This window comes from Meles meles, chromosome 2, assembly GCF_922984935.1.
Source record: "Meles meles chromosome 2, mMelMel3.1 paternal haplotype, whole genome shotgun sequence".
Lineage (NCBI taxonomy): Eukaryota > Metazoa > Chordata > Mammalia > Carnivora > Mustelidae > Meles > Meles meles.
This window is the reverse complement of record NC_060067.1, coordinates 155,781,294-155,908,152: the sequence shown is the minus strand read 5'-3', so window position 1 is coordinate 155,908,152 and position 126,859 is coordinate 155,781,294. Positions and strand designations below refer to the sequence as shown.

Below are 126,859 nucleotides of genomic sequence, written 5' to 3'. Positions count from 1 at the left end.
ATAAGGTGAGTAACACAGTCCAGGTAGAATCCTGTGTGGGTTCGATTTTGGTAGTTTGTTCATATGGGGGGTTTTTACATTAATTTGGATTTTTAAAAATTGTATTTAGCAATGATTTCTTGGCTATGACACCAAAAACACAGTCAACAAATGAAAGATAGATAAAGTGGAGCTCATCAAAATTAAAAACTTCTGTGCATCCAAATACACTATCAATGAAATTAAAAATGCATGCAGAATGGGAGAAAATAATTGAGAATTACATACCTGATAAGGAATCTATATCCATAATATATAAAAAGTTCCTAAAACTCAACAACAAACAATCCAATTACAAAACAAAAACAAAACAAAACAAAAAAACGAGCAAAAGACTTGCATACACTTTTCTCCAAGGAAGCTATAAAAATGGCCAAATAAAGGCATGAAAAGATACTCAGCGTCACTAATCATTAGAGAAATGAGAATCAAAATGAAAATGAGATACCACCTCACACCCATTGATTGGGTTGACTATTACTAATAAAGAAATTTTTATAAAAACAAGTTTTGGAGGGGTGGAGAAATTGGAAATCATGCATTGTTGATGGGTATGCAACATGGTGCAGCTCTGGGGAAAATAACATGGAGGTTCCTCAAAAAATTAGAAATAGGGGCACCTGGGTGACTCAGTTGGTTAAGTGTCCAACACTTGATTTTGGCTCAGGTCATGATCTCAGGGTTGTGTGTCAAGCCCCACAGTGGGCTCTGCGCTGAGCATGAAGCCTGCTTAAGATTCTCTCTTATTCTCCCTCACACTCTCTCTCTCGAAAAAAAAATTAAAAATAGAACTATTTGATTCCACTTCTGGGTCTATAGCCAAAAGAATTGAAAGCAGGGACTCAAACAGGTATCTGTACACCTATGTTCATAGGGTTCAGCATTATTCACAATAGACAAAATGTGAAAGCAACCCAAGTATCCACTGATGGATATAGAAATCCAAAAGAATAGTCTATATAATGCATATTATTCAGTCTTAAATAGGAAGGACATTCTGACACAAGCTACACCATGAATGAACCTTGAGGACACTAGGCTAAGTTAAATAAGCCAGTCACAAAAAAGACAAATACTGTTTGATTTCACTTATGCAAGTTTTTTAGAACAGCCAAATTCATAAAGACATAAATTAGAATGGTGGTTCCTAGGCACTGGGGGGAAGAGGAAGTGTTGGTGTTGGTGTTCATGGGGACAGGGTTTCAGTTTGGGAAGATGAAAATATTCTGCAGAAGGCTGCTGGTGAAGAGACTGTCTTTTTTCCACTGTATATTTTTTCCTGCTTTGTTGAAGATTAGTTGACCATAGAGTTGAGGGTCCATAGCTGTTCCACTGGTCTATGTGTGTTTTTGTGCCAGTACCATGTTGTCTTGGTGATTATATCTTTGTATTAAAGCTTGAAATCAGGCACGTGTTGCCCCTAGTTTTGTTTCTCTTTTTCAACATTTCCTTAGCAATTTGGGGTCTCTTCTGGTTCCATACGAATTTTAGGATTGTTTGTTCCAGTTCTTTGAAAAATGCCAGTGGAATTTTGATCAGGATTGCATTGAAAGTATAAATTGCTCTAGGCAGTATAGACATTTTAACAATGTTTTTTCTTCCAATCCAGAAGAAAAGCATGGAATACTTTTCTACCTATGCATAGAAGAATGAAATTTGACCATTCTCTCACACCATACACAAAGATAAACTCGAAATGGATAAAAGAGCTCAATGTGAGGCAGATAGATTCTATCAAAATCCTAGAGGAAACATAGGCAGCAACCTCTTCAACATTGGCCACAGCAACTTCTTTCAAGACATGTCTCCAAAGGCAAAGGAAACAAAAGCAAAAATGAACTTTTGGGACTTCATCAGGATCAAAAGCTTCTGCACAGCAAAGGAAACAGTAAAAAAAAAAAAACAAAGAGGCAACCACAGAATGGGAGAAGATATTCGTAAATGGCACTATGACAAAAGGCTGATATCCAAGATCTATAAAGAACTCCTCAAACTAAACACACACAAAACAGATAATCATATCAAAAAATAGGCAGAAGACATGAACAGACTCTTCTCCAAAGAAGACATACTAATGGCTAACAGACACATGAAAAAATGTTCATCATCATTAGCCATCAGGGAGATTCAAATCAAAACCACATTGAGATACCACCTTACATCCGTTAGAATAGCCAAAATCAACAAGACAGTAACTAGTGTTGGAGAGTTGTGGAGAAAGGGGAATCCTCTTAACACTGTTGGTGGGAATGCAAGTTGGTGCAGCCACTTTGGAAAACAGTGTGGAGATTTCTTAAGAAATTAGAAATAGAGCTACCCTATGACCCTGCAGTTGCACTACTGGGTATTTACCCCAAAGATACACATGTAGTGAAAAGAAGGGCCATCTGTACCCCAGTGTTCATAGCAGCAATGTTCACAGTTGCCAAACTGTGGAAAGAGCCAAGATGCCCTTTAGCAGACGAATGGATAAAGAAGATATGGCCAATATATACAGTGGTGTATTATGCCTCCATCAGAAAGGTTGAATACCCAACTTTTGTATCAACGTGGACGGGACCGGAGGAGATTATGCTGAATGAAATAAGTGAAGCAGAGAAACAAGTTACAACATATGGTTTTACTTACTTGTGGAACATAAGGAATAACACGGAAGACATTGGGAAATGGAGAGAAGTGAGTTGGGGAAAATCGGAGTGGGAGACAAACCACAAGAGACTGTGAACACTGAGAAACAAACTGAGGGTTTTGGAGGGGATGGGGGGTAGGGATTGGGTGAGCCTGTTGGTGGATATTAAGGAGGGCACATATTGCATGGAGCACTGGGTGTGGTGTATAAACAATGAATCTTGGAACACTGAAAAAATAAAATAAAAAGAAGGGTGCTGGTGATGGCCACACAACACTGTGAAATGTATTTAAAGCCAAAAAATCGTTCATTTAAAATTGGTTAAAACAGTAAATTTGACATAATATCTATTTTAACACAATTTCTTAAATACTGCCTTAAAATATTATTCATCTTGATTACTGAGGTCTTTTTGGCTCCTCCTCAAATTTTGCAGTTGTGGACAGCACCTTATTTCCCTCACTCTAGTCCCAGGCCGGCCCTGGAACACTTGTCAGGCAAATGTAAACAGTTTTCTGGTTGTCTTATTAGTAGGATGACGCTTCTCCCCGACATGAGCGTGGCCCGTGGTTCCTGGTAACCTTCCGCTCCTGAATCTGGCAGCTGGGGGGTGAGGACTTGGTTTGGGGTGGGGGTGGGCAGCGGAGTGTGATGGATGGTGGATTTGGAATGCTGAGGGATGGACCAGTTTCTGAGAAGTCTTTGAGGCAGGATATAAGATGCCATGGAGAGAGTGGGCTTATGGGAATTGGCCCATTACAGATGGCTGCGGGAGGGACATCTGGGTGGTTCAGTGGTTAAGCATCTGCCTTCGGCTCAGGTCATGACCCCAGGCTCCTGGGATTGATTCCCACATCAGGCTCCCTGCTCAGCGGGGAACCTACTTTTCCTTCTGCCTCCTGCTCTGCCTATGTGTGCACTCTCTCTCTTTCTCTCTCTGTCAAATAAATAAATGAAATCTTTTGGAGTGTGGCTTCCTTCTCTGTCAAATAAATTAACAAAATCTCTGGAGTATGATCAGCCTCAGATCAGTGTCTCCCCACTCTTTCCACCTTGTGGCACAACAGGAAGACGAGAAAACACACACCACATGCTGGAACCCAGGAGGCAATGTGGTGATTGAGACAGCGTACTGGCCCCGAGGGTCCCCGAGTATAACCAAGTGTCCCCAAGGGCTCCCAAGGGCCAGGGGTATCTGCACATTTGTGTTGTATTCACAGCGCCCCAGTTGAGAAGCCTTTTTTTATGTCTAAAAAAAAAAGGTGTGAGGGTGGTGGGTAAGAATCTAGTATTTGGGGACGCCTGGGTGGCTCAGTTGGTTAAGCGGCTGCCTTCGACTCAGGTCATGATCCCAGCGTCCTGGGATCGAGTCCCATATTGGGCTCCTTGCTCGGCAGGGAGCCTGCTTCTCCCTCTGCCTCTGCCTACCTCTCTGCCTACTTGTGATCTTTCTCTCTCTGTCTCTCTCTCTCTGACAAATAAATAAATAAAATCTTAAAAAAAAAAAAAGAATCTAGTATTTGATTTTCTTGGATTTGCATTTTTCAAGCTCTGGAAAGATGGAATAAAGTTTACCTAGGGGGGGTGTGGGAACTGGGCAGCTGGAGAGCCAGGGTGGTTATGACACTTGTCACAGTACCCTTTAAAAGTTCTAATTTATGTAAACAGGTCTCAGAAATTCCCAGCTGCTTATGGAAAAGCAGAAATATCCCAGTTGGTTATGTAATAGGGTCAAGACCTCAGAATGCCAACTCTTTCTGGCAGGGGTTTACCTTGACCTGCCATTGACCACTGCCTTGTTTTATATCTTATCTCACTTGAAACCCAGAATGAGCCCTTAGACCAACCCCGCAGAGCACTTTCCTCTGGAAAGAGTCCCATTCCCTTGAGAGCAGTGGGGTCAGGGGGCAACGTGCCAGCTCAACTGGGAACCTTCTCTTTGGGGGTGGTTCCATCATTCTCCTTGACTTTCCGTCATCTCCATGGACATTATTGGATTCAGTGATTGTGCACTGGAAAGTTCGCAGACCTGCTTGCCAGGTTCCCCTTTATCTACTAGGAAAACTCCAAGGTTTCCCGTCTCAAGTTTTACTGAGGGTTGACCACACATGGCGCTGTCAGGGGCAATGAGAAGGTGAGGACAGGCACCCCCTGGGCGTGCTCCCTCTTCACTCCAAAGTAACTGTTATTTACCTCTCCCCTCATCCTTCCCTGCACAGGGGAGAGAACCCAAAGGTCTGTATCCTATCCTGCTCTGCCTACCCTCACTCCTTCTGGGGCCTGGCCCTCCAGTCCTGCCCTACGCCTCCCCCCACCCTAGCCCTCGCCTCCCACGTAGGAGCCCTGCGCAGTTGGCACCATCCTGCAGTCGGACCCATGCAGGTGGGTTGAATTCTGGCTGGGCTCCTTCCCAGCTGTATGTGACCCCAGAAGGGCTATTAACTTACCCGAGCCTGAGATTTCTCCCCTGTAAAATCCTTATAAAGTAACACCTATAGGTATAATCTCCTGCAAGGGAGTCCACGCTCCACACTCATTTCTGGGTCCCTGCATGGCTCTGCTACTTGGTGCCTACACAGGACTTGTCTTTATAATTATTCAACTACATTTTTATTTTATGCACTTTTCTGTATGTGTGTTGTGTTGTACAGTTTCCTCAAAAAAGTAATTTTAAAAAAGGCCAACCTATACAGGCTGCTTTGAGGCCACAGCCTTGAGCGATAGAATGGAGAAAGGGCCCAGAGTTACCACCTGGCTGAATATAGACCAAACATTATCCCAAGTGTTTGGTTCTATAGGTGATAAGAAGCAGTATCACCTGCCCTTGCATCAGAATTCCCAGGGTGCTCTTAAAGACACCCACTCCTCAGTCCCACCGTGAAGAAACTGCGAAGAAGGAAACTCTAGAAAATTCTCACCCATCAGCCACCTACTGTGTCCCGAGTGCTTCCACCCATCAGTCTATTTCATTCTTCCCCCAGTCCCATGAAGTTCATGCCGTGATCGGCCTCATTCTGCAGGTGAGAAACTGAGGCTCAGAGAAGGTGAGTAACATGGGCAGGAACAGTGGAGTCAGGATTTGGAACCATGACAGTGTGACTCCCCCCTACCCCACTCCCCCGGAGACCACGCTTTTCCAGACTCACTAATCGAATATCGGATAGAGCAGTGTTTCTCAAAAACATGGACATGCACCTGAATCACCTGGGAATGTGCTAATTCTGACTTGGCAGGTGTGGGGTGAGGCCCGAGAGTCTGCATTTCTAACAAGCTCTCGGGCAGTCGTGTTCTGTACACCCTGCTGTGAGCAGCAACACAGGAAAAGAGGCAGAAGTGCACATTCCTGGGACCCAGGAAATCCCTGGAGTTTCTGTTTAAGGGTTTCCAGCTAAGGTGCTATAGACTGAATGTCTCCCCCCAAAATTCATCTGTTGAAAACCTAACCCACAATGTGACAGTGTGAGGAGATGGGCCTGCTGGGAGGCAATGAGGTCATGAGGGTGGATCCACATGAATGGGATTAGAGCCCTTATAAGGAGACCCTAGAGAGCTTCCTCACCCCATCTGCCATGTGAGAGCACAGCAAGATGACCATTGGTGAACCAGGAGGAGGGCTCTCACCAGACACGGAACTTGGCCTTGATCTTGTCACCTCGATCTTGGACGTCCAGGCTCCAGAACTGTGAGAAATAAATGTCTGCCATTGAAGCCAGCCATTCGATGGTATTCTGTCATGGAAACCCAATCAGACTAAGACATAATGGAAACTAGATGACCCCCCCTCACCCTAGGGGTGCCCTCGCCACACTGCCTCCGTTCTGCTGGCATCAATCCGACACAAAGCCCAGCCCTCTGCCTGCCCTACAAGAGGACTTGAGACCTTGGACACTTCCTTACAAATGTGAGAGGTGACAGGGGGCAAGCTCATCTCAGGCCACATGCCAACTTCTCCCTCAGCTCTGCTATGTCCCATAAGGTCATGCTTGAGACCCATGGTCCCCTGGGAGGTGTGGACAAGACCCTGCTCCATAAGTTTCTCTCTCAGGGATTCCCTGCCCCAACTAGGTCTCTAGTGTCTTGGAGAATAAATGCTCTTCGGCACATTACCTCTTCCTCAAGGAATTTGCAAAAATGAGGGTCCTTTGCAAATCCTTGTTCTTATTGTTGTTTTTAGTGCAAATTCTCTCCCTACTTTGCCGTAGAAGGGACCAAACACAGTCTTTATTTGTCACTCCCAGGCTTTCTCCAACTAATTGTCCTGCTCCTAAGGATTCAGGCGGACTCTTCTTTGAAGCACCTTTTGGGGTGTGGCTTCCCAGCTCAGCCTAGCACCAATGTCTTCCCACTCTTTCTACCCTGTAGCACACCAGGAAGACAGGAATACACACGCCACCTGCTGGAGCCCAGGAGGCAGTGCCGCGGCTGAGACTGTGCTGGCCTCGAGGGTCCTGGAGTGTCCCCAGGGGTCCCAAGGGCCGAGGGTGTCCGTATCTCTGCACATTTGTGTCACATTCACAGCGCCCCAGCTGAGAAGCCCTGGACAGAGATTCTCTCCCTCCTTTGAGGACACTGGGTTCACACACATTCCACCGATGCCATCTGTCCTTGTAAGTGGCTACAGCTCACATTGTGAGGGCTTTAAGGTGATCTGCAGGTGGATCTGAGCTCCAAGCTCTGTCCTCAGAACACAAGCCTGCCCTGTGTCACCAAGAGTGTGCCTTGCCTGCTCTTGTACCCCACCTCCAGCGTCATGGCTTCTGACTGGGAATAGCGAGTAAGGTCTCTGTCCCTCTCTCTCTACATCCTCCCCAACCAGAATTGTTCATCGTTCTGTCTCCTCCCCTGGCCCCTGACCTGACATCCTGGAGAATGTTCTCTGCACCTGCTCTGAGATGCCACACAGCAATGGGCAGGAGTGTCTGCCTCTGAATCCTGGCAGAGCCTTCTTCTAACACCGCCCCACACAGTCCAGGGCCTGCCCAAGGCCCAAGGGTGAATCTGCTCTTGGGCATATTTGCAGCCACAGTTGTCCACAAAAACAGCAGACTGGCTCAGGGTTTGCATTGCCTTCAGACCAGAAGTGGGGTCCTGCTGGTGCCTGCTCCCTCCATCTGACCCTGGCAAGCTGAGTGCCATCCTTGCACGTGCCCCCATCCAGTCTGAGTCAGTGCCCCCCATTCCAAAATGGTGGTTTGGCCTCATTTCCCAACCTCAACCAGCATAGCCTCCCCCTCTCCCTCTCATGAACTTAGTTTCACAAGGAAGGAGAAGTCAGGGGCCTCTCTGCCCTCTAAGTTCTGGAGCTATGATTTTGCCGTAAGTCGCTCCCGCAATAACTGGCCCATCCAGCCGGAGGTGCTTTCTGGGATGCATAGTCGACGTGCCTCCGGATGCCTTTCTAGTCACAGCTTGCTCCTCTCTCTTCTGGCGGTGTGAGGCAGGAGCCCTGGCCGGGAATCCTTGCGACTCTCCATAGCGTCCCCAGGGAACCTGCACCAGCCAAAGACCCCTGCGACACCCGCCCCACAGAGCAATGCTTGGCTAATTGCTGTCCTTTCTGCACCTGCAGCCTGCCCCAGGTGCCCCCTTACTTGACAACAGATCCATAATCCAGGGACCTGGGTCAACTGCAGGTTCCAAATGCCTCCCTGGGGGCCTGGGCTGCCTCCCTGCCCGGGGCTCAGGTGTCAGAAGCACAGGGCCAGCCAGCGTTCCCATGGGGGAGGAGAATGTCCCTGGGCCAAGAGGCCAAGAGCAGTGGATCTTACTTGACAACAGATCCAGGAGAGCCCTGGGCAGGAGTTTCTGCCCTTAGATCCACTGTAGGGCCTGGTCGGACAAAAAAATGAGAGAAGCCAAAGGACCTGCCAAGATGAAGGCCAAGCACACCTGCAGCCTTAGTCACACTGTGGTCTTCAAACACAGCCCCACCCCCATCCCAGGAGCTGCCAGCAGCTTCTCGGGCCCCGCGGTGTTGACTCTGGCAATAAGGGAGGGTGCTATGAGCGGGCAAGTTCTGAGGGTCAAGGCAAGGGCAGAGCGACCGATAAGCTAAGTGAGGTTTGGGAATGGCTCCAGGAAGAGGCACAGGCGCCACCCCTTTGCTTTTCCCCCCGCTGAGTGCTGGAGCTAGGGAGGACTGCCCCGCTCAGTCCCAAGACCCTGGGCAGAGGGTAGGACAAGGTGGCCAGCCTTGCCCCCAAACAAGAGCTATCTGAATTTTTTTCCAAATGTGCTAGTGAGGATCCTCTAAAGCCATGGTTCTTCACCTTCTGGGGTCAAAGGGGACCTTTGAGAAGCTGATCAAAACCAACACCTTCTGCCTGAAAAAAATGTTGCATCTGCTGCATGGCTGAGTTTGGTGTCCCGCCCCTCTGCGACCTGGTTGATCCACAGGCAGCATCAGAGGATGAGAAAGCTATTTGGAGGGTGGGGCAAGAAGTGGGCGGAGGTCACTGAGAGCCTGGAGAAGGGGGAGCAGAACTGGGACAAGTGTTCACAAGGTTAAACCCTGAGGTGAGAGGAAAGATGGTATTAAAGATCTGAGTGAATTTAAAGACCTGGTTGGCTTTATTCAACTATTCTTCAAGTGGGCAGCGTCCCTTCTAACAAACAGAAGGGTGCTCTGAGGAGTTCAAAATGGAAGACTTGTGTAGGCAGAAAGGAGGAAGATAAGCAAGTTAAGGAGCATAAGGAAAGAAAAGATTGTTTTAGGCAGGTTGCCTTCCTTTAGGGGGAAGGGCAGAGGGTCTTATCAAGCAGATGACCTCACTTGTGCTGGTCAGGAAATTCTGTACTGTTGGGTTTAAAATTCCACTCCTGGGAGAGGCTAAAACTGCAGTTAGGTAAGCTATGAAGTCTTTCTTCTTAACAATGGGAAGCACTCTCTCTCCAGGATGGCTGCTGGAATAAAGAAAGGATGCCATACCCTAATCTGGTGGGGTTAGGTGTTAGTGAAGCATCTTCAGCTGGTCCTGACTTGATCACCTGTCCAGGGAAGAATCCAGCAGGAGACCAAGAAGAACACAATTCATGGAAGGCTTTGGGAATAACATGGAATTACCTCCTTCCTTCCTTTTCTCTTTGGGTCTTAGTAAATAATTTAACACAATCATGTTGAATTCTTCGTGTGGCTTTCAGTTTGCCAGACAACTTTCAAACTTGGCCATTGTAATGGGCAAACCATAAGGTGACCCCCACAATCCGTGCCTCCAGGGGGGATACCTCTTCCCTCAGATGTAAGCAAGACCTTGCCTCTAATTATAATAGAAAGTAACCAAAGGTGATGGGATGTCACTACTTTAATTAGGTTACATTATGTACTACTCCAGCTTGCTAGGGGACCTACTCTGGAGACTCTTGTTGCTGGATGGATCATTTCATTCATGTTGGGAAAGCTTATAATGGCAAGAAACTTCCAGAAGCCTCTACAAGCTGGGAGTAGTTTCTGGGAGCTGAGGGTGACCCTTGGCAATAGTGTGCAAAACCCAGGGAGGACCCTTGGTGATATAATCTCAAGGAAATCTGCCAGCAACCTAAGTGAGCTTAAAAGCAGATTCTTTCCCCATCAGGAATCCAGATGAGAACCCAGCCCTGGACAACACTTTGCAGCATTGTGTGACCCAAAGCAGAGAACTGCTTAGCATCCATTAGGATTTTTACCTGGACTCTTGATCCACAAAAACTATGGGATATTAACTATGCATTATTTTAAGCCACTAGGTTTGTTATGCAGCAATAGATAACTAGTATGGCCATGGGCCAAGAAAGTAGCTTAATGGCTTCTTGCCCCTGTGTGGTGGTCACTAGAAATGTCCATGCTTGTGGACAAAAGCAGAGAAGCTCCAGGACATGGATAAATGGTCTCTCATTGTGTCTCACGTGTCTCATGAGACACATGCGTCTCATGTGTCCCTGTGTTGGCTTGGAGTTTAACATTTATCAAGTCTTGGACATTATACTTTTATTCTTTGAATCCATTCTATATCTAAGCCTTATCCCTGAACACTGTCACTGTGAGACACCATCAAGACTTCAAGGGCCTGGATTTGCTCCATCTGCAAAAGAATCCAAGATAGAGATAAGAGATGTGGGGTTAAAACTGATGGTTGCAACAGAAAAACTAAAAGAGACAAAGGAACCAGATTCTCTGTTGTCTCGTATTCACTAGAGAACGGACTCAAAAAACTCACAAAAAGAAAATTCCTCTCCGCTGCTGCCTGGGGGCATTGCTTACAGGCCATGTGGGAACCAGAAATCAAAACAAAACACAAAATCAGTACAGAGGGAAGAAGAAAACTAAAGAAACAAAGAATCAGCAAAGTTAAAGAGCTATTGCTGCTTGGATTTCTTCTTGAAATTTGGAAAAGAGGTGCCCAGGCTTCCTTCAGAAGAGAGGTACCTTCCCTTGGCAACACAGTTTACCTTGCTCTGTCACGGGATCCACTGGATGCCTAGGTGGATGACCTCCAATACTACTAAAAGATTTTTTTGGAAAAAAAAGATTAAATTATGACTCTCATACAAATATAAAATAAACAAAGCTTATATTTAACTGATTAGTGAAAGAGAGAACCAGGAAGGTGTTACAGTTGACTCAAAGAAGAATTACACACACACACACACACACATGCACACACAAACACACCCCCAGTGCACACACAATGAAGAAGGCCAAAATGAATTTAATAGATGCACAACTCGCTCCCTGATGACGGGAATCAATTGTAACTTCACCAAATAAAATCCATTTGCCTTTCTACAGATAAGAATCATCCGCATGGCTTTCAGTTAACATACAGGGTGCTCAATAACGCCACAATCATGAAAGGCACAGATAACCCAAAAGAGTGTGCTGATAATCTTTTTGTTCATTTCAAATTATTTTGCAAATTGTCCTGACAGTAACAAGAGATCTATTGTGGACAAGCCAAGTTTGAGATGCCCTTTAGATGTCCAGTGGGAGATGTTAAAATTCCCCTAGATGGAACAAGTCTTTCCTCAGTACAAAAGCTAAGTATTTCCTATTGAGGTTAATGCTTTTGACCAACATCCCCCTGGCCCCGACCTCCCCACAAGACTGCATGCTCCTTCCTATAAATCATATGTTAACTTTTTAAAAAAATTATTATTTAGCATCTACCACAATTGACTGTAACTACCTTTCGACTTGTTCTTGGTTCTCCCTAGTAGACTCTCAGCCACTTAGAAGACAGCCTGTTTCTCTTTTTTTTTTTTTAAAGATTTTATTTATTTATTTGACAGAGAGAGATCATAAGTAGGCAGAGAGGCAGACAGAGAGAGTGAGAGGGAAGCAGGCTCACCGCTGAGCAGAGAGCCCGATGTGGGACTTGATCCCAGGACCCTGAGATCATGACCTGAGCCGAAGGCAGCAGCTTAAACCACTGAGCCACCCAGGCGCCCCCTGTTTCTTTTTTAAGTGTAGGACCCTACCACCCAGCAGAAACCTTTGCCAGGGAAACAAGATAGATAGGGTTGCAACCACACTGTTCTACGGTTCTGAGATCTACCTAAGTGTTTGATAAAGAACTTGATAATCCCACACTGACATCATGGTCCTGTGTGTGATATGGTGGAAGTCAGAGAAACAGGTTGGAGTTGACGAGGGAGCAGAAGGCTATCGGAGGAAAGCACAAACTGACAACCTGTAAACCCTGCTCCCACTCCTGGGTGGGACCTGTGTGACATTCATCTGTGAAGCTCCCAATTGTCTTAATGTCTTCCTAGAGGGAAGAACAACCTTAACTTGATCATGGCAAGGCCCCCAGTATCCTGTGAATCTTTAACATACTAGAATCCTTTTGAAACCTCCCTCTCCCTCACCTCCCCAACTTCCAAGTATATAATCAGTCACCCCTCACAACCCCAGTACAATAGCTCTTTCTGCCCACAGATCCCCATCCCCTGTGCTTTAAAAAAAAACACCTTCTTGGTGTGCCTGGGTGGCTCATTCGATCAAGAATCTGCCTTTGGCACAGGTCATGATCACAAGGTCCTGGAATTGAGCCTCACATCGGGCTCCCTGCTCAGCAGGGGGCCTGCTTCTCCCTCTCCCTCTGATTGTGCTCTTTCTCTTTCTGTGCATGTGTGTCAAACAAATAAATAACATCTTTAAAAATAAATAAATAAATAAATAAATAAATAAATAAATAAGACATCTTGCATCAAAAACATCTCAATTTCTTCTTGGCTGTCAGTTCCAGACCGCACCCCACCAAACCTTGATGTAGGAAAGATGCTAGGGTTCGAAGCCAAGGATCAAGAAAGAATTCTTGAGATGTCTTTGGTGCATAAAAGTGATTTTATTAAAGCAAGGGGACAGGACCCATGGGCAGAAAGAGTTGCTGTGGAGTCATGAGAGGTGGTGGTTATATACCTACAAGTTGGGAGGGATTTAGGGATACCATAAGTCTCTAAGGAATTTTGGAAAACAAGGTCTTCAGGACCTTAAGGGGACTTAGCTGTTGTTGGGAAAAGGTTATTTATTGCTGTCTAGTAAAACCTTAGTCATAGGACCCCTCGGATGTATATTGGTGGGCCATAGGCTTGGAGATGATTGCCAATGTGTATCTTGGGGGCGGTTAGGAGTAAAGGATATTTCCAGAGAAATTTTTATATGCTAAAGTAGACTTAGAGAGTCCTGGGGGAAGTGAGGGCTCAGACTAGGATTGTCTTTTGCCCTTAACAAAGAGTTAATTAACATGAGGCAGCTGAGTCCCTGGAGGAATGTTACTCTGCCTGTTTCAAGGACTTGTCAGTGGGCTCTACTTAGTAAGTGAAGGGTCCGTGGACAAAAGGAGGAGACCGGTACAAAGCGAAAGTTAAGCAGGGCTTTATTTTGCGCCAGCACCAGAACCAAACCAACCCATCAGGGCCGCTTCCTACAAAGTGAAAGTGACCGCCCCCTAACCTCATAGGCCAGTTTTTATAGAGTAAAGGTCATATAGTTGAGCCTGGCCAATGAGATTTTAGCACACAGAGAACGTCACACAATCATGCTAAGTTACACACGGGTGGCCAATTGGATTACACTTTACCCTATGATAGTCGTTTAAACTGGCCTATCACTTTGGTCAGGATTGGCGCCTTAGTTTGGTACCTGAAAGGCAGGGTTTACATTCCTTGGTGGGTAGGGAGGTAATAAATGTATTTTTACTGATTGGATGTCTCCACCTGGCCTAACACGTCCTGGTATCTGGGCTCCGTTATCATCCGCCTAGCCTGACGAGTCCTGGTACCTGCACTCTGTTATCAGGGGCTAGCCGGCCATATTTTACCGGTCTGGTTTCTAAGTGCGTTCCTCCAGGGGGATGGGGCAGGGTCAATCTGAGTTCACTGCATACACAACGGAAGGGCTATTCTATGGGGATGGGGTTGCTCCGGTTGAGTAGGCCCTTACAGTAAGGAAATTTAATAATTTTCTCTTTTGGCTTTGCTTCTCACATCAACTTCACCTATATCCCAAGTGATCTAAGAATGTAATGAACTGGAACAACTCTAGTTATGAATGGATTAATTAACTAACTAAATTAGCTAATTAGTTATTTGGGAACTCAGTGAAACATTGACTGAGAGGACTAAGGTCACAGAAGAAGTAGGTACAGGCAATGCAAGAAAAGATGCCTCAGGAAAATGAGAACCTTATAGAGGTTGTGAAGCAAAAGAACAGGAAATGTTTGGGGAACCGCAAACTGGTCAGCATTACTTGAGCTGAAGGCCAGGGAGCAGGTGGGAATAAATCAGGCTGGCTAGTAGACAGGAGAGGAAGCCTGCAGGGGCCCGTAAGCCCTGCATAAGATGTTAGATTTTACACCGAAGGCAGGAAGCAGTTACCTGAAGAATTCTAGTCAAGAATTCTTACACTTACCAGTACAGAGCTTTGATGAGCAGAAGGAGTGGAGTGACAGAAGTGAAGAGAGAACAGGAGGCAAGCTGAGGACAAAGCAGAAGCTAACACCCCACAATCCACCCACCACCACACTGCCCCCCCCAGAACTTCCCCACCCCTGCATGGGATATATGTGACATCCCTCATGCACTTGTGGCTGCCCTTAAGCGAAGGGAAGGAAAAACAAATACTTAACTTGTAAAGATCACAGTCCTGCAAGACATGAGTCTCCCTCCCTTTACAAATGTCTTAGCAATTCACAAGAACAAAGCATTTCTAACAATGGCTTAGCTTTCAGAAGGAAATGTAGATACAGTTAGATGTCCTTATAACCAGGAGACAAGATGGCGGAGAACTAGGAGGAGGCGCCATTTCAATCTGTACCCTAGAGTGAGCTGATTACCTATCAAAGAACTCTGATCACCCATGAAATCAGCCTGAGATCAGAATTATACATGTCTGGATCTCTATGGGGGCAGAAGACGCCAGCAGGCAGGTAAAGCAGAGTGGGAACGTCCCACTGATATCGGAAGATAAACAAAAGGGGGAGGGAGCCACCAGAAGCGACCCATTGGAAAGTAATATCCCAATATGAGAGTGCCCTGCGACTGGGGACCAGCATTAACTTGGAGACTGGTTGAAAGCTCTCAAAAAGAGCAAAGGATTTTGGGGGGAAATTGTGGGAATCGGGGTGGTTAGGGACAGGGGCTTAAGTCCCCAGACCCAGGACAGCCACCCCTGGCACTGAGCCAGAGAGAGTGCTGGCAGAGAAACCAGGTCTTGGTCCCTGAGCTGCGAGCGCACCTGAGAGTGAGTGGGGTGCGGCTCCCATGAGGGGCTGGGAGCCTCGCCAGCCAGCAGAAACACAGACTTTTTGCACTCCCCATGTGCGTGCTACACCGCACTACCAGAGTCTGAGTGGCGCCCCACACCCTCCCCTGAGAGAGGTGTGGGCATGCGCCAGTCCAGCACTCTCCATCCCGGAAAGGCTGAGTACTCCCAGCCTGGGCCAGCGGGAAAATCTCAGTGTGCGATCGCTGCTTGGAACCTCTCTGGTGGTTTGGAGCTACCCAGACAGCCACTGCTGTCATGGTTTTGGGTACAAGCAGGAGTTCCTGTGTCCCCAAGGACCACAACTGGGAAAGTGCTCTGCCAGTGGCCAAGGGGGAACTTATGTGCTCTGCAGCATCCAGAGGAGAACAGACTGAGGCTTCTCTCTCCGAGGGAGGTCTGGGTGCAGTTTGCTTTCCTTTAAACCTCTAAAAACCATCAAAAGCTGTCAAGGTGAGAGAAAACAAATGAACAAACAAACAAACAAAAACCCTCTAGAGAACAAAAGCCTGATAAACCGGTTTCCTCAGAGCCCACTCCCTTGAGGGGGGCAGCAGGACTTAACTCAGGAAACATTGTCTGAAAACCCACACGGTAGGCCCCTCCCCCAGAAAGCCAAGCGGGGGGGGGGGGGGGGGGGGGGGGGGGGGGGGAGACAAGAGAACAACTACCACTACTTCATAGATACAACTTTTATTTTTAATTTGTTCCCACCATTCTGGTTCATTTTTTATAGATAATTTTTTAACCTATTTGCCATCACAGTGAGATGTCCAGTACATCAAATTCCATAATAACCTTTTAACCTGAACTTTTTGATACATATACCCACGTTTCTCTTGCTTTTCTATTTTTTAAATTTTTTAAAATTTCATTTTAGTTTAGTTTATTCTTTTTTATTTTTATTTTTTAATATTCATATAGAGTTAAAATTCAAGGTAATCCTCTTTCCCCAATCAATGCTACCCCTATAGGTAAACCAATTTTTAATCCCCCTTTATCTTAGGAAAGTTGAGTCCCTTAACAAAGATATCAAGATACATCCAGGAAGAATCAAAAGAACCTTCCTTGCCCACACTGAGAATTTATAACCACTCTCCCATCTTTTTCTTCCGCCAGTGTTTCTGTGTATATGTGTTTGTCCTGGTCGTATATAAATCTTATACTTGTGGTTCTTTTTGACGAGATTCTATTTTTTTGTCTTGCTTTTATACATGTATGTATATATATATTTTTTCTCTTGTCATCTACTTTTGTCAGTCTTTTTATTTGTCTGTTTTTGTTTGTTTATCTCATAAATCTTACTTGGGTCCCCATTTGGGCTAGGCCTTCTCTTTTATTTTATCTTTCTTTTTTTTCCCCCTGTATCTCTCTCCCTCTCTCTCTTTTTTTTTTTTTCTTTTTTCTCTCCTTCTTTTTTCTTTTGTTTGGGTGGGGACTCTTGATTGCTCAGAAGCATTCCAGGGTGTACCTTGACTGCACCATGGTTGATACACCCAACTACATCCATTCAGCCATCTCTCACCAAAATGACCAGGAGGAAGAATGCCCAACAGAAGAAAAATTCAGAGGCTGGGCCATCTACAACATAGCTAATGGCTATCAACATAGACAATATGTCGGAAAGGGAATTCAGGCTAACAATTATCCAGGCAATAGCTAGGTTGGAGAAAGCCATGGATGACAATATGGAATTGATTAGGACAGAACTGAAAGCCATCAGGGATGTTCAAAATGCTCTCAATGAGTTCCAATCTAATCTAAATTCTCTAAAAGCTATGGTAACTGAGACAGAAGATAGAATTAGTGATCTGGAGGACAAACAGATAGAGAGAAAGGACCAGGAGGAAGCCTGGAACAAACAGTTTAGAAGCCACGAAAACAGAATTAGGGAAATAAATGACACCATGAAACGTTCCAACATCAGAATTATTGGAATCCCTGAAGGGGAGGAGAAAGAAAGAAGTCTAGAAGATATCCTGGAACAAATTCTCCATGAAAATTTTCCCAATCTCGTGAATGGAACCAGTGTTCATGTATTAGAGGCAGAATAGTCTCCCCCCAAGATTATAGATTCTAAAAAAATATCAAGGCACCTAATAGTAAAATTGAGAAATCATAATTGTAGGTACAATCTCTTGAAAGCCGCTAGGACAAAGAGGTTCCTTACGTACAGAAGAAAGCCCATCAGAATAACGTCAGACCTATCCACAGAAACCTAGCAAGCCAGAAAGGGTTAGCAAGATATATTCAGGGCACTAAATGAGAAGAACATGCAGCCAAGAATACTTTATCCAGCAAGACTGACATTCAAAATGGATGGAGAGATAAAGAGTTTCCAAGACTGGCAAAGCTTAAAAGAGTATGCAACCACCAAGCCAACACTGCAGGAAATATTAAGGGGGGTTCTATAAAAGAGGAAAAATCCTAAGAATATCATTGAACAGAAATATGGAGACAATCTACAGAAAGAAAGACTTCAAACATAACACGATATCAATAAAAACATATCTATCAATAATCACTCTCAATGTGAATGGCCTAAATGCACCCATAAAATGACACAGGGTTGCAGATTGGATAAAACGACAGGACCCATCCATATGTTGTCTACAAGAGACCCATTTCAAACCTAAGGATACACCCAGACTGAAAGTGAAGGGATGGAGAAGCATCTTTCATGCCAGTGGGCCTCAAAAGAAGGCCAGGGTAGCGATTCTCATATCAGATAAATTAGATTTTAAACTAAAGACTGTAGTCAGAGATACAGAAGGACACTACATCATTCTTAAAGGGACTATCCACCAAGATGATTTAACAATTGTAAATATCTATGCCCCCCAATGTGGGAGCAGCCAATTACATGAGAAAACTATTAATCAAGATAAAGAGTCATCTTGATATGAATACATTAATAGTAGGAGATCTTAACATGCCTCCCTCAGTAATAGACAGATCATCCAAGCAGAAAAGTAATAAAGAAACAAGAGCATTGAATGACACATTGGACCAGATGGACTTCATAGATATATACAGAACATTCTACCCTAAAACAACAGAATACTTATTCTTCTCAAGTGCACATGGAACCTTTTCCAGAATAGACCACATACTGGGTCACAAATCAGGGCTCAACCAATACAAAAAGACTGAGATTATTTCCTGCATATTCTCAGATCACAATGCTTTGAAACTGGAGCTCAATCACAAGGAAAAGTTTGGAAGGAACTTAAACACCTGAAAGTTAAAGACGACCTTGCTTAAGAATGATTGGATCAAACCAGGAGATCAAAGAAGAACTTAAACAATTCATAGAAACCAATGAGAATGAAGACACTTCGGTCCAAAACCTATGGGATACAGCAAAGTTGGTCCTAAGGGGGAAATACATAGCCATCCAAGCCTCCCTCAAAATAATTGAAAAAATCCAGAATACACCAGCTATCTCTGTACCTTAAAGAACTGGAGAATCAACAACAAATTAAACCAACTCCACACACAAGAAGGGAAATAATCAAGATTAGAGCAGAGAGCAATGAGATAGAAACTAGAGATACAGTAGAATGTATCAATAAAACTAGAAGGTGGTTTTTGAAAGAATCAATAAGATAGATAAACCATTGGTCACACTAATCCAAAAGAAAAGAGAGAAAGCTCAAATTAATAAAATTATGAATGAAAAGGGAGAGATCACAACTAACACCAAGGAAATAGAAACAATCATCAGAAGTTATTATCAACAGTTATATGCCAATAAGTTAAGCAACCTAGATGAAATGGATGCATTCCTGGAAAACTATAAACTCCCAAAATTGAACCAGGAAGAAATTGACAACCTGAATAGACTGATATCTAGTAACAAGATTGAAGCAGTGATCAAAAACCTCCCCAAAAACAAGAGCCCAGGACCTGACAGATTCCCTGGGGAATTCTACCAGCCTTTCAAAGAAGAAATAATACCTATTCTCCTGAAGTTGTTTCAAAAAATTGAAGTAGAAGGAAAACTTCCAGACTCTTTATGAAGCCAGCATTACCCTGATCCCCAAACCAGGCAAAGACCCTACCAAAAAGGAGAATTTCAGACCAATATCACTGATGAATATGGATGCTAAGATTCTCAACAAGATCCTAGCAAATAGGATCCAACAGCACATTAAAAAGATTATCCACCGTGACCAGGTGGGATTCATCCCTGGGTTACAAGGATGGTTCAACATCCACAAATCAATCAATATGATAGAACAAATCAATAAGAGAAGAGAGAAGAACCACATGGTCCTCTCAATTGATGCAGAAAAAGCATTTGACAAAATCCAGCATCCATTCCTGATTAAAATGTTTCAAAGTATAGGGATAGAAGGAAAATTCCTGAACTTCATAAAATCTATCTATGAAAAACCCACAGCAAATATCATCCTCAATGGGAAAAAGCTCGCAGCCTTCCCGTTGAGATCAGGAACACGACAAGGATGGCCACTCTCACCACTCTTGTTCAACATAGTATTAGAAGTCCTAGCAACAGCAATCAGAAAACAAAGAGAAATAAAAGGTATCCAAATTGGCAATGAAGAAGTCAAACTCTCTCTCTTCGCAGATGACATGATTCTTTATATGGAAAACCCCAAAGACTCCACCCCCAAACTACTAGAACTCATACAGCAATTCAGTAACGTGGCAGGATACAAAGTCAATGTACAGAAATCAGTGGCTTTCTTATACACTAACAATGAAAATACAGAAAGGGAAATTAGAGAATCGATTCCATTTACTATAGCACCAAGAACCATAAGATACCTGGGAATAAACCTAACCAAAGAGGTAAAGGATCTGTATTTGAGGAACTACAGAACACTCATGAAAGAAATTGAAGAAGACACAAGAAGATGGAAGACCATTCCATGCTCTTGGATTGGAAGAATAAACATTGTTAAAATATCTATACTGCCAAGAGCAATCTATACTTTTAATGCCATTCCAATCAAAATTCCACCAGTATTTTTTCAAAGAGCTGGAACAAAAAATCCTAAAATTTGTATGGAATCAGAAGAGACCCCGAGTTGCTAAGGAAGTGTTGAAAAACAAAAATAAAACTGGTGTCATCATGCTACCTGATTTCAAGCTTTACTACAAAGCTGTGATCACCAAGACAGCATGGTCCTGGCATAAAACAGACACAGACCAGTGGAACAGAGTAGAGAGCCCAGATATGGACCCTCAACTCTATGGTCAAATAATCTTCAACAAAGCAGGAAAAAATATACAGTGGAAAAAAGACAGTCTCTTCAATAAATGGTGCTGGGAAAATTGGACAGCTATATATAGAAGAATGAAACTCGACCATTCTCTTACACCATACACAAAGATAAACTCGAAATGGATAAAAGACCCTCTTACACTGTTGGTGAGAATGCAAGTTAGTGCAGCCACTTTGGAGAACAGTGTGGAGATTCTTGAAGAAATTAAGAATTGATCTTCCCTATGACCCTGCAATTGCACTGCTGGGTATTTACCCCAAAGATACAGAGGTAGTGAAAAGAAGAGCCATCTGTACCCCAATGTTTATTGCAGCAATGGCTACGGTCGCCAAACTGTGGAAAGAACCGAGATGCCCTTCAACGGATGAATGGATAAGGAAGATGTGGTCCATATACACAATGGAGTATTATGCCTCCATCAGAAAGGATGAATACCCAACTTTTGTAGCAACATGGACGGGACTGGAAGAGATTATGCTGAGTGAAATAAGTCAAGCAGAGAGAGTCAAGTATCATATGGTTTCACTTATTTGTGGAGCATAACAAATAACATGGAGGACATGGGGAGATGGAGAGGAGAAGGGAGTTAAGGGAAATTGGAAGGGGAGATGAACCATGAGAGACTATGGACTATGAAAAACAATCTGAGGGTTTTGAAGGGGTGGGGGTGGGAGGTCGGGGGAGCCAGGTGGTGGGTATTATGGAGGGCACGCATTGCATGGAGCACTGGGTGTGGTACATAATAAACAATGAATTCTGTTACACTGAAAGGAAATTTAAAAAAATGTCCTTATAACCTGCAGCCCATTGACATATACTTGAAAGGGGCAGAGTGTAAGTTCCCCTAGGAAGTTCCCAACTATATCTTCATGTTAATGCCTTGCTAGAGGGAAAACAACCTTAACTTGGCCATGGCCAATCCTCCAGTATCCTGTGAATCTTCTTTAACATATGAAAATTCTTTCCTGAAACCTCCTATTTTCTTTACCTCCCCCAACCCCATAATATATAATCAGCCATCCCTCACGACCCCTGTGCAGCAGCTCTTTCTGCACACAAGTCCTGTCCCCATGCTTTAATAAATCACCATTTTGCACTAAAGACATCTCAAGAATTATTTCTAGGTCATTGGGTTTGAACCTCACCCCACCAAACTTCACCTATATTCCAAAACCCCACAAAAGCAGCTTGAGGGGTCTCATACCCTGCCTCCTTGCCAAAGTCACTTATTAGTTCTTATTAGTAGCTGTTTTCCACGATCTATACAATTTTTTACATAGCTTAACATGTGGTCTGCCAATATAAGAAATGTTACGTCTTTATTTCTGACTTACTCGGCACTGTCTAGAAACTCCAGTACAGTGTGGAATAATAGTGGTAAGAATAGTCCTCCTTGTCTTTGTCCTGATTTTAGGGGGAAAACATCCAGTTTTCCACCATTAAGTATAATATTAACTGTAGGCTTTCTTTTGAATTTTATTTATTTATTTGGAGAGAGAGAGAACAGGAGCAGGAGCTGAGGGAGAGAAGCAGACTCCCCACTGAGTGTGGAGCCTGGTGCAAGGCTTGATCCTAGGACCTGAGCAGCAGGCAGACACTTAACCAAGTGTGGGAGGCCGCGATAAGGCTTGAGACGAGGACCAAACCAGACCCTGACTTGTGTCTCCTTTAAAGTCCGAATAGCCTAACAAAAGGTTTAGGATAGAAAAGTTGAGTAGCACTGAGAAAGGGTCTGTACTATGTGTTGTGTGCTCGCCTATGTGATTTCCCACATGCTTACTTGTTAGATGAGAGCAATTTGGTTGGGGTCATAAATTCATAGCTGGTCCTTGCTGTTCCAGCACAGCTTATGAATCACTCTCAGGTTTGTTGTTACTTCTTGTATGTTTTGAGTTACTTTGGAGTCAGTGCAGCTGGTTAAGGAATTATCTGAAGACAGAGACCCCTGGCCTTGGAGAGTCTGCATTTAGACCATGAGAAGTAGATAATGGGGAAGTCTGGAGGGTTTTTTGTGCATGTAGTAAGTTCTTTTGTAATCAGTTAAAAATAGTTATTGTTGGCTATATAATGCCTTGCTGCCTTGAATAAACTCGGCACTGTTGGACATCATCCTCAGTGTCCCTCCTGCCCCCATCTCTTTGTCTCTGGACTTCTTCTTTTCACCATCCTCTTACCCTCGCATTTCCTGGTCGATTTGTCACTCGGGCCATGGCAACCAAGTGAGCCACCCAGGCACCCCAGCTTGTAGGATATACTCAGTTGCTCTTCACTATCCTCAGGTAGCAGATCTTTCTACCGATAGGTCTTATCCCTAGACTTTAAGAGAATCAGCTTTTGCATCAAAGACTTTTTTCTTGGCTGTCAAGAAAAGAGTCTTTCCCCATTCCTTTTTTCTCTTTTGGGGAGATGTTATCATGAATGGGTGTTGAATTCTGTTAAAAGTTTTTTGGGTTTTTTGTTTGTTTTGTTTTCATTTTGCATGGATTGATATTTTCATGTAATTTTTATTTTTAGGCTGTTAATAGTATGGATTACATTGACTTGAATATTGAAAAAACCTTGTCCTTTTGGGGCAAACACTTGTAATGGTGTATGATTCTTTTTATATATTGCTTAATTCCATCTGCTAATATTTTGTTAGGGATCTTCATGTCTACATTCATGAGAAATACTGGTCTGTAATTTTCTTTCTTTGCACTTTCTTTCATGCCACCTTTCGATCCATGGATTATTGATAAGTATGTTGTTTGGTTTCAAAGTGTTCAGATATTTTCCTGCTATCTTTCCATTACAGATTTCTACTTTGCCTCCATTGTGGTTGGAGAACACATTCTACATGATTTCAGTCCATTTGAATATGTTGAGGTTTGCTTTATGGCCCAGGATCATGAGCACACTATGAAGGTGCACACTTGAGGAGTGTCTTTCTGATGTGGGAAACAAAGGCAGGAGAAAATTTATTAAATTTGCTTACTACCTAGAGCTCACCGACAAGTCCTTGAAACAGGAAGAGTGACATTCCTCTAGGGATTCAGCTGCCTCCATGTTAATACTTTGCTAAGGGCAAAAGGCATTCCTAGCCTGACTGCCCTCCCCCACTCCCCAATCAGGATCCTCTAAGTCTACTTTAACATATAAAAATTCCTTTGGAAGCTTCCTTTATCTCTAAACCCTGTATGATACATGTTGGCAATCATCCCTGAGCATATGGCCTACCAAAATACATCTGAAGGGTCTCATGACTAAGGTTTTATTACATGGTAATAAATGACCTTTTCCCAACAATAGCTAGCCCCTCAAGGTCCTGGAAACCTTGTTTCCAAAATTTCTTAGGGACTTATGTTATCCCTGAACCCCTCCCAACCTGAAAGTATATAATGGGCCACTCCTCATGATCTCATTGCAGCTCTTTCTGCCCACAGGTCCTGTCCCCATGCTTTAATAAAATCACTTTTTGCACCAAAGATGTCTCGAGAATTCTTTCTGGGCCATCAGCTTTATTAACTCATAAAGCAAAGTTAAATCACAATTATAAAGCAGGTTCAGGATTCCAAGCTCAATGACAATTCTCCATGTGATTACACTTGGCTTCTTACACAGCACATAGAGCAGGACAGAAGACAAGCCACACAACACGCAAGGTAGCAGAAGAGGATAGGAAGTTAATGAATTAAAAACAATGTCACTTTATGAGTGAATAAAGGTGACGTTGTAGAAAAGATGTAGGAAAGACAATGTTAGGGTTTGAAGCTGATGGCCAAGAAAGAATTCTTGAGATATCTTTGGTGCAAAAGTTGACTTTATTAAAGCACAGGAACAGGACCTGTGGGCAGAAAGAGCTGCAATGGGGTCATAAGGAGTGACCCATTATATACTTTTAAAATTTTTATTTATTTATTTATTTGAGAGAGAGAGAACATGAGTGGAGGGAGGGGCAGAGGGAGAGAGAAGCAGACTACTCATTGAGCGTGGAGGCCTATGCAGGGCTCAATCCCAGGACTCTGAGATCATGACCTGAGCTGAAGTCAGAAGTTAACTGACTGAGTCACCCAGGTGACCCTATACTTTCAAGTAGGGCGGGTGCTAGGGATAGCAGAAGTCTCTAAGGAATTTTAGGAGCACGGTTTTCAGGACCTTGAAGGGGCTAGCCGTTGTTGGGAAAAGGTTATTTATTACTGTCTAGTAATACCCGAGTCATGAGACCCTACAGATGTATATCAGTGAGTCATATGCTTGGGGGATGATTGCCAACAGGTATCTGGGGGGTAGTGATAAAGGAAATTTCCAAAAGAATTCCTATATTTAAAGTAGACTTACAGGATCCTGGGGGTTGGGCTAAGATTGCCTTTTGCCCTTAGCATAGTATCAACATCAAGGTAGTTGTGTCCCTAGAGGAATGTCACTCTGCCTGTTTCAAGGACTTGTCAGTGGGTTGTAAATAGTAAGGAAATTTAATACTTTTTCTTCTGCCTTTGTTTCCCACATCATTTGATAAATCAAATTCACTCTTTTCGTACAACCACAAAATCTATGAGGTTCAGAATTTTCCTTTTATCCCATTATCTGAACTTCTCTAATAAGTTTACCTTTAGAGCTTCAATAGGAGAAAAACAAACTTTTTCACAGAAAACAATGTGACACATATATATATATATATTTTTTAAGTATTTTATTTATTTACAGAGAGAAATCACAACTAGTCAGAGAGGCAGGAAGAGAGAGAGGAGGAAGCAGGCTCCCTGCGGAGCAGAGAGCCCAATGCCGGGCTGGATCCCAGGACCCTGGGATCATGACCTGAGCCTAAGGCAGAGGCTTTAACCCACTGAGCCACCCAGGCACCCCTGTGATGCATATTTAAAGGAGAAAGAAAATAGAACATTCTTTGTCTCAATGACTGGAAGAATGTTGAATTGCTTTTTTAAAATTTCCTTTTTTGACATCACATTAATTTTAACAAATTTTAAACCCAAGCATATAACTTCACCTTCCTCAAATCTGGGCCCATTCGTGATTTCCTTCTTTCATTATGATCTATAATATTGTATAATACTACCCCAGTTCTAAACAATGGAAAACAATTTTGGCTTATTTTAGCTGAAAAGAACTTAACAGAAGAATTCTCCCACCCCCACCCCATACATACACACAAACACAGTCCCAGATGGCTTCATTGGTGAATTATTCTAATATATAAGGAAAAAAAAAGCAAAAACATTATACAAACTGTTTCGAGAATAGGAGAATATAAAAAAGCCCTCAATTCCTCTTATGAGGCCAACATAATTTTGATAACAAAACCTAATGAGGACATACAAAGAAGGAAAATTACAGACTAATGTCTCTCATCAACATAGATGCAAATATCCTAAACAAAATATTAACAAATCAAATCCAGCAATGTAGAAAAAACTAATGTCTTTAGGAATGCAAATTGATTTAACTTCCAAAAATTAATCTACAGAATCTGCCACATCAACAGAATAAGGGAGAAAAATCGTGTGATTATTTTAATAGATGCAGAAAAAGCATTTGATAAAATTCGTAGCAAGAACACTTACAGCAAACCAGAAATGAAAGGGATTTTCTCTAATCTAAGAAAGGGTATCTATAAAAAGCCTACAGCAAATATACTGAATGGTGATATCTGGAAAGCCTTCTCGCTGAGATGGGAACATGCAAATGTGCTTATGGGTATCACTCCCATTCAACCTCATGCTCAAAGTACTGAAATGCAAGATAAAAAAATGCATAGAGATTAGAAAGGAAGAAACCAAATTGTCGAGATTCCCAGGTGACGTGATTTTTTAAAAACACAAAATCCAAAAGAATCTATAAACTCTAAAAATTAATAAGAAATTTAGACAGGGGGCACCTGGATGGCTCAGTGGATTAAAGCTTCTGCCTTCGGCTCAGGTCATGATCCCAGGGTCCTGAGATGGAGCCCCACACCAGGCTCTCTGCTCAGCAGGGAGCCTGCTTCCTCCTCTCTCTCTCTGCCTGCTTCTCTGCCTACTTGTGATCTCTGTCAAATAAATAAATAAAATCTTTTAAAAAAAGAAATTTAGACAGGCCAAAATGTACAAAAGAAGAAAAAATATATTTTAGAGACACTATGTAAAGAGCATTAAAAAAATGAAGTACCTAGGAATAAATCTAACAAGATATGTGTAAGACTTCTCTGTGTGCAAGAAAAGCAGAGACTACGAAAAATTGTAGAAAAGGTAAAGAAGTTGAAAGATGGGCCCTGTTCATGGACTTTAAGACTTAATTGTAAAGATGTCAGCTCTCCCTGAAATCAATCTATAGATGCAATGTAGTTAGTCAATAAAAATCCCAGCAGAGATTTTGAGGAAACCAACCAGATGTTTTTTAAAAATCTATATAAATTCAAAGGACCAAGAATAGTGAAGGCACTTTCAGTTTATTTATTTATCATTATTATTATTATTTTCTTTAGTAATCTCTACATCCGACGTGGGACTTGAGATCAAGAGTCACATGCTCTTTGGACTGAACCAGTCAGGCACCCCTGGCCAAAGCACTTTTGAAGAAGAAACATAAGGTGAGAGAGGCTTTGTCTATCAGATACTCTTTCTCAAGAATTTTTATAAAGTTAAGTAATTCAGATAGTGTGGCATTAGTGTAAGAACAGACAAACAGGCTAATGAAACAAAATGCACAGTCCAGGAACAGATCCATACATGGACAGTCATGTGATCAATGGGCATAGTGACACTATTGCATAGTGGGGAAAGAGAGGTCTTTCTGGAACGTGGTGTTGGATCAAGTGGATATCCACACAGAACCTCTCATTGTACACACATTAATTCCAGGTAGACTGTAAGTCTAAATATGAAAGGTGAAACCCTAAAGCTTTTAATAGATAACAGAGATTATCTTCATGACTCTAAGGTAGGTAAAGAATTTCTCAAAGAGGACATGAGATCCCTATCCACATAAGGAATGTTTGAGGAACAGGAATTCATCGAATTAAGAACATCTGCTAATCAAGAGGTTTCATCAAGAGTAAAAAGTCAACTCACAGAGTAGGAGAAGACATTTTTAAAACACATGTCCAACAAAAGTCTTACATTCAGAATATCTAAATAGCTCCTGACAATTATAAGAAAGACAAAGACAAGTCAATAAGAAAAATGTGGGCAAATCCCTTGAACAGATATTTCACAAAAGAGGATCTCCCAAAAGGCCAAGATGCATATGAAAAGGTATGTGACTGCATCAGGGATATAAAAGTTGAAATCACAGTGCAACAGCCGTACATAACCACCAGAATGGCTAAAATGTAAAAAGAAGAAAACACCAAATACTGACAAAAATATGGAGCGCTTGCAATTCTCCAACTCTGCAGACAGGAATATGAGTTCACACAAACACTGTTGGTGTAGAGAACACTGACACCCCCCACCCTTAATATCTGAATTGGTTTTTCATATGCACTCCTGATGTCCCAACAATCTCACACACAGACATAGAACCATATAAATGCATGCATGTGTATTAAAAAAACACATATAAAAATGTTCATAGCATTATTCATAAGGGTCCCAAATTGGAAAGACCCCAAATGTCCATCTAAAGGCAAACAGATTGTGGTATATTCTTATAACGCAGCAATAGTAATTTTAAGAACAGTATGTTGAGTGAAAGCAGCTGGACACAAATTTGAACATACTGCATGATTTTGTTTATATGAGGCTGAAAAACAGATGAAACTAACCTATGATAAATCTTAGAACAGGGATTTACCTTTGTGGGTGGGGACAGAAGGGAATCTTCCGGGGTGCTGGAAATATTCTATATCTTGATTTGGGTGGTGGTTCCATAGGATGTGTATGTGTAAAAATATATTAAGCCCTAAGAAACTTAGCAAGAGTTCTTTAAAATTAAAAACTGTAAAAGCTCTGTAAATACAATGTCAAGGGAATGAGATAACAAGCCACAGGCTAGGAGAAAATATTTGCAAGGCATCTGGTGGGTCTGACTCTTGATTTCAGCTCAGGTCATGATCTCAGAGCCATGAGCCTGAGCCCCATGTGGGACTCTTCAATGGACATGGAGTCTGCTTGACATTCTCTCTCTCCCTCTGCCCTCCCCACTCCACTTACACATGTGCTCTCTAAAAAGAAAAGAAAAGATTTGTAAAAGACTGATCTGGAAGAAGATTGTTACCTAAAATACACAAAGGACACTTAAAATTCATTAAGAAAATGAAAAACTCCATTTAAACATGGGCAAAGACCTAAACAGTCACCTTACTAAAAATCTACAGATGGCAAATAAGCATATGCGAAAGATGTGTAACATCATATGTCATTGGGGAATTGAAAAGCAAAATGACAGTACCACTACACACCTATTAGAATGGCCAGATTTCTAAGCAGTAGCAACACCAAATGCTGCCAAGGGTGTGGAGGGACAGTACCCTCATTCATTGCTGGTGGGAACTCAGAGAAGTACAACCATTTGGGAAGACAGTCTGGCAGTGTCTTACAAAACTAAACATATTCTTACCATGTGATCCAGCAATCTCACGCCTTGGTATTTAACCAAAGGTGCTGAAAACTTAACATCCACACAAAACCTCCCCAAGGATGTTTATAGCACCTGTATTCATAATTTCTAAAGCTTAGAAGCAACCAAGATGTCCTTCAGTAGGTGATTGGACAAACTGTGGTATATCTAGACAATGGAATATTATTTACCACGAAAAACAAAGGAGCTATCAAGCTGTGAAAAGACATGGAAGAAATATAAGTGCGTATTCCTGAGTGAAAGAAGCCAGTCTGCTAAGGCTACACACTATATGATTCTAACTCTATAATGTTTCAGGAAACCCCAAACTACGGAGATAGTAGAAAACCAGTGGTATCTGGGCCCACCCAGGGATTTAAAAAAAAAAAAATCAGTGTTTGTTAGGAGGGTGGGACAATTCCGTGGAACACAGGGTTTTTAGGGCAGTGAAACTATCCTGTATGGTACCATGATGCTTTATGCTTGTCATTATATATCTGTACAAACCCTTAGAATGTACAATGTCAGGAGTGAACCTGCATGTAAACTATGGATTTGGGGGTCTTTATGATGTGTCAGTGTAGTAAGTTCATTGATTGTCCCAAATGTCCCACTCTGGAAGCGGGGAGAGTAGATAGTAGGAGGTCCTGCATGTTGGGGGCCGGGGTGTCTCTGGGAACTCTACTTTCCACTCCACTTTGTTGTGAATCTGTTAGTGCTCTAAGTAATAAATTCTATTAAAGTGATTAAAACAATGTTATTAAGCTCTGTGAAAAAAATGAGCCAAGCTCCTTGACCTGTAGAATTTGTGCTTTCTTGTGCATATATATCTCAGTAGAAATTAGACAAAGAAATAAACACCATAATGAGAACTTACTAGTCACTCGCCAGAAAAATTGAAATTGAAGACCTTTGGGGAACCTGGGTGGCTCAGTCATTAATCATCTGCCTTCAGCTTAGATCATGGTCCCAGGGTCCTGGGATCAAGCCCATATCAGGCTCCCTGCTCAGCGGGAAGCCTGCTTCTCCCTCTCCCACTCCCCCTGCTTGTGTTCTCTTTCTCTGTCAAATAAATAAATAAATATCTTAAAATAAAAAAAGAAAGAAAGAAAGAACTCGAAGATCCTGCCAACACTTAACGTTAGCAAGGATGTGCAGAACCCGGTAACTGTTCTGGGCACTGTTAGGTAGGATACACCAAAGGTGAGCTTACATTCTGACCTAGTATATGCTACAGACCCTAGGCCTACACTCAATAGACATTCAAACTTAACATTCACCAACAGACACATAAAAGAAAGCTCATGGCACCCCTATTCATAATAGCCCCAAACTGGAAATAACCCAAATGTCCATGAGAATTAAAATAGATTGTTGGGGGGGAGGTGGATTAAACCACCAGTAGTTTTAATAGTCTGGTTTTCTCTCTCCTGTTTCCTCACTGTTGCTATTATTATTGCTATAACAATAAAGGATTCCTGAGAGCTTGTCCTCTCTTCTCCCTTGGGCGCCCCCTTGTCAGGACTCATCCCATCAACCCCTGTCCCTGGATTTCTGAAGGAATAAAAAGTAAGTGCAAAGCCCCGCAGTGGGTGGGGCTCCAGCGCCAGGCAGCCTGAGGGGTGGTGCCTGGACAGGGCAGGCCCGCCAGGAAATGTCTCCTAGGAGAGTCCTTCCTCCCAACCCCAGACCCACTCTTGGATCTGCAGCATAAGGAAGATTCCTGTTGGGCTCAGAAAGGAGGAATGGAGGACCCACTCCACTAGAACTCAAGGACCACACCCGAACGGGTCGGGGTGGGGGGTGGTGCTACAAATCACTATATTCCTCAAAAATCTGTTATCTTTGGGGAAAATTGATTCTTTTTTAATGCTGATTTTGTCATGCGCTGCAATACTATATAGCAGTGAAACAAACTTTGTCTCACACAATGGCATGGAGAGGTCTCATGTGTATCATGTTGAACAAAAGAAGCCAGGCACCAAAAAAATGACTCTATGGTTTTATTTATGTTATTCTAAAGGAACAAAACCTATCTGTAAGTGTTAGAATCAAGGGTGCTGTTACCTTTGGGACAAGATTGGTAGTGAAAACAAAGGGGTTTGAGAGGGATTCTGAGAACTCACATATTTTATATCCTGATTCTAGGTAGTAGTTGCATAGATTTACATATCTCTAAAAATGCATTCATCGGTACACGTAAGATTTGTATACCACATTATGTTATACTCTGGTAAGAAATGTTTAAGAATTTTGGGATCTAGTAAGATTACACATGCACTTACCCTCACTAGAGTCGATGGCAACATGTGGCACACAAAAGTGAATAAAATAAAGGGAAACAAGATTGCAAATATGCATACATCTTTTAAGTAGAAAGGAGAAAAATAACCAAATAATATTTTTAAATATCTGTGAGAATGGGAGAGGTAGAAGTGATAGATTTTTTTTATATATTTTATTTATTTATTTGACATGAGAGTGAGCACAAATAAGGGGGAAAGCAGGCAGAGGGAGAAACAGGCTTCCCACTGAGCAGGAAACCCAATGCAAGACTCGATCTCAGGACCCGCGGATCATGACCTGAGCTGAAGGCAGATGCTGGACCAACTGAGTCACCCAGGCATTCCGGGATAGACTTTTTAATTTTTATGTTGTTGTGTTATGTTATGTTATGTTATATTTGTTATGTTATTTCTTGGGGGATAGATTTTTTTTTAAACTATGAAGTCATTCTGGGTTTCCTGATACTTGCTGTGAAAAATGATAGCAAAACAGAAGCATTTACTAAAGTGACTATTAAAACATAAAATAAAGAGCATTATTTTTTGTGCAAAGGTATCTTTCCAGGGAAATGCAAATTCTTTACTGAAGGGAAGTGTTGAAAAAAGTTTCTGTACAATTATATAAAAAAAATTATATACTACCTCATGACCAGAATTCAACATTAACAGGGGCAGGTTTTAAGTCTTTTATTAAAACAGATTCTTAAAAATCATTCATTTCTCCCCTTCAAATAGAACCCCATTTGTTTCGAGACTGACAAAATATGTCAGCATAGCGGCTCATTTCCAGAATTTAGTAAACATTGCAAAATTAGTTTTAAGGCATATGGCAGATATTTAGCGTATCTTCTTTCCCTAAATGACTCCAGGACTTCAGGAGAAAACTAGAAATTTTCAAACATTGCCATATAGATGTTCTACCTCTTTCACTGAGTAGAAATGGTTACTTAGCAATTATATATTCCCCAACCAAATAATTTTGCTTTAATATGAATGTGTTAAATAATTTTAAGAAAACTACTTTTAAAAAATAAGCTGTCTTGACACTAGTTTATTTAAAAGAAAAACAGGAATGGAAATACTGACTCATCGTCACTAGAACCTTACTGTCTCCCCAGTGAAGTGTCACCCTCAGCAACAAGTCTGGTGCCCACCTTACTCGTCAGCCCCCTCAGCAATGTAAAAGGCCGGAAGCTGGCCACCCTTGGGCTTCCCTCTTCATGTCTTCAGCCCTCGTGGCAGCCAGAGCAGGGCGGGAGCTGCCCTTGGATTCCACGGGTACAAAGGCGACCATATCTATCCATCATAGCTATCTGTGCTAAGACTCACATTTTTTAAAAAAAAAAATTTTATTTAAATTTAGTTAATTAACATAGAGTATATTTTTAGTTTCAGAGGCAGAGTTCAGTGATTCATCACTTGTATATAACACCCAGTTATATACAACACCTCCTAATGCCCATCACCCAGTTACCCTATCCTCCCACTCCCCTCCCCTCCAGCAACCCTCAGTGTATTTCCTATGATTAAGAGTCTCTCATGGTTTGTCTCCTTCTCTGATTTCTTCTTGTTTTATTTTTCCCTCCCTTCCCCTACGCTCCTCTGTTTAGTGTCTTAAATTCAACATATGAATGAAATCATATGGTACTTCTCTCTCTCTCTCTGATGAACTTAAATCGCTTGGCGTTAATATCCTCTAGTTCCATCCACATCATTGCAAATGGCAAGATTTTTCTTTTCCTTTCTCTTTTCTTTTTGATAGCTGAGACTCACATTTTTTTCCATGCTTTAACATCTTTGAAATCAGGCTATATCTTTTTTTTTTCAAGATTTTGTTTATTTGACAGAGAGAGAGAGAGCATGAGCAGGGGGAGTGGCAGGGCAGGAAGGAGAAGCAGGCTCCCCACTGAGCAGGGAGCCCGATATGGGACTTGATCCTGGAACCCTGGGATCATGACCTGAGCCAAAGGCAGACCCTTAATCGACTGAGCCACCCAGGTGCCTCAGGCTGTATCTTATAACTGCTGTTGAGTAAGTGGCAATTTTCATAGTGTTGGCATTGCCTCCACAGGAACCTGGTGTCAGCTTCCAAGTTCTTGGGTGTCAGTTGTAGGTGAATCAGATACACTGAGCTACATCCCTGAACCAGGTTCACAAGGACATTGACGTGATATGATTGTAAAGCTGATTTACAGCACCAATGATTTTTTGGTGTTTCTTAATTCTTTTAAGAAATGCCCTCTTTTTGGCACAAAGAGTAACACTGTATAGAAAAAAAAAGACATCCAAGTCAATAGTGATTCAGAAAAGTCAGACCCTGAGTCTTAAGTATACCAAATATGCATTTGACTATTGCTCGTTTTATATACACATGAGTGATAAAAATCTATGTCTGGTAAAGTTGAAAGGAGTTTCCCAGTAACATAAAAAATATTAATTCCAAGTAATGTAAAAGCCTGATTAACTGGAAAAGCTTCTCCTTAATGGAACATAAAAATAGTATGTTACAAAAAATGGCATAATCTATGACATTTTAAAATTATGTTTTTAATGATGTGTTTTCTCAGTGCCTTGAGTGTGAAAAAATTGGGAAAGCACAATCTTTGGGGGAGGAGGACTTACTCTGGCCAATTCTTACACACTAGAAATTATCTTTAAACTTTTCTCAATAATCTATGTATTTTAGATTCCTGAAGTCAAATGAGAATTACATTGAAATAAAGAATGGGTCAAAATAAAAATTTTTAATTGTCTCTTGTTAATAAATTCCTTAAATCTTTTTTCCTTAAGGATTTCAAACAAATATATCAATAGACTATTATTACACGTGCCTCAACATAGGGCAAGTTTTTCTTCTACCAAGATCTAGTATCTTTATCACATTAGTTCAAATCTTTCAATAAGGATAAGATTCTCCAGCAAAAAATGTTTATATTCCCAAAACCTTTTAAAAGATTAAATGTTTAAAGAAATGTAAACCATATCTTTGTAAATAGTATGTACCAAGAGAAGGGATGTTGATGGTAGAGCAGAATTTCTAATTAATTTCATAAATTAATTCAACTCTTTTTCAATAACAATTTCACTACGTGAAATTAAGAGGCAAATAAAGTGGTTTATATACTTTGGCCTAGTAATTGTATTTCCAGGTTTCTTTTTTTTTTAATTTTTTTTCTTATTTCCATGTTTCTAAGAAAAGCAATTAAAATGTGGAGTTGTTACATAATTATGATATTCTATTCAATAGATTATGTGCTGTTTTTAAATGGTAAATATTAAAACTATATTTAAGTTACCTGTAACACATATGAAAAAAAAACAGTGAATGGAAATGTTAAAAAAAAAAAAGAAAGTGTGTTAGGTGATAAAAACTGAAAGTGATCCTTTTCCAAAACTTTTGGCAATGTTGTCTTAGCACTACTTTTATTTATTTATTTATTTTTAAAGATTTTATTTATTTATTTGATAGAGAGAGATCATAAGTAGGCTGAGAGGCAGGCAGAGAGGATGAGAGGGAAGCAGGCTCCCTGCCGAGCAGAGAGCCCGATGTGGGACTCAATCCCAGGACCCCGAGATCATGACCTGAGCCGAAGGCAGCGGCTTAAACCACTGAGCCACCCAGGTGCCCCTTAGCACTACTTTTACAATTGAAAAGAGAAAAAAATGTTTGACAACCTGATACTATATACCATATAAGCATGAGGGAAACTATAGATATGCATTATACTGTTAACATCACTTAGTGATTGGGTTTAGAGAAGACAACTTTTTTTCCTTACATATCTTATTTGAATTCTTAATTTTACCTACTTTTAAAGATTTTATTTATTTGTTGGAGAGAAGGCATGAGTGAAGTGGGGGGAGCAGCAGAGGGAGAAGGAGAGACAGTATCCCCCTGAGCCGGGAGCTTGTGTGGGGGTTGATCCCAGGACTCTGGGATCATGTGTAAGCCAAAGGCAGATGCTTTACCAACTGAGCCACCCAGGTACCATTGAATTGTTAGTTCTATTTTTAAAAGATTTTATTCATCTGAGAGAAAAGAAAGAGAGCATGAGCAGCAGGGATGGGCAGGGGGAGAGGGAGAAGCAGAATCCCTACTGAGTCGAGAGCCTTGTCCAGCAGGGAGCCTGCTTCTTTCTCTGCCACTCTGCCTGCTTGTGCTCTCTCTCTGACAAATAAATAAATTAAATTTAAAAAAAAAAAACAAAAAAAGAAAGGGCAACTCTAATTCTAGTGTTAATTGGTGTGCAAAAATGCCAGTGAATAAGAATTCATATATTTTGAAGTATTCATTGTTCTTTTACACTTCTTTCCGTTTTCTCCTGGAGATGCGTGTGTAGATTTAGAAAGATTTATTAAGGAAGCCATTCTGGAATGCCTGCACAGGGCCCCAGGTATGAGGTCATCCAAGGACTCTGGTCGAAACACTGGAACACTACGGTCTAAGGGACAGTGGGCCACTCAGCTCTGTCGCTTCTTCCCTTCCTATGAAAGAATTAATTTCTGTTCCTTTAAGGTAATGGAGAATAAATTGAGAGCTGAAGAATTGTTTTTCAAACCATGAACAATAAGTGAGCTCCAACAACACAATTATCTACACAAATCTTCATTAAAGTGCCAAGGAGCTAAATGTCTCCCAACTGACGGAAACAAAACGTGGTATATTAGCGATGAAGCAGTGATACATGTGATGACAGGAACTTCAAAAAAATTTTATGCTAAATTGAGAAAGCCACTCAAAGAGACCAGATATTGTGATTCCACTTATGTGGGCTGCCCTGGACAGGCACATCCATAGACCCAGAGAGTAAATTAGCGTTTGCCCAAGGTGGAGAGGGCTAACAGACCATTTCTTTGCAGGATGTTGAAACGGCCTATAGTTACACTGAGGGTTGCACAATTCTACGAATATGCTGAAAAAAATCACTGAGCTAGAAACTTCAATGGATGATGTAACCAAGATGCCAACACAGGTTTTTCCTGACTTTGTGCCTCTCTCATTAGAAAAACTAACAATTCTAGGACAAGACTCCATGGAGAGAATTCTAGAATACTGGGGTGAGGCTGAAGCACACCTCCCCTCTACCTCATGCCACAGAGACCAAGATACGCTGTGTTAGAAGGTAAGAGGGGCAGCTACATGTCATGTGAATGCCCTGTTGCTCCCCTAGGCCTCTCCTGAACTTCCGATTCTTCCAACAGGAGGAGAACCCAAGGGTAATGACCAGCCACCCCCCAGCATTGTGGGTCACAATCCTGACCACAAGGATTGCAGGGTAATCTGCAGGGCTCAGACACTGGGAAACTGTGACAGAAGGTTGGAGGGCCTTGTCACACGTGGGCACAACACACAAATCTTGGCAGACTGAGCACATACCCGTAGTCCCAAGTAGTAATCCCAAGCAGTAGCACTGCTCACCTGCAGACCCAGGTTGGACATGCACTCAGTGGACCTTGGCAGGGGGTAATCTGCCTGATCCAGATTCTCAAACAAGAAATTTTGCCAGCCTTAGATCCTGCCTTGCCCAGACCCAGGCAAGGAGTTGAATCACAGCCTCACCCACTGTGGAGAGTGTCTTCCAGTCCCATCTGACTAGAAGGGCTGGCCACAACTTCTGGAAGCTGTGTGGCTCAGCAGGGCTTGAAGTGAGAGGCAGGTGGGCAGAGCTCATTGCCCTCAGAGCAAAGTACCGCTCAGGGAGCGTCTCTATGCTACACACAGGCAGGGAGAATGGTTCAGAGTCAAGTCTGAGGATCGTTCCTGGGCCACTCCCAACTGAAGAGCCTTGACTTGCATCTTGATAATGATTTTTCAAAAAATTTTTTGATAGGACACCTCAAGCTCAAGCAACAAGATAAAAAACATCACACTAAAAAGCTTCTGCCCAGCAAAATAAACAATTAACAAAGTGAAAAGACAACCTACTGGATGGGAAAAAATATTTGCAAACCACACATCTGATAAGGGGTGATATCTAAAATATATAAGGAATTCATACAACTCAACAGCAAAAAACCAAATTACCCAAATAAAAAATGGGCAAAAGACCTAAGTAGACATCTCTCCAAAGAAGACTCATCGATGGCCAACACATACATGAAAAGATGCTCAATCATGCATCATCAGGGAAATGACAATCAAAACTACAATAAAGTATTACCTCACACCTGTTAGAATGGCCATCATCAAAAAGACAAGAGAAGGGGCGCCTGATTGTTACACTTGGATAAGTGACTGACTCTTGGTTTCAGCTCAGATCATGATCTCCGGGTTGTAAGATGGAGCCCCACACTGGGCTCTGCACTCATCGGTGTGTCTGCTTCCTCTCTGCATCCCCACAGGCTTGTGCATTCTTGCTCTCAAATAGATGCATCTTTAAAAAAAAAAAAAAAAGAACTAGAGAGAACAAATGCTGGCAAGGGCATGGAGAGAAGGGAGCCCTTGTGCACTGTTGGGGAGATGGTAAACTGGTGTGGTCACTGTGGAAAGAGTATGGAGGATCCTCACAAATTAAAAATACAACTAACTACCCTGTGATCCAGTAATTCCACTTCTAGGAGTATATTCAAGAAAACAAAGAACACTAACTTGAAAAGACATTTGCACTCCTGTATTCATAGTAGCATTATTTAGAAGAGGCAAGACATGGAAACAATCTAACTGTCCACTGATGGACAAATGTAGAAAGAAGTTATGGTGCATATTCACAATGGACTCTTACTAAGTCACAAAAAAAGGAGGAATCCTACTGTTTGCAACAACATGAATGGATCTTGAAGGCATTATGCTAAGTGAAATCAGTCATATCAAGAGAGGGACAAATACTGTATGATGTCACTTACATCGGGGAGGGGGAAGAACAGAAATCCCAACCTCACAGAAAAGATACCATAATTGTGGTTTCCAGAGGTGGAGGATGGGGGAGGGGGGAATTGGAGGAAAGTGGTCAAAGGGTACAAACTTCCAGTGATTAGAAACATTAAGTCCTAGGGATATGGCGTCCAGTACAATGAGTCCAGTTACCGCTGCAGGATGATCTATACGACAGCTGTTAAGAGTCCATCTTAAAAAAAAAAAGAGTCCATCTTAAGAGCTCTCATGACAAAGAGAACATTTTTTCCCCTTTATTCTTTTTTTCCTTATTTTCTTTTTATTCTGTCTCTAGGAGATGATGGATATTACCTAAACCTACTGTAGCAATCATTTCACAACTGAACAAATCATCAGGCAATACACCGGGAACTTCTGCAATGATGTACATCAATGATTTCTCAATAAAACTGCAAAAGGAAAACACCAAAACTTTGAACAGTATGTGAAATAAATCTCAGGAAAGTTGTAAAAACAAAAATAAACCCCCCAAAACCTCAGTACTGGTTTTAGAAAATAATATACATAAATATAAGCATTACAGTAAGTAGGGAAAAAATGATAAACCATTAAATCATTCAATTATTTAGAAGTTCTCCAGTTAAAAGTTAGATTTTTTTTTTTAATGTAGGTGCCACACCCAGCATGGAGCCCAGTGTGGGGTTTGAACTCAACGATGATCCTGAAATCAAGAGTTGGACTCTTACCCGACTGAGCCACCCAGGTGCCCCAAAAGTTAAATAGACTTTAAATCCAGTTAAACCTCCAAAAAAGTTCATGTTTCCACCCTGCAGTTAAAAATTCTAAACATAGAAGCCTGTCATTAATCACATAATAGAAATGCCTTTTGGTCCATGATAACTTTGTCCAATATGCCCATGAGCAATTCTACTCTAGTGATTTCACAGGTCTTCGGAGGTGGCTGGAAGAAAGTAAATCTCTATATACTTATATAGGAATTGCTTCGAAAGGGTTTAGAGCAGCTCTCCTGAAAGTTCAGTCTAAGAGTGTATATTTTTTAAAAAGGCTGTTGCAAGAAAAGTTCTGTTTAGAAAACTATGGACCTGTTCCATAGTATGGAACCTGTTCCAGTGGGCCATGGCTGGAACAGAATAACCAGGTAGCATTTGGAGATTCTCATCCCCATTTGTTGAGTCAACCTGAAAGGGAGGAGCCCAGACACCTGCATATTTACATAAGCTCCTCCAGGAGTCGGACAGGGCCAGAGAAGAGAATTAAAGTCCTGATAATCAAGACTCAGCTCACCAACAGGAAGGTAATCCAAATAGGAGGTGCTCCCCATTACTAGTCAGATTGTCTTTGATATTCTTCATTTTCTACAGATACATCTTTTTACAGAAAAGTAAATTAGAAGTAATAATTTTTGAAAAAAATGTTCAGATCTCTTGAACATTATGAACATGAGATTATACAGCAAACATTTATGTCCTGATGGGATAGTATTTAAATTAGGAGATCATCTTTGATAGTCTTTAAAATGTAATCTTTGTTCTCTAGTCAAGAGAATAATGGAGTCTTAGGGTGACATTTAAATTAAATTTAATTCAAGACAAACATCACATACATCCACCTTCCCCAAATTGCTTAATTCATCTGAATTAAGGAAGTGGCAATTATTCTGACTGAAGTCTTTGTTCTGTGATATGTGTGTTTGGGCAAGTTTAGGCAAACAGCAAAGGTTTAGAAGTCCTACCACCAAGCCTACAGCATTTTGAAAATGCAAAAGCCAACTTGATTTTCCAATCCAGCAGTTCAACATGCGCTACCAAAATCTCATCCAATTAGTCCTTATATTCCAGATAATCTAGTTTCCTCGGGGTCATTATGGTTTTCCTTTGACAGCGGTCAGGACATGTGAGCTCTCCTTTCCAATTCCCTCAGTTAGCATGGGCAACTCTAGTATCAGAACCATGGAAGTTCAACATTGTTGTCACCAACTCTGGAAGATCAAATTCGTGTTTCCACCCCCAGTCCTTCCGAGCATTGCTGTCATCAAAGTTCATTGGCCAACTATCCGCTAGGAAAAGACATGGAAGAGAAGATAAATTACTCAGGCTGTGGACTTGCAAAAATGTCTAGTACATTTTATATAAAGGTCTACCATACAAAATGCCACAAAAGAAATTCACCGTCCGAAATTCCTCCTCCAAGGAGACCAGAGTGGCCATTATGCACATACATAGCCACCCTCTTAGATCAGAAGATTCTATTACATGCCCACGATCAGGCACTAAGGATTGTAACTCATTATTAAAATCTCCCATGGACTTGTAGGGCAGCGATCTTCTACTCCATCAGTGCTCAAGGTCACAGCGGCAGTCACAGCATCAGAAAACCCACGGACGTTTTCTTATGCTGTTGGCTGGTTTTATGTTTCAACAATAAAATGGTGAAATGCTGACAAGCTATTTATTTGGAATAGGATGATTCCACCCCCTTTAGATATCAGTGCCCCAAACTGCAGCATCTGTTGGCTCAACAACAGCTTCTTCTTCAGAATGTGTCCGGAACCTCCTTATCTTCCATGCTTTATGTCCTCAAGGGACTCACAGTGCCAACTGAAGCTTCACTTGGGTTTTGAGGGGAGTTGCAATGATGTACCCACCTATGGCCTGTCGAACAGAATCCATGTTGTACGTGATCTGGAATTCTGGTATGTGCTTGAGAACCTCCTGGGCCAGATCCTCAGGGGTGAAGCTCATAGCATTGACATTGTAGGTCCTCATGGAGAGGGACTCTGCCGGAGCCTCCATGACTTCCAGAGTGGCCCTGAGGCAGTCATCAATATACATCATTGGGAGCCTCGTGCTGGGTTTCAGGTTGCACTCAAATTTGCCATTCTTTAGGGCATCGTGGAAGATCTGGACTGCATAATCTGAAAGAGAATCCTGTCTGTGAGTCGTCTTATAACAAAACGATGAATGCGTTAGGTCAGTGGTTTTCAAACACCTTAGGCTCAGAACCTCTTTATACTCCTCAGCATCACGGAGGACCCCCAAGGAGGTCTTAGGAGTGTGGGTTTCATCAATATCTACTATACCGGAAAGTAACAGAGCATTTAAAAAAATACTGCTACATCTTAAAATGATAATAATAAACCCATCACGTAGTCATATGTATGATATTGTATATGAAGAAGAATGTATTTTCCAAACAAAAGAAGGCTTAGTGAAAAGAATGGCGTGTTTTACATTTTGACCATGTCTCGTTGCCTGCTTAGTAACAGAAAGCTGGAGTCTCCTGTTTCCTTGTGCGTTCAGCCCACTAGGCCATCACACATGACATGGCCTCTGGAAAACTCCACAGTGCACTTGTAAAGGAGAGTGAAAAGAAGGCAAATGACATCTTCATATTGATACGGAAAGAGTTTTGACCTGTTGGACCCCTTGGAAAAAAACAAAGATCCTGAGGGATTCCCAGTGCATAGTTGGAGAGTATTGTATTAAGGCAAAAGGCTTTTTAAAAAGTAACCCCAACAAAAATCTCCTTTAAAATCCCTCAGATTTGAGGATGCTTGGGTGGCTCAGTTGGTTAAGCATCTGTCTTCAGCTGAGGTCATAAGGGTCCTGGGATCAAGTCCCACATGGGGCTCTTTGCTCAGCGGGGAGCCTGTTTCTCCCTCTGCCTGTCACTCCCCCTGCTTGTGCTCTCTCTCTCTTTCAAATAAATAAATAAATAAAATGAATGTAAAATCTCTCAGATTTTGCCAAGGTTTAGCTTTTTTTTTTTTTTTTTAAAGATTTTATTTATTTATTTGTCAGAGAAAGAAAGAGCAAGCAAGCACAAGCAGGGGGAGCAGCAGGTAGAGGGAGAAGCAGGCTTCCCACTGAGCAAGAAGCCCAGCGTGGTACTCAATCCCAGGACCTTAGGATCATAACCTGAGCATAAGACAGACGCTTAACAGACTGAGCCACCCAGGTGTCCCAAGATTTAGCTTTTATATTATATCTCAGAGCCCCTCATATGGGAAGGATTTCTAATATGGGAGTTACTGAACATAACGCATGCTTGAGTTCAAACTCATAACAATAAAAATAACAACAACAATGACAACAACAACACTTAGGCTCCTTTAACAACATGCAATGCATACATATAGTCCATTTTCATGGAGTTCTCTGCATTAAGAAACAAAGGCTGGATTCAAAGAAAGAAGCTATTTCCTATTTAGTGTTCTCCTACATTACAAATTCAACATGACAAATTTGTTCTCCAATATTACCTGTTTGATTCGAGCACTGGGGATGGCTAATCCCAGGCTGGATTTGTAACACCCGCATAAGCTGACCTTAACACGTTCAAGTCAATGGGATTCCATGAGCTTCACAGATGCACTTGCCAGGGAGGACGCAGAAATTCGGGGTCAGCACACAGCTAAAAAGATAGCTGGTCCCTTGCCGCTCTTCATGGCATGTAGAAAGCCCATCTTACTTAGGGCAAAAACGGAAAACAGCACTTACCAGTTGTTCCTCCTCCAGGCTGGGAGTCCGCCGAAATAATTCCAGGATATCTCAAGCATCGGAAATCTAACCCATACCGGTAATGGTAATACTACAAAAAAGAGAAAAGCAACTTTAAAACAAATGCTTTAAACCAGACAGAGCAATGCAAAGAAAAGAAGAGCTCTTTTCTGGGGGATGGGGGATGGAGCAGAATATCTTTCCATGCAGTTCTATTAAAATATTCCTAAAGGAAGCGAGACTAGAATTTCTAAGGGCCACTCACTTTTCTTTAACAAGTAACTCTTCCGCTTTCACGTTCAAAAAATCACTCTGGTGACATATCAACACGGTCAATAATCAATCAGCCTGCGCTGATTTTCAGCCTTTCTTTGGAAGAGAGTCACTGCTCGACACCCCAAACAATCCTCCAGGAGCGTGTTCCTGTAGTGCAGCATGGCACAGAGCTCAGGGGAGGACTGCAGGGGAGGAGGGCAATGCCTGATACCTCAGCTAAAGGAGCAGACACCACTCACACTTGTCCTAGAGTTTTTTTTTTAAGTTTTTAAATTTTATTTTATTTGACAGAGAGAGAGCATGAGCACGGGGAGGAGGAGAAGGAGAAGCAGGCTCCCCACTGAGTAGGGAGCCCAATGTGGGATTTGATCCCAGGACCCTGGGATCATGACCTGAGCCAAAGGTAGAGGCTTCACCAACTGAGTCCCCCAGGCTTCTGTTAGCACAGAGTTTTAAAGACAAAGAATATTAAAAAAAAAAAAAAGAAAGAAAGAACCAAAAGTCATTTGACCTTCTCCATAATACAACGTTCGAAAATCACTTCCCATTACTGCCAATACAGGGAGCCTGACAGAACGAAGCAGTACCAGTAAGACACATAGCAAATGAAGAAGAGGGTGTCATCGGGTGGCCTCTGGGAGGTGCTGTGTGTTATACATGGCCAAGGGCTAAGGAGCCCTTCTAGGAAATTCAGTTCCTGCCACTTGGCAAACAATCAGTTTGGGAACACTTCTGGGGGCTGGGCTGGGGGTGGGGGTAGAGGTAAACGTCCCCTCCAAGGATGAATCAGCAAGTGTATGAGGCAAAGGGAACGGAAAAGGCAATGCTGAGTCATCCTGCCAAGCAAGGCTTACTTCTCCCATGAGCTCGGCGTGGACCTTGGACACCCCGTAGATGGTCCTGGGCCTCTGCACACAGAGATCGGGAGTTGGATTCCGGGGAGAAGTAGGTCCAAAAGCTCCGATCGTGCTAGGCACAAACAATCGCAAACCGTGCTCTGCGGCAACATCCAGGATGTTATGCAATCCTGCAAGGAACGGACATGAAGACCACTGTCTCAAAAATCTCCCGCAGAAGAGCTGGAAGAGCTGGCAAATCACCCATCCTGGGCAAGACCCAGAAACTCACCGGTGATATTGACGGCCCTTGCCAAGGACACGTTCGCTTCTCCAACCGCACTGAGCAGAGCGCTATAATGAAACAACCAGGTGATGCGGTTGTTTACCACGATCTCCCGAAGATTCTTGTAATCCAGAATGTCGGAATAAATAAACGGGCCTATGAGGAACACAACAAAACCAGAGAAGTGCAAGTTATGGGTTTAAAAAGCCAAGGGGACCTTTCCCCCAACCACAGTTGGCTCGTGAATTCCATTAGGGTCAACTGGATGGCTAAATAATGTTGGACGCTGTGCAGCATTTTGCTTAGGGAAGAACAAACCTGGCCAGCCACCCCCCAGGTAACTGTAGCTCGTGCTCATGAAGGACTTAAACTTGCCACACGCTGTCCAAGGACCTTCTGTATACTTAGCTCTCATACAGCCTTTCAGGGAGATGTATCTGACCAGGAGGGAAACTGAGGCATGGAGAAGAACTAGCCAGGATCAGAGTGAGTGGGAGAACCGGGGAGGAGGGGCGTCACAACCAGGCATCTGGCTCCCAAGTTGGTGCTGTTAATAGCCCCCCTACAGGCACGTAATTTCAATCTGCCAAAAAGTTACCCATTTTAAAAAGGCTAGCGAAGTGGGTCTTTAAAAGAACATACAGCTTGGTGTAGAAGAACCACAGGCATGAGCTAGGGAGAGCCAGGCTGGTTCGGTGGCAACTTCCCCCACTTATAGCAAAGTACGGGGAAGGACCTGAACCCTTACAAACATTTCTAAGGTAGGAGAAAACTTGAGGACTTTGCAGTGTTTGTATGTGTGCACAGCAGTTTAAGAGCAAATTTATGTTGGGGCCCAACTCTTGATTTCACCTCAGGTCATGATCTTAGGGTTGTGAGATCAAGCTCCATGTTGGGCTCTCTGCTTAGCACGGAGAGTCTGACTCTGTTGGGATTCTCTCTCTCTCTCTACCTCTTGCTAAAATAAATAAATAAATAAATCATCATCATCTTCTTCTTTTTTTAAAGAGCAAATCTATGTTGAAATAGGAGGATTAATTTCTCCAAAGTTTTAAAGTTCTTTTTTCTCATTACAGAACTTGATTTTTGTTTTCCCTCTGAGCAAAGAAATTAAAGACTCAAAAAGGCAGGAATCAAAGTTTTTTTTAAAGATTTTTTTTTTTTTTAATTTATTTGACAGAGAGAGATCACAAGCAGGCAGAGAGGCAGGCAGAGAGAGTGAGAAGCAGGCTTCCTGCTGAGCAGAGAGCCCGATGCGGGACTCGATCCCAGGACCCTGAGATCATGACCCGAGCCGAAGGCAGCGGCTTAAACCACTGAGTCACCCAGGCGCCCCAGGAATCAAAGTTTTTATTCCAAAAATACTATCCCAAATAATGCACAAAGATATCATCCCCAAACTTTACTTCAAGTTTGAAAGAGTTCTCCTGTTCTTCTAACTCTTAACAAGAAGCAGCAGTAACTGTAGACATTTCACAGAACTAGGAGGGATCAAATGAGGAATGTGGGTTTTTTTTTTTTTGTTTTTTTTTTTTTAAGGAGACAGTGAGTTGGGGGGTGAGGCGCAGAAGGAGAAGGAGAGAGAGAATCCCAAGTCGGCTCCACACCCAACATGGAGCCAGACATGCGGCTCAATCTCACAACCCTGATATTGTGACTGGAGCTGAAATCAGGAAGTGGGCACTTAACTCACTGAGCCACCCAGGTGCCCCCAAATAGGGAATTTTTAAAAGTCACACAACTGGGCTTCAATAACACCTTTCTTTTCATCACAAGCCTGGTTATGAGCTGTTGCACACACTGATCCCATGAGCCGCCTCTCTAACTACATTTTGAAAATCAAAGATGAAACAAAAACAAGGCATCTTGATCTCTTACCACTGTGGAAGATGTGATCGGGGGGTTTCCTTATGTCAGACAAAATCACATTGTCCTTCCCAAATCGTTTCCTGTAGGGAAGAGCAAAACACGTGACTTGGTACATCTAGGATATAACTGGCCCAGTGAAAATGAGCTTTCAAATAGGGCAAAGGACCAGAGAGGGAGATGATGAGCCACAGACCTGCTACATGTCTATGATATGAAGAAGAAAATGAAACAATTACATGTTGCCAAAGACAAGCTGTATATACTAAAGAACTCAGATTTTCATTTTCAGCTTTTTGGGCTCTTACCTCAAAAAGTTAGCAAGCCCTACTCCAAGCTGGCCAAGACCCCCTAGATGAAGAAGAAAAAAGTGGAACTTTAATTCAAATCTTACCAGTTCATTTAATCCCAGAACACAGTAACAGAATAAGACTGTAGGGCAATCTCAGCCAATTAGGGAAAGCCCCAGTGTAACCTGATAAAACTAAGTTACATCCTCCACACGAGGACAGAGATCGATGCAGGTAATATTAGTTGCAGAGACAAAACTCTTTCTAGCATTGGGTGGCGACAGGAAGCAACGGCGCAGGAAGAGAAAAAAAAAATCACAAGAAAGCAGGACAACCTCCTAGCTCCTTAAGCCAGGAATTCCTCTCAGACCTGCCCTCATTATTTGACGGGTTCTGAAGCTTGAGTGTAACAGGAGCCAAAACACTCAAAAGCCAAAGAGAAAATTTGAGATCAGCCTCTGATAGGATTATCAAGAAGCCGGGGGCAAGAGGGGAAAAGGGGGACAAACCAGGAAGTCATCTGAGAAAAGGGAAGACAACTGAATTGACAAGGAGCCATGAAGAAAGCTAAATTTTTTTTTAATTTTTAAAAATTAAAATTAGAGGGCGCCTGGGTGGTTCAGTGGGTTAAGCCTCTGCCTTTGGCTCGGGTCATGATCTTGGGGTCCTGGGATCAAGTCCCGAATCGGGCTCTCTGCTCGGCAGGGAGCCTGCTTCCTCCTCTCTCTCTCTCTCTGCCTGCCTCTCTGCCTACTTGTGATCTCTCTCTGTCAAATAAATAAATAAAAATCTTAAAAAAAAATTAAAATTAGAGCTTCCTAATTTAGAGGCTTAAAATGCCGCTGAGGGGCGCCTGGGTGGCTCAGTGGGTTAAGCCTCTGCCTTCGGCTCAGGTCATGGTCTCAGGGTCCTGGGATCGAGCCCCACATCGGGCTCTCCGCTCAGCGGGGAGTCTGCTTCCTCCTCTCTCTCTGCCTGCTGTTCTGCCTCGTGATCTCTCTCTCTCTCTGTCAAATAAATAAAAATTAAAAAAAAAAAAAAAAATGCCGCTGAGTGAGGCGCCTGGGTGGCTCAGTGGGTTAAGCCTCTGCCTTTGGCTCAGGTCATGATCTCAGGATCCTGAGATCGAGCCCCACATCGGGCTCTCTGCTCAGCAGGGAGCTGCTTCCCTCTCTCTCTCTCTACCTGCCTTTCTGCCTACTTGTGATCTCTGTCTGTCAAATAAATTAATAAAATCTTTAAAAAAAAATGCTGCTGAGAGGGATGCCTGGGTGGCTTAGTTGGTTAAGCGTCTGCCTTTGGCTGAAGTCATGATCTCAGGGTCCTGGGATCAAGCCCCACATCCCATTGGGCTGCCTGCTCAGCGGGGAGCCTGCTTCTTTCTCTCCTTTGTCCCACCCCCTGCTTGTGCATTCTCACGCATGCTCTCTCTCTCTCTCTGACAAATAAATAAAATCTTTTTTTAAAAAAAATGCCGCTGATTGAAATGGGTGAGCTGGGGGTTTTGAGTACAGCTGGGGGAATGCAACTACAAATTTCATCTGAGAGAGGTAAATGAGGCAGGGAGATACAGAAAGTGGGATTTCCTGTAAGCACTTGTTACCATGGGACTGGAACCAGGCCCACTGACACCACCACAGAAGATGCTCTGTTGGTGGAGGAGGGAGGAAGCAAACCAGCTCCAGATAAGTGGGCTTGTGTTGGCTGGAAGGACCTGGAATGCCAGGTAAAGCTTGGAGCGAGGAGGGCATAGCACCAGGGGCTGGGTGGACAGGAGGAAAGGAGCACAGGGAGCAAGTCTGGTGACGGTGAGATTAACAACATTCCAAGATGGTGGGGATGGGTTCCTCGGGCAGGCCCTAACATGTCTCCTCTGTCTCCCACACACAAACATGCAACAGCTGCTGGGCATAGATGATGTGGAGTTTGGGTTGAGGAGTTCAGCCAAGAAAAGATGCACCTGAGGCACCACCCAAGCCCTAGCCCCTGCACATTTGCTCCCCGGCAGCCCTTGCCCCCAGGCGATCTCAGCCACACAGCAGCTTTCTGGTCCCCCGTTTCCTAGAGCCAACCTTCAGACAATAAAAAATTATAACATGCAAAGAAAGCAGTGGCAACAGTGACAGAATAAGGATTTGGGGCTTGCCATTCTGGAGGAAGCCAATTGCGGAAAAGGTTATTTCTGATGAATACATGTTAGCTGGTGGCATGGTAGCCCTTCCAAAGCCATCCAGAAACAGCACAGGAAAAAAAAAAAAGGAAGGAGAAGGAGAAGGAGCAGGAGGAGGAGAAGGAGGAAGAGAAGGAGGAGGAGGAGGAGGAGAAGAAGAAGAATCATCATCATCAAGTTGCAAATGTGGAAAAAAGAAGAAAAAAAAAAAAAGCCCAACCTGTAATTAGGACCCGTGGCTGGTCTGTTCCAGAGGAGGAGGCAGAGTGGAAGGTGGCATCTGCTGGAATCTGCCGAGGGGAGGTGCCCAGAAACCGGAGTGGTGGGGCAGCTGTCCAGCAGCCACAGGCTGGGCTCCCCAGCATCTGGCCCTTGACCTGCCGTAGCATCCTAGTGACCAGCATTTCCCTGTAAACACCCTGCAATAAAAAAGGAGCAGAGTTCATTACACAACCTTTTATGCTCCCGACCCCTCTGAACACAAGCTCACCAGCACAATGCAGACTGGACTCCTGAACTGAACTAAAGAGACTGCTGAGTGGGCCAACGGGAAGCCTGTCAAGAGCCTCCTGTGAGCTGGGCTCTGTGGAAAGGGGATCAAACCCAGCAGGCAGACAAAAGCCAGGCAGAGATTTAGAACTGACACTGCACAATGCTGACATCGCCTGCATCTAACGGTCACCGTGGAGCGGACCGTGCACGGACCTGGAAACACCAAGTCAGTGCATCCCAATAAAGCCTTCACATCCTTACAGCTGGCCGCAGTCGGTCCACGCACTATCGGAAAGCACAGACAGGTCCCAGATTAAATAACTCAGTGCCCTGTCCATCTTGTGCAAATACTCAGATATTATCCTTAGAGTGAACCAAACTAGAAAAGCAGATGGTTAAGAGAAAAAGGCCCTCAGTGACATTTGGTAAGCTGTGACCCCTTTGTTTTGCTGCCCTCTCATTTCAAAAGGATCATCTGGAAGAGCTGTTTTCTCCTTTCCTTCTAGACCATGAACATTTTAGTCCCCCTCCTCTTCCTCACCAATTTTATTGGTTACGGACCATGAAATCAGTTCTGGCCTTAAGAGGTCAAGACGGTCCAACTGCACAACGCTTGCAACTGGAGGTGCAGGCAGGGTTTTCACACACGCCCCTCCCCCACAACCTCCTGCCCCAGCACCCAGGCAAGTGTGTCCCAAGAGTAAATCAGAGCCACACAGCGGGCTCTGCTGCTTCCCACCCTCTAAAAAGTCAGGCCTCCTGCACTCTGCACATGGGCCTGTGGCTTCCACAGTAAGATTTCCAACAGAGCTGGCAGAGGAAACTTCAGAGCCAACTCCGGTGACCCACGCCCTTCCAATGAGCTCACCAGATCTAACCATCTTATCTTTGTATAGTTGAAGACCCTTTAAGATCTGAACTTAGCCTTCTCCTACATTCAACTCAGTACCTTGAGGAGAGAACACTAATACACAGCATTCAAAGCCCCTACAGCCTTCCCTCCCAGCTAACTTTGTCAAACAAGTAGAAGAGAGCCTTCTGCTGGAGCGTCTCTGGCTTGCTGCGGGGCATCAGGCCTGGTAAAGAGGCCCCCACTCTGGACACATTATAGGAAAGGCCCAAGTGTCCCTCATAAGACCTTTGGGGAAATCATCTTTTCAGCCATCATTGTCACCCAAGACCAGGTAAGAACTCTGATTCTTTTTTTGGGGGGGGGGGGGATAGAGTAAAGTGTAATTTTTTTATTGGAAAACAAGTGCATAACTTGGAATGGATTTGACGCCAATTGTGCCATAAGCAAATTTTCTTTAAGTGGCTAAACAAAGTTTAAAAAGCAAGTAACAACAAAAGAAAATGTCCTAGTACAGGACCAGCAGTACCAAAAAAAAAAATAACGTGTGAGTACATGGAACATATACCTGTTGTGCAACAGGGCAACTCTGAACCACATATTGCTGACGGTCCATACTCCACGGAGGAGTTATGGCTCCTCGCTTCTACAACATGCCAACACTTTCTCACAAAAACTGCTTAAAACAAAGGCACAACCCAGATCTTCCCTCATCTGACCAACTCCATCTCCGCTGAGGTGTGCGGAAGGACTGAGATTTACCCAGAGGAAGCCATGTGCACCATGTGACTAGATCAGCTTTCTCAAGGAGGGTTTCAGGGCAACCACTGTAAGATAAGGGAAGAAAACAGGAAGGAATGAGGTCCTAATCACTATCCGTGCATGTTTCTGGACAGCAAGGGGGAAACCTTTTACAGATAAGTTACAAAGAAGAGGCAGATAAACAATTTGGTACAAGACACTGAACACATTCTGTACAACACCTGCACATTGCTGTCATCGCGAATACAAACTCACAGTTCGCGTGCCTGTCGCTGTGAACATCTGCTTCCCTGCCCACTTCAACCTTGGCATCTGCTCACTTCTCTCTCAGGTCTGGCATCACATGGCGAAGCCCTGCACTCCTACCGCCGTGGCCATCTTTATCTAACACGCAGATGGCTCTCCAATTTCTTCCTCACTGTGTCTTTCATTTTTCTTGCCATCATTGTCAGAAGTTCCGGGCTGTCAATTGCTTTACCTCAAGACAGCCATCACACCTCAACACAGAACAAGTGTATCCCTTTAACACATGACATACTAAAAAGATAGGTCCTGAGGGTCAAGATTTAATACGACTTAACATTTTTACTGTCATGTAAAAGGCATTCCTAAGTAAATCTGGCAAGCTTTTCCAAAAAGCTATCCTACACCAAATACTTTGGCACCAATCGCTTTTGCTGCCAAGCAGTCACCAAAAAGATACTAATGATTGGTTTGGTGCTGATACCAGATGAACAGAAACAAAATGGCAAATCCAGCCGCAACTGCAAATTTTTCCATTTGTAAGGCAGAATACACTTCTGTTAAGATACTAACACAGTCTTCATGTTTGCAGCTAAAATTTTAATTTGACAAGTTTCTCTATTATTAGAAGGTGACAGGACTAGGATTTCTTTCAATGCTTTTTCATCCAAACAAGGCTTTATTGTGTTTCTCCAGCCACTGCAATTTGATAACCTATCCTACTAGATGTTTCAATAGCTTTTTCACTGCTAATTTGGAAAGCTATAACAAATCATTTTTGGCTTTTCAAGAGCTCATCATATCTACATTTAAGTCATTCAGTTCATTTTTCTTTAGAGGACTCTGAATGGTTGTTCTCAAAAGAATGCTACTGGCACCATAATATTATATGAAAACTTTCTACAGACACAGAATGTAAATGTCTAACAACTGTAAAACTGATGAAATCTGTCACATTTTTAGGTCTTATTTAGTTCTCTGGAGTAAATTCCTCCCTTTCATTATTCAGGAAACTCTGATAGATAGTTTCATTTTTTTCAGCATTTATAGACATGGATGGTATAGCTCTGAGTAGAAAAATCAAGTTATCTAGTATCCCCCTGTTTAGCCAACAATACAAAAATAGATAAATACCCTTTCACTTTAGAATAATTTTATATCACTTAAAAATTTAGAAAAGTTTTCAAATCAAGACTATGAAGTTTAATGGTTTGACTTCTAGGATCCTACAAAATGTCTATGGGAAGCCCAGGATTCCCCAGATCATACTTTGAGAAGAGCTGCTCTAAAGTAAAATTTGCTTTGCCAACCTAGCTATTAAATTTATATAGGGAAATCATCAAAGATTCTCAGTCCCTCTTTAAAGATTGGATTATAGTCCACAGACTTTCTCTCCCAAGCACCTTGTTTACTTTAACTGCACAGGGATGAAGAAACAATTCAAGACTCTTCCCCAGAGATAATGGAGTGCCTCCCTGACCCAGGACTCTCCAGGGTAGTTATTAGACCACTTCTCCCATCATTCTCCTGGCATTTACCTCTCTGCATGAACCACAGAACTCTAAGACAACAGTGACATTATGAAGAGGGTGGGACTAATAGAGATGAAGACTCAGAGCTCAAATACCTTTGGTCATTGTATGGATATGGTAGAGCTAGATAAGGAATCAAGGAGGTTAATACTGAGGTCTCTAATGTATGATGCTGTAAGAATGGGCTCCCTGGGCAAGTAGGTCAGATGAGAAGACAGAGTTTGGTTTTGGACACATTAGTCTTAGGTGCCAGGAGACAATATGGCTATCTCTCTCATGAAGTTGTGAGCTCTTATTAGAAATTCCTACCAGTAACTGATGTATGTCAGTACTCACCAAACCGTGTGGAACAGACCAGAAGGAGAAAACAGGAAATAACAAGGGTTTGTCTACACCACACACACATACACTAAAACAGAATGCCCCTGTTTGCAGAAAAAAATTTCTTTGGTTTCTTAGGGGAAAAACTTATTTCAACTGTGACTGCTCCAAAGATAAATAATTCTGTTTCAGGAATATCTTTTTTTTAATGGAAAAACAAACATGGATTTATTTTACTTTTAAATTTCACACCACAACATCTTACTGAAAATGAAGTGATTTTTAATCTAGAAATAAAGGACTCTCTAAATGTCAGTCAGGATGTTTTAAGACAGATTTGAATTCACAACAGGTCTTACACACAACAATTTCAATCAATCAGTCACTCCGAACTCCATGTGGAGGTGTAACAAGGATGTGATGACTTCTTAATAGTCCAAGTGGATAAACACCTTTTTCAAATATGGGAAGAAATTAGTCTTTCTACAGTATTAACCCCTAAAAGCTATTCTCCTTTATAGACAACAACATTCAATAATGTTATTGTCAGTTTCATACACTTTTACTTTATAAAGAACTCCCAGAGGAAGACATTTCTGGAGGCTTTCCCAGATATACACAGCTACATTTTCTGTCCTGTTTACCAAATCTGCAAAGTATGGCACATCCATATCCAGATTCTTATGATCGAGGGGCTTCATAATTGCCTCCTCCATATACTCTTTGAGGTCTGCCAAATTCATAACCATTCCTGTAACAGGATCAATCTCTCCACGCACTGTCACCACAATTTTATAATTGTGCCCATGGCCTTGTGGACTGTTGCATTTCCCAAACAGTTTCAAATTTTCTTCATTACTCAGAGATTTGCTGTGGAGTCAGTGGGTCATGCTGAAGGAGACAAGGCAGGACACTCGGACCCGGGGGCGACCGCCCTCAACCAGCGCCCTTACCTTGCTTTCTCCTGTTTTGGGAATATTAAAAGAAACTCCAATTTGAAATATTTAAGGCCAACAAAATAGGCCTTTTCCCTGAGGGCACACCATCAATTTCCCTTAATGTTCTCACTGGCTTCTGATCTCCCCAAAATCCAGGTCTAATCATTCTTGCCATGGAGACAGTAAATAAGAATGTATTAAAATCTCTGGCACTAAAGAACGAAAGTAAAAGTATCCAGCACTGACAGATGAATGGATAAACAAAATGTGGTGTATACACACAACAGTGTATTATTCAGCCTTGAAGAAGGATATCCTGCCACAGGCTACCACATGGATAAATCTCCAGAACATTATGCCAAGTGAAATAAGCCAGTTACCAAAGGCCAAACACCATATGACTCCACTCTCATAAGTTATATAAGGTATCTAAGGTGATGAAAATCATAGAAAAAGGAAGTAGAAAGGCACCTGCCAAGAGATGGGGATAACACAGAAGGAATATCAGTGTTTCATTCATTGGCATACAGCTTCAGTCTTGTAAGATGAGAAAGTTTTACAGATCTGTTGCACAGTAACGTGAACATACCTAACGCTACTCGAGTGTTCAACTGAGTACACTAGAGTGTTAAAAAAAAATGGTTAACATAGTAAATTTTACATTATGTGACTGCAACCACAATTTAAAATAAAACATGTAAACTCCTGTTTTTAAAAAAAGTCTCCAGCCCCAGTGAATGGTCTGCACATACATATGTTGCTGAGGAGCTAGAAAATTCACCCAACAGAGGTCAGTGCTGTCTCCAGAAGCCTAACAGTCCAGTTGGTGCCTACCAAACCCTAGTCTCATTCAAACTCCCAAGCCCTTGTCCCACTTAACTCCCCAACCTGTTCTTCCCCCTCTGCTCATAAACCTGCTGAAAGCTGTTCTTATTCATCTCTTCTTCCAGTCTCAGGGGTCTCCAGGAGGGGTCGGTTGCTCTCAACCTTAATTCCCTACATCTCAAAGTGGGGCTTCCTACCCTGCACTCTGTAAAACTGCTTTCAGGAAAGGGGTGCCATTTGCCTAGTTGATAATTTCCTGGCACCAGACCCTTCGGCACTAAGCTGCGGATTTCCGCCCTCTGTTCACCACCCCCGCCCCCCAAGCCCGCGGGTTCTCCCACCTTAGTCTGCTTTAAGGACCAATAACCCTTACAAAACTCATTTGCAAGGCAGTCTCTCCTTTAAATCTTCCAGTTCATTAAATAAAAATGTGTACTCTTGGGAAGCCTGGGTGGCTCAGTGAGTTAAAGCCTCTGCCTTCGGTTCCGGTCATGATCCCAGGGTCCTCGGATTGAGCCCCGCTTCCGGCTCCCTGCTCACTGGAGAGCCTGCTTCCCTTCCTCTCTCTCTGCCTGCCTCTCTTATGCAGAGGCAGATACTTGTGATCTCTGTCAAATAAATAAATAAATAATCTTTTTAAAAAAATTTAAAAATGTGTACTTTTAATAGAACTGGCCCAAGGAAAAATCAGGCACCTCCTAACTACTGAGCACGGGTGAAACGCCTGCTTTTCTGAACCCTCACCGTATTCCTGAAGCTGGGATCTTTTCTCCCTTTTGCAGGATGAACTGCCCTTCCCCACGTCAGATAAGTACTAAACACCGAAAGGGGTAGGAAACCGGTTTCGCTGAGTCTCAAACCCTCCTTCCATCACCGCCACACTCCTCCCTCAAGAGGTACGATCAAATATACCCAAGAAGACCAACAGGAAGCATCCCGGTGGCCGCGCTGAGGGCACCTTCTCCGCACCACCATGCCCGCTCCAGCGCGGTTCCTCCCGGCGCCTCCCCACGGGTAACCCGACACGCCCAGGGGGCTCAGGTCACCGCCACTCTCTCGCTGCGTGAGTCTGAGTACGCTCCTCTGCCAAACCTCAAGGTTCCTCAGTCTTGGGGGACAATGACAGGACCGCCCCACTAGACTGTTGAGAACATTTAATAGAGCAATCTATGAAGAGCACTTAGCAAACTGCTCAACGTAAAGACTCCACCAAGGAGCTGGTCAAGCCTGGACTTACCGTGGTGATGATCCGAAAGTTTAGGGAAAACCCCAGAGTTTTAAGTTGAAGATACAGAGGGTCTCAGAGGTCTGGCTCTGCAGAGCAGGAGGAGGACGCCCGGGAGAGGGAACCCAATAAGACACGGGGCCTCAGCCCTGCTCTCGGTGGAAAGGGTGTAGGGTCCCATCCTCCCCGGGAGATGACTGGGTAAACCGGTTTTAGGAGAACGGCCGCGCCTATCCTTATTCCTTATTGGAGGGTGTCTTAGCAACGTGGAAGGGGCCGGGTGTCGCTTCCGACCGAAGCAGCGCCCCCGGCCCCGCGCCTCGAAGCTGCGTGGCGACGGTTGGAGACCGCGCTCATGCAGGGGCTAGGGGGGCCCGCGACATCAGCCTCCGCTCCTAAAGGGGGATCTGCTCCCGGGGACAGCGGCCGGGGTAACGTCCCGGAGCTCCGCGCTTACTTCCGACTGAGGCGCCCAGAGGTGCAGCGCTGCGGCGCGGTAATGGGAGCTGGAGCGGCGCGCGGCCCGATATCCCAGCGCCGCTAGCGGAAACCCGAGCCCGCGCCCAGTGCGCGGCGCATTTATCGTCTCTGCACCCGAACCCGCCCCTCCGCGCACCAATCCCTTTCTTCGGCCGGGGCCGCGGCTAAGGCGCCGGGTCACGAGGGGACCGGGGCGGAGGGCCCCGGCTGTCTTGGCAACCCTTTCCCCGCAAGTCTAGGCCACCTCCTCTGACCCGACAAAGTGGAGAACTAAGGAACGGCTGGGAGCGCGTGAGAGTCCCGCGCGTGCAGCGTCTCCCGCAGCCGCAGTGCCAGCCTTCCCGACTTCGCGTGGGCCCCGTCAAGGTGCGCGCCCCTCTGCGGGGAGCTTCCACGACTCGGAAATCGGCCCCTCTGTAGCCCCCGAGAACCAGCTCGGTCTGGCGTTGAGCGGCTTCGCAGGGACCTGGGGATGAGGGCGGGACGCAGGAGAGGAAGTTGGAAGGATTTGCTGAGGAAATGGCCCAGGACCCCGAGTTGGGAGATCTGGTACAGTCATTTCTTCTTGGTTTCCCACATGGGAAACATCAGTGTCAAGTGAGATGACCCCCCCCCCCCCCAAGACCACGGACCAGCAGAGTCAGCATTCCCTGAGAACCTGTTGGACGTGAAAATCTGGAGCCTCATGCCGGACCTGCAGAGTCAGGATCTCTACGGGCGGGGCCCCGCGAGCTCTGTTTTAACAAGCAAGCCCTCAAGGTGATGTTCATGCGCGCTGAAGTTGGAGAAGCGCGGGTCTAAGGCCAGGGTTCTCCGACCTTCGCTGCCTGTTAGACTCACCTGGGAGTTTCGGGACGAAATGAATCAGAATCTCGTTTGGGGGCTTGGAGGGGTCATGTATTTGTTTAAAGCCCCTCAAGGGATCCCGATGTGCTGTCAAAGCTGAGAACCATAGATTATGGAAAGGATGGGTACAAAGCAGTCCCCACCCCATCTTTTACATTTTAAAAAATCCCCAAGCGATTCTCAGGCACATCAGAATTTTGGAAAATGGCTCTAAGAAAGATCTCCTCCAACATTCAGAATCTATGATGTCAGACAGCATGTCAAATTTTCTGTTTAACAGACTCTTGGAAAGCTCCATGTCTTAAACATTTTCTCATACGACATGATCCTCATTATGGCTCTTTCTCTGGTGCACTTGAAGTCTAAAATCTTAAGTATAGACTTTTTAGCCTCCCAGGAGACCTTAGAGATTATGAAGGGCACTATACCCACTTCACAGTGGAAGAGGCGAAGCCTTTCCCAGAAAAGTGAAGACATTTGTTCAAGGCCAACGGACAGAAACCTGGCCGAGGCACTGGGTCATGGCCCTTTCTAATACACCACATCATACAATGAAGAGTTATTTTTGTTGTTGTTTTCCTCAGACCTTGTGATGGCGTCAGAGATCCTGAGCTTACTCTGAGTGGGATTGCAGGTAGAGATGTTGCTGAGTGGAACAACCCACTGGCATTGCTGCTGGTCTGGATGGGGGAGGGAATTTGGGGGGAGAGACGTGGCTTAAGCTTTTGTTTCTGAGGACCCTGTATGAGGAAGGATTGATTTACAGGGATTTAAAGGTGAGTGGTTTCTGGCTATCTATCATCCATTTCCTCTGTTTCTCAGGGAAACAGTCTGTTATTAATAACATCAGCTTTCTTCCTCTTCCAGCCAAGGAACAGGCACTTTCACTGGATTTGAATCCTGGTCAGAGTGAGGGAGAGGCTGAAAACAGGAGGACTGGTCCCCATCAGCTGAGGGCCTCTCTGAGAATGTTAATGCTGCCTGGAAGCCACTGTCTATGGGTTTCCTGACTCTGGGACTGCCTTGGGTTCCTGCCCCTTTCCAGGCTAGTTCTCCAGCTTTGCCAAGTCTGTGTCTTCCTCCTATCCTTTGGATTAAGTCATCAAAGTAGGTTTCTGTTACCCTAACCTAGATTCTGATAATATTCAGACTTTCCCTTCATTTTCAGGGTTGAGATTTGGGCTCTCAGATCATAAAACCAAATAATAAAAAAGCAATATAAATATCCGCTAGTCTATATTGATATAAATAATGAATAAATAAATAAATGAGGTAGAAAGGACAACTTTTTCTTACAGAAGAATTCCAACTAGTCAATAGGGAAGAAATGAGGGACATAGACATTCTCCATAAGACCACCACAATAATTGCTGCAGGGAACAAATTCTCTCTTCATTTTATTTATTTTGTTTTTATTTTGTTTTATTTATTTATTTATAGATTTTATTTGAGAGAGGGAGTGGGAGCAGGGTGGGGGTGCGGCACAGAGGGAGAGGGAGAAGTAGACTCTCCACTGAATAGGGAGCCCCATGCAGGGCTTGATCCCAGGACTCTGAGATCAAGACCCAAGTGGAAGGCAGATACCTTCCCAGCCACCACGCAGGTGCCCCCTCTGCATTTAACTCAATTTCTCAATGTATTGGATGATACCAATTTAGTATTAGCCTTAGGGCTAATCCACTAATTGAATCCACTAAATCCACTAATCGAAATGCTAATCTCATCCAGACACATCCTCAAAGACACCCAAAAATCATATTTAATCATGGCACCCTATGGCCTGCCAAGTTGACATAGACTATTAACCATCATAGTCTCCATAGTTTTGCCTTTTCCAAAATGCCATATAGCTGAAATCATACAGTATGTAGCCTTTTCACATTGGTGACTTTTATGTAGTAATATGCATTTAAAATTTCCTCCATGTCTTTTCATAACTCTTAAATAATCTTCCATTGTTTTTTAGCCCTGAAAAGTATTCCATTATCTGGATATACCACAATTTATTTAACCATTCACCTACTGAAGGACATCTTGGTTGCTTCCAAACTTTCCCAATTATGAATACAACAGCAGTAAATATCCATGTGCTCCTTTATCAAAGATTAGTTGCCTATATTTGCGTAAGTTTATTATTGGGGTCTGTATTCTTTTCCATTGATATACTTGTCTGTTTTTTTGTTTTTTAATTTTTTTAAGATTTTATTTTATTTATTTGACAGAGAGAGAGATCACAAGTAGGCAGAGAGGCAGGCAGAGAGAGAGGAGGAAGCAGGCTCCCCGCGGAGCAGAGAGCCCGATTCGGGGCTCGATCCCAGGACCCTGAGATCATGACCTGAGCCGAAGGCAGCGGCTTAATCCACTGAGCCACCCAGGCGCCCCTGTTTTTTAATTTTTTTACCAGTACTACACTGCCCTGATTACAGTAGCCTTATACTAACTCTTGAAGTTGGGTAGCATCAGTCTTCTGATTTTGGTCTTCTCCAATATTATCTTGGGTATTTTGTTTCTTTAGGCTCTCCATATAAATTTTAGAATCATTTTGTCAATAACCACAAGGTAACGTGCTGGGATTTTCCTTGGGATTGCATTCAATCTATATATCATTTTGGGAAGAACTAACATCCTGACAAAACTGAATCTTCTTATTATTAATATGGAATCGATTTAGTTCTTTTATTTCTTTAGGCAGATCTTATGGTTTACCTAAAGGACTTGTACATATTTTGTTAGATTTATACCTATGTATTATTTCATTTTTTGAGGTGCTAATGTAAATGGTATTGTATTTTAAATTTCATATTCCACTTGTTCATTGATGGTATATAGAAAAATGATTGACTTCTATATATAACCTTGTATCCTGCAACCTGGCTATAATCACTTGTAAGTTCCAATTTTTTTCTGGCCAATTCTTCTTGATTTTCTGCATAGATCATTATCTCAGCTGCAAAGACAGTTTTACATCTTCCTTTTCAATATGTATCCCTTTGGGGACACCCTTGCTTTGTTCCTGATCTTAGTGGGAACATTTTTTTTTTTTTTTTTACCAGTAAGTATGATGGTAGCTGTAGGCTTTTTGTAGATGTTCTTTATCAAGTTGATGAAGTTCTTCTCTATTCTTAGTCTGCTTTGAGTTTTTATAATGAATTGGAGTTGATATTGGTGAAATGACTTTTTCTAAATCCATTAATTGGATGATGTGATTTTTTCTTGTTTTGCCTGTGATGTGATGGATTACATCAATTAACTTTTGAATGTTGAATGCACACCTAGATCATGGTGTTTTTCAAATTTATTCTTCCCTTTTCTGCCTTTTATTGTAATTTGTAATCTACTTACAATGAAAATAATTACTGATAAAGAAGAATTTACTTCTGCCATTTTGCAATTTGTTTTCTGTATGTCTTAGAGCTTTCTCGTCCCTCATTTCCTCCATTACTGCTATCTTTTGTGTTTATTTCATTATTTGTAGTGACTTTAGATTTTCTCATTTTTTCCTTGTTTCCTCCTCCATAGATATTGTCTTTATGGTTACTATCAGCATCACAAAAAGCAACCTAAAGTTATAACAATCTAATTTGAACTGATATCAACTTTATTTATTTATTTAAAGGGAAAGAGGTCCTTTTATTTTTATTTTATCATTTTTTTTAGAGAGCAGGAGTGAGCGAGCACAGGTAAGGGGGTAGGGTAGAGAGAATATTAAGCAGGCTCCATGCTCAACATAGATCCTGCATGGGGCTTGATCTCATTACCTTGAGATCATGACCTGTGTCAAAATCAAGAGTCAGACACTTCACTGACTGAACTACCCAGAGGCCCCTATCAACTTAACATTAATAGTTTACAAAACCTCCGCTCTTATATATAGCCCTGTCTCCCATTCTTTGTTATTGATATCACAAATTACATCATTTTACATTGTGTGCCAAATAAGATAGATTTATAATTATTTTCTATGTCTTTGTCTTTTAAATCCTGTAGAAAATTAAAGTGGAGATACAAACCAAAATAACAGTAATACTGGTTTTTATATTTGCCTACATCTTACATTTGCTGGAAATATTTATTTTTTGATTTGGGTTTCCATTATTGACTATTGTTCTTTCATTTAACATTGAATGACTTCTGTTAGTTCTCGTAGACCAGGTCTAGTGGTAACAAGCTCCCTGAACTTCTGTTAATCTGGGATTATCTCAATTTCTTCATTGTTTTGGGAGGACATTTTTCTGGGCATAGAGTTCTCAGTTGACAAATTTTTTTCTTTTAATATTTTAAATGTGTCATCTGTCTTCTGGCCTCCATGGATTCTGATGAAAGATAAATTGATAATACCATTGAAGATCTCTTATATGTTTTGATTCTCTCACTGCTTTCAAGATTTCCTCTGTGATTTAGTAGTCTGATAATGTGTTTTACTGTGGGTCTCTTTGAATTTACACTATTTGGAAATTGTTGAGTTCCTTGGACTTGTAAATTCATGTATTTTTTCAAACTTGAAAGTTTTCATCCCTTCATTCTTCAAATAATCTTTCTGCTCTTTTACCTCTTTTCTCTTTCTCCAACTCCTATATGTTGGTCCATTTGATGGTGTCCCATGGGACTCTTAGGCCTATCTCCTTTCTTCATTTGTTTTCTTCCTGCTCCTCAGACTTATCATTTCAATTTACTGATTTTCAAGTTAGCTGATTCTTTCTTCTGCCTGATCAAATAATTTGTTGAACCCTCCTAGTGGACTTCACTTGTACTTCATTTCACTTGTACTTGCAACTCAAGAATTTGGTTCCTTTTTATAATTTCTTTTTATTCAAAGTTACATTACGTACATACACTTTCCTGATTTCCTTTAGTTCTTTGTCCATGCTTTCTGTTAGCTCTTTAAACCTACTAAACGGCAGTTATTTTAAAGTCTTTTTTCCAGTTACTCCAATGTCTAAAATTTCTCAGGGAGTCTATTTATTTAGTTAAATTTTATAACATTTTTTATTTTGTGATTTTTTATTTTTTAAAAGTTTTATTTATTTATTTGACAGAAATCACAAGTAGGCAGAGAGGCAGGCAGAGAGAGAAGGGGGGAAGCAGGCTCCCCACTGAGCAGAGAGCCCGATGCAGGGCTTGATCCCGGCACCTCAAGATCATGACCCAAGCCAAAGGCAGAGGCTTAACCAACTGAGACACCCAGGTTCCCCTAAAATTTGTTCTTTTGAATGGATCATACTTTCCTTGTTTTGGGGGGTTTTTTGTTTTTTGTTTTGCATGCTTGTGATTTTTTTGTTGTTGAAAATTAGACATTTGAATATTAAATGTGGTAACACTAGAAATTAAATTCTTGTGCTTTCACAGGGTTTGCTGGGGACTTTTTTTTTTTAATTTAAAGTTGTCATAGACTACTTCTTTAGTTGCTTTTCCAAACTAGTTTTGTATAGATTGTATTGCTTGTCATGTGTGGTCACTCAGATCTCTGTTCCTTCAGCTCCTCTTAACTTAATGTTTTGGCAGTTTTCTTGGAATGCCAGGAGCTTAAAAAAAATGACATAACAAGGGAGCCTAGGTGGGTCCGTCAGTTAAGTATCTACCTTCAGCTGAGATCATGATCTCGGGGTTCTGGGATGGAGCCCCATGTTGGGCTCCCTGCTCAGCAGGGAGTCTGCTTCTCCCTCTCCCTCTCCGCAGCCCAGTCACTCACGTGCTCTTTCTCTCAGATAAATAAAATCTTAAAACAAAAACAAGCAAACAAAAAATACTTCTTCCAATCTTTGCAGATCAGTTCTGTGTTGTGGCCCTCCTTCAACTTTAGTCTTGCACTGAGCCTAGGGATCATTTGTGGGTGAAAACCTAGGATCTTAACAATTTTCTCAACATGCATCTTAATTCAGGCATATATGTGGACTTCTAAAGTGCTCCATAAATATGAGTTCCTTTGAATGTCTTGATTTCTTAAAGAATTTTTCCCAGGTTTACCTCCCAGGCCTTAAGTATATTGACTATAGTTATACATCTTGACTATATTTTGCCCCAGGTGTTTGCAGGTTGTTAGTTCTTCTTACAGTATTTTGGATGAAAGACCCACTGCCTTCCAGCCTGAGTTCTGAGTTAGGTAGAAGAAAGATGAACACATTCCGTCAGTCCTTCAGGTATCCTCTAGACAGGTTACAACAGATTTAAGCAATGTATTTGATCAAAGTCTGCTCTGCTCTCTTCACAATGAGATACTAGAGACCCATAATGATAACTCAGGCTGGCACTGTTTCAAGACTGTGCTGTAGAGGGATGGGACAATGGCAGGTAGAAAAAAACGCCACAAATTTTTCCTACAGTTTTCAAGTCACCTTTGAATTCATTCAGGATTTGCTTTGTTACTGCAAAACTTGGGCTCTTCGAAAGTAAACTTTTGGGACTTCATCAAGATCAAAAGCTTCTGCACAGCAAAGGAAACAGTCAACAAAACAAAGAGGCAACCCACAGAATGGGAGAAGATATTTGCAAAGGACAGTATAGACACAAGGTTGATATCCAGGATCTATAAAGAACATCTCAAACTCAACACACACAAAACAGATAATCATATCAAAAAATGAGCAGAAGATATGAACAGACACTTCTCCAATGAAGCCATACAAATGGCCATCAGACACATGAAAAAATGTTCATCATCACTAGCCATCAGGGAGATTCAAATTAAAACCACATTGAGATACCACCTTACACCAGTTAGAATGGCCAAAATTAGCAAGACAGGAAACAACGTGTGTTGGAGAGGATGTGAAGAAAGGGGAACCCTCTTACACTGTTGGTGGAGATGCAAGTTGGTGCAGCCGCTTTGGAGAACAGTGTGGAGATTCCTCAAGAAATTAAAAATAGAGCTTCCCTATGGCCCTGCAATTGCAGTACTGGGTATTTACCCCAAAGATACAGATGTAGTGAAAAGAAGGGCCATCTGTACCCCAATGTTTATAGCAGCAATGGCCATGGTCGCCAAACTTTGGAAAGAACCAAGATACCCTTCAACGGATGATGGATAAGGAAGATGTGGTCTATAAAATCTATGGAGTATTATGCCTCTATCAGAAAAGATGAATACCCAACTTTTGAATCAACATGGACAGGACTGGAAGAGATTATGCTGAGTGAAATAAGACAAGCAGAGAGAGTCAATTATCATATGGTTTCACTTATTTGTGGAGCATAACAAATAACATGGAGGACATGGGGAGATGGAGAGGAGAAGGGAGTTGAGGGAAATTGGAAGGGGAGGTGAACCATGAGAGACTCTGGACTCTGAAAAACAACCTGAGGGTTCTGAAGGGGCGGGGGGTGGGAGGTTGGGGGAACAAGGTGGTGGGTATTAGTGAGGGCACCTGTTGCATGAGCACTGGGTGTGGTGCAAAAACAATGAACACTGTTATGCTGAGAAGAAAAAAAAAACTTGGGCTCTTTTCCAGAGTTCTGACAAACTTGGATCTAAAATTTGTTTTTTGACATTTCTGTTTGGAAATACAAGGTTAGATTTGCCTACTCCATCAATATCTTAATATCATTGTATATGCATTTTAAGGGAATTTATTCTGAAATTGCACTAATTAAATATTTGTAAATTGGAAAGTAGGTATATTAAACTCACATTATTTCATTATACATTTAAAAAATAATAAAAAACATAAATTTACCATCCTAACCATTTTAAGTATACAGTTCAGTATTGTTAAGTATATTCACATTGTGAATTTCTACAGCAATGTGAATATACTTAACAATACTGAATATTTTGATCTTGCAAAACTGAAACTCTACTATTTAAAGAAAATAACTGAACAATAATTCCCCATTTCCCCTTCCATCCAACCTATGGCAACCACCATTGTCCTTTCTGTTCCTACAGATTTGACTGCTTTAGACAACTTATATAAGTGCATCATAGAGCATTTGTCTTTTTGTAACTGGCTTATTCATTTAGCATGTCTTTAAGTTCCATACATGACATAGCATGGACAGGAACTCCTTTTTAAGCACTGAATAAGGGGGATCTGGGTGGCTTTGTGAGTTAAGTATCTGCCTTTGGCTCAGTTCATGATTCCAGGGTCCTGAGATGGAGCCCCACATCAGGCTCCCTACTCAGTGGGGAGCCTTCTCTCTCTTCCTCTGCCTCTTCACCTTCTGTCTGCTCATGCTGTCTTTTAAATAAATCTTTTAAAAAAATACTGAATAGTATTCCACTTTTGTATAGACCACATTTTGTTTGTCTAATCCATTGATGAATATTTGGGTTATCTCTCTATTGTGAATATTGCTACAATAACCTTGGGTATCCAAATACTTCTTTAGATTCTTTTGGATATAAAACCAGAAGTGGGATTGCTACATCAGATAATTCTATTTTTAATTTTTTTGAGGAACTTCTATATTGTTTTCCATAGTGTCTGCGCCATTTGACATTCCCACCAAACAGTACACAAGGATTTCAGGTTCTCCACATACTCAACACTTGTTATGTATTGTTTTTCTGAGAGCAGTCATCCTAATGGGTGTGAGCTATCTCGTTGTGGTTTTGATTTGCATTTCTCTGATGATTAGTGATGTTGAATGTCTTTTCATAGGCTTTTTAGTTGTTTATACATCTTCTTTGGAGAACTGTTTACTTAAATCCTTTGTCCATTTTTAAATCTGGTAATTTTGTTGAGTTGTGGGAATTCTCTATATATTCTGGATATTAACCCCTTGTTAGACATGATTGACAAGTATTTTCCCCCACTGTGTACATTGCCATCTCATTCTGTTGTTTCCTTTTATGTGCAAAAGTTTTTAAGTTTAATGTAGTCTATTTCTGCTTTTGTTGCTGTGTTTTTGGTGTCATATCCAAGAAGTCATTGTCAAATCCAATGTCATGAAGCTTTTCCCCATTTTAAGTGTATTGTTTACATCTTTAATCCATTGCATTAATTTTTGTATATGGTATAAAGTAACTAAAAAATTCTTTTGCATGTGGGTAGTATTTTCCTGGCAACATTTTTTGAAGAGACTGTCCTTTCCCTATCATGTAGTCTTAGCACCCTTATTGAATATCATCTGACCATATATATGAGGGTTTATTTCTTGGTTCTCCATTCTGTTCTACTGATTTTTGTGTTTATGCAAGTACAACACTGTTTTGATTATTGTAGGTCTGTAATACATTCAGCCATGATTAAAACATGATTTTAAGTTTTTGAGTCACTTTAATTCTGTCTGGTGTTTACAGCATAGAGCTGCATTTTACTTTATCACCCAATTTGGAGATTTTTTTTCTTTAAACAGATGAATCAAGGCCATTCACATTCACTGGTTGTCTGATGTTTGGTTCCAATTGTCCTTTGTTTTCTTATATTTACTGCGTGTATCATGATATGTTTACTATATTTTTTTGTGGTTCCTTTGTAGTTTTTATTTCCTTGGGTAGAAAAAAAATGGAAGATTTTCTAGAGATACATTTATAATACTATTTATAAAGGTAGCTCCATAGACACCTTTGTCCTCACCTTACATTCTATGGTTGATTTGCTGGGTTTAAATGATACCCTTGACTCCTATTACTTAAATGATAGCCAAGGAGCTTCTTTTACTTTGTCCCCTTTTTTCCTCTTATTTTAAAAATTGAATTATTTTTGCCAAAATGTATCCCTACCCAATATTCTTCTATCCCTTGTATTAATCTTGGATCTACAGTTACAGTATACTTAGCACCCTAATTTAGTTTTCCCAGTCATCTAATTGGATGAAATTCATTCTTTCACAGATTTCCCAGGAAGTACTCTTGATTAGCATTACCTGGGGTTCCTGCGTACTTAAAAACTTTGCTTTGACTCCTAAATTTTAGGTTGGCTGAATATAAAATCCTTGGCTCATATTTTTGTATAATTTGAAAATGCTCTCTCCTTATTTATCTTAGTATGTTGTTGAGAATTCTAACCTGATTTGACATTTTTTCTAGACAACCTGAGGATTTTGTTTTCCTCTTTATATTTAGCATCTAATGCTTCTACTAGGATATGTCTTGAAATTGGCCAATCTGGATCTACTTCCATTCAGACATTCTTCATTTTTGGAAGCTCTTCCTGAATTATAGGTTTAAATATTAGTTCTGTTCCATTATTATTCTTCTTAAGGAACTTCCAATTACTCATACATTGGATCTTCTTTGTGTGGCCTCTACGTTGAACTCTTTCTCTGTGACTCTTTTCACTTATTTTAAAAATTTTCACTCTGGCCTTTCAAACTTTTAATTATCTTCCATACACTTTCAGTTGAACCTGTTCTCCCTCAAGGACCTTGTAATTTAAAAGATGACTTTGTCTTTATTCCTCAGATTCTTCCCTGAATCTTCATTCAACTTTTGTTTTCTCTCTTCCTGCTTTGTTTTTCGTTCACTTCTGTTCTAAGTTTTGTAGTTTATCACTTGAGGTGTTTTCTCATATCATATCTGGAGTTTTCTTAAAAGTATTTACTCCTTTTGGAATGTATGTCAGTTTTCTTCTGTTCAGTGTTTCATTTTGGGGGGTAATTTTCATCAGCTGAGATATTTTCTTTTTAATCTTATAGCTCTGTATGAATGTCAACTACTGTTTTCTGTTCACTTTGAGTTCTTAAAATTTTTGAAGTTCAAACTTACAAAAACTTTTTAAGTTTTCTTCTGTAATTGAAGAATTTTCTTCTGTAAACTTCAAACAGACCAGTTATTTTGTAGAAGGTCCCCCAATTTAAGCTGGCCTGATGCTTCCTTATAATTAGATCCACGTTGTGCTTTCCTGGTTTGTTTTTATAAAAATGCCACAAAAGGGGTGCCTGGGTGGCTCAGTCAGTTAAGCATCTGATTCTTGATTTTGATTTAAGTTGTGGTCTCAGGGTCCTGGGATCAAGCCCACATCAGGCTCTGTGCTCAGTGCAGTCTCTCATCCCTCTCCCACCTCATTCCCCTTCACTCACTCACTCTAATAAATAACATCTTTAAAAAAAACAAAACAAAAAATCCTAAAATGCCACAAAAGTGATACATTGATCTTAGTAGTTTATGATCCATGATTTTGGTATGTGCCATAACTAGTAATGTTAATTGTGGTTGGATAAGGTGATATCTGCCTGGTTCCTTCACTGTAAAGTTACTGTTTTCCCCCTTTCTAACTAGCATTTTAAGGAAAGATACTTTGAGACTATATGCTTTCCCTTACAAACTCACCTGCCAGTTTTAGCACCCATAGATGATGACTGCCTAGATCAATTATTACTGCAGTGGCTGCCAAATAGTGACTTTCTAATTTTGTCATTCTTTCTATGTTTCATAGTTGGCTATCTAGTCTAAAAGAGAGCTTTCCCTTTTCCTTCATTGATTTATTCATGGTGATACAAACTGAGTAAACAGAATGCACAATACATACTCCTAAATCTTGAGAGATATCTTTGAAATATTTATGTAGAAAGGTCATGATGTCTGTAGCTTAACCTCGAATATTTCAGCAAAATAATAGCAATAATACACATACACAATCAGGAGTGTCAAGTCAAATGTGATAAATATTAATTATTCAGTCAAGTTGAACAGTATATGGGAGATCATTGTACTATTTTGCAACTTTTTTGTGGCTCTGAATTTTTTCAAAATATAAGGTTTATATATAGCAGTTTTGAGACACTGCCAAAACCTTCATAGATATTTGGAAAAAAAAATTAAAGTCAGTCTATAGATTTAATTTACCAGTATTTGAATATATTCAAATTTTATTACCCCTGTCTATAGACATTTAAAACTAGCATCTGTGCAACAGTCCTCTGAGACAGAGAGCACACCACACACATCTTATATACTAGGATAACAGTACCATGTTCAACAAGACTGTTTCATGATTAAGTAACCAAGCTTGACAAAGTACCCAACTCACCATGAGTGATTCCAGTTTCAGGACATAATTGAACTGATCACATAGGGAACATTACAAATAATATTAAAATGTCACAGAAACTTTAAAAAGTTTAGAATTCTTTCCTAAGACTATATATAGACAGGTTCACATAATAGAAACCCATCCATTACAGCACTCTGAGGTTTTAGCAAAGCATACGTTATACACATATTTGTCATACAGTGCAATTTTATTATGTAAGACATGAATAATAGTGCACTTAAATCCAAGAGTCACATTCAAATATATCAAGAATACAATCCAAATACCCGGCTATTGAAGAAAGACATATTCTTTTTTTTATATTACTAAATTGTGCAAGTATGTTTTTAGTGTAGAAGGTAATAGATCTGTAAGGATGCTAAACAACAGAACTCAGTGTATTTGTGTAGAATAATCCATGTCTCCAAAGATAGGCGCATTTTAAAAGTGAAGCAAATGGAAAATGTCTTGGGCAGAGACACAGGCAGTGCTGCACAAGTTGTTTTTATTACAAATTACTAATACAGTTAATCTGTATACTCACAGATGGTTAAACAGAATGTTTCTAAATATCAGGAAGCTTTCATCAAGAATTAGTTTTCAGGACAATGTAGTGTCTACAGTGACCCCCACTATTTTTCACTAAATTAGGCATAAACTACAGTTCCACAACAGAGTTCAAAAATAGGACTTTCTTAAGGGGAATTTAGATAAGAAGTTCAAACTTTCCAAAACCTCATCCTACAGTTTCACAGGGTGTCATCTGAGCTATTGGTTTAAAGAAAGAAGATGCTGTGGACACACTATAAAGACTCAGCGATGGTAGAAATAGTTTACTCAAGGAAAAACAAATCAGAAAACTGATACTATAAGGAAATTAGCATTCCATATCATCTGAGAATAAATATTAATGGAGGAATTAGTCTTTAAATGTTTTTTGTTAACATGGTAAATTACATAAAAATACTATCTGGTAATAACTTAGGATATCAGCTCTGGAGGGGGAAAAGATCTAACCCACATTAAAGAATAATAAATAACTAATCTATTATCTTGAGGTATAATAAACCTGTATCAGATGTACTGAGTGACTTCCTCTCTGGTAAATTTTGAAGCTGCCAGGACAGGGAATCAACTACTCTAAAATTTGCCCCTTTTTTGGTCGAGGAAATAACTTTCTGATAAAGGGTGCTCGTGATAGCCTCTTGTAGTTTTCACTCATTAAATCTGGATATGGATGAATACCAAAATTTTGCCTCAGGTTGGGGTCTGATAATAAGTGAATCTGATGACCTGGTTAAGACTGACAATTAGAATAGCTGATTTCAAAACCAGATCAACTACAAGAGTTACATCTCTACTAAGCAGATTTTAATTTATTTTAATTAATTAATTAATTAATTAGAGGGAGAGAGAGAGAGATAGTATGAGCAGCAGGGAGAGGGACAAGCAGGCTCCTGACTGAGCAGGGAGCCCAACATGGGGCTCCATCCCAGGACCCTGGGATCATAACCTGAGCCACCCAGGCACCCTGCAGATTTTTTTTTTTTAAGTACAGCAAAATGTTCCTTCTATTTTTCACTTCAGGAGACAAACTATTGATCAGACCTTTTCCATGATACTGATTTTTTAATTTAGCATAAATACTGAGTGAATCAAAGACTAAAATGTCACTAAATTTCATCCTTTAAAATGAAAAGCAATGATGTATCACCTCTGTAAATGAGGCCACAGAATTCAAAGAAAGCTTTTAAATTACCTGTACGGGATATGAAATGACTAACTGTTGTCTTCCAAAGTTTTCCCAAAAATCACTAAAATCTTGTTTTAAATGCCTAATTTCTCTTAGAAATAAAATATATTTATAGGTTGTTTTAATCCTACTAGATTTTATAGTTTCTGCTTGTTTTCTTCTCATTTAATAACCAGAATGAAAATCTTGACCAAGCAATTAATTAACTGAAAAGTCTTACCACCCAAAAAGTTTCAAAATCTTAATATAATCAACCAACTATGTTCTTGTGGTTTCTAAAAAAATTTGTTAATTTAAAATCTAAGGATCCCTGTATTGCCAATAGAGGACTATAGCAATCTTTTTTATTTTTAGAATATTCTCTGTAGGACCTACTTTTGCATCCCTAAAGTGTAAACCAGCCTTTACTATAAATGAATACATAAGATGCTTAATATATATAAACTTGATTATATCTCACTTGATTATTATTGGCTCCTACGGGGTAATTCATTTGCTCACTAATTCTGCCACACTCTCTTCATTCAAGTTTTTAAAGCCACATTTATCAAAGGTAATTCTCCAAACTTAATGTTTAATAAGTATGTTCTCATGAGTATATCCATTTTATGTATTCTTCTCATCCGAGGAATGGGTAACTTCATAGTAGTACTAAAATCTCGCTTTAAAGTATATTGATAATGCACCTTTGACACAGTTCTTGAGTTTGGGAAAACCCTAATATTTGCATTATTAATAATTGTCCCCTTTAAAAATGCACTGATAGCAAAGTTTGTTTTATGACCTATAAACAGGACTGAGGTTTGCACAATCCTGAATTACAAATTAATACTAAAATGCAAAACTTGTCCAAATAGCTTAAGATTGCTGCGTCAATAAAAGAAAAAGAAACACTATGCTATTATTGGACTCTGTCTCACACATAAAATATTCATCAGGAAGACAGGTTTAAATTGATGGCATACAATTTCTCCATGACCAAGCCTAATAAAAGCCCTCATCCATGGAAGCCCAATGGCCAATGTCACCAGTGGGAGTTATTTCTAAAGAATCACTAAAAAGAACAACAACAAAACAAAACTCTAAATGGTTTTCCATATGGGTCCATTAATTGAGAAGGGTTCCTTCATATCTATTCTTGAGACAAAAACAGGAGCAAACAAAAGGATCAGCAGCATGAACAAATGCAGCAAGCGATTTTAAGGGATGATAGAAAAGCTAGAGTATTTCCTATTTTAAAATATTAATATAAACATTTCACACAACATGGAGATATCAATAGCAAGATCTCCTTTGCTCCTTGCTGTAGCCTTTTGTGAGGGCTTTAATGCCTAAAGACTCATAACTATAGCCAAGAAAATAAGTCGAGAGTAAATCTGAGCTTAGAGAAGAAGGCAGGCAAATATACCAAAGGAGAGTTCTGATATGTGTTGTTGTTGTCCAAGCCTTTTGCTACCAGTCCAAGAAAACAAAAAAGATGAAGTCTGGGCAACTGGAGAAGGAAAGTATTTGCTATTTTCTAAAGTGTCTGAATGTGGCCATAGATTATGCTAGACTAGATATTTTTTTGAATTATATTTTTAGCTCAATATATAGCTCTAAAGCAGGGTTCAGTTTTGGTGTGCTTTACACTGAAATGGTTATAAACAGATGGGGTGGAAATGGTATTAAACATTTACTCTTCAACTATCCTTTTAATAGAAAACTAAAATTGATAGTATTTATTACAATGAACAGTGCCACAAAACAGAAATGTATATAGAAAGCACTGAACCACAAACTTTCAGCGTAGCAGGCATAAACTAGCATAGCATAAATACGGTCATAACATTGAAACATTTCAATCTGTTTCTGCAGTTTAAAACATAGCTGTGTCATGTTCATAAACTTTCACCTCCACTTTAATTAGATTTGCCTAACATATAATGAACAAATCAGCAGAGTCAAGATAAATTTTCAAAAGGCTCAGGCCAACATGAAAGGTTTAAGTTTAGTATCAGTAAACTCTTAGAATACTTAAAAATAAAAACAAAACATAATAAAACTTAACACATACAGATACATGAAACAGTACAGTAAGAACTTCAGACAAGGGCAGTGCATTTCTGGTTTAAGGAAACCGTATTTGTAGCTTAATTATAACAAACTAACATCTATCCTAAATGATGATTTAATGGGATATCCAGCATTTGATATGCATTTAATATGTATGGTGAAAAACCTGAAAAACCAATTCAACAGTAACGATACCGTATCAGTAACAAAGTCCTACTTTATTTCTATATTGCACATACTTTTACTGTCTACTATTAAAATTTACTTCTTAATGTAAATATCAGAGGATTATACTATAATCCTTGTAAAAATATTTACCTTGAATAAATATTCAGATTTCCCTTTCTTGACAAACCAGAATGAGAATGAATTCAGCTTTGTTAATCCAAAGCTATTTTAAAGAGAAGGGCAAAGGTGTTGGAAATAGCACGTTAATCACAAAATTCTTGGCTTATCAACCATTTCAGTTTTGAAAAATATTTCTTATACGGAGTGTTTAAAAGTCTGATCTTTTTTTAAACTAACAAGTATTCCCTAAAGAGATTAATCATATCCTTGACTGGTCTGGAGCACTGTTTGGAAAGTAGACACAGAAAAAATTTTAGGATTAAATGGCATATAACACAAATGGCATTAAATAGGTCACCTGTTTCACATAAAGTAAAATGACTAGCACCTCCTTTCTGCTCCCAAAGTAAAGAGGCCTAACAGGCCACATGAAACATGAGTAACTACAGTAAGTTTCATTCATAAAGTACTGAGAAATCCACTATATTAGAGGGTTCTCACATCTAAAGCCTTACGTTCAAGGCTTCAGTTCACTATGTAAAAGTGAACTGAAGGGCCAAGGGAGAGAGAGGTGGGATTCAGGTCCTGGAAGGTCCTCATTTATGCAGGTTGTGGGGAGACTTTTCAGGGACTCTCCTGCATTCCATCCTCAGTTTCCAGTTCTGCCAACTGCCTCCTAAGTAGATTTACTTTTGCCTGTAATTCCTTGTTATATTCAATGATGTTAACCATTTCTTCATATGCTTCATCCAAATACTTGGAGGATCTGTTCCAACGTAGGAAAATACCTATTGAATCCAGTAAAGGAAGACAGAAGGCAAAAAAATACATACAATGGATTAACATTATTGCATATATGATATATTCTTTTTGTTTTTTTTTAACAATTCACCTCTATATTTTATTATACTCTGAAATAGGCAAGTATTTTTGAGGTACTGAAAGTGTAACTAAATACACTAAAACATCATTATTTCTTTGTACATAATTTTCATTCTTCAAACCCCCCACAAAATTATGAAATGGATTAAAACACTACTCTCTGATATATCCAGGATTATAAGTAAGCTGGTAACTTACAATGCCATAAATTTTCCAGTTCCACAATACAAATCATTTTTTTTTTTTCCAATTATAGAACTTTACTCAGCCCTGTAGGACCTTATACACGTATAAAATCACTTTCACTAGAAAAGTGACAGTTAAGGCAACAGCAGAACCATAAACATTGTTATTTAAAAACCTAAACTTCCCAACAAAAGCTTAGGACCAGATGCCTTCACAGGTGAATTCTACCAAACATTTGGAGAACAGTTAATACTTATTCTCTTTAAACTACTCCAAAAAGCTGAAGCAGAAGGAATGTTTCCAAACTCATTCCATGAGGCCAGCATTACCCTGATACCAAAACCAAATAAACACAGCACAAAAAAAAGAAAATTGTAGGCCAATAACCCAGATGAAACTAGAAGCAACAATCCTGAACAAAATTATCAGCAAACTGAATTCAACAATACATGAAAAGCACAGTATACCATCAAGCAGGATTTATTCTAGGGATGCCAGCATGGTTCAATACCCACAAATCAACACAATATACCACATTAACAAAAACAAGGATAAAACCAAGTGATCATCTCAATAGATGCAGACAAAGCATTTGATAAAATTCAATATTCATTTATGATTAAAAACTCACAACAAAATGGGTACAAAGGCCATGTATGACAAACCAATAGCTAACATACACAACAGTGAAAAGCTGAAAGCTTTTCCTCCAGATCACAAATAAGATAAGGAGGCCTACTCTTACTAACGCTTTTATTCAACACAGTATTGGAGATCCTAGCCCAGAAATCAGACAAGAAAAAGATATAAAAGGCTCTCAAATTGGAAAAAAATTAAAACTGCCACTATCGGCAGATGACATGATACTATATATAAAAAATCCTGAAGACTCCACCAAAAAACTATTGAAACTAGTAAATTCAGTACAGTTGAAGGATATAAAATACACATAAACCCACATTTTTATACAGTAATAATGAACTACCAGAGAAATTAAAGATAAAAAATTCCATTTATAGTTGCATAAAAAAAAACCCTATGAATAGGAGGAAGATCTTTCACCAAAGAGGTAAAAGAACTAAGATATTGGTAAACTGAAGACAGCACAAATAAATGGGAAGATACACCATGCTCATGGACTGGAAGAATATTGTTAAAATGCCCATACTACTTAAAGTATCTCCAGATTCAATGCAATCCCTATCAAAAGGCATTTTTCACAGAAATAGAACAAATAATCCTAAAATCTGTATGAAAACACAAAAGACCCCAAATAGTCAAAGCAATCTTGAGAAAAGAACAAAGCTGGAATCACCTTCCCTGATTTCAATATATATTACAAAGCTACAGTGAACAAAACAGTATGTTAACAGCACAAAAACAGACATAGATCAACAAAACAGAATAGAGTACAGCAATAAGCCCCTACTTAGACAGTCAACTCTTCAACAAAGGAGACAAGAATATACAGTGGAGAAAAGACGGGGGCTCCTGGGTGGCTCAGTGGGTTAAAGCCTCTGCCTTCAGCTTAGGTCATGATCTCAGGGTCCTGGGATCGAGCCCCGCATTGCGCTCTCTGCTCAGCGGGGAGCCTGCCTTCCCCCTCTCTCTCTGCCTGCCTCTCTGCCTGCTTGTGATTTCTGTCAAGCAAATAAAAATAAAATCTTAAAAAAAAAAAAAAAAGATGGTCTCTTCAATAAATGATGCTGGGAAAACTGGACAGCTACATGCAAAACAATGTACTGGACCACTTTCTTATATCATATCAAAAATAAACTCACAATGGATTAAAGGTTTAAAGGTAAGAACAGAAGTGATAAAACTCCTAGAGGAAAGCATAGGCAGTATTTTTTTGACATTAGTTTTAGCAGGAATTTTTTGGATATGTCTCTTCAGGCAAAGGCTAACAAAACCAAAAATGAACAAATGGGACATCTGACTAGAAAGCCTGCCTTTATTTATTTATTTATTTATCTATCTATTTATTTATTTATTTATAAAAGATTTTATTTATTTATTTGACAGAGACATTGAGAGAGGGAACACAAGCAGGGGGAGTGGGAGAGGGAGAAGCAGGCTTCCTGCCGAGCAGGGAGCTGGATGTAGGCCTTAAGCCAGGACCCTGGGCTCATGACCTGAGCCAAAGGCAGACACACTCAATGACTGAGCCACATGTGCCCCAGACTAGAAAGGGAAAACTTTTTTTTTAATTTTTTTTTAAAGATTTTATTTATTTATTTGACAGAGAGAGAAAGAGAGAGAGACATAGTACAAGCAGGGGGAGCAACAGACAGAGGGAGAGGGAGAAGCAGGCTCCCCATGGAGCAGGGAGCCTGAAGTGGGGCTCGATCCCAGGACTCTGGGATCATGAACTGAGCCGAAGGCAGCTGCTTAACAAATGAGCCACCAGGTGCCCCATGACTAAAAAGCTTTTAAACGAAGGAAACCATCAACAAAACAAAAGGTAACCTACTGAATGGTTATTTTCAAATGATATAACTGATAAAGGGTTAGTATAAAATATATAAAGGAATCACTTAATTCAACATAAAAAAATCCAATTTAAAAAAAAGGTGTATGACTTGAATAGACATTTCTCCAAAGAAGATGTAGATGGCTAAGAGACACACAAAAAGATGCTCAACATTACAAATTATCAGGGTAAAATGCAAATAAAAACCACAACGAGATATTAGCTCATACCTGTCAGAATGGCAAAAAGACAAGAAATAATAACCACTGGCAAGGGTGCAGAGAAAAGGGAAACCTCATGCACTGTTGGTGGGAATGCAAAATTGTGTAGCCAATATGAAAACCAGTATGGAGATTCCTCAGAATATTAAACATAAACTACTATATTGTGGAGGCTGAGAAAAATCAAGGCCATCCCACCTCAAGTTTAGCCTTAGCATAAGTACAGCTATCTCAGACCTCTGTGCCCAAGGGCTGAACTTTCCTTACTTTACTTTAGTTCCAGGAAGCCCCACCTTACTTTAGTTCTAAAGACCCCCATCCTACTTTAGTTCCAGGAAGCCCCACCCTGCTTTGGTTCCGGAGACCCCCACCCTGCTTTAGTAACAGGAACCCATAAATACCCTTGCCTTAACTAAGCTCGGGGTCCAAGTCCCTACTCCACTGCATCGAGTATACTTGGGCCCAAGCTTAAGCATGTCACCTCGGGGTCCAAGTCCCTACTCCGCTGTGTCGGGTATACTTGGGCCCAAACTTAAGTTTGTCAAATAAACCCTCATGTGATTGCATCAGTGCTTGGCTCCTTGGTGGTCTCTCGGATGCGAAAACTTCGGGCACAACAATATGATCTAGCATTTCGACTTCTGGGTATTTATCCACAAAAATGAAGACACAAATTCCAAAAGAATGCACCCTTATGTTAACTGCAGCATTATTTATGATAGCCAAGGTATGGAAGCAACCTAAGTATCCACCAACAGATGAATGGGTAAAGAAGATGTGGTATATATACACCATAATGGAATACTATCCAGTCATAAAAAAGAATGACATCTTCCTATTTGCAACAACATATATGAGTCTAGATGGTATTACACCAAGTGAAATAAGTCAGGTAGAGAATGATAAATACCACATAATTTCACTTAGATGTGGAATCTAAAAATGAAAACCAAAACAAAAGAAAATAGAGCCATACTCACAGATACAGAGAACAATTTGATAGTTGCCACAGGGGAGGGAGATGGGGTGATGGACAAAATAGGAGGAGAGGATTAAAAGGCACAAACTTCTAGTTATAAATAAGACATGGGGATGCAATGTATTAGAGTTAATAACAGTGTAACAACTTTGTATGGTGACAGGCTGTAGCTAGACTTACTGTGATGATCATTGTGTAATGTATGTAAATGTTGAATCACTATGTTGTACACCCGAAACTAATTATATGTCAACTTCACTTCAATCAAGGAAGATAATAAAAACCTAAACTTCAGTGCTCTGTCTCTTAAGAGGTGCTCTTTTAATTCTACAGGGACGTCCTTCTTTTCCCAATAATTATTCTTTTATTATAGACTAAAAGGAAACATTTCCTCATCTGCACAGATCTACATAAACTGTACCATCCCAACATCATGGGGTAAAGACATTCAAATAAGGAGGTACAAAAACTTTCCAGGCAGTAATATGTCAGTAGCTGGTAAGTTCATAAAGGTTTTACGATTCTTTAAAACACTTCTATAAACCAATCTGCCAGAACCATAAAGTTACTCTCTATCAGAAAGGGAAAACAGAAACATAGCTTGAAGACTGGACTTTGTGGATTTTTCCATTATATGAGCCTGTATTTGAAATCCTGTTCTTCAATTCAGGAATTACTTAATACTAATGATTACCTATGATGTAAATATAAACAGAAGAGAAACATTTTAAGGTCAAAGAGTAATCTCGTTATACAACCCATATACCTACTATGAGAAGATTTTACCTTGCACAGAATTTCTTCCATTTCTAAGCTGGGCACTAAACACAAACGGAAACTCTGTTCTTAATGGAATGGTAGGAATTCATTCATGTAACAAGATTTACTCCAATCACTTCATCTCTAAACTCTCAATGAGGTTTGGTAAAAACTAGTTTAATCATCCCTTGGGCCATCCAACTCCAATTATGGCTTTTCTCCCAAGTAGCTAGTCTCTTATGTTACGTATTAAACATGACAGTGGCTTCTAGGTAAACTGTCCCAGAAATCTTTAACAAAAAGTTTGGCTGTAAGGTCTCATTGAAGAGATCACTGATCCTGCACAGGTGACTATCTACAACAGCTGAGAAAGTAGGCAAAGAGAAGTTCTGAGCAGCCAGAAATTTCTAAGCACTAAAGCTCAGACTCCAAGAATCTGGAGCCTATCTGAGGCTGCTTTCTTACAACTCTAACTTGGGAACGCCTCTTGGGAATGCCTCAACAGATAAGATTAGAAACATAAACCCAGGAGGAAGGAAGGCAGCTAATGACAGTTATGCCAAGAGGAATGAGAGTGAGAGCTGACATCCAGACAAGTGACAGAGACCCAGTCTCAAACTGAGAGAGCAAAGCAATCTGAGGCCCTTTTACAGTTAAAGGGCAGTTTCCCACATATGAATTGCCCTTGTGGGCATAACATATTAAAACGTGGTATAATAACTGACATTTATGGCAATTCAGTTCAATTACCAAACAGCTAGCATTCCCTGTGTGTAGACTTTGTGCTGTTTAATACAAAGATGAGGGGTGCCTGGGTGGCTCAGCTGGTTAAGCCTCCGACTCTTGGTTGAGATCATGATCTTGGGGTCTTGGGATCAAGCGCTGTGCTGGGCTCAGCACAAGAGTCTGCTTGAGATTCTCTCTCTCCCTTTTTCTCTGCCCCTCCCCCTGCTCATGCTCTCTGTTTCCTTAAATAAATAAATGAATCTTTCAAAAATACAAAGATGAATAAAGATGTACTTATTACCTTCAAAATGATTAAATAAAAAGAAATGGCATTTTGTAATCTTTGTTTAATAGATGGCTAATATATTTTAGATTTTGGTTAGATTTTTAAAAATAAGCTTTGGTATTTATGGAGATAAATTTCAGGAGTCTGAAAAATTAATGTAGGTTAAATACCTTCTTTAGAATGAACTGGAAAATTAAGTATGAATTATTGTTCCCATGAACAATGAGATATGTACATCAGTGCATAGATAACATTATGTATGTTTATAGAACCTTACCAGAATAAATGGTTCATTAACGCTTCAATTGCATTTAGCAAAGTAAACTTTCCTAATGGCTACTTAATAAAGGAAACAGAAACCATCTGTTTGGAGCTTAAAATTTATTCCTATCCCAACTACCTACAAACTTTTTACACATATACTTTCCCTAATGCCCATGAGAATGAGAATACCCAAAGGGGGAAAAAGATCCAAAAACAAGAAGTGTTGTCAAGGACGTGGAGAACTTGAAACCCTTGTGCACTGTTGGTGGAACTGTAAAATGGTGCAACTATTATGGAAAATGGTATGGTGGTTTCTCAAAAATTCCTTAAACAGAATTATCATATGATCCAACAATTCCACTTCTGGGTACATAACCCAAAAAATCAAAAGCAGTGTCTTGAAGAGATATTTGTGCATCTGTGTGCCAACAGGTAGAAGCAACCCAAGTGCCCATCAGTGTAAGAATGGGTAAAAAAAAAAAATGTGGTAAACCCATATGATGGCAAACTATTCAACCTTAGACATTCTGACACAGGCTACAATATGGATGACTCTTGAGGACATTATGTTAAGTGAAAGAAGTCAGTCACAAAAAGACAAATACTGTATGATCTCGCTCATATGAGGTATCTAGAGTTGTCAAACTGATAGACACAGAAAGCAGAAAGGTAGTTACTAGGGGCAATGGGAAGTTGTTTAGTGAGTAGAGAGTTTCAAATTTGCAAGAAGAAAAGTTCTGGAGGCCTGTTTTGTAACAACAGGAATATACTTGGCAAGAATGAATTGTATACCTAAACATGGTTAAGTTGGTAAATTTTAGTCACAATTAAAAATAGTAATGTATCTTCCTACCTAGGGAAAATGTCCAATATTAACAGCAGTATCCATCAAATAACCACTGTTTATCTCTGAAATGGGGGCTGAACAAAACAAGTATGACTAAATAACACATGTGAAAGAGAAAACCACGTCCACACTGAGAAAAAAAAGGGCAGTCACACACAGCTCTGAGGGTCAGGTCCACTCACCATCTTCAAATATCAACAACAGCAGGTACTCAGAGGCAGTTCAGAGAGGATCCTAGACTATCAATAAAAAGTCTGCAAAAGATGCACAGCTTACCTTCCCATAGCTGAAGACTCTGTGGAGCAACTGAAGGCCAGATGACAAGATTGTTGGCTTCAAAGAGAGGATTGGTGAACTTACTCAGTTCACCAGGCCGATTGACCCAAGACCACAGAGACATCGTTTTCTGCTGCAGCTTCAACTTACATCTGATTAAGGAAGAAAATTGCCATTAAAGCAATTACATGGTAACAACCATCATTAAATGCTTCTCCCCAGAGGACAGTTTCTTCTCTGTGTATATTAAAACTTTTAACAGATGAATAAAATGTTGTAGAATAACAATATTTGTCAGAAAATACAACCAGCATTGTAACTCTCAGTAACAAAACAAGGATAAAACCAGAATCTGGTCATGTTAGGCATAGTGTTAAACAATAACCCAGAGAACAGAATGTTACTATATACAACTCCTTTACTGTATCTGGAACTGTGTTTTATTTTTTAAAGATTTTATTTATTTAGTTGATAGAGAGCAAGAGCACGCATCAACACAAGCATGGGGAGAAGCAGAACCCCCACTAAGCAGGAAACCTCACATGGGGCTTGATCTCAGGACTCTGAGATCATGACTTGAGCCAAAGGCAGAAACTTAACTGAGCCACCCAGGCACCCCGGCACTGTACTTTTTTTTTTTTTTTTTTTTTAAAGATTTTATTTATTTATTTGACAGATAGAGATCACAAGTAGGGAGAGAGGCAGGCAGAGAGAGAGAGAGGAGGAAGCAGGCTCCCTGCCAAGTAGAGAGCCCGATGCGGGGCTCGATCCCAGGACCCTGGGATTATGACCTGAGCGAAAGGCAGAGGCTTTAACCCACTGAGCCACCCAGGCGCCCCCCGGCACTGTACTTTAATTTAAAATAACTAAATATAAAAATAACTTTTTTTGTTTTGGAAAAGTCTAGAATACAAAGAACAAAGATTAGAGATATATTAAAAATGGAGGTTGAGTCAAATCTCAAATCCTAAAATTTTTTCAAGACTTAGCTTCTAGAACAAATAGATTACATGTATATAAAATGCAGATGGATTGTCAAAGAATAAAAATGAATATATCTTGATGTAAATACAGATACGATCTACATTTATATACAATGAACAGCCTTCATAAGAATAACCCTGGAGTGCCCATGTGGCTCAGCTGGTTAAGCAAACTGCCTTCGGCTCAGATCATGATCCCAGAGTCCTGGAATCTAGACCCGCATTAGACTCCCAGCTCCAAGGTGAGTCTGCTTCTCCCTCTGACCTTCTCCCCTCTTATGCTCTCTCTCACTCTGTCTCTTTCTCTCCTAAATAAATAAATACAATTAAAAAAAAAACAACAACCTGGAATTCTGTAACACTCTTTTATCATAGAATAAACTCACAGGGATGGAAAGTGAACTGGTACATTAAAAAAAAAAAATTTAACAAGAACTGAAAGATAATTTGTGGTAAACCTTACATCAACCAAAAAGAGAATATATTCAATTTTCACAGGGTTCTACTCAAGTTGAAATTTTGCTATAAAATTGGTTTTGTCTCTGGAATTACTAGATTATTAGTTCATTATGCACATCCTTTATATGCTATCAATAAAAAGAATCCACATAACCAAAGAACCCCCCCCATATAGTACTGCAATTTAATTGCTAGGATAGCAAGTCCTATACTATGTCCCCAGGAACCAGGCATGGTGAGGATAGGAAACCACCATATCCACTGCTCCTTCAGTAAGTGGTTTGGTCCTGCCCCCAACCCTATCACCAGCCAGTCACTGAAGTTTTCCCACCTGAGCCCACCCCATACAGCTTCAGAATCCTTCTCAATCAGCCCTACTGATAGGATCTACCAAATGGTAATCAGAATGTGAGATAAAATGCTACCATGATCCCTTTATTAAAGGCTAGTTCTGGGGATATAAGTAAACATAACATCAAAAAGCAGTCCATAGTCAAACATGTTATTTAAGTGCTGAATTAAAGTTATAAATGTTGCTTTACTGAAGAGTGTCTTAAAGCCTTTAACAATTATTTTGTGACTTTTGAGAGGGGACTACATTATACCACATTACCCAAATTTAACCAAGTAAACCACCAATTCTCCTCCTCCCCCTTAAGAGTATAGTCCAGGGGTTAAGTTGAACATGTTTTAAGAAATGGCAGGATTAGGGATGCCTGGGTGGTTCAGCTGGTTAAGCATCTGACTTTTGATTTCAGCTCAGGGTTGGGAGATCAAAATCCACATCAGGCTCTAATGCTAAGTGCAGAGCCTGCTTAAGATTCTCACTCTTCCTCTCCCTCTGCCTCTCCCCATAGCTCCCGTGTGTGTGTACCCCCCCCCCCACACACACATTCTCTCTTAAAAAAAGAGAAAAGAAATGGCAGGATAAGATACTAGATTTCTAACACATTTAAGTGCCATGAAGCATTACCTTTGTGATGATTATTTGTATGTAATCTTTTCTTAAAATTTAGATTCAATTAGCAAACATATAGTACATCTTTAGTTTAAGATGTACTGTTCAATAATTCATCAATTGCCTATAACCCCCAGTGCTTATCACATCACTATACGTAATTTTCAATCTAAAAAACAAATAAGGGGTGCCTGGGTGGCTCAGTGGGTTAAATCCTCTGCCTTTGGCTCAGGTCATGAGCTCAGGGTCCTGGGACTGACCCCACATCAGGCTCTCTGCTCAGCGGGGAGCCTGCCTCCCCCCCTCTCTCTGCCTGCCTCTGCCTACTCTCTGTCAAATAAATAAATAAAATCTTTAAAAAAACAAACAGACAAATAAGCCAAAACCAAAATAAAACAGCAAAGCCTTGACATGTACAATTTTGCTTTGTTCAGCATTTTAAAAGCATATCTGACCAAGAATCCTTTTTGGTGTAATATCTTTTAATTGCTTGGAATTAGTGAAATTGTTAATATGTTAAATTTTACATGCAGACTTCCAACTGCTAAAGGTTAACAATTATCTCTCCTTTTCTTAAGGATCAGATGACATAGAGCATGATGTACTTGCTGTCACATTTAGAAGAATCAAAGTGCCAGCCAGAGTACTACTGTGACTCTCGATCAAAGTGCCATCAGTGGTTAAGTTCTAGGCTCGTGGCTATGTAGGTGATAGAAAATTCAAGGAAGAATGAATGAATTTAAATGCCTATTATGTGACAAGTATTATGCTGGTTTTCATATATGTGTTATTCGATCCTCACTGTAACCCAGTGTCTCAGAGATTAAGTTTTGCCTGTAAAAGGAGCAAAAACAGATTCAGAGAAGTCATATGGCTAGTTAAGTGCCACAGTGGAGATTCAAACTCAAATCTTCTAATTTCAAGACTTGAATATTTTCCACGAAAGTACATTGCAGAGAATGAGGAAGGAGCTGATCACAGTAAAAAGGAGGGTACCCAAAGTTTCTCAGAGCATAGTTTAAAATGTTGCATATAGGTGTGGGACTTCTTGAACGATAGGGTACGGATATCTACATATCTCCTCCAAAAAGTAAAGAAAAGAGTGGCAAAAACAGTCAAAATAAATACTTTCACAACTCTGGAAATTAACAAAAGGCTTGGACAATCTGAGGAACACTCATTCAAGAAAAACTAACGAACCTCTAAAAGAACAGTGTTCAGACCATTTTAACTTGGCCAATGCCAACACCCTTTCCCCAGCTCTGCAGTATCACTGGAAACAAGCAGCCTTGTTGCCAACAGAGGGGCAAACCAGCCTTGGAGCTCCTCAAATAATACCACCCTCAGAGCATGTCAGTATTTGATTGTGTCTTGCAGCTCCCTGGTAAAGCCTCCTTTGTAGGGTGTTGTGGTTATTTGACTTGACTCATAGTTTTCTCAGAGGGAAAAGCCCTATTCCCCAGGATATTTGTCAAAAACAATGGTAGGGAGGGGATAAAACAAACAAACAAACAAACAAACAATGAGCCAGAACTATTTAACATCACAGTTGGCTGAGGCTGCCATGCCAGTTGGGGCAAATAAGAGCCTAGGAAAAATAAAAGATTTGGGGAATGAGATGTCCATGGGCAGCAGGGGTTGGGATAGGGGCTTTTAAAGCTCTGACATACTCCTGGGAATTCAAAAGGGTGGCACATGCCTAGGAAATGCTTGGGATAGCCCCAATTCTTTCTCCTCTGGCTGAATCGAGGGCCTGTATAAGCTGATGGTGAAAACAGAGCTATGAACTAACTACCTAAGCATTGAAGTCATGTCTAATACACATATAGGGCACCCCTCAGCAAAGGAGGTAAGAATTAATCATTCAGAAAGTAGAGAACCTAATTTCCAGATTGCCATAATATATTATCTAAAACATCAGTTTTCAAAAAAAGCAAATTACAACACACATAAAGAAATAGGAATGTGTGGCCAATATTCAGGAGGAAAAAAGCAGTCAAAAGAAATTGTCCCTTGGGAGAGGCAGAACATATTGAACTTACTAGACAAAGACTTTACTTTATTTAGGATTTTATTTATTTATTTGGGACCAAGCAAGAGAGTGAGCACGAGTGGGGGGAGGGGCAGAAGGAGAGGGAGAAGCAGACTCCCTGCTAAGCAGAAAGCACCACGAGGGGGTGGATCTCAGGATGCCAGGACTCTGGGATCATGACCTGAGCTGAAGGCAGATACTGAACTGACTGAGCCACCCAGGTAACCCCACTAGACAAAGACTAAATTAGCTATCATAAATGTGTTTGAAGAGCTAAAGAAAAATGCCTGAAAAATTAAGGAAAGTAGGACAACAATGCTATACCAAATGGACAATGTCAGTAAAGAGGTAAAAGTTATAAAAAGAAATAAACAGAATTCCTGATTTTAAAGTATAACTGAAATGAAAAAAAATGACCAGAAGTTCAACAGCGATTTAAGCTGGCAGAAGCACTAGTGAATTTGAAGATAGGTGAATTAAGATTATTAATTTCTGAAGAAAAGAAAGAAAAATTGAAGAAAATTGAAAAGAATATCCAAAGCTATGGAATACCACCAAATATACCAACATGCACCATGGAAGTTCCAGAAGGAGAAGAGAAAAAGGCAGAAAAAATGTTTGGAAAATAATGTCTGAAAATTTCTCAAATGTGATTCTACACACCTTACACGATCAAGGAACTCCAAGTAGGATAAATTCAGTGTCCACACTGAGACACATCAGTGTCTAAGAGTCAAAAGCCAAAGAAAAAGAGAATTGTAAAAGCAACAAGAGGAAAATGACCCATTACATACAGGGGACTCTTAGTGAAAGTAATGGTTGACTTATCAGAAACCATGAGGCCAGAAGGCAGTGGTATACATGTTCAGGGCACCTTGTGACACAGCTGGTTAAGTGTCTAACTCTTGGTTCAGCTTAGGTGGAGATCTGCTGGTCATGAGATCAAGCCCTGTGGCAGGCTCTGTGCTCAGTGTGAGTCTGCTTAAGATTCTCTCTTTCCCTCTGCCTCTGCCCCTCCCCTCCACACACCCTCTCTCTAAAATAAATAATCTTAAAAAAAAAAAAAAAGACTATTGATCAAGATGTCTATATCAGAAAAATTATACTTAAAAAATGAAGAAGACTGATGCCACTAAAACTGGCAGAGTCGGCAGCTCCAAATGCCCATCCCTCCAGAGAAACATTGAAAACACAAGTAGAAACTGTTAGAACCTACTTTGTTAGACTTCTGGGAAGTAGAAGTATACAGCACACAACCAAATGAAGAATCAAGGAAAAGGGAACTTGAAAAACAATAAAAAAGATTAATGATATTTTTGTTCGCTCTTGCCCTACTGTTTCCCTAGCTCATGGAGGTCTTGAAGATGGCAGCCCACGATCTTAGTATGGGACCCTGGTTCCTGGAGCCAGAGGGAATAGAGCAGTCCCCGTTCACAAAGAATTGTGTCTCTCTTCTAACTTGACCAAGGGCTACCTGAAACACTTGTCTTTGTTATGTCTAACTTTGAAATCACCATGGGCCGAAAAGTGATGGGCATTCCTAGAAAACATAAGGTGAATGGACAGCCTGTAGCCATCTGAGGGAAAAGGTTATGGATGAGGGGTACAACAGAGCCCCAAAAGCCCAAGGAAAAAGATTTTTTGGAAAATCAGTGTATTCAAAGTTGCCCATGTATACTGAGGCTTTGAGAAAGCCATATGCATAACTAAGGCAGGGAATATGCTCAGAAAAGGCCCAAGAAGATCCCAAGATGATCTCAAGATTTTGACTTTGGCTGATCCCTAGGCTCAGTGAGGGCCAGAAGTTAAGGATGAGGCCTGACTAAGCACTGAAGGAATATTCTACCACAAAGCCCATCTGCAAAGACTGCAAAAGGATTTTTTTTCCTTTGTCTTGAATGGTTTTCCCATCACTTTCCCCCTCCCTCTTTTCCACTCTCTCTTTTGTCTCCAGGCATTCAAAGAAATCACTGTCAAACACTAGCTCCACACAAACTGAAAGAATAGATACTTCAGAAACTACACATGAGAGAAAAATACACTTTACAAAATAGTTTAGAAGAGGTCTAAATAAACAAACAGTTACAGCTTTTGGCAAGCAATAAATACAAACTCCGAGGATTGGGAAGAATCTGATTTCCAGAGAAATCACATTATAATATTACAATATTTTACATGTCCAGATTTAAAATTGCAAATGATGCAAAAAAAAAAAAACCCTAAAAGTATGGCCTATTCTAGAAAAAAATTAATAGAAATTGTCCCTAAGAAAGCACTGACTTTGCTTTTCCTAGATGAAGACCTTAGATCAACAGTCTTAAATATGCTCAAAGAGCTAAAAAAACAAAACAAAACAAGCCCCTAAAAAACTAAGAACAAAGAACTAAAGAAAACCAGGAGAACGATGTTTCAAAGCCTAGACTTTATCAATAAACAGACAAAGTTATAAAATAGTACCAAATAGAAATCCTGGAATTGAAAAGTACAACATGTGAAATTAAAAAAAAAAAAAAAAAACAAACTCACTAGATGGTTTCAATAACAAATCTAAGCAGGCACAAGAATAAGCAAATTTGAAGACAGCTCAACTTAATTTCCCCATTCCGAGGCGAACAAAAAAAAGAATAAGGAAAAATGAACCAACAGAGCATAATGGGAATCCCAGAAAGAGAAAAGAGAAAGTAAGAATTAATGGCCAAAAATTAGCAAGACAGGAAACAATGTGTGCTGGAGAGGATGTGGAGAAAGGGGAACCCTCTTACACTGTTGGTGGGAATGCAAGTTAGTGCAGCCACTTTGGAGAACAGTGTGGAGATTCCTGAAGAAATTAAAAATAGAGCTTCCCTATGACCCTGCAATTGCACTGCTGGGTATTTACCCCAAAGATACAGATGTAGTGAAAAGAAGGGCCATTTGTACCCCAATGTTTATTGCAGCAATGGCTACGGTCGCCAAACTGTGGAAAGAACCAAGATGCCCTTCAACGGATGAATGGATAAGGAAGATGTGGTCCATATACACAATGGAGTATTATGCCTCCATCAGAAAGGATGAATACCCAACTTTTGTAGCAACATGGACGGGACTGGAAGAAATTATGCTGAGCGAAATAAGTCAAGCAGAGAGAGTCAAGTATCATATGGTCTCACTTATTTGTGGAGCATAACAAATAACATGGAGGACATGGGGAGATGGAGAGGAGAGGGAGTTGAGGGAAACTGGAAGGGGAGATGAACCATGAGAGACTATGGACTCTGAAAAACAACCAGAGGGTTATGAAGGGGCGGCGGGAGGGGGTGGGGTGGGGTGGGAGGTTGAGGAACCAGGTGGTGGGTAATAGGGAGGGCACGTACTGCATGGAGCACTGGGTGTGATGCTAAAACAATGAACACTGTTATGCTGTAAATAAGCAAATAAAAATAAATAAATTAAAAAAAAAAGAATTAATGGCCAATTTGTCAATCATACCTCAATACCAATAGAAAAAAATGAACACAAAAAGAACCACATACACAAAAATATCAAGGGCTGAAAACTCCCCAAACTTGATAAAAAACATGAATCTACACATTTAAAAGTTCAACAGGCTCCAGGAAGGATAAAGGCAAAGAGATCTATAAGGAGACACATTATAATCAAATTGACAAAAGCCAGAAAGAGAGAATCTTGAAAGCAGTAAGAGAGAAGCAACTCCTCATGTAGAAGGATCCTATATCATCCTTCCACAAGAGATTTCTCATCAGAAACTATGGAGGTCAGAAGGGACAGCAATGACATTTCGGAAGTGCTAAAAGGAAAAAAAAAAACAAAAACAAAACCATCTACCAAGAACTCTACAACCAGGACCACTATTCTTCAAAAATGAAGGAGAAATTAAGACATTCCCAGATAAATAAAATCTGAGGAAGTTCATTGCTAGAAGACTTGCTTTACAGGAGAAATGCAAAAAGGAATACTTCAAGCTAAAATGAAAAGACACTAGACAGTAACTCAAAGCTGTATGAAGGAATAACTCAGAAAAGATAACTATATATGAAGGTATAATAGTAAGTTATTATTGAATTTTTGACTTTAAGTCCTCTTTTTATTTCCCACGTAATTTAAAAGACAAACAGATAAAAATAATAATCAACTCATGTCAATGGGCAAATAAGAATATAATTATATGTAGGAATGTAATTTGTGATAACAACATATTGGGGAGTGGAGCTATGGAAGAGCGAAGTTTTGTATGCCACTGGAGCTGAATTTGTATTCAAAGTAGATCGTTATAAATTTGGGATAGTAGTTGAAATCCACCTGGTAACTAGTAAAAAAAATTAATACACACAAAATAAGAAGGGAATCATGACAGTACACTATAAAATATCAAACATAAAGGAAGGCAAGTAATGGAGGAGATGAAGAACAAAAGAGGCATAAGACAAATAACATCTCAAACTGGCAGAAATAAGCCATTCCTTTTCAGTTATCACTTTAAATATAAATGAAGTAAGCTCTCCAATTGAAATGCAGAGGTTGGCAGAATGGACTAAAAAACATGATCCAACTATATACTATCTACAAAACATTCACTTTGATTCAAAGATGCAAACAGATTGAAAATAAAAGGATGAAAAATACAAATAGTAACCAAGAGAAAGTTGGAATGGATATATTACATCAGATGAAATAAACTTTAGGACAAAAACTCTTAGAAGAGACAAAGAAGGATATTTTAAAGTGGAAAAAGAGTCGATCGATCAAGAAGATATAATAATTATAAACATATATGTATCTTGCACCAGAGCCACAAAATACAGAAAACAAAACCCCACATAATGAAACAGAGAAACAGACAATTCTACAATATAGTTGAGGACTACAATATCCCACTTCTGAGAATGTACTGAACTAGACAAAAGACCAATAAAGAAATACAGGACTTGAACAAAATGTAAGACAAATATAGAACACTCTGCTCAATGAGATCACAGTACACATTCTTCTCAGGTGTATATGAAACATTCTTCAGGATAGATAATAGGTTAGGCCACAAAACAAACCTCAATAAGTTTTAAAAGACTGAAGTCATACAAGTATCTTCGCCAACTACGACAGTACAGCACACAGTCAGAAATCAATAACAGAAGAAAAAACACAGATGAATGAAAATGAAAACACAATATCCTAATACAACATATGGGGATTCAGATGGAAATCTATAGCAGTAAAAATCTACATTAAAAAAGAACAAAGATGGGGCGCCTGGATGGCTCAGTCAATTAAGCATCTGCCTTCGGATGAGGTCATGATCCCAGGGTCCCGGGATCAAGCCCTGCATAGGCTCCCTCCTCAGCTGGATGTCTGCTTCTCCCTCTCCCACTGGCCCTCAACACCCCCCCCCCCCGCCCCACCCCAGCTTGTGCTCTCTCTCACTCACTATCTCTCTCCCACTCAACTGTTTCTCTCTCTCAAATAATAAATATAATCTTTAAAAAAAGGGAACAAAGATCTCACATTAACAACTTTTAAATCAGTAACTTTATATCTTAAGGAACTGGAAAAAGAAGGGCAAATTAAACCAGTGCTAGCCGAAATAAGGAAAAAAATAAGAGGAGAGAGTAGGTAGATGAAATAGAAAACAAGACAACAGAGAGCATCAGTGAAACCAAAGCTGGTTCTCTGAAAAGACCAACAAAACTGTCCTTTAGCTAGAATGAGAAAGGAAAAAAGAGAAGAGGAAACCTTTTGACTATACCCAATTGAGATTACCAGTTAAGCACCTTTAAGATCATTCTAATAGGAATCTTCTAAATAAACCTATAAACTTGACCTGTCTGGACTGTGAGTCAAGGAGACTGTCACTCTGGGCCCGAGGACAGTTTCCAGGTGTAACAGACAAAGTCTGAAGCAGGAGCAGGAAAACCTGTATTATAGCCCTACTACTGGTGACCAACTGGCTGTGTGTCCCTGGTCAAGTCAGTTAACTTTCTGGATATTCCCCTCCCAATCTATAAAACTGAATGGAAGGTGAAGTTGGATTATACATTTTAAGGCTTCTTCCAGATGTAAAATTACCGTGATCTTTTATAAGGAAATTAACATTTAAAATGGTTACCCAGGTTACGCAAAGCTTTTAAATCAGTGTATGGACTAATTTTAATCTAACAGAACAAAGTCTAAGGCATGTTCTCACCTAGCACTGGACAGGCTCCTAGTAAGAACACACTTCATGTAATTTAATTTATACTAACTGTAACCTCTTCCATCTTATAAATAACATCAATGTAGGACCAAATTCTGGTCTCTTTCAGGAAATAACCAAAACAACCACAAGCAGAATGGTCCCCATCCCATGTAAGCAGTGTACCCACCTTTCACTTTCATTGTTGCCCAGAAATGTTCCAAACTGCGAGGCATATGCGTGCTCAAAAAGCATGATGAGGAAATTCTCATTAAATTCAAAAGAGCAAGGAAACTGACGAAGTATCTGCCACACACAGTCCAAGAAGAGAAGAAATACAGGTGACTCCCACTTCTGCTTACTATTACAATAGGCTGACTGTGCACAGCGCTGTTGGAACGGGTGGCCAGCCTAAGACAGAGAAAATGGAAATGTGACAGTCATAGCCTAGTGAGAGCACATTATAGCACATTCTATTAACATTATTTCAAACAACTGCAACAAAACTCTTATTAGATGGAATATCATATAATCTGGATGGTTGCTGTTTAATGATTTCTTGGTTTAAAACAATTTTCAGCAACTGGAGAAAACAACAGGACTTCCAAATATTTAACAAGGCCATGCAGTTGAGGCATAACCATAAAATCTGCAATTATCCTTGGTGAACTCTATAAAATTGTCTAGGTCTCTAATTTGTAGCGAAGTCAAAGAATATAAGGTCTTTAGATACCAAACAAAAGACAGCTACCACCTTTTATCTCTCCAAAGTGTTGCAGATTATTGTAAGCTACGTAAGTGTCACTACTGAATGGAAATAAATATGGGGCTCTTACACACCAACTTTGTAAGGTCACTCTTGTTTTAATTACATATGGACAAAAGTTATTGTCATGAAAAGATCTTTATAATACTTTTATATTAGAGATAAAATTGTTCCTAGTTGCCCTCTTCTCTCCAAAGGAACTGGAAGAGTCTGCCCTCTACTGACTAAAGGAAATTTAAGACCATTTGGCTCTCTGGTCCACCCAGAACCTGGTTACTGACCTTACCCCAAATCACACCCTTCTAGGTATTTCACACACTTGCTTTCCTTTGAGTCCTTATGCTACCTTATCTGACAAAGAAAATGTCATGAACATTTACCAGTGGCTAATGGTATTCTGATACCCATCAAAATGGTAATATATAAGTAAATCACATTCATTTATTCATTTGCTCTGCATCATGAGGAATATTGCTGAAGCTATAGATTTTTACAAAGTATTTGGGATAGACTTGAACAGAGATATAGGTTAGTTGTCAAGCAGGGTAGACAGACATGGTATACATAATAGCATTAACATATAATAAATCTGAATTTTTACTAGAAGGGCCAGAGATGATTTTTCTCCAGAGATAATTCTACCTTTAAGATCTATCTAAACATTTGTTCTTAATCACAACTATTTACTAAGTTACACAGTGTATATACATTTTGTAAGTCAACCCCTGACTTGCAGGATTTCAATCTATTTTTCAAGGCCTTTTTTCAGTTGTCATTCAGCATTATGTAATGGCACTGCGTTATATCCTAGGGGTAAAAGAGAAACCATCAGGCATGGTTCCCCGACCTCAAAGGAGTCACTTTATTTCGGTCTCATTTAGGGAACAAGGCATGAAGACAATGGATTGATCTTTAGCTGTGAAGAAGGTTAAGGTCCCAAAAAGACTTCGTAAGTGCAGCGACATTTAGCTGTATCTTAAATAAAGCAGGAGGATGTCACCTGGTGGGGCAAGAGAATAGGGTGGAGCCAGACAAGCAAAAGGCAGAAAGTTCTAGAGCATGTGCCTTATAATACAAGTCCTCATGCCCTCTTCCTGCTTTGTTCATGTTTTTTTATCTCTACACTATTTTACACTCTTTGTTATTTCCCCTGTAGGTAACAAAGTACAATTAGTGAGAGTTTGTTAAGGGAATGAAATGCCAAATGAGCAAAATAAGCAAAGAGAGGCACAAAAGTTGAGAGGCAGTAAAGATTATAAATGTTTACTGTGAAAAAGACAGTTAAACATAACAGTTAAGCATTTTAATCAATCAAAATTTCATACATTCTTTCCACTCCTGCAAACTGGGATCACATCAATTATTAGCAGTTCCTATGCACACCGAGCAGCTTTTCTTACCTGCAGCCACTCTCTTTCTATCAGGGCCTCAAAACCACGGATGGTCCTGCTTCTGGGTTCCAAGATGATCTGGGCCAGGGAGGTAACCTGAAGTGTGGAATCAGTTCCTTCTGTTCCATGAATCAATATGGATGCCCCTTCCCTGATAGGAAAATCCAGAGTACAAATGGGATACTCTCAATATGGTCAATCAGCTCTGTTAATAACAAACATTTATTGAGTACAGTATTTCAAACTCATGCATTCTGCTCTGTCCAGTAGGATTTAGAGCTGAAATAAGGCACATGAAGAGAGCTTCTCTTAGGAAAGAAAAACTATGGGCTTCATATTTCACATGGCAAGATCCTTTTTAAGTTGTAACAACCTTCACAAAACATTTTAGTTGAATTTTTTCTCCTTTAACAAAATCCAAAAGCAGTCTTTTATCACACATAATAGGTGCTTATTTTTTCTGCCTTAATAGCTGATTAAAGCGCTTCTCATCAAACCTAGAAACATAGACTTAAAAGTTATTTTTCTGTATCTCTCTGACCTTGATTCTATCTTTTCACCATTAGCTGACTATTAAGGATGCATTCATAAACTGTAATGTAACAGAACTAGGAAATAAGACCTGAACCACACTTTCAAAAACATGAAAACAAGAAGAAACATTTTTAAAAAATGGCATAAAACTGTCAATCTAGAAAGTCAGTGGCAATGATATTACTATACCATGATACTTAGGAGGAGTCTGGGACCCCATTATTCTAAAGACTATGAAAGAAATACCAAAAACTAAATTAAGTACATCTCCCCTCCTCTTCTTCCAACTCTCATATAGAAATGACACTGAAGGATATTTCAAGAAAAAGGAGAATAACCTCACCACTTTCTCATAAGAATTTCAAGTTTGGGGACTACTTACTATTAATTCTCTTCCTATGTACTTATATCCTTTATGTAGCTATAACAAAAGATAATTTTTTATGATTTCCTCTTTTATTATAAACATCTTCCCATGCCTCCACATCACCTTTAGAAGTATTAACTTTATACTTCGTATAACGTATAACGTATTAACGTTATATACTGTACTGTATTAACGGTTATATAATATTTTATTAGGTGATCAACTAAAATTGGCTTAAATGTCTGAAGAATTATTTAGGTCATTGCTAAATTTTGTTATACAATACTTAGCTTTTTGTCTTCTGTGAAATTATCTGAGAGTTCTTAATTTGAAAATAAGACTCCCTGCCATTCACCTATGGTTAGGTTAACAACCTCATTCTTAGGATGAAATCTCATGACAAGGTAGAAGGATAGGAACAAATATTTAAGACTTCTGATGTATACATTCAATCGATACATCTTACTTATCTGTGGCACATTTTCCATTTAATTCAATTAATTTAATGTCTATTTTTACATTTTGAGCGGTTGATTACAAAGGCACATTTTTATGGAGATATAAATAATAAACCAGTATATATCAGAAAAGGGAACCCAAACCATGGCAAAATAAACCAAAACCTTCAAGTTGTGCAAGAATGTGGAAGTCCCTATTTGTTTCTGGTGACCAGCTGAATCTAAACAAAGCTGGAGCTAAATCCTGTTCTTCACCTTGCCTGGACCTACAGCATCCCATTAGTATGGCTGCAAATTCAGACAACATCATGACAAGTGTTCATTATCATTCACAGTTCATAAGAAAACAGAAGGCTCCGTATTCACCATGCAAGGGGAAATCTTTTTAACTTAGGTTATAAAGAAACAAAACCCTTCAATACTAACATATCATCATTGTCATCCCAACACCAAGAATCTCTACCCATTACTGGTTTTGTCACTAACTCATCACATAATCTTAAGCAACCTGTTCTATGATCAATTTCTCACTAACCATAAAAACATTACATACATACTTCCTTAATTTGGAAACATCCATAAAACAAATTATAGTCTCAAGGAAAAGTGCCACGCAACTATGTGGTAGTGATACTTATACCTACCTATTGTTTCAGAGGAATCCCCTTCTTAAAAAGGGCATTCTAAGCTTCTGCAACAACTTACACCAATCCTTTTGCCTGTGTGTTCAAGTCTTCTACCTCAAGTCTCAAGGATTAGCAACCTTCAACTGAGTGAATAAACTAAAATCACTTCACATACTTCACATCACTGCCCTCAGGTATGCGCAACTTGAGATCCTAATGTAACTACACATATCAAGTCGTTTGTTAATAAGATACCTGAGAAATTAGAAAGAATCATTTTACTGTGTAACAGAATTACATGTTTCTTTTCACTGATATTTCCAAAGTAAGACGACCGGTTTTGCCCTCTGAGCATGGTTTAAGAAAAGGAAAATTGGTAGGTCCACAATTCAAGGATTTTATAGAAAAAAAAATAGTTCCTTTAGTACTTGAAAAAAACACCTGTGTTATTGAAGATGTGTGATGTATGTGGTTCATTAATTGTCAATTAAATACCAGACTCTATGTACATATTTCATCGATAACTGAATGGTAATGACTATCATATGTAGTAATTTATACAGTGATTTGAACATAAGGTATAGACTAGGCGCAAACTTTAACACAATATATAAACATAGTCTGGATAAAAGCAAAGTCTAGTTAGTAGTATGTGTCCCATTCCAGAACACTGAAATACACTTTACCTGTCGATACACTGAGCTGCTAGACAAGCAGTTGTAAGAATCTCTTTGATGTGAGTCAGCCAGTTCGAAGCCTCCAATCTACCTAGCCATCGGTCCATGTTATGTGTTTGGTCATTACAAGCTTCTACAAGTTTGATTAAGCTCTCCTGAAGAATGTGATACCTTTAAAAAATAAGAAAAAGGTAAAAAGAAAATGGAAAATACAATGATGAAGGAGAAACCAAGCCAAAACCCCAACCTTCAATATATCCAAGAAGGAAAGTAGCTCAAAACAGTACAAAAATATTCACCTTGTTATACAGTAATTTGATAATTAAACACTGAAAAACTATTATTTAAAATGGTTGCAAAGAAGCTTAACATGCCTGTCATGGTAAATCATTCCTCAGATGAACAGATTAAACCAGTTCATACAGCTGAATTATCTGCCTAGAGAGCGGGCCAGAACACTGCATTTTGTGACAAGTCACGAGGCCACACCACTGACATCCGCAATCCTGTTCCCACAGGTCCAACACTAGACACCGGTACCTTCCGCAGGGATGGTCAAGGCTAGCTCAGATCCCTTGTTTTATTAGCTCCAACCCCAACCACCCATCTAGAAGCCCTTATAAACCTCTAGCTGTAAGCATAAACAAGAGATATAGCTAGAGGAAATAGGATGTGGGGGAGAGAAGTCTCTAGTCTTCTGACTTAGAAAACTATACTTATCTGTAGCATATCTGGATCAGTAAGTGTGGTGACCAGTGATCTACAAGTAGAGGAACAGACCTTGCAGAGTTTCACTTAGAGAAAGCATGCTATTTGACTAAAAGTCACTTTGGGGCACCCAAGATTAAGTTTCCTGCTTATCTCACAAAACATGACAGAATATCCTGCCGATTTCTGACTTTAGGTTAATGGGTAGGTTCCTTCGAGAACCTGTGATCTTTTAACAGCTAACTGCTCACTCTAATGCACTTCGAAAAAGAGTCCATTACAGTCTTTAGAGTCTTTTACCTCTCAATAGACTTATGAATCCGCCTCCACTGGGGATAATGAGCTTCTTGTTCAAAGCCGCCACCTTTGGCTCTAGCTTGCTGAGCGACATTTAAAGAGCGGGTGTCAATGATGTAGCCTCGTTTTCCTGCCCTGAGGGTAGCATTTATCAGCTTTTCATCTTCTTTGCACCTTCTCCCATTTGTGCCAGTGAGTGGCTGACCACTTCGCATGATTACCTAGAAGCACAATGCAGTTTAAAATTGAAGAGTAGCTGCTTTGAAAGTTTCTGAAAACAGAAATGAATTAGCTAGACGAAGAGTTATCTCAAAAACTGTGTGACTCTTTGAAGATGAATTTGATCCTGAAGCAAAGAAATATTTATATATATTTACAATAGTTAAAAACTATAAAACAAAAATAAGCCCTGCACTTTAACAGTTTTTCTTACTACTACAAAAATAATTCCACATAATACAGTATAATTACTAAAGAGATCAAATATTACAATTCATTTAGTCAGCAAAGTGTTTACTGGACAAGGCCTTGTAATAGAAGAATAATAGCCTATGTGCTGGCAAACTTTTGTTTCAACTACATAAATAGGGTGGCAGGTTTTATCAAGAACTACAGGGACGCCTGGGCTCAGTTGGTTAAGCGTCTGTCTTCTTTTAAAAAAAGAATTATAGAGAGAAAAGGCACCCATGGTAAGATTTAAAAAGTTTATGCGCTATTCGTCCTGTGGGAATCATTTTTATATCTTAAAAACTGTTTGTCTAGTATTTATTCTCCGTTGGCCCTCTTTCATCCTTTTCAGTATTTATAGACTTAGATGTTTCCAAAGACCATTAACTATATATTATAAAAGGTCTGATTTTGAAACTTTTCTCAAGAAATCAGTATTATACAGGTCTCTTCCCTGGTGAATGGTTTAATTATTTCCACTTTACCCCATAATACGTGCTGTTATCTTAGCTACCTTGAAATTTAACATGATGAAGAAAGATCATCCAGAAGATGACAACAGCTAACTCCCAGATGTTGACAGCTAACTCCCAGCTAACCATGTAAATGGACACATAGTACACTTAATATCAGTTTTTAAAATGCTTTGTAATGAACCCTGATTAACAGAAATACTACTGAGCAAACAGGATAGATGACCTGATGTCAAAGCAGCAAATTTTTAGCAATCTTTTTATCCTAAATATCCATACTTGATTTATTATCCAGGGAAAAAAGGGAAATGGAATATGACTATAACTTATCCACTAATTTACTATTGGCTTCAAAATGAGAAACAGAGTTACTGACTGAGAGAAAAGAAGAGAACAGAAACAGATTTAGAAAATATTTAGGGAGCGGCTGCATGGCTCAGTTGGTTAGGCATCCAACTCTTGATTTCGGCTCAGGTCATGATCTTAGGATCGTGGGCCCCATATTGGGCTCCATGCTCTTGCTTAGGATTCTCTCTCCACCTGCTCTACTCTATCCCCATCCTTGTGCACTCTCTCTCTCAAAAAAAAAAAAAAAAAAAAAAGAAAAAGAAAATATTTAGGAAACATACACATACATACAGCAAGTGCTTGCGTATTCAATTACTGACTCCTGTATTTACTAAAGTTGTAACAATAACATGTGTCACTCTTCTCCCTTTTGGGAAAATAAAAATGTCCACTCAACTTACCTCTTATAGGGAAATTTAGCACAGATAATTAAATAAATATAATTAAAGTATCCTACCACTGTTCTAGTTGGAGAAATTTATTTTTCTATCTAACAGCATTATTTTAAGTGTCAAATGAACACTAGTTCCCTTTGTACTGAGTCCTGAAGATAAACCTATTTGGCCTTTCTAATTTTGAGCAGCATCATGAACAAAATTCAAAATCATATCCTAATCACAAAACATACTACTCCCGATTCCCTAAAGTTTAAAAGAAGGAAGTCCTAACAGGAGAGACTAATCACATCTATGAACACGTACACAGAAAAGGGAGTATTTCTAAGAAAAGATCTGCAAACTAAGGCTTTCAGTGGATCAAGGAGCAGTACCATACACTTACCATTCCATTTTTTTTATGGTAATAGCTGAGTACTGGGAAGCGTCCTCCATGTCGAAATGCAGCTACCTTTCGAAGAGCTTCATCATCGATGGATTTGGGAACTATGACAATTGGTGGGTAAGAAGGGCAGACAGCAAATTCCTTATTGACATAGCTTAACCTCCATTCACTGGTCTGAAAAACACAAAATACTTCAAAGCTAAGCAAGTATCTCAATGTCACAAAATAATCTGAAAATTTTAAAGGATCTTAGAAATCAACTTCCACACAACGAAGAAGCCATCTCTCAGGAATTTAATATAAGGATACCTAACCTGTACTTGAAGGAGTTCTATTCTTCAGAATCAGCTTCCTGCTATGCTAGGGATCCTCCATTCCTAGAAAGTGCTTCCTTTTATTGAGCAAAATGAGGCTCCTGTCACTTCCTCTACTGTTTTTACTATGATTTCAAAGCATGTTCCTATTTCACATGGCATCCTATTAGCTGACATCATCCCATTCATCCTTTTTGGGCACCATTTATTTTATTTATTTTTGGTACTCTTCAGTATAGTAACAGGAAGACTGTAATACTCTAGATAATGCTTAACCAGAACAGATGAGAGCAGAGCTACTATGTACATCAAATCTCTTGTTCTTTTCTATTATTTAAAAAAAGGAGGGGCGCCTGGATGGCTCAATGGGTTAAAGCCTCTGCCTTCAGCTCAGGTCATGATCCCAGAGTCCTATAATGGAGCCCCGCATCCGGCTCCCTGCTCAGCGGGGAGCCTGCTTCCCTTCCTCTCTCTCTGCCTGTCTCTCTGCCTACTTGTGATCTCTGTCAAATAAATAAATAAAATCTTTTTTAAAAAATAAATAAATAAAATTTAAAAAAAGGAAAATGTAGAAAGACCAGTAATATCTTTCTTAAGACAATAATGACTTAATACTTAAAAAAAAGTTATACACAGGAATCAATGAACTCATTTCTAACTCACTACACTAAGTACTAAAAGTATACAATATAAAGTTATCCAATGACAACTTATTTCAAATATTTAAAAAAAAAACACTTGAAGACTGTAAAAAGTTGTATATGCAAATTTTGATATATTCCGATAAATCAGAGCTGGCCTAACATACTGGCCATGAGTTGTAGCACCAAGAAGATAAAATTGAAGGATGTTCAATATACTGTAGAGAAAGAGATTTTTTTTTTTTAAAAAACCCTTTTACATGATACAATATATTTTTAAATTAAACCATTTTCACTTTTCAGTTATTCTCTTTAGCAATTTTAAAGACAGTTTTTAAAAGATTTATTATTTAATAAAAGGAATTTACCTGTTTCCTGCTCACCTCCATCTCATAATTCCCCCTTTCCCCAGAGGCAATCATTTTCAACTCTTTTAGCTTTAACTCTGGAGTTTACCTCCAAATTTCTAAATAATACGATTACATTGTTACTTCTTGATTTTCCAAGATTAGGCATTACTTACTGATTTCCTACTCTGGAAAATGGTATGATCGTCCACGACCTGCAACACCACTTTCTGGCATATATTAAGTTTACATACCTAGAGGGCTCTCTATTCTGTCCCACTGGTGTATTTGCAGTAAGTCCCATAGCTTTTAGAATAGACTTGATATTTAGTAGGCTAAGTCTCTTCCTCCCTTTTTCCCCCTCTCTCCAAGACTACCTGGGCTCCTCTGAGTTCTCTGCTCCTCTGTGCGGCTTTTATGAAATTTCATGTTAAAAACCATTGCAGTTTTAATAAGACTACACTGACCCTACGGATTCATTTGAAGACAATTACATCTTTAAAATATTCAATCTCCTTGTCCATGAGCATAGTGTCTCTCACCTTTTTAAAGCTTTCTTAATTTTTTCAATAAAGTTGTATAATTCTCTCAATAAAAGCCTTGCATATCTCTTCTTTAGTATATTCCTAGAAACCTTTTATTTTTGTTGCATTTTAGTTACATGTTTTCAAAGTTGTGGTTGATGGGGAGAAATGCTTATTATGATCGCAAGACTCTTTCAGCTTCCTGTGTACACAAGCATATAAGCAACAATGACAGTCTTGCTTCTTTCATTCCAATCCTTATACCTTTTATTTTCCCTTCTTGTCTTACTGAACAAGCAAGGAGTAGTGGCTGGTGGGCATCTTGTCTCACTCTTGAACTTAAAAGGAATAATAAAAGATTTGCTCTTTGTATGTTTTTATTTTGGGGTAGCTTTATCAGATTTATTAGATAGCACTTATCAGATTATGTAAATTCCCTTCAACCGCATTTCTGATAAGAGCTTTTATCAAGCGTAGATGTTTAGTTCTAGCCTACTCTTTTTTTCTATTTTCATTTTATTACACCATTTGTATAATTTGTCTTTCCTCTCTAATTTTGTGATATTCCCTTTGCCTTACTATTTATAGCTGTACTATAACACATTAGTAAAGATTCTTTTTTATTGTCTTGCATGGTGTTTGCCAGGACACTTTAAGAGCTTGTGACTTTCATTGATTCTGGAGAACTCTCGACCATTACCCATTTGAATAGTGCCTCTCTTCCTTTTTCTCTATTATCTTCCTCCTGAACTCCCATTTAGTAAATGCTGGATCTTTTCTCTTTATCATCCATGCATGTATCTAACTTCTCAATCATTTTCCCCAACTTTCTTGTTTCTCTGCTCTGTACTCTGAGCAATTACTTCAGATCTATATTTCAGATCATTAATTTTGTTTCTAATCAGCTACTTAAACCTTACATTAAGTTTTTTCTCTTTTTAATCAACTTTGAGATTATTTGTATGAAAAATAAACTAGATCCAGTTAGAATGCGTGGTTTTGTGAGTCTTGATAGTTGTATACACCCATGAAACTACCACCACAATCAAGATAACAAACATTTCAATCATCTCCCACAAAATCCCATGTGTATTTTTTACAATTTATATCTTCCCCTCCACATCCCAAACTAGGAAATCACTAATCTGCTTTCAGTCACTTTTGGTGTTTATCTAAAAAATCTTTGCCTAATCCAAGGTCATAAAAGTTTTCTCCTATGCTGTCTTCAAGAAGTTTTATAGTTTTAGCTCTTATTTCATCCATGTATAGGTCGGTCTTCCTTACACCATACCACATTCTCTTGATTAATGTAGCTTTATATTAAGTTTTAAAATCAAGGAAAAGGTTGGGATGCCTGGGTGGCTCAGATGGTTAAGCGGCTACCTTCCGCTCAGGTCATGATCCCAGCGTCCTGGGATGAGTCCCACATCAGGCTCCTTGCTCAGCAGGGAGCCTGCTTCTCTCTCTGTCTCTGTCACTCTGTCTGCATGTGCTTGCTCTCGCTCTCTCTCTGACAAATAAATAAATAAAATCCTTAAAAAAAAAATCAAGGAAAAGGGGCGCCTGGGTAGCTCAGTGGGTTAAAGCCTCTGCCTTCGGTTCAGGTCATGGTCCCAGGGTCGTGGGATGGAGCCCCGCATCAGGCTCTCTGCTAGGCAGGGAGCCTGGTCCCCTTCCTCTCTCTCTGCCTGCCTCTCTGCCTACTTGTGATCTCTGTCTGTCAAATAAATACATAAAATCTTTAAGAATAAATAAATAAATAAAATCAAGGAAAATAAACCGTTTATTTTCTTAAAGGTGTTTGGCTATTGTAGTAACTCTGCAAATCCATATACATTTTAGGATAGTTCTGTCAGTACCAACCCCAAGATAAAAGAACTATTGAAATTGATAGGCTTTTCATTGAATCTATATATCAATTTGGAGGCAATGGTCATCTTTTAAAAAAATTTTTACTTGTTTATTTGACAGAGAAAGAGAGCACAAGCAGGGGGGAGCAGCAGAGGGATGGAGAGGGAGAAACAGGCTCCCATTGCGCAAAGAGTGAGACATGGTGCTTGATCCCAGAACGCTGGCAACATGACTTGAGCTGAAGGCAGATGCTTAATTGACTGGGCCACCCAGGTGCCCCAGAGACAATTTTCTTACTGAGAGGTCAGCAAACAATAGTCTACAAGACAAATCCAGCCTACTGCCCATTTTTGTAAGTAAAGTTTTATTGGAACCTAGCACTACCAATTCACTGATGTGTTATCTATCACTGTTTTCATGCTACAACAGCAGAGTGATGTAGTTGTAACAGAGACTGCATGACTCACAAAGCCTAAAATATTTACTTTGTGGTCCGCTATGTAAGTCAGCCCACTAGTGATCTTAACCATACTGTCTTCTAATCCACAAACATGGTCTATCTCTCCATTTATTTAGAGACCCTTTAACTTCTCTCTGGAATGTTTTGTGTTTTTCAGTGTAAAGAATCTGTACTTCTTTTGTTAAATTTATTCCCAACTATTTTATTCATTTTCAGATTGCTTGCTGCCAATACAATTAGTTTTGGTATATTAATATTGATCAACCTTGCTAAACTTATGAGTTCTAAGTATTTCATTGATTTATACTCTTTTTATTATTTCATTCCTTCCAGTTACTTTGCTCTTTTTTCTCCATAGCTTAAGTTGGTGATTTTAAACCTTTTCTCCTTTTTTTTAATCTAAGCATTTTAAAGCTGTAAGTTTCTCTTTAAACATTGCTTTAGCTGTATTCCACATACTTTATGTTGCATTTTTATTATCATTCAGATCAAAATATTTTCTAATCTTCTTTATGATTTCATTTCTGACTCCTAGGTTATTACAAGTATTTTGTTTAATTTATAAATATTCTGGGTATTCCTAACATTTATTTTGTTTGTCCCTTTTGTTTTTATTGTTGTTTTTTTCTTTCCCACCAGTACTCTTAGATTATTTAATTTTTTAGAATTGCATTTTAATATTTGTATTAAATTTTAAATTATGGCTCTTCCCATTTTAAAAAAAAGTGATTGCTCTAGGATAGTGGTTCTCAACCAGGGGTGATTTTGCATGGAGGTAACTTTTGTCAATGTGTGGAGACAACCACAGGTGGGGGGAGGAGAATTCTATTGGCATCTGGTGGTGCCAAAGATGCTGCCAAACATCCTACAATGCACATGACAGATTCTCACAACAAAGAATGTAACTGTAAAAGTATATTTATCCAGTCAGCCACCCCACACCCAGTCACCTTTAACATTATAGTTTCCATATATGTCTACGTATACTATAAACACCACAAAGGCAATGCTATAATCTTTAAATAGTCATGTACATTTAAAAAAATATAAAAAATAGCCTGTTATATTTACCTAGGTATTTAGCATTTGCAATATTCTTCAATAATTCTAAATATTCAAGTTTCCCTTGTATTGTTTCCCTGCAGGCCTCTTGGCAATAAATTCTAAGTTTCCTTTTATCTGAAAATGTTGTCTCACCTTCCTTCTTGAAAGATATTTTCACCACATACAAAACTCAAGGTTGGCAGGTTTTGTTCCTTTGAGCACTTTATAGTTTTCTCTTCTGGTCCATGATTTCTGATGAACAGTCCACACTCATTTGATTGTTGTCTCTGTGTATGTAATGTTTCATTTTTAACTGGCAGCTTTCAAGAACTCCTTATTATTTCTCTTTGACAGGTTGACTACGAAGTGCTTATGTATGTTTTCTGTGCATTTATCCTGTCTGGGGCTTGCTGAACTTTTTGAATTTATAGCAATCCTCAAATTTGTAAAGTTTTTGAACATTATTTTTTTAAATATATTTTCTACCTTATTCTCTCTACTCTCTCCTTCTGGTTCTCCAATTACATATATGTTAGACATTTTGATACTGTTACACAGGTTCCTGAGACTGCTTATTTTACTAAAACTTATCCCCTCCCTCTTCTTTCTACAAAGTAAGTTCTATTGCTCTAATTCCAAGTTCATTGGTTCTGTTTTTTGTCATCTCTTCTGCTTTTTAGCTCATTCAATGAATTTTTAATTTCAGATATAATTTTCACAAAGTTCTAAAAGTTCCATTTGATTCTTTTATATTTTCTATCTCTCTGTTGGTATTTCCTACCTTTTCTCTGGTTTTTAAGCATATTTTCCTTTATGAGAAATTGGACAGTTTCAAGAACTGCTTTAAAGTCCTTCTGTGATGGGCACCTGGGTGGCTTAGTCAGTCGGGTGTCTGCCTTCACGTCAGGTTATGATCCTAGTGTCCTGGGATCAAACCCTAATGTTGGGCTCCCTGCTCAGTGGGGAATTCTGCTTCGGCTTTTCCCGCTCCCTCTGCTCTCCACATCCAGCCCCACCCAGTGCTCCCTTGCACACACTGTATCAAACAAATAAAATCTTAAAAAAAAAAAAAAGTTCTTGTGTGATACTTTAAGCATTTGAGTGAGTCATCTTGGGGTTGGTACTGCCAACTTTTTCCTTCAGAATGGGTCACAATATTTTAGCTCAATTTTAGATTGTATCCTGCAAATGTTGTGTTGTGGAAACTCTGCATTCTATTATAGTCCTTTGAAGAGACTTAATGTTTTTTGTTTTATTAAGCAATTAACTTTGTTAGATTTGAATTGCAAACTCCGTTAACACCTGTGGTGCAAGGCAGCTCAGCTCTTGGTTCTGCTGGATCTCAGTATGCTCCAGGCACACATCATTCACAATCAGCCACAGGTTCAAGGTTGTATACCATCGAACCAAGGTTCTCCTTCTCTAGCTCTCTGGTTGCCCCAAGCCATTCACTTGGTTCCTCCTACTAGAAAGAAAGTGGGCTTTCTGTGGGAATGTTAGCTGTTCCAAGTTATCAATGCCACAACTATGCTGACCTCAAGACAAAGTTCCCCAAATAGGAATTTCATTCTGTCATTCACTTTCTCTGCATTTTGACTCCCTCCAAAATACGCTGCTTTCTGCTCAATTACCCGAGCTTTCAAGTGGCAGTTTTTTTGTGTTTTATAGTTTGTCACTAATCTCTGCAGGAGGTCTTCCCAAGATAGGAGTTATTCGATCATAAGCAGAATCTTATTACCTTTTTTATATATAATTTCGAATAGATTGAGGGAGTACAGATATATCATGTATGACTATTTCAACGAAGTACCTGAAATAATCTTTCATGATATCCTAGAATAAAAGCACGCTTCAAGTAGGAGAAACTCTAGAGATCATTTTCGTTCAACACTTTCATTTTGTAGACATGGAAACTAAGTTCCAAAAAGTCAAGCTGCCAGTAACATATCTGGGATGCAACACAAGATATCCTGATAGCTAGTTTTAGTACTGTCAATACCACACATCTCTTTTAGACATAATAATGAAGTAGGGACTGGCTAATATTTTAATTAAAAAGTTTTCAGATGGCAAACAAAAAACAAAAAACAAAAAACCTTACTCAAAGAATACTGATTAAGTGACAGAGATGTAACCCAGCAGAGGACTTCTAACGATATATAGAAGGCTTTACTACCCTTTTGACCCATCCTGAATAAATTCACACCTACATTCATTCTCTCGACAAATATTTACCCTTTGCCTAGCAATACAATAGGAAACCAGAATGATAATGGTTCCAGCCCTTGTAAAGTTTATATCTAGCAGCTTATATTCTAGACCAGGAAAGAGACAACAAATAATGAATAAGAAGTTTTGCATACTGCTAACTCTCTCCTACTTGAAACTCACTGGTCCTCCATTCACCTTTTAAATGGTTCAATCCTTTTTACTTTAGATGCTTTCCTTAGGCAATCTCAGTCTCTCCTCATGGTTTCCAAAGAGTATTTGCTGATTACCCTCAGTTTTTCATTTTTAACAAGGACCTCTCAAATAAGCTCCAGACTCTCTCTTACAGATATTCAATAATGTACTATACAGGCTCTTTTAAAGGCCATCCCCCAAACTGAACTTAACTCATTCCCTTTAAACACATTTCTCTATTTTTCTCTTCTCAATGGTATCATCCTAGATACTACTGTCGGTTTTACCTTCCACCTCCAGTGAGTGGGTCACCAGTGCCTTTTAATTCTACTTTCTGAATCTTTCTACACTATATCCAACCATCTACTGTATATTTTTACAGTAGCTTTTTCAAGCAGTTTCTTAGAATTTTGCAAAAGAATTGATTTTCAGTAACGCAAATCTAATGTCATTTTCCCTGTGCCTTGTGGATACTTTTGTCAGCACTTAATTCACTGTACTTGATTAAATAACTCTTAGACTTTGAACAAGTAGAAGGAAGGAACCATGCTTTGCTCATCTTAAAATTTCCATCATCTAATAACAGTAACTAAATACCTCAAACAAGGCATTAAAGATGTTCTCATTAAATCTGTGGATTATAAAATTTGCAGGAAAATACCAGAACTTCAAATATACAAACAACTTAAATAATTAGCTAAACCAAAAAGAAAATGCCTACTTGGAAAAGTATTGAATCTAAATAAAAATTAGTAAGTAAATACAATAACAAAAACATAGGGCAGATCCCTTAGTAACACATATGAGAAAATGTATAAATTTTAGTTTATTTCATTATTAACTTAATTCTCAAAAAAGCTAATACAACTTTAAGCTGCCTTAAAGCATCAGTAATAGTTCCAATCTATACCAAGTGGTATGGGTACTATATTTTAAGAGAATAAATGATAAAACTGAAGGCCCTGCTGGGACGAGCAACCAGGACAGTGTGCGGCCCTGAGGCCACCATTATTAGAAAAAGTTGAAGTAAATACTGATATTTAATCTGCAGGAAAAAAAACTTAATGGGGACATAAGACTTCCTAATTTGAAGAAGAGTTCATAGTAAAGGAATAAGATAAATTAAATAACACAAGGTAACATCAGAAACATTGGCTCTATGCACAGGGAAACAGAGATCAGCTAAGAATTAGAGCTGTGCCCAAATAGGACACCATTGTGTTTTTGCAAATTCTCCCACACTACAATTTCAAGATGAGGCTAAATGATCACATCATGGATGTTTTTAGCATAGGGGATTTCTGCACAGAACAGGAGACTGATTTGAACGTTGACCTGTAGAATGTAGACTTAGACTGGTTCACTTATGGCACCTAACCCCAAGATAAATCATGGGTAAGTCCTTCGTACAGATAGTGTTGGCTACCCAAACAAATCATGCAGACTTCTCCCTTCCTGATCACTACGTGACTGCCATTTTCCACCTAGGAAATAATTAAGGATTCCTCTAAGCTAACTGTTGGTGGTAGGTGATTACAGCAAAAAAGTATCATGCATTTAACAATGTTTACTCTGCAGTTTTTAATGCAATAAAAACACTAAATGTAAGTGTAAATACAGGTAGTTATCTGTTAACTACATAAACATGTCCATACAACAAAAAAGTGACCTTCTGTTCCTTTATTACTGTGCTGACATGTACATCTTTATTCTTTAAGTTACATAGTCCCCTGGTCCTTACTTTTTGACCACCACCGCTCGCCCCCCCCATACCAGGGCTCATTTACATAAGTGTGATGGAAGAAGAAAGAAGTAAAATTGTGAAGAATGAGAAAGAAAACCTGGTTCTAGTGTCCTGGTCATAATAACCCAAATTATAAAAACACAAAAATTATCCCCTGGAAAAAATATGATCTATGTTTCTCTAATGCTGTCTTAGGCACACAGCAGGTTCAACAGACTTTTTGGGATGGCTCAGAACCTAATTACTATATATAAAGTTGTTTCTGTGGAGATGCTCTTAAAACAATCAACAATGAACTCAAAACAGGTCAGGACTATCTTCTTGAAGATCTTAATGTTTTACCAATATCATTTGCAAAATTAAAAAAAGTAACATCTGGGACCCAGCCGAAATCCACTAGAAGAAAAATCCCTGGAGCTGCAGAATTAAAAACAAATTGCACGAATCTCTGAATGGCAGACGCTTCAGTACTAACAGCTAACAGAAATTTCTTTCAGGCATGGATAAGCAAACAACACCTTATTAGTCGTCAAAAGGAAGGGATCATTTCACAAGTAAAGTACTGGGTTATTTCTCGTTACACATAAGTTGTCTTAAATGTTACTCACAGCAGAAGAGTAGAGTTCAAACTCTTGCTCAGGAAGGAAAGAATGCCAGCCATCTTCCATCACTTCAAACATGGGCCGATAAAAGAAAGGGTACATCAGAGTGATAGAGTCCAGGGTAGATAATGCCTAGGGCATAAAAAGGAAACAAAAGAAAGAGAAAGGAACTTACCGCAATTTGAAACATCTTCTAACTGCCAAATCGGAATTAAATAAATACAGTCTAATAAGGATGCACACCCCATCTACTTCTCCAACATTGTATTTACCACTAGACACAATTATAGCTTACTGAAGCTGATTTCCATACTTTCAGCATCTAACAAGGTCCTTCACACATAGCATATGCTCAGTTAACATTTCGTGAATGAACGTAAGAACAAAAAAAGTGTGCACACCTATTCCAGAAGAAAAATTAAATAACTTCTTTTGATACCACTTAACAAAGCCTAATAAAGAAGGTCCAAATATTTCTAGGGATCGGAAAAGAAACAGGATCTGATTAGGAAAAAGGTCTTGGCTCAAAATTCAGATATCGAGTATATCAACATATGTACGTTATTTAAAAATCAGTGTCTGTTAGTTACCATAAATAAAGATGTTACAGCTTGGTGGCCATGTATATTACCTTTATGTTACAGTGACCCATTCTCAAGCTGGGGCAATAACTCTGTGATTCCCAAATGAGCTATAATCATTTGAAACACTTGAGTTCTGGATAACACCACCAGGAAAACCTGACTAAATGGGAGGAACAGACAGATGGGACATCCTCCATCACCTGACAGTTTCAACCTTCTGACAGGGGACTTATAAAAAACACTTGTACGGCTGGGAAAAAAGGTACCAAAATCAATTAGCATAATTCAAATTACAGTAATTCTGGAGACACTCACCCAGGAGCCCAACATCATGCTAGTTCCCCAAAACTCTCAGAATAAAGCTACCTTCCTCTAGGTCACAGAAGGAGTAGATTCACAAAAGAATGGGCCCAAGACTTTAAAAGCAGATTAGACATGTAGTTTAGCAGTTTAACAAAAACATCTTCATCCAATTTTATTCTTCCATCTGCCCATAAATCATGACACTTTTCCCCCAGAGCTCATAATACAGAAAATATGGAGAAGCATGGCTGTATAATCCACTATCCACTTCTATACAGTCTTTGGCTGCCAATCACACTAAATTGATCACTAAATTGCCAATCACACTAAACTAGGTCACATGTGAGCTAGGCCAGAGCTGCTGTTGTTCAGTACAAACATTACTGTTTCACTTTTTAAAAATTTTGCTTTTAAGATATTTTTTGCAATATTTTTTTAAAAAATTTCATCTTTACTGAGGTAAAACTGGCAAATAAAACTAAGATATTCAAAATGATGATATGATACATTGTGAAAGGACACCCCTCTGGAGTAAATTAACATATCCATCTTCTCACATATTTGCCTTTTGTTGAAAACATTTAAGTTCTACTCTCTTAGAAAATTTCAATTATACAATAATATAGTGTTATTGACTATGGTTACCATGCTTTACATTTGATCCTAAGACATTATTCATCTTGTAACTGTAAGTTTGTAACTTTTACCAACCTCTCCCTATCTCCCTCAGCCCCTAGCAACCACTTTTCCACTCTCTGTTTCTCTAAGTTTTTTTAGTATTTAGGATTCCACATATAAGCAGTAACATGCAATATTTGTCTTTCTCTTTCTGGTTTATTTCACTTAGCATAATGCCCTCCGTTTCACCCTTGTTGTCACAAATATCAGGATTACTGTTTTTTTTTTAATATTTTTTATTTATTTATTTGACAGAGAGAGAGATCACAAGTAGGCAGAGAGGCAGGCAGAGAGAGAGGAGGAAGCAGGCTCCCTGCGGAGCAGAGAGCCCGATGCGGGGCTCGATCCCAGGACCCTGAGATCATGACCTGAGCCGAAGGCAGTGGCTTAATCCACTGAGCCACCCAGGTGCCCCCAGGATTACTGTTTTCTATGGCTGAATAATATTCCACTGATAAACAGATAAACATCATATTTTCTTTATCCATTCATCTGCTGACAGATACTTAAGCTATTTCCATATTTTGGTTATTATGAATAATGCTGCAATGATCAAGGGAGTAAAGATAGCTCTTTGAGATAATTTTGTTTTCTTTGGATATATATCCAGAAGTGGGGCTGCTGGGTCATACAGTAGTTCCACTTTTAATTTCTTGAGGAACCTCCATACTGTTTTCCATAGTGGCTGGTACAACCGCAATTTTAAACGCAGATCAACAGCCACTTTAGTAGGTAATAAGCACTCATATTCTGACTTGTGATCATATATTATGTCACTAGAGACAGGACTTTTCCTTTAAGCACATTAATGCTGAAAGAACTGAAAACATTTCCATTCCAAAAGATAGTGGAAACTACACAGAAAAAAAGCTTCATTAGGCTTCCTGCTACATTTTAGAAAACTGAGCACTTGCCAGTTAGTCTTCCAATGGGATTCTATTTGTGGCAGCAGAATATATTAGGGTATATGGATTCTTGATTAGAAAGACTAGCTCAATTGTTTCATAAAAGAAATTCACTTGTTACTACCAAGTTTGTCAAGATGTATAGGGGAGGCGGGAAGGAACTGGATACTAGGAAAAGGCAAGAGACCAAGTTTACAACGTATATTTACTATTTTGTAAAATAATTAATAGATCATTCACTTTCTGAGGTCAAGAGTTTCTACATATTCAGTTCCTAAAGTATTTCAGGTACTATATACAACCAATTAAACAACTGATTAGTGTCAGATGCTAACAAAACTAAGTAAATGCAATCAGAAAGTAGGAAACAGGCTTTGCCCTGTATTTCCTTTACCATTATCCTTCACCATATGCAACTTCACTAACATCCACCAACCAGCTATATTGTAAGTTATAAAAAGGATACGAAGAAAAACATAGACTGATGAGTAAAAATCCAAACCCACACACACACACAAAAATGCTCAAATGAAATGGGTCAGTAGTATTCCCCTGCCCAAAGAGCAGGACAATGTTTCAATTTAACAGCCTAGAAACCACAGAGTGTATTCCTTACCCATGTTCACAAATTTGGCCAAATCAATGTTACTAAATCACTTCCAAATGACAAGATAAGCAAGACAAATAGTTCAGCTCAGCTTCTCATTTCCTCTAAGTAAAATTTAGCAAAGGCAGAAAGTAAACCAATTCCATGCCATTTTTCTCAGCACAACAGTTTTTATTTCTCTATTCTTATTTAAAAAAAAAAAAAAACAAGATCCTAATTACGGATTTTTAAACCTTTCTGTATCCTTTTAGTAGTAGTAGTAGTAGCCAATAGCATTCATTCTGGATACAAAGACCAGATTAGTCACCCAAAGATCAAAGGGGGGAAAAAGTCAATGTGTCTATAATTGCCTAGAAAATACTATAAACAAAAAGTTAATTGCTGTAATTTAGTGACAATGATTTAAAACAAGGCAATTTAAAATTTGAGTGTAAACCAAAATAGTTAGTTTGAATGGGTAAGAAAATGGTGTGAGTTCTTCCATTTAAATATTAAATTACCCAAGCAAAATATCTATTATTTGTTATCCGAACAGATACTCAATACTGTTGTTACAAATATAAAACAAACACACTCTGTCTTAAGCAAACATGACGTAGGGAAAATTAAGACTTACTAAAGACAAACAAAAGACTATAATCATTGGTGATAATCACCTGCTTTATAAAAGAAGTTACTTTTTAGAAAAACCTTATACTATATACATACAGTGGAGCATTACTGAGTCTTAAAAGAGAAGGAACTCCCATCAAATGCTACAAGTGAACCTGGAGGAATAAGTAACACTAAAAACTGTTATAAGTCAATAAAATCTTATTACATTCCTCTAACAATGAATCAGGGTGAGGCTTTTCCTGTCAATTTTCAATATGTGAGTCACAGAATATGACCAACTATCTACTAAAAAAACACAAGAGCCACACTGAGTCAGAATACAAGGTTCTTTTTTTAATTACTATTTATTTTCATCAGATTTTGCTTCTGAAATATTTACCTCAATGGAACTGGCTATATTCAAACATTCTTCCATTCCAGGAATATCCAACTGAATTATTCGAAAATCTTTACATTTTATGATGATGGTACCCAGTGGTCCCACAAATCTGTAAAAAATTACAAATTATGCTTAAGAACATATATTTCTATCTTTAAACATATGACTATCTCCTTGAAAAGAAAATGTAGTTGTAATTACCATCTATATTTAACTTTCTTCTCCCAAATTAGTCTAATTAAAGTAGAGTCAGGACTGCATATTAAAATGTGAGCCATAAATTATTTTAAATACATGTACTTAAAATTTTCTGAATTCATAAACTAATTAGTACGAGGCCAATTCACTTAATGAAGATTATTTGGGGCCTTACTTCAAAGAACAGAGAAAAAAAGATCTGTAATTAATATGTTAAATGTTTATAGAGCATAGGAAAACACTTTATTTCAGATTTTACTTACTTCCAAGATTGTAGTAGTTGATTTTAAATATAAGTATCTCTTATTCAGTCTTTAAAAACTATTAACTTACATTATATATTCTAAATGCCACATCTACTCATAACTTTTGTATTGGTAAATTTTGTACAAATGTAATTTTACCTTAATTACAATTTTTGTCTTTTTATTATTGTTGTTTTGTTTTGTATATGCTGACAGTTCTGAGTTTTCTTGTGCTTTGCCACTGGTTGGCCCCTTTCTTTTCCATTAATACTTCTGAGTATTTCCTAAACTAGGAATTCTTAGATTGACCAAATACTGTTCATTTTACTTACATTTTGCCCAGTTTAGAAAGGCAATTTCCACGGCTACTCTTACTGAGCTCCATTTCAACTGTAAGCACCCCTATGCCTCACATCACTGCATTGTTAATTTGGACAGGCAAACATTATCAGTGCATGGGCCAAATCCTACTAAAGTTGATTCTACCAGACATCCACAACCTATCAAAACACTGGAATGCCTCTTATCAAATTTATTTGGAAAACTCACCCTCTTGGCACTTCTACTTCTGGCAAAGGTATGACAGGAACCATATTTACCCTCCCACCTGAAACAACCAAAATAACTGGACAAAATATACGAAAGAACTATCTTCAAGACACTGGACATCATGCAACAAAGAACAGATATCTCTGGGAGATGGGAAAAAAGGTGAATCCTACAATTACCCCAGTTTACAGTTTTGAGAGTTTCCAAGCTACAGAAGAGGGAACATGGGTGAAATGGATAGTCTGAGGAAAGCATCTATATTAGAAAGTTTCATATTAGTGACTTCAGATTCTACTACACTAAAAAAAGAAGAGCAAGTCAAATTCAAAGAAGACATTAAATAAAGATCAGGGCCAAAATCGATGAGATAGAAAAAAGAAAATTATAGGGAATAATAAAAGCAAAGATGATTGTTTGAAAATAATAAAAGCAATAAACCACTAGCCAAAGTGATCAGGAAAAAAAAAAGTCAGTCTCAATTTACCAATATCAGAAATGAGAGAAATAAGAATCACTACAGACTGTATAGTATTAAAAAGATAAGGAAATACTAGGAACAACTTTATGCCAATAAATTCAACAAGGTAAATGACATGGACCAATTCCTCTGAAGACACAAACTCAAGAAGAACATAATTAGTTCTATAGCTACTAAATAAACTGCAATTTTCATGAAAATCTTCCCCACCAGAAAACCCTCCAGGCCTAAGTGGCTTCACTGATGAATTCTATAAAACATTTAGGAAAATATAATACCAATTCAAGACAAAGTCTTTCAGAAAGTTGAAGAAGAGGCAATTATTTATTAACTCATTCCATGGGGCCAACATTACCCTAATATAAAAAAACAAACAAAGGCATAAGAAAACTATAGACCAATATCCCTCAGGAACACAGATGCAAAATTTCTAATCTAAATATTAGCAAATTAAATCCAATAATATATAAAAAGGGTAATATATCATGAACAGTTGGGGTTTATCATTTGAAAATTAAAGCAATTTATTGTATCGCCAAACCGAAAAAGTAAAACTATATAGACGAACATCACAATAGATACTGAAAAAGCATTTGGCAAAATTCAACATCTATGCCTGATCTTAAAAAACAAAAACAAAAAACCTCCACTCTCAGCAAACCAGGAACAGAAGGAAACATCTTCAACCTGATAATAGCATTTACCAAAAGAAAACAAAACCAAAAACAAAACAAACCTACCACTAATCACAGACTTAATGGTGAAAGACTAAATACTTTTTCACTAGTATCAAGAATAACAGAGATGTTCACTCTCACTGCTTCCATTCAACATTGTACTGATAGTTAATAGCCAGTGCAAGGAGGCAAGAAATAAATGGCACCCAAATTGGAAAAGAAGAAATAAAATTGTCTTTAGTGGCAGATGACATGACTGCTTATTTAGAAAAGCTAATGAAAAATACAAAAAAACTACTGGAATTAAAAAGTGAGGTTAGTAAGGTTGCTGGATATAAATTCAGTACACAAAAATCAATAGTATTTCTATACACTATTGCAACAATTGTTTAAAATATTCAGGACGTGGTTTTTATTTAGGATGACAGAGCTGACAGATCAGGAGATGACTGTCATTAGAAAGATAGTTTGTGACTCAGTTCTCAAAAGGAGGGGCACGCCATGTCATGCAGGGTGTCAGGAGGCAGATAGTGCAAGACGAAAGCATGGGCCAGAACTTTTACTGTAAGGTTTCACAGAAATAAATGGGAAAGGCAGGGTAGGTCAGCTGAGCAAGTTTAGGATTAGCTAGTTTGAATAATTCTGTCAGGCTCTGGGTAATACAGATGATTCCTATTTGTCTGTACCTGGCCCTGGAATAATGCAGGAGAGGAGAAAATAGTAGTCCTGAGTGCAGAAGCCTGATATGAGGAGGCAGATAAGGATCCGGACTCCAGATTGGTTGGTGTGCATACCAAAGGTGTGCTTGCAGGCAAGTTTCCAGCTATTTAGAGTAAATAGCTAACTGTGAGAGGGGGTAGTCCCTCTCTAGGTCTGCAAGGCCTGAAGACTTCTATGGCAATAAATAATTAATACAAAAGCAGCTAGAAATTGAATTTTAAAAATGCCATTTGAAAGAGCATCCAAAAATGTGTAATAAATGGGGAAAATGGGGGAAATCTGTCAAAAGATGTCTGAAATCTGTAAGTGAAAACTATAACATACTGTTGAAAGATATTAAACACCTAAATAAAATGAATGGAGAGATATACTTTGTTCATGGGACAGAAGACTTAAAGATATATAAAAACTAACTCAAAATGGATCATATACCTGAAGATAAAACCTAGAACTATAAAACTGCTGGAAGAAAATAGGAGCAAAAATCTTTGTGACCTTGGGTTAGGCAAAGATTTCTAAGATAAGACACCACAACCCCAATCTATAAAAAGAACTAATAAATTGGGCTTCTTCAGAATTTAAATTATTTGCTCTTTGAAAGATACTGTTAAAGAGAATGAAAAGGCAAACCAAAGACTGAGAGAAAATATTTGCAAATCTCATTTGATAAAAGACTTGTATCTAGAATATATTAAAACAACAACAACAACAACAACAAGGTGCACCTGGGTGGCTCAGTGGGTTAAGCCTCTGCCTTCAGCTCAGGTCATGATCCCAGGGTCCTGGGATCGAGCACCACATTGGGCTCTCTGCTCAGCAGGGAGCCTGCTTTCCGCTCTCTCTCTGCCTGCCTCTCTGCCTACTTGTGATCTCTGTCTGTCAAATAAATAAATAAAATCTTAAAAAAAAAAAATGCTCAAAACTCAATTAAGGGAAGTATTTTGGGAAGACAGTGGAGTAGGAAGCACCAAGAGTCTGTCTCCCCATCTAGACAACAATTTCACTGGCACGATCTGCTTGATGTGACTACTGTGGTAGGCTAGGGTCTATTAAGGCTTGCAGCTCCCAGGGGGAAGACTTGAATGATAAATTCTGGATAAATTCAGCTCTTAGCAAACTAGCAGCTACACACCCTAGCCATGTGATGGGCAGCTATGCACATGTTCCTGGAGCAGCCCACGCACAGCCTGAGGAAGCCAAGCTGGTCAAAGATACTGTCTACTAAGCATCAGAGAAGAAAGATACTGTCCTCCAGCTATCAGGGATCTGTGCTCTGACTGATGATTACTGCTTCTGATCACAGCCATTACTGTTGTGCCTCTCCCTATTGTAAGTTCGTCCCCCCAAAGTAACTTCCAGGGAATTTAAAGGCTGGTCCTCTTTCCCCTCCCAATCCTCATTTCATATTTCACTTTTCTCCTTTCAAGAGACAGACATTAAAGATTAGGACATTCAAAAATAATTACATATATGAGGTAAATGCCCAGGGAAAGGCTCAGAAAAGAGCTACGAGATAACCTTAAATTTATACTTCAGGCTGATCCCTGGCATAGAAAAAACTTATAACAACAATAATAATTATAAGTAAATAACTATTATTAGAAAACAAACAAACAAAAACAGCAAACCCTGGAGAAGGGGAAGAATCTGATTTCCAGAGTCAGTCGCCTTGTTATTAGATCAAATGTCCAGTGTTCAACAACAAAAAATCACATGGCATACAAATAAGAAAGTATGGGCCACTCAAAGGAAAAAAGTACATCAACTGAAACTTTCCCTGAAAAAGACTTAATGGCAGATTTACTCGATAATGATTTTAAAACAATGGTCTTTAAGATGCTCAAAGAACTAAAGGAAGATGTGGAGAAAGTCAAGAATATGCTGTGTGAACAAAATGGAAATATCAATAACAAGAGAAAACCTCAAAGAACCCCCCTCCCCCAAATGCTGGAGGTGAAAAGTGCAAGAACTGAAATGAAAATTCACTAGTGGGATTCAAAGGCAGATGTGAGCAGGCAGAAGAAAAATGGTAAACCTGAAGATAAAATAGAAATTATCAGGTCTGAGGGACAGAAAGAGAAGAGATTGAAAACAAGTGAATAGAACCTAAGGACCTGTGGGATACCTACAAGAGAACCAACATACACTTTGCAGGAGTCCCAGAAAAAGAAAAAGAGACAGAGAATATCTGAAGAAATAATGGTGGACAAATTCCCCAATCTGATGAAAGACATGAATATAAGCATCCAAGAAATTCAACAAACTCCAGGTAAGATAAACTCAGAGAATCACACCAAAACGCATTTTAATCAAGCTTTCAAAAGACAAAGAGAAAATCTTGAAAGCAACAAGAGGGAAACAAATTGTCACATACAACAAGGAAGCCACAATAAAATAATAGATTTTGCATCAGAAACTTTGAAGGCCAGAAAACAGGGAGCTTATATGTTCAAAGTGTTTTTTAAAAAAAGAAAAAAAGCCATCAACTAAGAATCCTATATCCAGCAAAAGTGTCCTTCAAAAGTAAGGGAGAAATTAAGACATTCCTGGACCATCAAAAGTTGAGGGACTCATGAGCACTACAAGAAATGCTCAAGAGAGTCCCACAAGGTTAAATGAAAAGACACTAGGCAATAATTTGAAGCTATATAAAGAAATGAAGATCTCAGTAAAGGTAAATACATGGGTCGTTATAAAACCTAATATATTGTAACAATGGTTTGTAACTGTGCTTTTTGTTTTCTACACAATTTAACAGATTAATATATTCAAAGGAAAAAATTAGTATAAAAGCTATTATTACTGTATTACTGTAACTTTGGTTTATAACTCCAAATTTTGTTTACTATATAATCAAAGAGACTATTGCATTTATAAGAATTATTAGTTTATGTTTGGGAGCATAAAATGTATTAAGATGTAATTTTGTGACATTAATAATGAAAAGCAGCAAAGCCAGACTTATAAAGGAGCAAGCTTTTTGTATGTTATTGAACTTAAACTGGTATAAATTCAAATTAGAGTGTTATAACTTTAAGATGTTAAATGTAATCCCCATAGTAATCACAAATACCTATAGGATATACATAAAGGTAACCGAGAAAGAAATTTAAACATTTCACTACAAAAAATAAACTACACAAAAAACAGAACATTAAGGGACAAAAAGCTATAAGTCATAGAGAAAACAAATAGCACAGTTATATAAGTCTCTGCTTATCAATAATAACTTCAAATGTAAATGGATTAAAAAAACTGCCCAGTCAAAAGACAAAGATTGGCAGAATGAATAAAAACATATCAACCAACTATATGCAGTCTTGAGTCAAGAGATTCAAGATCCAAAGACACAAATGGGTTAAAAGTGAAAAGATAGGAAAAAAAATATTTCATGCAAGCAGTAACCAAAGACAGCAAGTGCTATACTAATACTTTAAATCAGAAATGATTACAAGAGACAAGGAAGGACATTATATTCTAATAAAAGATTCAACACAGCAAGCAGATATAACCATTATAAATAATTACACACTTAACTACAGGCAATCAAAATATATGAAGCAAAAACTGACAGAACTGAAGGAAAAACAGCTCTACAATAACAGCTGGAAACTTTAATACCCATTCACGATAATGGCTAGAACAATCAGACTGAAGATAAATAAGTAAATAGACATTTAACACAATAAACCAACTAGATATAACAAATGTATACACATTAGCTACTCAACAACAACAGAATACACATTCATCTCAAGAGCATATGAGACACTTTCTAGGACAGACTATATGTTAGGCCACAAATAAAAATCCCAGATTTAAAAAGATAGATATCTTACAAAGTATCTTCTCTGAACACAATGGGATAAAATTAGAAATCTACAACAAAAGGAAAACCGAAAAATTCACAAAATTATGGAAATTAACAATGCACTACTAAACAACCTAGGGATCAAAGAAGAAATCACATGGTAAATTAGAAAACAGAGAAAAATGGAAACAAACACATTACAAAACCTATGGGACATAGAGAAAGCAATACGTGTATGAAACCACTTAAAATATGATGGATCAGTCAAGAATGGTATAGGCATGGTATTAGGAAATGGTATTAAGAAAACTGGCTTGCTACCTGGAAAAAACACTTGAAACAAAGGTAGAATCTAAATGAATTAAAGACCTAAAAGTGAAGGGTAAAACTATAAAGCCAATATGGAAGAAAACGTAGAGAATATCCTAGTGATCTTGGGATAAGGAAGGACAAACAGTAAAGTAAAAAAAGCACAAACAATAAATTAAAAAATGATGAATTCTGAATTAAAATTAAGGCCTTCTGCTCAACAAAGAACACCACAGAAAAGTCAACAATTGGTTGAGAGACTAAGAGAAGACATCTGCAATGTCTAAATTAAAACCTAGAGAATATACAAGGAACTGGTGTAAATCAACACTAGAAAGACAACAAACCTAATTTTTAAAAGTGGGTCAAAAAATGCAAGAAAGGAAAAAATATTTAATTGAATTAATAATAAGTCTATACAGAGACACTTAGACTCATCAGTAATTAGAGAAATACAAATTAAAACAAAGAGATCCTATTCACAATCATCAGACTAGCAAAACTTAAAAAGACAATTATACCAAATGTTCCTAAGAATGTGGTGGAAATAGGGACCATGGTGGGAGGGGCAAAGGGACTAGTCATTTTGGAAAGTCCTCAGCACTACTTGGTGAAGTGACCTAATTTTATGTATCTGCTTTCTGGCTCCATCCCATCCTAAACACAAGCTCAGAGAGATTCTTGTACAAGACTGTAAGTGGACCCAAACAAGTACATTTTAAGTATGTTGTGATAGCAGGGAGTTAGAAGTTATCTGAAGGGTCAGATAAGTACAATGTTCTAAACAATTTGGAATTCTGTGCTGCAGTCAGAAGCAGTGAAATGGATGTATGCACAGCAGTATGAAGAGTACCGAATTAATGTTGAGAAATAGAACAAGATCTGCAACATAATCCTACTGAGAGAAATTAAACTTGCACATCATAGTGCTATATTTTTTATAGGGATATACATATATCCTTATATGTACAGCAACACTTAACATACTTGCCTGAAGCGATTGAGGATGAGGAGGAAAATAGGGGTGAAAATTAGAGCTTGAAGAAGATAAAATGTAAAAAAAAAACCAAGAAAACCTTGCGATGAATCTATCATGAAAATGACAAGTTCTCAACTGAATAGGATTAACTCAACTTTCTACATCTGGGGTCCATGAAAAGAAAAACAATTATAAAACTTACATAAAACCTTGTGAGCTGAAAGGGTCTAACTGTACATGCAGTGCACATGAGAGCATTCGATGAGCTTGTAAAGCATCAAACATAAGTTACTACTAGATATGAGAAGGGTTGTCATCCTCTGTCTGATAGAATTGAGAGGTTCAGAGAGGCTAAGTCCTTAGGCTTGCCTAAGGACACCTGTGTAACAAGAGACAGATTTAAAGGAGTCATCCTCAATACTGTGCTTCCTCTCACATCCCCTTTACAATCCACTAACAAGGCATGGCAGCTCAACCTTCAAAATACATCCCAAACCTGACCGCTTCTACTCTTATGTCACCATCACCTTCCCCCTGAACTACTCAACAGTCCCCTAACTGGGCCTGCTGCTTCTGCAGGCTCTGCAATTCGTCTTCTGCCAGTAGCTTTCAACTCTCCAAAGAGCTTTCTTTGAAAACCATCACGATGGCAAAGAAAGTCTGAGCCATCTGCCCCCGCTTATCCCTCCAACCAGCTTCTGCTATACCCCTAGCCTCTACCCTTGCTCACTGCCCTCCAGACACAGTGGCCTCTTTGCTCTTCCCAGTACATGCCAGGCCCATTCCAGTCTTCACAATGGCTGTTCCCTCTGGCTGGAATGCTTTCTTCTGATATTCACATTGCTAGCTTCCCCCTTCCTTCACATGTCATTCATTTGTTTATTTATTTTTAAAGATTTTATTTATTCATTTGACAGAGAGAGAGTAAGTAAATGAAAGAGAGCACAGGCAGGGGGAGTGGCATGCAGAGGGAGAAACAGGATCCCCACGGAGCAGGCTCCCCAATGCAGGGCTTGATCCCAGAACCCGGGTATCATGACCTGAGCGGAAGGCAGATGCTTCATTTGAGCCATCCGGGTGTCCTGGATATCATTCATTTAAATGTCACTTATCTTTTCTGAAATCCCTTCTAAGAACACTGTCTCCTGGCATTCTCTATCCTCCCATCTTCCTCTATTTTCCCTCCTGGCACCTACTACCTGATGTTGTTATTTACCTATTTGTCGATTTATTTGAATATCTATCCTCTCCACTAGTACACAAGCTCTTAGATCTCCTTAGTCACCACTATACCTGCAGAGCCCAGATGGTGCTAAGCACATAGAAGACAGACAGAAGTATTTCTTGAGAGCAATAATTAAACTCTAAGCTGACCACCTACCTCATGCTCTTTGCATCACATCATGCTGCTTCTGGGAAAAAGAGATGTATATACAGTTTGTCATTTCTCCCCTAACAGATTAAAAGGTCATGTCTTACATACTTTTTTAAGCCCTACCAGGCTTAGCATATAGTAAATGCTGGGTAAGTATGAAATGAAAGCGTGAAAAGCAACCATGAAATAAGAAAAAGAGAAAAGGGAGTTGGTGATATGGAGAAACTCTAATTTGTATTCTGTGGCATCACTGATCATTTGGAGGTTAATCCATCTTATACTTGCTATGTGCCTATCTGCCCAAGTTAGGAGTTTTGAAAGAGATAAAAATTAACCAAATATAAGTCCTGGCTTCAAGGACCTAACATATATGTAAATATTAAAATACAAATTTTAATATATACTTATTAAAGAAGTATAATTAAAGAGTTATAGGATTTCAAGGTGAGGAGAACTACTTCTAGTTGTGGAAATTATCAGAAGAACCCACAAAAGAGAGGGCAGTTAGAATGGTTATACTACATATTGATAAATGAGTAGCAACTGGATGATAGTTTATGAACTGAAAGATAAGAACTATACTTTATTCATCCTGGTGTTCCTCATGCCTTACAAAATGTTGAGAATATAACGGCATTAAATAAATCTTCAACAAACTTGGGAGGAACAAGGCATTCCAGGAGGAAGGAAGAGCATCGGTAAGATACAGACAGGAGAATGCAGGACATAGTGAGCAAAAATGAAAAAGTGAGGATTGGCTAATAGGGTTAATAAGGGGCACCTGGGGGACTCCGTCAGTTAAGCGTCTGCCTTGGGCTCAAGTCACAATCCTAGGACGATCCCAGGGTTCTGGGTGCCCAGTATCCGGCTCCTTGCTCAGTGGGGAGCCTACCTCTCCCTCCCTTTGCACCCCTCACCCCCACTTGTGCTCTCTTTCAAATAAATAAATAAAAATCCTAGAAAAGAAAAAAAAAAGATTCATGAAAGGGAATGACAAGAACTGAGGTGGAAAAAATAAGTTAGGGCCAGACATGGAGTAACATGAATGACACAGTAGAAGGTTTATACTCTATTCTGCAGGCCAGGAGAGACCACTGAACACTTTTACACAGGACAAGGTGATCTGAGGAGTCTAGTAGGAGCCCTCTGCATGAAAAAATAAATAAATCTGTCATCAATTCATCCATAATGTTTCCAATTCTCCACTGGTAAATACTGTCTTTTAAGGCATAACCTCCCTAGGAATCTTCTTAATATCCAAATTCTCCTGAGACATAATTTTAAAAAAACTGTTGTCATTCTTTTCTTTTTAAGATTTTACTTATTTATTTGACACGAAGAGAGAGATCACAAGTAGGCAGAGAGGTAGACGGAGAGAGAGAGGGAAGCAGGCTCCCCACTGAGCAGAGAGCCTGAAGCGGGGTTCGATCCCAGGACCCTGAGACCATGACCTGAGCTGAAGGCAGAGGCTTAACCCACTGAGCCACCCAGGCGCCCCTGTTGTCATTCATTTATACTTTAGTGTAAACTGGGTAATCAATTCACCTTCTCCTGGTTAGAGTTAAGTACACAGAGCCATTGGGGAAATAAGAATTTTGACTCAGATTGAAGTATAACTTTTTGACTCTTGAGACACCACCTTGGAAAGACAGTCTGGAATGGGGGGGTGGGAGAGGTTAACTAATTAATACCTTTGTTTAAGAGCCGGTTCTGTTTTGCCCCCCCCCCCCCCCCCCCCCCCCCCCCCCCCCCGCCAAAGTAGAACTCAGTAAGGATAAAGAGTATCCCATAGTAGGAAGTATTTAATCGATGACCCTGAAGGTAAGAAATAAGAAATATGATAAACCAAACATTTTTGAAGGAAAGAAAAAGAAAAAGTTTTGTGGAATTTCGACACTACATACTAAGTTCTTTGAGTTTTCCTCAAAAGAGGCAAGGAAAGACTTCACCTAAATCATTCAACCACTTTATGGAACTGTGGCGGGCAATTAATAATCCAAGGAATATGATGGTGCAAGAACAAATTTTTTTTTTAAAGGTTAAAAATTCACCCAAGAGATGTGTACCAAAAATGATAATCAGCCTGATAACAACCATATGATAGCCCTGGGAATTCCATCCGGATGTAATGGAAATCAAGCATCTCACTGGGATGGTTTTCTGCTTTCTAAAATTCATACCCTCAACCTAGGCCGGAGAAGGCTCATTTTGCTGGCGGGCTAGGCGATGAGGCGCAAGGAAAACACTGGACGCGTGGCCTCAGACGTCCACCTAAAAACCCCGGGGTTCCCGACGGAAAGGAGGTAGAATGGGCACTCACCGCTTGTCAATGGCGTCGATGTTTGAATGGAGGAGCCACAGCTCCTCCGTGTTGTCCTGCCGGGAGGACAGGATCAGGTGGTGACCAGTCAGACACAACGTCCCTTCGACGGCGGGATAGAAAGGCCGGTGCAGCACCACATTGTCCACCCGTGGGGTCTTAATTAGCTCCGCAAACTCCATGTTTCCCCGCGGCCGGAGCCACGGGACTCCCAAGTCCCGGAGGTCCGAGGCGGTCACAGCGCCGCAGGGCTCGGGAGGAGGATGACCCTGCTCCCGGCAGGCCGGAGGGGCGGGGACGAGGCGGGGAGGCCGGGCCCCGCCCCAGGCTCGGGTGGGCGCGGCGAGGCCTGCGGTCACAGTCGCTGGCCACGGGAGGAGGAGGGCTGGGGCTGGAGCACGCCCGGGCGTCTCTCTCGAACTCCGGGTGCCCCCAGGCCCAGGTCTCGAGCGAAAAGAAAGCTCCGCGACAGGCCCAGCAGCCGCCGCCGCCACCTGGAGACCCGGCCTCGGCTGGGCAGGCTGAAGGGAGAAAAAGGAGGCCGCTTTAGGGCCAGTTTCCAACACCGAGCCACTGGGGACTCCTGGCGGAAGTAGCTGCTGGGAGCCGGAGACTAAAGCAACTCCGGGCGGAAGCGGTGGAGCTCGAAACTCGGAAGACAGGGAAGTCAGAGCCGGAAGTCAGTCCCCTTCCGGAAGAGGGTGCTTCCGGAAACACAGACCTCCAAGGTTTGTGCTCTTACGAGGGAAGAGCTCTTCATTACCTTCATGCCCACCGGCGTACTTCCCACCGGCTCCAAATAGTCGGTATCAGAAAAGGCCTGGGAAGATGGAACGACGAGAAGAGATCCTTGTCTGCCTCCCTGCACTTGAGTAGTTATCTCCTCTCCAAGGGCTCTTCACAGCGTGGGGCTGTCGTAAATTGTGAGATGACAAGTGTGGGATCGAATGAGTGATTGTGACCGTTGAGAATCCTCCAGGTGTAAGGGAGAAACCCAGGGCCCGGCGCCACTGCCCCAGAGAGCGCCACGCCAAGGTTCTGTGACCTTGAACAAGGAAAAGGAAAAGCATGCAAACCCCTATGAGAGAGACCTAGGAAGAAATAACATACAGTGCACAGAAGAGGAAAAGATTAATCCCGTCCAGTGAGGAAGCTCAAGTGACTTGCTACAGTAATCTGTAGTAGAGATGGACTTCAATCTAAATCTATGAAATCAAAGTACTAGGGCTTTGACGCCACCACACAGCCTCCCTATTAGAAACAGTGCCACTGAACTACTTCCAGATGCCTAAATTATGTCAGAAATTTTCCAAAATAAGTTCTCTTTGCTTAGTGCTCTCCATTAAGCTACTTTTCACTGTAAAATAGAGAATTAGAGGGGAAATATGCAAGGGTTTGAGTCCTGGTCTGCTGTCGTTCCATTAACCTGTGAAATCCCCACCATCTAGTCCTAAGTACAGCTAATAGGCTAAAGCCTCACAACAATCAAAGACAAAGTTAATTGTCTAAAATCTCACCAGATCACCCACCAACAGTGTCCCTGCTTCTGCCCTTGCCCTTCCTAAAATATTCCCTTATTAAAACAAAAACGCTTTATGAGATTGTCACAGCAGAGAGTCTGGGTTTATTTGTCTGCAAAAGAAAAAAGGAACCAACAGGGAAGGGATACTGAGGGAAAAGGTTTATAAAGCTATTTTTTAAATTGGAATCTTTGTTGTCCTTCCACGTTGTGGCTCATTATAACAATTACC

General features: G+C 39.8%; 2 protein-coding genes across 2 annotated transcripts; both read right to left on the bottom strand.

Annotated features, from left to right (window-relative positions):
- Nucleotides 1–40,232: 40,232 nt before the first annotated feature.
- Nucleotides 40,233–48,959, bottom strand: LOC123937392 (L-threonine 3-dehydrogenase, mitochondrial). The gene is made up of 8 exons (XM_045998209.1): nt 48,776–48,959; nt 46,404–46,446; nt 46,108–46,178; nt 44,236–44,385; nt 43,962–44,134; nt 42,832–42,922; nt 40,977–41,246; nt 40,233–40,388 (listed from the first exon to the last, which is right to left on the bottom strand). Exons 1-8 carry the CDS (start codon nt 48,957–48,959, stop codon nt 40,249–40,251), a joined length of 1,122 nt encoding a protein of 373 aa, XP_045854165.1. The 3' UTR covers nt 40,233–40,248.
- Nucleotides 48,960–69,170: 20,211 nt separating this feature from the next.
- On the bottom strand, nt 69,171–125,797 carry MTMR9 (myotubularin related protein 9). Its single transcript, XM_045998029.1, has 10 exons — nt 125,109–125,797; nt 113,448–113,556; nt 109,383–109,508; nt 99,447–99,620; nt 97,402–97,619; nt 96,403–96,564; nt 93,741–93,882; nt 91,765–91,985; nt 80,977–81,128; nt 69,171–73,865 (listed from the first exon to the last, which is right to left on the bottom strand). Exons 1-10 carry the CDS (start codon nt 125,288–125,290, stop codon nt 73,702–73,704), a joined length of 1,650 nt encoding a protein of 549 aa, XP_045853985.1. The 5' UTR covers nt 125,291–125,797; the 3' UTR covers nt 69,171–73,701.
- Nucleotides 125,798–126,859: the final 1,062 nt, after the last annotated feature.

Bases quoted from the DNA above. Each gene is read 5' to 3' on its own strand.
- MTMR9 (XM_045998029.1), bottom strand. From the start codon at position 125,290: ATGGAGTTTGCGGAGCTAATTAAGACCCCACGGGTGGACAATGTGGTG. The intron at 113,557-125,108 runs GTGAGTGCCCAT...AATTTTTTACAG, and splicing joins ATCGACGCCATTGACAAGCG to ATTTGTGGGACCACTGGGTA. The intron at 81,129-91,764 runs GTGGGTACACTG...TTCCTTAATCAG, and splicing joins GGCAACAATGAAAGTGAAAG to ATGTAAGTTGAAGCTGCAGC.
- LOC123937392 (XM_045998209.1), bottom strand. From the start codon at position 48,959: ATGCTGGTCACTAGGATGCTACGGCAGGTCAAGGGCCAGATGCTGGGG. The intron at 46,179-46,403 runs GTAAGAGCCCAA...TCTTCCCTACAG, and splicing joins GGGCTTGCTAACTTTTTGAG to GAAACGATTTGGGAAGGACA. The intron at 41,247-42,831 runs GTAAGTGCTGTT...ATTCTCTTTCAG, and splicing joins GCCTGGAGGAGGAACAACTG to ATTATGCAGTCCAGATCTTC.